Source organism: Anopheles merus, chromosome 2L (assembly GCF_017562075.2).
Source record: "Anopheles merus strain MAF chromosome 2L, AmerM5.1, whole genome shotgun sequence".
Lineage (NCBI taxonomy): Eukaryota > Metazoa > Arthropoda > Insecta > Diptera > Culicidae > Anopheles > Anopheles merus.
In genome coordinates, this window is record NC_054083.1 from 25,709,323 (window position 1) to 25,853,501 (window position 144,179).

General features: G+C 44.8%; 4 protein-coding genes across 9 annotated transcripts; all 4 read left to right on the top strand.

Moving 5' to 3' along the window:
- Positions 1 to 13,038: 13,038 nt before the first annotated feature.
- LOC121593118 (chaoptin-like) lies at positions 13,039 to 17,395 on the top strand. The gene is made up of 2 exons (XM_041915211.1): positions 13,039 to 13,278; positions 13,663 to 17,395. Exons 1-2 carry the CDS (start codon positions 13,262 to 13,264, stop codon positions 17,315 to 17,317), a joined length of 3,672 nt encoding a protein of 1,223 aa, XP_041771145.1. The 5' UTR covers positions 13,039 to 13,261; the 3' UTR covers positions 17,318 to 17,395.
- Positions 17,396 to 17,782: 387 nt separating this feature from the next.
- Positions 17,783 to 19,216, top strand: LOC121592978 (platelet glycoprotein V-like). Its single transcript, XM_041914958.1, has 2 exons — positions 17,783 to 17,866; positions 17,950 to 19,216. The coding sequence occupies exons 1-2, from the start codon at positions 17,847 to 17,849 to the stop codon at positions 19,214 to 19,216; spliced, it is 1,287 nt and encodes a 428-aa protein (XP_041770892.1). The 5' UTR covers positions 17,783 to 17,846.
- Positions 19,217 to 19,264: 48 nt separating this feature from the next.
- Positions 19,265 to 26,813, top strand: LOC121592292. The gene is made up of 3 exons (XM_041913691.1): positions 19,265 to 21,554; positions 23,119 to 23,260; positions 23,339 to 26,813. Exons 1-3 carry the CDS (start codon positions 19,265 to 19,267, stop codon positions 26,784 to 26,786), a joined length of 5,880 nt encoding a protein of 1,959 aa, XP_041769625.1. The 3' UTR covers positions 26,787 to 26,813.
- A 6,881-nt stretch (positions 26,814 to 33,694) lies between these two features.
- Positions 33,695 to 86,262, top strand: LOC121592921 (homeotic protein distal-less). 6 transcript variants are annotated; one of them, XM_041914834.1, is made up of 7 exons: positions 33,695 to 35,430; positions 40,875 to 41,050; positions 47,115 to 47,317; positions 83,367 to 83,511; positions 83,630 to 83,728; positions 83,857 to 84,052; positions 84,216 to 86,262. In XM_041914834.1, exons 1-7 carry the CDS (start codon positions 35,330 to 35,332, stop codon positions 84,232 to 84,234), a joined length of 939 nt encoding a protein of 312 aa, XP_041770768.1. In that variant the 5' UTR covers positions 33,695 to 35,329; the 3' UTR covers positions 84,235 to 86,262. The 6 variants fall into 6 exon arrangements, with proteins under 6 accessions (XP_041770768.1, XP_041770769.1, XP_041770771.1 ...); XM_041914835.1 differs by having other exon boundaries at positions 47,139 to 47,317; XM_041914837.1 differs by having other exon boundaries at positions 47,139 to 47,317; positions 83,869 to 84,052.
- The last annotated feature ends 57,917 nt before the right edge of the window (positions 86,263 to 144,179 follow it).

A 144,179-nucleotide genomic window follows, 5' to 3' on the forward strand; every position in this document is an offset into this window, starting at 1 on the left:
TCAAGCATCAAACAACGATTCAAATGAACCGTGAGAAGCTTCTGGCACTGTTGTTCTTATACTAAGTGAACATCAATGTCCAATGTATATCGCTTATTATTTGTTTTTTAGTTATTGTTGAATTCTACTGTTCATAAATTAAGCTGAATGTAAACGATAAACAAAAGTCGCCTGTTTTGCTTGCATGTTAGATTCCCTGCTTCTTGTTCACCTCTTGTATAATTTGTTCCAGTTTTTACTGCCCCCAAAGGTTCGATTCAGCTGCCTGCTGAATGCTTACACGCACGACAGTTAAACCGGGAGCCCAAACAAGACGGCCCAACGAGTCGCTCAAACTATAATACACCCAGATTTACTCTGCTTCATTATTTCAAACATTGTTGTGTTCTCACCGGAAGCTGTAATTTACGGTTTCTTTTCACTGACCGTTGCTGTTGCCGTTGAGAAAAAAAAACTCGTGTTGAAGATCATTGAGGAGTTAAAATTGAGCTTTCGTCCCGAGGAGCTACGAAACCCCCCATTCCCATGTGTACCGAGCTAGAACATTTCGTGTGGCGTGACTGACCCAACGGCGTTGTACCCCAACGGCGAAAAGTGATGTGGGTTTTTCGTGCGCCAACTGCTAGACCTCTTGTTGCACGGTGAAGTGAATGGAGCTTGGCAACAACGGCAGCAGCACTCGAAAACATCTCCCCAAAAATCCCTCTAAGAAACAGGGAGTCGCTAGGTAGGGAAACATTTCCCCTTTAAATTGAAGGAAGCTCAGAGGAAACCCCGATGTGTGCGGCGTTTGCGGGAGCGATAGAGGAACCGAGGACAAGCCTGAGGGAGTCTTGTCCAGAGCTGATCGAATCCGGAGGCTGGCCGCCATGGGGCGCAAAAAGATAATTTGATTTCCTTTCGGAGCACTTGGGGCGATAAGTAAAAACAAATCGGTACACCCGGATGCGGTGCGGGCAATAGCACTCTCCTCCCCAGGAACCTGTCGAATGGCTGGACGCTGGGCCAGCCTATTATAACTGGGGAAAAGGAAGAATGGAAAAGCAATCGCGGGGTAAAGCGACTCGAAAAAGATCACCACCGGCCGATAGACGAATATCTTCAGGACCGGTTAGAAATGGACACCCCCCGTTGGACGCGGGTACGAGGTCCCGAAGGCATGGTCTCTGTTTTTTTTTTTAAGTCCCCCTGTACCGAGGGCGTAAACGGAAGCCTTCAGCAAACGTGAGGCAAGGTACTTCGGGTTTGATCATTAATAATGGTTTGAAACTTTTGTACTCAAAATTTCACGCTTTTCAGGAAGTTTATTATCGCACCAGCTGCTGGTACGATCGCGATCTCCGTGCAAGATACCATGGAGGTGATAGGCGTAGCGGAGAGCATGGATAGAGCGAACGTCACGGGCATTTCCCACTCTGCTCGGTTGGAGTGAGGTTTGGTGTTGTTGTTGTTGTTGTTATCCAGCATTACTTTTCTACGATCGATTGATCCCGCGGGGAAGGAAATACAGATTTCCAGAAGTCAAATCAATCAACACGTGCAATTCGTCGCGGATCGGTGCACCCGGGCTATGTGAGTTCGGGACGCGATCGCTGCTTAATCCTTTGGACGATCGGACGGTATCGGCACGAAGGTGCGATGGGGTGAGAGCAAACGAAAAATTTGTTTGGACAAAGCCAAATCTTCATTAATCTTTTGTTCAATGAATATACTGGCTCGGTTGCTGTGGTAGTCGAGGGTGCAAATCGGAACGGTGCTGTGTACCGATTCATTAGTGAGAGTTTGAGTGGCTTTTCGGTGGGGAAGAATAGTGTTTTTCGGGTGTGAATCATTCTCGCTGCATTGTTGATGATCAATCATATTCGATGGACGATTCGGTTTGCTTTTTATTAGGTAGCGAAGCGAAGCAGTGTGATGAAATGTGAGGCAAGCGTGATTGAGCGTGGATTTGGAAGGTTGAAGGGATCGTGATTGCAGTGTTCTACATTTCTGTAGCAAAGTTCTTGAGAGTTTTGAACTCTGAAATATGAATTTTGCTTAAAGAATTTTAAAGCAGCATTTTAAAGTAATATGATTAATTTTAAAGGAAAGCTATTACTCACCAACGTTATTTCTCTCAATCTATAGGAAAGTATACAAGGCATTTTTTTCATTAAGATCCTGGAATTTACAATTTAATTTAATGACAACCTAATTAAATGATTAAATGATAATCTAAATGTGCTAATGAGACGTTAGCATCCTAAAGAAACCCCTTTTATCTTCGTTTTTTTTTTCATATTAAGCTGATATGTTTAGGTCACCAACTAGTTTTTAGGAAGCTCATTCCAGGACTCTAGATCTCCGCAAGATTGAATTCTAATTGACAAGTCAGCGGAGTTGCTTAGTCCCTCTACAACTCGTAACATCTTCTGAGATGAGTTCCTCGAACTTCTACTTAGGGAGTCAAACATCCTGATCCTGAGCTAGTGTCCCAATGTATGGTCCACAGAACCGATCGGTCAGCTTGTGGTTCATCGTACTTATATTACATTTCGTAGTTTGATTGATAAGTTTGTGGAGCTCATTGCATACACAATTCCCTGTAATAAAGTGTGTATGGATTTTACTGCTTACATACTTCTGTTACACTACGCTCGTACAAAGCTCGACAACATGAACGACTGTAAGATCTAGTAAGATCTGGCAATTTATGCCTTACTTGCACCTTACTTGCTGCTAGACGATCAGATGCACCGTTGGGTCCTTGTACATAGTGTGGTCAGGTTCACCCAGGAAATGCTTCGTAATTAAAACTAACTTGAAAGTTTTGCTTTGAGATCAGTTGAACAATGCTGCGTAGTTGCTAAAAACGAAAATACTTCGTTGAAGGTATGCTCCATGCTTTAAAGTGACACATCGTATTGGGCATATCTTTTGAAATCAAATTACATTTCTTGATGTTGGTCATCCTGGATCAACAATAGTTTGCCACAAGAAGGCTCAAACACGACTATCAACCGTTTTGAATGCTAGCAAGTAGAAGAATTAAAGAAAAAAGCTTCACAGTCTGCATCAAATGTATAGTCAATGAATCGTACAGTAGAAGCACACCAAACTGAAAGATGCAAGTAAGAAAATATAACAATAAGAGGAATGGTACGAAGAGAAACAACAACACAACACCAAAACACAGTATAGACGAAAGAGCAGCATTATTGGAAACACTTTTCCATGGCGCCAGCGTGCGCGCACTGGGCAATTGTGCGAAGTGTGGTCCCATTCGAAAATTGCTCGAAAGCGAACCATCCGGAGGCGCAACAATGCCCGGTTTGCGCTGCTGCCCAGGGAACATCGAGAACCAAATGACGATTGCGACGTCGACGGCGCAAGGCTCGCGCTGGTGCTGGTACCGTGAACGTGTGAAAATCCAAATCGGGTACGGAACTGCCACCGTCAGCAGGCAAAGCTTACCCACTGCGAAGAATGACTCTTGTTTCTTTTCTCTTGCTGCCTCGCGCGGGCCCCCTTCGATACCATTCTGGACCGTGTTCCGTGCGTCCGCTTGCTGCTTCACCGGTCGCTGCTGCTCTTGTGTCGATTGGAAAACAAATCGTTGCCCCTGACCAATGCCGGTCGGTGTGCTCCAGTGCTCGGTCGCCATTATCGTTCGGCCGAGGCACTTCAAGCTACCAACCGAAAGCGAGCCATTTGAAATCTTGAAACGTCGTGGAGAGTTACTTGCGTTTTGCGTTGGTTGATTTGACTTTTCAATCACTATCGGTTCTCTTGACCCTTTTTTCCTTCTTTTCCTCCATCCACACGTCTTCGCAAGCTTGATGTGTCTACCCCGTTTACCTTTTAACCCCTACCTTCACACAAAACCCTCCACAAAGCACATCTTATTCTCTCATTTTCACAAGTCACAAGTCGGTGGAAAGCATCCAACACAGCTTCTGTGTGCATGTTCTGCTCTCCGGAGTACTATGTCTCCTCCTCCTTCTCCTTTACTCCGGCCTCGACCGATGGTTAAAACTTCTTCGAATGTCTTTCCATTTCGGCTAGGCGCACACCTACCAGCACTGGCACTGTGCAGTGGTAGCGCCAAAACGCAAATCGGGACGCAGCACGGAACAGGGGCCTAAGAAAGCGATGGGGTAATTTACCCTGGGGGTCGTCCGCCAGCCGAGCGCGACCATGAAGCGGATGCGTGAGAAAATGTTTCCCACTCGTTCGTCGTTTGAAAATTGATTTAATTAGCGAATTTTTGTTCTTGTGCTTCCGAAGAGAAACCTCCCTAGAGACGGTACGATTTTGGCTTTGGTTGTGTTGGTGGTTGGGTTCCCAATAGCTGCACAGCTTCTTGGGTTTGAGTTTGGAAATCTGCACACTCTCTGGTCTATGTTGGCAACGAGACGAACGTCTTTCTATATGCTTGAGTTTGAAGCTCGAGCTTTAGGAATCGTGCAGACACGAAGCCTTGGCTAACTAGGTTTTGCCTAACCAGATTCTTTACCTCGCAGGTTCACAGAAGGAGGTTCTCTTGCCGTTGGAGCTTGTGGGGGAAGTCTGGTGTTTTTTTTTCTTTTGCACCTACCACCAAGCAAATCAACCGGATAACATTGTAACAAGGCACGAAAGTTTCAAACGAAAGTCGTGCACCGAAAGTTGGGCCCCACGATGCGTGCGCTAGTCTGTGAGAGTGTGCAAGCTCTCCACTCGCCAGCCGTCGATTGTTGTTCGATTGTCATGAATTATTTATTAGCGATTTTCTGCACCAATTCGATCAATTAGGTTAAATCTGTTGCTTCCGTTGTTGGTAGGGCCCCTCGCGCCCATTTCTGCACGATCAGCGAGAGTTGTTGCAAAAAGAAAAGCACGTTTGATGATGCAGTCGTACGCTTGTCTAGTAGTACGTTTGCTCGTATACCATCTGTGAGTATGGTCGTGGTGGGGGGAGAGGGTAGTAATCACAGTGAGACACCAGCAAAGACTGATCCTCTTCTTCTTAATGCCACTCCAGCATGTGTTTTGTGCGTATACACTTAACAGTAGCAGCAACGACGTGCGTTCCAGTGGCAGATGATTTTCGGGTGAGAAATGGTTGCCTCCAGATGCGGTCTAACTCCTCCCCTTCCACCTTCCAAGTGGTCCACGATCGTCGATCGAGCTTACCGAGGGATAGACTTTCCTTTCCGACTAACGGCTCAGCCCACGAGCTCGCACGGTACGCATCGAACAGTTGGCCCCCGAGCCGTGCACCAATTAGTGATGTCGGGAAAAACAGGGAACCAGCCGCGGATGGGAAAACTATGGCTGAAGGGAGAAATTTCCACCTCCTGTACTTCGCCCGCTTCGCGGGAGCATATTTTGGGCAGCCACAGACCCCCGTGTCGATCGATAATTTTGGTGTTTTTCGGAAGGTACCGATTTAGTTCGACGCAGTTTTCAGCCCCCTCTCTCAAAAGACCGGACTGGACTGGACTGCGGATTGTGCTGGACGGCCTCAAATCCAGAGGCATTTTCCCACGCTTTGCACCCGTTTAGTTGCTGGCGCAATCGATCGATTGGCGGGTTGGTGGGGAGAGGTTTGGCTGGTTTGCTGTAGGTACCAGCAATCGCAATTTGCTGATTGCACGCCCGAACACCCGTTGCCCGCGAACGGGACTTTTGTTCCGAAAAAGGTACTTTTTCGATGGTTTTGCCACTGCCACTGGTGGACCGGCTGTTACTTCCGGGGCCTCCGAGCGAACGGTTTTGTGGTGGCGGTGGGTTCGAGAAGTTCAATGATCCAGCGGTCTAGGGCCAGCGGTTCTCTGGGAGAAGGTAAGGAGGATAATTTGCGATGCTTGATAAATGATTTGCCGGGATCAATTGGATTTGGGAGCTACGGTCATTAGGTCAGGCGAGTGACTAGAGCTAGGCGAGAGGTTGGCATGAGTGTGTGCATCAAAACAAACTAAATAATGACCTTTCGGGTAAGAAGCATCTCCACATTTTAATTTATGTGGTAGTCTTTTGGCCAAATCTTGTATTCAACCGTCAACTCCCATCTAATGTTCAATTAATCATGGGACCCAGGAGTAAATATTTGAATACACGCTATCAACGCATATCGAACAATTCTAATTTGAATTCGTATTTGTAAGTAGATTAGCGAATGACTCCATGTAAACACCATAAGTGAATGAGAGGATTGTGCGTTTGTGAGAGTTTTGGACAAGAGGGCAAGGAAATTAGATAGATTGAAGTAGATATCGAATGAAAAATCGATATTATAAAGAGGACATTGGAGAGTTTTCAGTTTGGAGCATTGATTGTTTATCATTTCAGAGTCTGTAATCAAAACGGACTTCCTAGGTTCAAAGGGCCGGTTTCATGGTACAGTCGTCAACTCGTACGACCTAACAACATACCCGTCATGGGTTCAAGCTCCAAATAGACCGCCATACGTAGGACTGACTATACTGGTATAGGGGTTAATCCAAAAAGTAATTGAATGCCAACCCCACAGGCTGGTACAGGCAGGTCTTAACCGACAACGGTTGTTGAGTCAAAAGAATTTATTGTTTCATTGGAAAATATGGCATAATTCATGAGGGTTAGGTTTAGCAAACTACTTTAAAGAATGTCTTCATTATGAATGACATTAGAATGATCTAGGATTATGAAAAACTTTGAAGAAACATTAAAACATAATAGGTCATAACAAGATGTATAAATCAGAAACTGGGTTAGAACAGGTTTATTTAAAAAGAGAATAAGGAAGCTAGCAAATAAGGGAGTTGATTGTACGCTTCTTCTGAGTCTGTAATAAGAATAGAGTAATCTCAAAATCTGTGGTCTGTTTGTTAGAGTTGGCTTAAGTCTTGCAAGGTTAAAAATTACTGTTTGCGTGTTATCAATTTTAATTCACTGTATCTTTTAGTAAATGGATTAGTAGGGCTAATCATTAATCACTATTAGTCATTCAATTCGATATTGGTCCATGTAGCAGATCACGATATGTGTTGTAACGAGTACAGTTCAGTAAGCACATAACATTCGTTTGTTTGATTTAGTTTCATTATGACTCCTTATCAAATTTAAGAGAGTCCATGTGTTATTTGATTTCTAAGACAGTAATCAATGTATATAGTACATTGATGAGTTACGACATGATCACTTTAGCTCACTATGTATCTTTGTACAAAACAGTTTTTTCATAGATCTTTGCCATATAAGACCTCAAATACACATTTAGGTTTCCTTATTATACAAAAATAAAGTGTCACAGTAAATTTTTGACACATTCTTTGCATATTTCTTTCAATTGAATCAATATTTTTTTCCTTTTAATTACCTTTTGGATAAAGATCAGAATTATTGGCTGGATCTAACGCAATTGGATATTAAAGCAGAATTGTGCAAGAATCGTGGTCCTAGATGCTTGCTTAATTATCACTGTTTTTCTCTTCCACAGCGTGACTCCCGGGAGTTGCAGTTGCGTACTGCTCCACTAGTACGGCTGTTAGCCCACTATGAATGGGGCTTCTTCTTTGCGATCGAGACCACCACATGCACCGTCGACAGATGCTGACCATCTTAGCTAACCCACAAATCCGGCAAGAGGCAAGAAAGGGGATGGCCCGAAAGCGAGCCCAAGGTCCGCAGCAAGTAACGCAAGAGAAAACCCACCAGCGCCACCGGCCTAGTCCGGCCGGCTAGGATCGCCACTGAGCTTACGGGCTCGGACGCAGATGTGTTATGGCAAAACGGCCCAAACGTGGAACACCGGGAGTCGAAGTTTTCTTTTAATCAATTAAATATGATGATGAGCCAAAGTCGATATATTTTGATTCAGAAGTTTAAAGTTAATGATAATGCATAAAACTACGGGCGGATCGGCGGGTGCGCAGACTGCTACTGCTTGGTCACGCTGGGGAGGCGGCAGCATGGGCTTTTTTTTCTTTGCTGTTTCAAGTCTGTGGAAGCCTGTGTGAACTGGTGTGTTCTTAGCGTTTGGGGGCTTTGCTTCCCGTGGAGAAGCAGCAACAATTCGTGATCTGGTGATCTGGCTGGTGGCTGGAAGAGCTCTTATTTCTGTTTGCTATTTCCGGACCACGGATGGGCTAAAGATAAAGAATGGGCAGGCAAAAACGGGCAGAAAAGAAGACACACAAGCCACCCCGTGGATGGTGGCTGGTGATATCACAGAGAGCGTTGTAGGCAAAAATGGCCAATCGAGTCATTGTATTTCCATTAAATTGCATTGCATTCGATTGGTTCATAGCTTTTGGTTGCCTTTTTGCCTTTGCCGTTCCAACAAAATCGCCTTCGGCGTCAAGGATAGAGGGGCAAAGCGTTTGAGTGACGTTTGGCAGATCCATCCGCGAGCGAAGGTTACACACGCTCACTCGCCTGATACGCCATACGGATTCGGGGCGAAGCTGGGTGGGAATGGGAAGCCTGTGTGGATCGAGCTCCAAGCATGGTGAGGCCGCACGGGTACAGCACAGCTTCAGGCCACCGAAGGCTGGCGTAGAATGAATGAAAGGAAAAATAATGAACTTGAAATTCAGTAAAATTACACTTAATTGATTTCAGCTGAGCAGAGGCAGCAGCAATAGCACCCGCAGCATTACGCCGGAAGTCAAATCGTACTGGCTGAGCGAACTGGCTTTTGCCTTTCTTTCTTTCGCTCTTTTTTCAGGTTCTTTCTCGAAGCTTAGCTGTTTCAAATGCTTATCGTTTCCGCCTTGCTAGTAATCCTTTGGATCTGAGAATATTTCACTCATCAATGCCAAAAATACTTTGAGAACTGTGCGACGACTTGCCATGACCTAGAAAGAAGCATGCAAATGAAATTATTTTAACAACCCAAAATTGTTGATAGCATCACAGATAGTTCTACTAATCCTGTTTGTGAAGTAAAATAAGATACTTTCAATCTTTCACACCGGAAGAAAGGACTCTAACGCTTTATCCTCTCCTTAACACCACCAGAAAAGCGAAAGAAAAGCCCTAAGATTACTCAATTATGACCAAGAAAGGGATAAAAAAGTGACTCCGTTCTTTTTTGTTGTTGTTGGTCTGCGAAAACGTCAACTCACGCAGTTCGTGATCTTTGTCCAACTTGGTCCATCTACGATCAGATCTCACCATGGCCGATGCTGCCACCACAATCTTGATGCAGCAGTGCCAAGTTCCTGACGTTGCAACAACACTCCAGCACGTTGACGACGACCAATGACGCCGTCGACAACGGGAGACGGCGACGATTTCCGGTCACTTAACGACCTCGCCCATCAGTCCTCGCAGGGATGGCGGTGGGCTGCCATTAATACGAACAAAAAGCAAGATGCAAGAGAGAAAAAAATAACCCTTAGCAAAGGTAAATAAAATGTAACACGTACGGCCACGCCAACAGTCGTGGAAAAGAAAGAAATCCCCAGTCGCCAAACCAATCGCTGTGCCCGATCGACCGGGCTTCATTCACCAAAAGGCAGGCTCGTTACGATCGCGCGCAGGGCTCCGGTAGCGCTATCGTCAAAACGCGATCTTCATCTGCCGGGGCAACGGGAAAGGTGAGCTGCAGAAGGTACTACGCTCATTCATGTTTGATTTGGTGTTCGATGGGGCAAGGCGAAAGGACGGAGAGGGGAAACAAAAAGAAAGCCGGAGAAGGAGCGGGTTTTGATGGGGCTGTGATGATAAATCATCGTCCTCGAGACGAGAAAGTATTGACGCTCGAATGGCGTTCGTCGAAGGCATGGTTGTGGGGTCGTATGAGGAGGAAATGGGGTGTGATGGATTTATATTGCTAGGGGAGGAATGGGGGTTTTAAGTGGAGGTGTGCACTCCCACCACAAGAAAGCAAGGACGCTAGCCTGGTCTGATTCGGTAATTGATTGAGGGTGCAGTAGTGAGCGTAGCGAAGCCTGGTTGTCCAGAACGTCCGTGCTTTGTGCGAGCTGGTTCGAGCTTTCGAGCGGGCAGGCTGGTCGAATGAGTCGACAGAAAACGATGGACGTTTTGAGGGTGATGGTGGTTGACGGTGAAGAGACGCCATCGTCGGGACCGCACTCCTTTTGTTTGGCAAAGTGTCCATTTGTTCGACAGGGACATAAGGTCGGTTGACGACCCATCTGGCTACTGTTGAAAACGGGTCACTTTGAGATGGATCTAATCCACCAAGGAGCAATACATTGATGAACTGTTGATAATTTTATTGTAAAATACTTTCTTTGAAAGAATGAGACATGAAGTCCGCAAATCATGCTAGATATTAGTCAATTTACTTCAACCTTTTTAAGGTAAAAGTTGACGTTATACTTAAATCTGAATATCTAGTTAATGTGGTTTTATATGTCTTTGTGGACTTATTTAAAAAAAAAATATTTGAAGTTAAATCGCATCTCATCTGACTCATCATCGGAATGACAAGAACCTTACTGTGGTCTTTTAAAATGCTCAATGCGCTTTAGCACTGCTGCAAAACCGTCTTCCAACTTTCCAGCAAAAGTGTTTTGCGATCGAAAAGAAAGAAAGAACGGTAGCCAGCATGCACTTCCAGCCAGGCCAGCATCCACACAGCCCCTAATCCCTAATGGAGTCTCTTTGATTTGATGATGGATTTCGATTACCGAACGATAAAACATTAGACCCCGAACGAAAACGGTAGCCACCAGGACGGGGGAAAATTACAACCTTCCCTCTTGCTTCTAACTCTTCTCTAGTGCCTTCCACCTCTCCGTCTCTCTCTCTCTCTCTTTGCCTTAGCTCCCGTGGTCCATTTAATAGTAGCCTGCGAGTCCGCGGCGCGTACTGTAAACGCGCAAGTTCTATTCTTCTTCTCCCCAAATTCTCCTCCTGTGCCCATAGTTTGCGTCGTGACGATGTGGACGATGATGATCATGGTGATGAACTTTGAACGCCTAGGAATAAGGGACGACGCCTATAATCGGGCCCGAACTGGCACGGCCCATGCTCAATGGTTGGCTTGGACAGTTGAACATTTATCGCGAGCGTTGCGCGTTTCTACCCGTTTCAAACTCCATCTCATCTCTTTGGAGCAGAGGGGTTTTTTGTTGCGTGTGGTTTGTGTACTGCTTTGTTTGAGTGTGTTGTATATGTTCAAATTGTGTTGACGATTCGCGGTCATCCATTATGTCCGGCTAGGAGCAGTGCGAGAGGTGAACGATTCGGTTGTCCAAGCGATGTCCAATAACGAGTAAAACAGGCAACACAACAACAATAAAAAAATCTCCAGAAAGTGTCAGAAATGCTCGATTCCATTCTTGATTCGATGGTGCTTCCTATCAAACACAAAAGAAGAAAAAAAGGCGCACATGATTTCCTTCGAAGACTGTTCTGATGGTGAAATCGTTTGGATGTAGAATGGAGGAGTGTGGTAAAATTCGCACAACTTTTTTGGTGTGTATGTTTGATGGTCAGCGTTCAGGAACTAATATCTTCATTGCGACAGGAAAGCACGAACTTCATTATCATTGGGAGTGTTTTTTAGGGCCAGCAGGCATCTTCGAGCAGTACCTGACAGATCGCTAGCGTTGCCAGAAGTGGAAGAAAAAAACCTTGTAATAATATTGGGCTTTTTTTTCAAGAAAGTGTACATTTTCATTTGTGATTTACAAGCAAGTAGTCCAAAAGCTCAAAAGTTGGCCTATTTCCGACTCTTTGGGGTATTTAAATTTTCAATTATAATACAATAAAAAAGAAGGAGAAATTCAATTGGATTACATATCCCAATGTTTCGTATAATATCATTCGAAAAAGAAGAAAACACACACGCATAGATCTATTATGGCTTGACATAGTCTTTATAGAAAAGCTATTAGAAACGTTTATATATTACAAACATACAAAACTGGATGAAATGATTTCAATAAACTAGTGCATAGATATTCAAGAAATGTTGTTGATCGATTAAAACAACTAATTTGCAAATTCCTTTTTTGTAATTTTAAGAAACAAATACATTGATGTTAGTTTACAAAAATGAGTTTTTGAATAATATTATTCTTATTTGAACCGCACAATATTCATCGATGGAATATGTTTGCCATAAGCCAATAGTGCACTTGACTTTTGTTTTATCTTATTAATTAGCCATAGCATGATCGGTCTATTCAAGACTTTAATACATGACGGGTATGTATTTGCTTTAGAAGAAAGAAAACTTTAGAACTCACCAGATAACTTATTGCATTTGCAAGCAAAATCCTTCAGATGTCATATAAAATGAAGAAATAATTTTACTTAAACCCTAACACAGCTAGAACAATTTCTTGCTTGCCATACCGTACCAGGAACTACAGCCGCACAGGTTTCCTAATCCGAGAGATAATTAGTAGCAGATGCTTATGATGGTTTTTTTTGCTTTGTTTTGCTCCCATGGCATTACTCAAGCACGCGTCTGCATTCATTAAACCGCACACACACACGACGGCTTTGATCGCGTACCGTACCGAAAATAGAACTACCGCGTTTGCGGGACATATACATCCCTAACATCGTGACACCTTCACAGCTTGCTGCTTCGTTGCCGGCGTCCGGCTCGTGTTTACGCCAATCGCATTTTATTTACAAACAGCCCGGTGCGTATTGTTGTTGTAGTGCGCGTAATATCGCACACCAGGCGCGTCCATTCGAGCGCGCGATTCTCGATGGCTAATTGATCAACAAAAATGTATCACTGTCGACGCACAATTTTGCGTCGACAGTGATAGTTTGCGACAAAAATTGTAGCACGCCAAAAAGGTCAACGATTCGGACAGGGCGATTTGGTGAAGCGGCGGACGAAGCGTGAGGTTTGGCGCACGTCCACCAGAAAATGTCTCTGTTGCAGTTTGTGGCCAGTTTTCGTAACGCGTCGCTTGCTGTACCGTACGGCGCCGTACTTTCACCGCAACCCGGGCGTGTCTCGCCCTTGCTTTAGCGTATGATAGAGATTTGAAATGAGCATTAAACAGGGAGAGATGGGCAGGTGTGCAGAAATGAAGGAGACGCGATTAAAATAAAATCCGGCATTACCCAGCTGTGCGGTATTCTATTGTCGGTGTGTGTCTCGTTCCGTCCACGGGATGGGTGACAGAATCTGTTGCTACAATGCAGGCTCAAATTGTCTCAGACCGCTCAGTTCCGTTCTGATGCTCGGCTAAAGAGCATCGTAAAATTGGCCAAATTAGAAAGTTAGTGCTCTAGAAGTTATTTTTCTCATTTTATAGTGTGTGATATTATCAATTATTGTTTGCTGTAAGCAGTTTAATATGAGTGGATAAGGATGAAGCTGAATCAAAAGTACGTTGAAAGGTGAAAGAATCAAATGGAAAGAACGTTTGTTGACTAGAGTTTTTGTTATATTTTTTACTATTTTGTAACAAAATGTTACTGGATAATAAATGATGAGCGTGATTTTACAAAAGAAGTGACGTTGAGACAATCTCTTAGAAGCATCTAGGCTCCTTAAACATTTCCACTAACCGATGATTATTAACTGTACTGTGAAAATCTGAAATAGCGTCCCCCGTACCTGGTGAAATGTCACGCAAATGAAAAAAACAACGAATTGGCCCAAAAATATGCGCACGCTTTTCATTTCCGTGTGGTGCAACGAACGGGAAAGAAATTCATCTCAACGAAATAGCTTTCTATTTTTACCCATTTTGCTACCTCTCGTTGCAGTATCTCGGCAGCATCTGCAGGGCTGCTGGCGTTGGGGCTACTGCTGCTCGCCACCACCGTCTCAGCGGCCCTCCCGGGCCAGCAGTACACCTTCAGCTGCCATCGACATGGGCGCGAGTGCAAGCTATGGAATCTGTTCCTGGACACACCGGACGAGGTGTCGGAAGCGATCATCAACACCGGCGGTGACGGAAGCGGATCGTTCGTTGAGGTCGAGATAGCGTACTCATCTCTCCCGATCATCCCGCCGTCACTGTTCGCCGACAACGAGAATGTGGTCTCGCTCAAGATGGAGGACTGCGACGTGGAGCTGCTCGAGTCGAGCACGTTCGACGATGCGCACGAGCTGAAGTACCTGCAGCTGCAGAAGAACCACCTGACTGCGCTGCATGACGATGGGTTTGTGCGCGCGACCAAGCTGCTGCGGCTCAACCTTGGCAGCAATCGGATCGTCACGGTCGGGGAGTTTGCCTTCCGCGGGCTGGACAATCTGGAGACGCTGCGGCTGTCCCGGAACAAGATTGCACAGTTCGCGAGCAAAACGTTCGCCGGGTTGTACCAGCTGACGGAGCTGAACCTCGACCACAACCATGCGGAGGAGCTGCCCGATCGGCTGTTCGAGGAGCTGGGGCAGCTGCGGGAGCTGCATCTGGATCACAACTATCTGTCGGTGTTGTCGCGTAACACCTTTCTCGGTCTGACAGGATTGCGCAAGTTGATACTGAAGGAGAACGAGCTGGTGTCGATTGATCCGCAAGCGTTCGCACCGCTGACCGCGCTGACTGAGCTCGATTTGGAGGGCAACAATCTGAAGTTGATGTCGCCGAACACGTTCCTGCCGCTGGGGCATCTGAGAGAGTTGGTGCTGGCTGACAACTACATCGAACGGTTGGACGATGGCATGTTTGCGGGCAATGTAAATCTGGAGATACTGAAGCTGAACAACAACTCGATCGAGGAGCTGCAGCCGGCCGTGCTGGCTAGCTTGAAAAACTTGGAAGATCTGTCCCTGCAGCATAACGAAATTCGAGTGCTGGAGAAGTCTTTACTGAAGCACGCGACCAGCCTGAGGGTGCTGCGGCTGGAGGGAAACGTTCTGCACAAGATTAGCCCCGGTACGTTCGATACGTTGCGACGCCTGGAGACGCTCGACCTGGAGGACAACAGTTTGTCGTCGATCGAGGGAGGCATCTTTAGCGGTTTGTCGTCGTTGGAAAAGTTGTTCATCAACGAGAATCAGCTCGAGGAGCTGAAGGCTGGCTCACTGAAGGGGTTGGAGCGGTTGCGAAAGCTGGAGCTGGAGCAAAATATCATCCGCCGGGTAGATGAACGGTTCCTGGACGATACGACGCAGCTGCGTACGCTTTCGCTGGCCGAGAATCTGATCGACGAGATACCGGCTAAGCTGTTTGCAAATCAGAAAAGCCTGAAGGAGATTTCGCTGGAGAACAACAACATTCAGCAGCTACCGGAAGGAGTGTTTGCGGCGATCGCAACCTGTCTGGAGGAGCTGTACCTTGCTGATAACGATCTGTCCGAGCTGTCGCCGGGCGTACTGGACCTGCCCAGGCTCGAGCTGCTCGACATCTCCGACAACAAGTTCCGCGACCTGCCGGACGATATGTTCAGCAAGGCGAAGCAACTGCACGAATTGTACGCGGACGGTAACATGATCGACGGCATACCGGACGCACTGCGTTCGTTGCTGCGCCTGTCGACGCTTTCGCTCACACGCAATCGACTGCACGAGATCGACCCGCAGAGCTGGAGCATGATGCAGCGCCTGAAGGAGCTGTACTTGTCGGAAAACTTCATCCAGGAATTGACGCCGCAAAGCTTCGAGCGGCTGGAATCGCTCAAGGAGCTGCATCTCGACCGGAACCATCTGCATAGCATCCCGCAAAATACGTTCGCGCGTAATGGTAATCTGGAGAAGTTGAACCTATCGAGCAATCATCTAGTCGGCCCGCTGGCGAACAGCTTCGCGGGACTGTGGAAGCTGAAGGAGCTGCAACTTTCGGACAATCCACTGGTCGACATGGAGGCGAACAGTTTCCGCGATCTGCGCAAGGTGGAAAAGCTGTCGCTGGAGAACGTTAGCCTGGCGGACGTCAGTGGCAGCGCGTTTTACGGTATGTCATCGCTCGAGAAGCTCGACCTGGACGAGAACCGCGTGCACCGGCTCGAAGGATCCTCCCTGCGAGGGCTCGAGATGCTCGAAACATTGTCCATCAACCACAACCCGGTCTCGCGCATCGATGCAAACACGTTCAAGCATTTGGGCAATCTGAAAACTATCTCGCTCGGTCCGGGCTCGATTGACTTCACCGAGGATCTGCTGTCCAACAATCAGCGGCTGAAGGAGCTATATCTGTTTAACTGTGTGGCAAGTCCGCTGCCACCCCGATTCTTCCACTTTAACAAGAAGCTGCAAACGCTGGCGATCGTCAACAACGCCAAGCTGGGCGGGTTGAACAAGCAGTGGTTTAAGGATCTTTCCAACCTGCAAACGCTGGTGCTTACGCGCAACGGGTTAACGCAGTTCGAGAAGGGCATATTCGATGCGCTCGATGGGCTGGACGCACTATACTTGTCGGGCAATCCGGTCGGTGAGCTAGATCGGGACGTGTTTTCCCACGTCGTTGGGCTGGAGGTGCTGGATCTTTCCAGCATGAAGCTGCGCACGCTACCGATGGGCATATTCGACAATTTGTACGACCTGGAGCTGCTGGATTTGGGTGAAAACGAGCTTGCGAACGGGCTGACGAATGGTGTGTTCAGAAATCTATACTCGCTCAAGACACTGTCCCTCGATAACAATCATCTAAAAATGCTCGACACGGTGCTGTTCGACGATCTGAAGAACCTGCGCACAATCGACCTGAGCGGCAACGAGCTGAGCAGTCTCGATCCGCAGCTCTTCCACGATTCACTCGATCTCGAGCTGCTTGATCTTTCCTCCAACAAGTTCACGACCTTCGACTTACAACAGACGACCTTCTTCAAAACGCTGATCGAGCTCGATCTGGACGACAATCAGCTCGTTTCGATCCGCATCACGGAGGACCTGGAGGAGCTATACGTGGAGAACAATCAGCTGACGGCGATCGAGGTCGACAACTCACCGTCGTATAATCTGCGCAGCCTGTCGATCGCGAACAACAACTTTACCGAGCTGGATTCGCTGTACCGGTTCAATAATCTGGAGGAGCTGGACGCGTCCGAGAATGACGAGCTGCGCGTGCTAGAGTTGGGCCGGATATCGAAAGCCATGTCGGTGCTGGAAGTGCTGAACGTGTCGCACTGCAACATTGAGCAGCTGAATTTGGCGGAGATAGAGATGCACGCGTTCCTGGAGCGGTTGGATGTGTCGGGCAATCGGTTGGCTAGTTTGGAGATGGATGCGTACCGGTACTTCCCGGCGGTGGAAAGCTTCCTGTTCGGTGGCAACGCGTTCCAGCAGTTCTCGATCGAGGAGGTGCTCGGTAGCTTTAAAGATTTGGAAATGATCGGCCTGGAGGGGACGGAATGGGAGCCCGCCTTTCTGGACGAGCTGGAGCGCTACATCGAGGATAGAGATGTAAGGTTTTGGCAGCAGGGACAGGTGGAGACACCGACCTGTACGATCGGGCGCGTCAGTCGGCTGTTCTGTTGAGCGATGCGAGCGTGCTAAATGTGTGTTGCGATGTTGTGTTGAACAGATTGAATAAATTACGAAAGCCGAACGAAACGAGAATGAACGGAAACGGGAATACACGAGAGCAGCGTAATCTTTGAAAACACATGATCACAACCCGTTGGTAGACAAATGTCAGAGGGTACTTGATTCTGGTGAGTAACGTTCCCTTCTCTGGAGGCACAATATCACAAACAGGTTAGAGGTGATCGTCTGGAGGCAGCATAATCTTTGCAAAAAGGTTGTAAACACATTTGATAGATTGCATATGGCAGAGCAAAAGCAATAAAAACACAACAAACCAGTTACACCAAAAAACCAGTTGCTAATCGCGTGCAAATGCTTCTCTGAACAAAAAGACATGCTGATACCGAGTTCAAGGTCATTCGAACGACTGTATATTTTGGGTATTTATGGCATTGGTGTGGCTGGCAGACGGTTCAGTTCCGTTTCGGCCGCGAGCCGACAACCTCAAGTGTCAGTGTGTGATAGTCCCGGGTGTGATAGGATGGGAAGCTTCAGGCGAAGGTATTATTGCATAATAATCATACCCGAGACGGTGCAATAACATTGATACGAGCGTTTTGTTGTGGTTTTTATTGTTTTTGTAGTGTTTTGGAAGCACTTCCACTGGTGCTGCTGCTGATTGTAAGCGTGCGTGGCGAACCTTCCTTCAAATGTGCCGAGAATTATTGCGAATTTGTCGTAAATGAGCAGCTTCTGGGCGGAGATGTGCAGGCGTACAAGTTCAATCTTTCCGCCGAGTATGGTACGGTTGAGGTGCAGTTCGAAAAGTCGCTCGTGTCGATTGTACCGCCGTCGCTGTTCGACGACAATGGGCAGAAAGTGGATACGCTCGTAATGCGCGAGGTTGACGTGCAGCGTGTCGATGCGGACACGTTCACGAAAGCGGTCGCACTGAAATCACTGCAGATGCACAGAAATCGCATCCCGAAGCTGTTCAACCGCATGTTCCGCAATGCCACGAATCTGCGGCGTATCAACTTTGGCGGCAATCGCATCGATGCGGTGGAGGAGTACACGTTCGAGGGGTTGGTAAATTTGAGCGTGATTCGGCTGTCGCGCAACAAGATCCCAGTGCTGCCAAGGAAGCTGTTTGCTGGATTGAGCTCACTCACGAGCCTGCTGCTCGATCACAATCGGATCCTTGAGCTTCCCGAAGGGATATTTGAGGATCTCACGATACTTGATGAGCTGTACCTGAGCTTCAACTTCTTGGAGAGACTGACCAGGAATAGCTTTAAGGGCTTGGTAGAGCTAGATAATCTGGCACTGCACAACAATCGTATCAGCACGATCGAACCGGACACGTTCGCCTCGCTGGCGACGCTACAGTATTTAACTTTGGGATCGAACCGGTTGACCAGCCTGGCTCCGGAAACGTTTATTGTGCAGACGAAGCTGGCTAAACTGGATCTGAGCGTGAACCAGCTGGCCGAACTGCCGAAGGATCTGTTCCGCTACACCACCGCGCTGAAAGAGCTGAAGATGAGCAACAATTCGCTGAAGGAGTTGCATTCGGATCTGTTCGCAAACACAGCCAAGCTGGAGGATCTAGTCATTTCTCACAACGAGGTGGAGTCGTTGGATGCGGCACTGTTTAGAAATCTGCGAAAGCTGGAGATGCTATTGCTGGAGAACAACAATATTGGTCATATCTTCCCTGGTACGTTTGATGCGCTACAATCGCTGCGGGCGTTAGATTTGAACCAAAACGGCCTCATGACGATCGAGGGAGGCTTATTCCGTGCGCTGAGGGTATTGGATAAGCTATATTTGCAGAATAATCTTATCAGCATGGTAAGCGGAGACAGTCTCGAAGGGGCCGTACAGCTTACTGAGCTGTATCTGAAATAAAATCCGCTCCAATCGATTGACGACAATTTTCTGCGCATACCTTCCCTGATGGCACTTGCAATGGATTTCTGTGACTTAAAAACGCTACCGAAAGGTTTGCTCGCTAAGCAGCAGTCGTTGAAACTGCTTTTCCTGGAAGGTAACAAACTGACCTACCTAGATCCGGATCTGTTTGCACCACTGGTGGAGCTGGAGGAGTTGGATCTGAGCGCTAATTTGCTGTACAACATTTCGAATGCGCTGGCGAATCTGACCAACCTCAAATTACTGGACCTGTCGGACAATCGGCTGCGCTCCCTGCAGGATAATTCGTTCGAAAACATGACTACGTTGAAAAAGCTTAATCTGAAACAAAACAAGCTGACGGAAATCCCTCGTGCCTTGGCAAAGCTTCCGAACCTGAGCACACTGACGCTGGAGACAAATAAGATCAAGTCTACCGTTGTCGGCGAGCCGCTGGCAAATCTGGAGGATCTGTACATGGGGGAAAACGAAATCACCAAACTTCGCCTGAACGACTTCCCGGCCGTGGAGGAACTGTACGTGGAGCGGAACCAAATTCATAGTCTATCGGTGGACACGTTCGTCGGCAACAGAAAGCTGAAAACGGTGGATCTGACGGATAACCGTCTGACCGGTCCGCTGGAGGGCATCTTCACTCCGCTGCGGAAGCTGGTCACGCTAACGCTGAGCGGTAACCCGTTGGGACGCGTGACTCGGGCCACCTTTGAAGGGTTGCTGAAGCTGGAGGATCTCACGCTAAGGAACATAAAGCTTACCGAGCTGACGGGCGCACCGTTTGCATCGCTTTCGGAGCTGGAGAAGCTAGACCTATCGGAGAACCGGTTGGCAGCGGTGGACGAGGCATCAGTGCGCGGCATTGGCAGTAAGCTCAGGGAATTCTATATCAATGATAATGAGATCGGCATTGATGGTCTGAGCGGACTGAACATACTGAATCGCGTGCAAACCGTTTCTCTCTCCAATCGAAGCATTGTTGTGCCTGACACATTGCTGGCCAACAAATCATGGATGGTGGAATTTTACGTTCAGGGCGGTACGTTTGCCTCCCTTCCGGCTCAGTTCTTCCGCTCTACTATAGCGCTGGAAAAGCTCTCCCTGTCCGATAACAAGCAGTTGGTGAAGCTGCCGAAAGACTTCTTCCAGTACGTGCCGTACCTGGAGGAGCTGGTGCTGCTGAATAACAGTCTGTCTGTGCTGGAGCCGGGAGTGTTTGATCCGCTCGGACTTTTGAGAGAGTTGGATATTTCGGAAAATCCGCTTAAATCACTGCCGGACGGTTTGTTTGCTCAAACGTTCCTGCTGGAAAGCTTGAGGATGGCGGATGCCAACCTTACCACCCTACCCGCCGGTATCTTCGATAAACTGTACGTCTTGGCCAAGTTGGATCTGGCCAACAATCAGCTACGTACACTGCCGGAAGGTGTGTTTAACCGGCTCTACTCCTTGGCAACACTTTCGCTCGAGAACAATCAGCTGGAAGCTTTGCAGCCGGCCGTCTTCAAGAGTTTGGAGAAGCTTAATATTGTTATCCTGTCTCACAACAAGCTTGCCGCGATAGATCCTCAGCTGTTCGCTGGATTGCCCGTGACGGCGATTGATCTTTCGTACAACCGGTTCACCACATTTGATGAGAGTGCGATGGCGTTCGCCGATCGTTTACTTATGCTGTCGCTGGAAAGCAATAAGCTGACCTCGTTGAAGATCCATTCCACCCTGGAGAAGTTGTTCATTGACGATAACAAACTATCCTCCATTGAAGTAAAGCTCGAAGACTCGTACAGCCACATCACGTCTCTTTCTGCGGTGCGTAACAATTTCACAGCTCTTGATGCTTTCTACCAGTTCAAGATGCTAACCGAACTGGATGCGTCGTACAATGCGTTCACGGAGCTGAATTTGGCCAAACTTTTCAACGAAATAGTACCGCTCTACACACTGAACGTGTCGAATAGCTTCGTGGAGCGCGTCCAGTTCGGGAAGATTGAGCATACGCCCACCCTGATCCATCTGGACATCTCCAACAACAATCTGACCGCGTTGGATGTGCGTGCATTTGCCGTGTTCCGGCAGTTGCAGAACTTTGTCTTCGGTGGCAACAGGTTCGATACGTTTGTGCTGGAAGATTTGCTCCGTGCGTTCGACGATCTGCAAACGATCGGGCTGGAGGGTACGGTGTGGAAGTGTGATTTCCTGAAAAGCTTGAAGGTGTCGATGGAGGAAGCGGATGTAACGTTTGCCTACAAGGAGAAGGAAACGGTACACGAAAGGTTGGAGAGTGTTTGTTCCAAGCAACTGTATGGTATCTGTTGTGTGTGAAGAAGGACGAATGAAACTTTTAGAAAGAATAAAAGATTAAATTTTGGCAATTCAGTATTTTGTTTGTTTTGATTGACTGTTTTTGTGTTCTTCTGTTGTCTACATTCGAAATACTAACATAGCATGTGATAAGCAGTAGAACCTGCAGCAAAGCTGTTAATCATACACGTTTGATAAGGCCACATGGTTGAGTGAGAATCGTTCCAAGAATTACAATCACCGAACTGCATTGGTTAAGTAATAACCATTTCATTATCATTACCACGTTGACCCGGGATGATCCCGTCCCAAAAAAAGTAATTTGTTTATATGCCTTATCGCTACTGATTGTAGGATTCCCCGCCCTCCCATCTACCCCGTAAGTAATCAATTCAACTTTGATTGGCAAATTTTGGCAAGCAGCTTGTGCGGCAGATGTTCATGTGTATTTATTGTTGCATAATACAATTCACGCCTGATAAGACTCTTTCATAGTGATGGTATTCGTTGAGAGTAAAAAGTTACTGTGTAACTAGTTTCTTTTCCATGAGAAACTAGTTACAGTAACTAGTTTTCAATAACGGATCGTTGGTTTGAATTACAAGAAAATACCTGAATTTCTTGTGTCTGTAGAACCAATAGTTACCAGTAAATATAAGGAGTACCAAGTAATCGTGACTAGTTACAAGTAACTGCATCTCAGAATATTCTAAATGTATTGAGTAACAAATAAAAATTAAATTAAAATAAAAAAGCAGCAGAACAAGCTATACGATTGAATAAGTAATACTATCAGAATTTGTTCCAGAGTTGAAATATAATTCAAGACTAGTTTCAGGAGTGATATTGAAATTGGGATTGGTTCTAGAACCAGTATCATCCAAACTTCGGTTTATTTTCAACATTGATATGGGTTCAGGATGGGTTCGGTCCCGTGGCACAGTCGTCAACTCGAACGACTCAATAAAATGCCCGTCATGGGTTCAAGCCTAGAATGGACCGTTTCCCCGTAGCAAGGATTGACTATCCGGCTGCGTGGTAATGAATTAAGTCTCGAAAGCCTGCATAGACCGGCAAATCCGTGTAGGTCGTTACGCCAAATAGAAGAAGAATGGGTTCAGGCCAAATTGCAGGTGCGATATGAATTCAAGATTAGTTCCGATATGAGTATTAGATCTGTTACAGGACTGGTATGTTTGTAGGGCCTATTAATGGCTCGTCACGGGGTTGGGATTAGTTCAAATACCTTTGTGGGTTTTGAACCGTTTCGAGTATCAGTATGGATTGAAGAACAGTTCTAGGATAAGTATGGGGATGTATTAAGGTGCTTTATATTTTATCGTACACATATTAAGCTAAATGTTTAAAATGAGCTACAAAAGTAATTAGTGGCGAATACTGATGTGATCGAATTAGTAACTAATTTCTAGAAAAAAATAACTAGATAATTTTACCAGTTACTGAAGACCATTCACATCTCTAATCCATTAGCTCAGCATGTGAATAATCATTGAAAGAATCAAAATTGCAGGTCATTGAAGGTGAATCCAAAATCCGAATTTTGTAATCTTTTGTGCACGAAGATGACCCAATGACCCAGCAAAAGCGAGGAGCCGTGCGGAATAAAATCTGCCATTGCGCGGCCACGATTCCTCAGTGTAGCCGAGTGTCTCCCAGCAGTTGGTTCATTTGGTGCCTTGTGTTTAAGATGGGGCTCTGGCCTAGGTAAGTAGCAAAAAGCAAGGTGAAAAATTTGTTTGATCGTACGTGAAAAAAGTAAACCGTGTGTATGTTTGTTTTTAGTGTGTGGTCTTTGCTATTGCTGTTGGTGGCCCACCAGCAAGTACGCAGCTCTGAATCACCAATCTCCCTAACATGTGAACCGCCTACATGTCGATACAGCGGTCTACGTTTTGCCACTCCGTCCGATACCGCCTCACTATCGATTACCTTCGATTCGGACTACTACAGCCATGTGACTTTCGAAAACTCATCCCTTTCGGCCATACCGCAAACAGTGTTCGCGAAATCCAGTGGCGTGGAAACGTTCAACGCATCGGGGTGCGATATTTACGAGTTGTTGCCCAAAACGTTCCGTCACGCAGTTGACTTGAAGTATCTGTATCTCGACAACAACAGGCTGCGCAAAACGTACGGTAGTATGTTTTTAGGAGCAAGAAGTTTGGAACTCCTCAGCCTGTCTAAAAACCAACTCGAAACGATCGATCCGCAGACGTTCCGGGGAATTTCGTACGTGCAGGAAATAGATTTTAGTGGCAACCTGTTGCGCACGCTACCGGATCTGTTTTTCGTGGAAAAGCCAAAGCTAAAAAAGTTGTCGTTAGCGGACAACTTCTTGCAGGAGCTCAAGAAGGAGACGTTCGGTGAAATGACAGCACTGCAGGAGCTGGATCTGAGTGGAAACATGCTGCGAACGCTTGTGGCCGGCACGTTCGAAGGGCCGTGGCAACTGGAACAGCTCCTCCTGCAAAACAACCGGCTGGAGGTGATTGAAGCAACGGCCTTTGAGCATCTGGTCAAGCTGAGGGGATTGAACTTAAGCAACAACAATTTGAAAGTCCTACCGGCAACGGTCTTTAACTCGATGGGTGTTTTAAGGGAGCTGGAACTACAGCAGAACTATCTATCGCACCTGGACAGTGCCACGTTCGAGGAGAATCTCAGATTGGTGATGATCAATCTGGACAACAATACGATCGCAACGCTCCAGCCTGCATTGATACAGAATCTGACCGATCTGCAGCGTTTCTCTATCGAGTATAATCAATTGCAGGAGCTGGATGTGCAGCTGTTCGCGCACAGTACCGATCTGAAGCGGCTGTGGTTGACTGGAAACTTCCTGCGGCACATCAACCCTGGTACGTTTGATACGTTGGAACAGTTGGAAGATTTGTACCTTGCAGGTAACTTGCTTAGCACGTTCGAGGGAGGTTTGTTCCGTAATTGTAGCGAGCTGAAGGAGCTTGATTTGGGTGGCAATCGTATCAAACGTTTGGTGGCCGGTTCGCTGGAAGGGGCTTCAAAGCTGCAAAAGCTAACGATCGACAAGAACGAGGTGACGGAGATTGAAGAACACTTTCTGGACGATACACCGCTGTTAGATACCTTTTCGGCAGAGAACAACTTTATTCGGAACGTTCCAGTGGGCCTGTTTGACAAGTTAACCAATTTAACGACCATTATTCTGTCGGATAATCAGATCAAACAACTAGCGCCGGGTACATTTCAAGGGCTGGAAAGTGTTATAAATTTGCATCTTAACCAAAACCAGCTTAAACACATCGATGCAAGCCTTTTAAATCTAACCAATCTGGAGTATTTGGATTTGTCGTACAATTTCATTCGAGAGTTTGATGAAACTGCACTTGAGGGCGTCCCGAATCTGGTGACCTTAGATCTCGATTCGAACCGCCTCGATCGCATTCCACCGGCCATCAACAAAACCATCAAACTGGACTACCTTGGGTTGCAGCGGAACAGGATCAGCCGGCTAGAGTCGGGACAGTTCAGTCAGCTGACCAGCCTGCTTACGTTGAACCTGGACGGCAACAAGATAGCAACGATGGAGCAGGGTTGTTTCCGTGGCTTGCAATCTCTGACAATGCTGGCATTCGTGAATGCTACACCGGAATACGAATCACTCGATCTTTTCAACGATTTACAAAATCTCACTCAGCTTTTCCTGGAAGAAACGAACTATACAGGGCTGAACAGTGTCCGGCTCGATTCGCTGCAAAGCCTAGACATCCTATCGCTCGATACCAACTCTCTGATTGGTGTGGATCCGGGATTCCTATCCGGCTTGAAAACCCTCACACGAATCTCGCTGAAAAATAGTTCTATCAGATTCAATGCGAACTACTTTAGATCAATCCCGAACTTGGAATACATAGCCTTTACCAGCAACGAAAGCATAGTCCTTGATGAGACGTTCTTTGCGGGAGCGCCAAGTTTACAAACGGTTGAAATTCAGGACACACCGCTCGAATCGATCAGCGTTAATGCGTTCCGACGGTTAGCCAATCTGACCGAACTGTATATTGGCCCATTCAAGGGCGAGCTGAAGGACATTTTCACCGGGAACGAAGCACTGAAAACATTGAGGATGAAGCAGATGAACTTTACCACCCTGCCGGACCATTTCTTCTGGGCAAACCGTAGACTGGAAACGCTGACGATCGATGACAACCCAAACTTGTGCGAGCTGAAACCGGCCTGGTTTAAGCATATGGCGTATCTCGACTATCTGGACGTATCGTCCAACAACATTTCAGGACTTTCGGTGGACCTGTTCGATAACACTCCCGTGCTGCATCAGCTGTACCTGGCGGAAAATCCACTCCGTGTGCTGGATGTTGGCGTGTTCCGAAAGGTGGGCGCTCTGACAGTGCTCGATCTAGAGGACACGTTGCTGACCGACCTGCCGGTAGGAATATTTGATGGACTGTTCAAGCTAGAGGAGCTGTTCTTGGGCAACAATAAGCTGTCGAACCTGCCGAACGGTACCTTCCGGGAGCTGTACTCGTTGCGGATGCTCTGGTTGTCCAACAACTCGATCGAACATGTCGATCCATTCCTGTTTGCGGATATGCCCAGGCTGAAGGAGATCTCGCTAGACGACAACCGGTTGACCAGTCTTGATGATCGACTGTTCGCTGCTCAGCTGGCATTGCAAAACCTACACCTTTCTGGCAATCGGCTCGTTGCATTCGATCTCACCACAATGCCCTATGCCAGTACGCTGATTTACCTTGGGCTCGATACTAACCAGCTACGATCAGTGAAGATCACGCCGGCTTTGGAGTTTCTTACCGCCGATGATAACCAACTGTCCGTCGTGGAGACATCCGACTCGGACTACTACCGGCTGGCGACACTTTCGGTGCAAAACAATAGCTTCAGCTCGCTGGAATCGATCTACCGGTTTGATCGATTGCAGGAGCTAAACGTCACGTTGAACCGCATTGCGGTGCTGGATTTCGCCATGATCGCTACCAAGTTCCCGCGGTTGACCGTTTTGAATGCGTCGGTGTGTGCTGTCGAGTCACTGGGACGTACGGATAATCCGTACGAGCTGAAGGAGCTGCAGCATTTGGACTTGTCGAACAATACGCTGACGAAGGCGGAAATGAGCAAGATGGGTAAGATGCCGAGATTGAAGACCTTATTCAGTGCTGATAATCGTATCCATGGCGTGTTGCGACTGTTGGATCGATTGTCAAAGTTTTAGGGTCAACTTCTAAAGGTCAATGGTGAGTTTGAAAGATTGTGAAAAGCAATGTTAATTTGATGTGGCAAACATAAATGAATAAATATGGTATCTTTCGAATAATAACATATTTTTTTTACAGTAAAATAAAAAAAAAGAATAAAGGTTTGTTTGTAACATGGGATATTGGTGGGTATGTATGCGCTTTCGTTATCGTAATCTGTTTCACGTTAAGAAATAGGTATAATTGAGAACAATATCTGTTCACGTATAAAAAGAGCTACAAGAGTTAAAAATACAAACTTCTTTATTCATGTTTTGTTTCGGTTCATAGAGCTAGTAAAACTAATTGCAAATGAAATATTAAAATCAAACTGTTGTAGCTATAATTTAACAGGCATCCCGGAAGCATGGGACACCGTGATGGATGAAATTCTCATCTCCTTCTTTCGCTAACGTGACCGCCAACCGTGGCGGAAGCACACAGCACCAACACTTTCCAACCATACATACACACACTGCCCAAACCGCACGCTGGTGTGCTTAATTATCGATCCGATCATTATTGCTCCCGCTCGATCGGTTTCGTACGACGTTAGAGTTGGTCACAGTACCAGCAGCAAACTTACAGTGCTCGAAAAATACCTTCCATTCTTCGCTCTTTCATTCTCAGCCTCCAAAAAAAATACAGCAAAAACGCTACAAAAGCGTCATCCCCAAACAAACTGGGCAACCATTCGGACTTCCCGCTGCTTTCGATGATCGGTTACCATTCGTGTGGTCCATCTTATATTTTTTTCATGAATGGCGATGTCGGAACGATCTCACTTCCAGTAGCTAGCGATGGGGAGGTAGAAAACAAGAACAGTAAAAAACCCAAACTTCATGAAACAATTGATTTTGGTACGGTGCTGTGAATGAGTTTTGGTCAGATTGATCGACCACCTCCTGTTGGGGTAAGATTGCACCATTTGCCACGTTTGCCTAGGACAGCAAGGGTGTGGTGTTCGAGCTGGCAAAACGACGGCAGGTGTCCCGGATACGCAACGGTGGCCATCACTGCATGGCCTAGGTGAGGAGATTTGGGATGCTGCTGGTTAGCAGTCCCGCAGCACGTAAATAACCATTCCAGAGCCGAGGGGGGATGCGATCTGTGCGACGGATCAAATATAGACCCTACATTAGCTAACGGAGAAGGTGTAGAAGAGGGAGGCAGCCAACAAAATGCCCCTCCAGAGCCCACGGATGGAAAATGTTCGGTTTGGGAAATTCGATAATAATTCATCTATTTATTATACGATTATCGACGGGCAATTATGAGCAGTGCGTGGTGAAGGATTTAGTTTTTTTTTGTGTTTCTTTTCACACACCACCCTATCTCGACAATTTTCGACATGTTGGACCCAGCTGGGAGTTGGACTTTACCTCCTCTCTCTCTGGGGTAGCTTCTGGTTCTCGATGTTACGTTCACCTTGTTTGCTGTATGGGAAGGTCTTGTTGGTTGCGGGTTGGTGTAAAATTCACACAACGAAGCTTTCAGTTTGCTGTTTCGGTGCATATACACGTAACGTATGGTTAGGATGTGGCTTAGAAAACATTATCTATGGCTTTCTAGAGACCGTAGCCAAACGAAAATCATCCTGTTTGGGATGTCTTTCGGGAAAGGTATCCCACAGATTTTGGATATTGATGGAAAGGTATCTGTAGAAGGTGCAAGTGCCCCACGAAGAGGTGTAACATTTAGATAAATTTTATTCTAATAGTATAGCAGCGTTTATGTGCGTGAGTAAAAGACTGGGTAGATTAGTAGATACACTAATTTCATCTATATATTCATTGAAGATATGAATATGTCAGAGTGGTAGAGTTAGCTTTTATTTATATGTGTGTGACTGTTAATTTATTTTGATATTATGAACTGTTTTGCACCAGCAACATAAGCTAAGATAAATACATTTTATAAGAAAGGATGTACTAATAAACTACGATTTATATATCTTATTAAAAGCTGTAGGAATCAAATCAAAGGGCATAATTGTATCTGTATCATCCAGTATATCTCAAATGCTTTGCTTTAGTAAGAGCTAAAATAGAATTCGATTCGAGAATTCGTTTAAAAAGGTCTTCTCGCAATTAGGATACAATAAGTTGTGTTGTCTCAGTCATTGAGGGTACTGTGGGTTAATCTCCTCTTTGGTCCCGTAGAATTCATAAGGTAGTAACAAATAAATAAATTCTCTGTTCTCTCACCATAGATTACAGAAGTCAGAAGTACAATTTTACAATATGCAATCTTACTATGCTACTATGGGTAAACAAATCATTCGCAGATGGCTTAATAGTTTCAATAGAACTGATTAAAAAATGGCATATTTCTTTGGTTTTCATTTTTAGCTTTCCGGAGAAGCACCATTTTATGTTATGAATTATACGGTACAACATGTTTTGTTTAATTTCTTTGTTTCTGTCTTTCATTAAAAATGAATACGCCTTTCGAAGTATGGTAAGAAATCACACTGCTTAAAAACAACTTTTACAAATAGTTGATTTTGCGAAGAATTCCTATTAGAGTATGATATTTGACATAAGTAGCAAATAAAAAAAATGTTTTTTTTTTATTTACAAATATTACTTTTTTTTATCTCGAATCACAGCTTAGTACAAAGTCGAAGTAAGCGTTACAGTAGTATTGAGTTCATGTTCGACAAGAGTTATCCATATTTCACTCTCTCTATTTCTCTCTCTTTCTATCTCTCTTAATTTATCTCTTGTAGCTTACTAACTCTTAACAAGAGTAAGTTTAATTAATTTTGAATCGTACTTCAAATCAGCTCCATAAGCCTTTATACAACACCAGTATTCAACTACCTGGCCTATGCGGGAAATTGAAACAAACAGGCATAAAACACAAAACAGAGGAAAAACAGTTAAAAAAGGTCGCAGGACAGGAATCAGCGATTTTCGAGCTCAAACGTGAAAAACTGGAGTTTTTTTCGCGCGGTTTTAAAAAAACGTTGACGGTAAGATTTTTTTCGTTTTAGTTACTCACAAGTGTTGTTGATGCTGTTGGCTGCTACGCAAAACGAATGCTAAAATGTTGTGAGCGATAATTATTAATTTTGAGTCCCTGTGTTAACGACTATACAACGGGACTGTTCCATATAGTCATAACAAATGTATTGAATGAAAAAAACTTGCAAAAATATGAGGAATTCATGTGAATACATGTTCAATGTTGAATATGACATTTGCTCAAAATGAATTCGGTAAGTAAATAAGATTTGTCGACCAAGCAATCCTTTAAATAAATCACACAAATTATCAACAATAACACACATAAGGAGTACATAAACAAACAATCGTGTTGAACCGAGAAATTCCGTCACAAAACTGTCTTTCTTCTTCTTTTTATATTTTTGAGAGATTTCGACTCCAACGGAGTTGGAGTTGAGTATTTTTGAGAGTCTTTCGCCTCTGTCAAAACTGTCAACTAAACGAAAGTATAAATTCGAAATAAAATGAATGTAATATCACTTCCAAACGTCACTGATCATTTCTCCTTTGCTCTCCATCTTCCATGAATGAAACCCACCCCTTATTGTGAACCATTCCATCCGCACCTAGCTCCCTCCCTCTTTCATCCCAGATGCAGATGGCTAGCTCATTTGGCTAGCTCAATCTCGCAGGTTTTCCACTCGAGCGAAATTCGAGAAAACACACGAAACCCAGACGCCTTTATTTTGGTCCAGCGGATGTTACAGTAAGAGCATGCCCGGTACAGCCCCCTCTTACTCTACTACTCCGCCTCTGGTGCTGCAAGGCGTACGCGTAAGGGGTCAGTTAAAAAGGGGTCTGAGCTTGATCGCGTATCGCTTCTGCTCACCCTTACCCTGCGCTGCATACAGTGTTCCATTTCGAGCTCCCAAGCCTCCAGGGGTAGGGAGCGAGGGCGGTCCACTCTGAGAGCCCGGCGTCTGCGAGTGACCGCTTTCCTGGGTGATGGTGTGGTAGTGGTGCAGCGGGAGGAAGGCAGTAGAGGGAGTGCGCTCGTCGGCAAAGGGAAGACGGTTACGTAGTCATTATACCTTCCGGGTTCATTCATGGTTTTCGTTAGCTGCGTCCACTACTCTACGCCAGTGTAGTGGCGCGTCTATCCGCGCACCCATTTCGTGTTCGTTTCCCTCTTTTTTCCTGCCCCGTTTTCGTGTGCGTTTGCAGTAGATGGAGGTTCGAGTTCGACGTCGAAAGATGCCGCGAACCGATTCCGTGTGTAAATGTAGAATCAAGGTTATGTGGGTTTTGTGGTTGAGACAAAGGCAGGGGGAAAAGGATGGAGCTGGAGCTGGAGGAAGATGCTGTAGAGCAGACATCAAAGTCAGTGGAAAACTCTACTCCTGCTGGTGTGTTGGGTAGGGCGGAAAGTGCGTCATTCGGGACCTTGTTTGCCCTTCAACTCGAACGAAGGCAACATGACATCAAAAGCAGACGAACGAGCGTTGATGTTCTTACGCAGGAACTGTTTAATTATTCCTGCAATGGGGAAAGGAAAGTGAAAGACTCAACATTATATTATTGTCATTTATAGATGAATGGATTTCTACTGTGTGTTTGCTGCAAGAATGAGATAATCTATCGCTGGTATACCATGATTCAATTCGAACTGCATAAACACTCTCGAAAAGTCCCATTTCAAACCATTAAAACAACCTTAGCAGCATTAAAATCTTTGCAATTCGCTCCTCTTACCCATTCCAGCTGTGGCATTTTACCCCACAATACAATAAGGACACTTGCTAAATTGATCGCAATTATGCCTGCATGGGGTGTGGAGCATCAGCCACTGCCCAATTATAAAATATCATTTCGACCATTTTTAAAGCCACTCTTCTGTCGCGATGTCGACCTTCAGCGGGACACAAACGGGGTAATTGTCTGTTGTGTGGGGCGCGGTAACATTGTAACAGCACAGCACGAGCAGGACAATCAATCTGTGTGTTTATGTTGCGCCGTAGCGGCGCGGAAATAGCTACATTCTGTAGCCGAGGTAATGAAGATTCTTCACCTTTCGCTGTCGGGTGTATCGAGCGTTTTTGTGGTCCGACACTCTCCGACAAACGAAATGTAAAAAATGTTGAGGTTACGAGAAGGGTTTCCTGGGGGGGACAAAAATGAGGGTGATAGGTACATTGGCAATGGTGGGCAAGTGTTTTTGGGTTGTAACTCCACACCTGACATCTTGAAGGATGTAGAAGTGGAATTTAGAATGCCTTTAATGAGCGCGATAATTATGTTTTTAAATTTATGTTTGTCTTGTTTGTATGTATGTTTGTGCTATTCTTCATTTATTTTTTTACTACTTTATTGTATCATTCCCAGTCCCTTTGTAGCAATGAATATTACACTTGTGTTTATGTTTCTTAACGATGGATTGTTTTTCATTTTAGTTTTTGGGTATTGTTTTTTTTTTCATTCAACTACCACAAAATGTAATGGATTTCTTAAATTGAAATTTCTTTACAAAATCCAATAACATTTCAGAATGTACAAATTTTAGTTTCATTTTTGAACTTTTTGCAATGCTTGGAACGTTTCGTTGTTTTTTCGTTTTGCAACATTCTATTTTATATTATTTTTTTAATTTTAAATGCTCATAATTTGCTCCATGGAGGTATGTTTCTGTATTTTAATTAGAATTGATTGCTGGAATTGTTATGTAAAACTTTTTCAATTGTTATAAAGAAAAATGATTTTACCTCAAATTATGCTGTAAGAAACATCATTTGTCCTGTCTACTTATCAGACATTGAAACTAAATGTGAAATCATAAAAAAACAGCTTCCATTACTTGTACAAAGTGGAACCGTCAACGCAATCAGCACTAAACCCCAAAACAACGTAATGCATATCACATACAAGAAACTCAAACTAAAAAAAAGATATCAGACACTATTGAAACGTTCATTATGGAAAGACGCCGTCAATGAAATGCATTGGCACGTGTGTTTCCGGCACCACCGGTACAGCCCGGTTTAATCCCGGGGGTTTCGGGCGAAATAAAACATAAACCAGCGAACTATCTACTCCCGGAGGGAAAGAGTGGTTTCTTCTGATTCACCCCTCACTGTGTGCATCCCCTCCCCCCTTGCTTCCCCTCGTAAATACTGTTTGTTATTGCACCCGTCGACCATAAAACCACCCTTTTTTGCAAAGACACCCAGCAATAAACCAAAGACGAACAAAAAAGTGTCTTGAAGGTAAGACGAAAAAAGCACCAGAGAGAGACACACACACACATACAGAGGGGACAACGTACAACATACAGCAGCAACAGTACAGCAAAAACAGACCAAAACGAGACCAACATGCGACGGAAGCTTCTGTTTCACTCGCGTACCGTTTCGGGACAGAACCTTTCGAACGTGCTTTGTGCAGAACAGGTTTTCCACGGGATTGTCCACCGCCCCACCCCCATACGTATCACCCCCTTTCAGTTCCCTTGTCTTCAGTTCTAGTAGCATCAAACCACAAACCCTTGACGATGGGGTGTGTTGGGGTTTCTGTTGTTCCTCTACAGCTATTGCTTTCTCACTCTTCCCTTCCGTTTGGCAGAACGAGACGAAAGCTTTCTTGTTGTTGCTTGGGATGGCTTGCACTACCACACCGACACAACCGCTCACGCATCGCTCCCTACACGGCCAGACCAAAAACCCTCCGCATCATAGTGTGCGTACCGTCGGGTACAAAATGGCCGTACAGTTGCTAGTCGGCTCTTTCGCGCTCCCTGCCAGCGAACGGGGGTTGATAGAGTGCGCCATTGCACTCTTGCACGTGGCTGGAAAAACGGGGCGGAGCTATCCCACCAAACGGGGGGGCTGAAAACGCAACCCTTAGCCGGCCAACGATGCGCTTCTCGGGAAGTTGCTTTGTCACTTGCTCGCGGTTGTTCGCGCCGTCGTCGTCGTCGTTGTCGTTGCTTGCTGTCGCGCCCCGTTCGTCGCTTGTGTGTGATATTCTCTCTCTGGCTCGTGCGGTGCCGAGATTTGACAGCAACGCTAATTATATTATTTGCGCCATCACCGGGGTTCGATCACGGGTTGCGCTGGTGTAGTGGCGTTGTTTTGTTTAATTATCTGTTTGTGATTTTAAATACGCGCGAGTGATTTGAGGTGTCGGTGGTTTTGTTGTTGTTGTTTCGCAAATGCATCGTATCGGTGAGATTGTAGAAGTGTTTCGATTCGATCGCTGCTACCGGCGGTTTGGTGCGGTGTGAACCGCTAGTGACGAGCGATCGCATCCTGATTGCTGTGGTGTGCCACAGTGCCATCCAGTGCAAATCGAACGAGGAACAAAATTGTGGTGATTAAAATTGCTCACCGGCAAGTTGATAAGCAAAGCAGTAAGTGAAGCAAGAAAGAAAGAGTTTGCTTCCATCACCATTGAAGCTGAGACATATTACGCCACGGATAGTGATCGCAACCAAGGTTTAGTGTGTCTTTGATACAAACCATCCATTTTTATACATTACAAAAGCAAACCCAAATCAGTAAATAACTCGCAAGTGCTTATCAAACACAGCAGTTCCGTTTCGGAGAACATCGCCGGTAAGGGTAGCCCGACAGAACCAGCCCAACAGAACCCATGCCGACGCAAGATCATGCAAGAGCATCATAAGTGTGTGCAATCATCGTTCAATGTGTGAAAGTGTGTGATACTCTCGATAAAACCTTCCCGGAGAAAGGGCATCCGAAAGGAAGCGGCTGGCGCTGGACGCGTGTGTGCCTAAAGTGTGATAGCGGAAGGTGTGCCGAAAGCGAAGAGCCCGAGTACATCTCACTCCCACGGCTCGAACGGGCAGGTCAATCGTCGTGTGAATTGGTCTCGTTTCAAAACGAAAAAGAAAGGAAAAGGAAAAATAAAAGGAAAGATCGCCTCAGAGCCTTCGCCAAGATTGCCCAGGACCGTGTGGTACGGGCGAGATAATGCGTGAGTCTCAGATTTGAGGGCGCAAGAGTGTGTGCTGCACCGTCCCGTGAGTCGGTCGAATCAATCGTCCTGCGGTCCGCCGGCGTAGTGTTGAAAAGTGTGCATTTTCAGTGTTAAAGGAAAAAGTGGCTCGTTTTGTGTATATTTAAAAGTTTATTCTGCTAAAGGATAAAGCAAAGGTTTCTCCTGCAAAGAATCGGTGCCGAGCGCAGTGACCGAGCTGACGTGTTGTAGTGCGTTGCAAAGTGTGTAAATTAATATTCACTGAAAGAAAGAATAGCCTGCGGTGGCTGCTGTGAAGAAGTGACTCCTGGAAAAGGGGATTAGCCGGTGAAGTGATAGCAAGTGGCGTGGTGCTCCTTGCGGTCGGGAACTAGCGTTACGCCAGCCTACCGGGCCGTGATTGCGCTGTCGCTTCCATTGACGGGCGCGGCAAGATAGAGAGTGCGATAGGTGACCACGCGTACAACAACGGCCTTACAATTCATTTCGATAAAGTGGCCTCGATCGGCGCCAACACGCTCAACTTTACGGACCTGGGGAGCCCTTACGAGGGCCCCCCGAGCACACCCCAGTCCGGGATGGATGCGCCGGACGCGCCGCACACGCCGAAGTACATCGACGGCGGTGCGACGGCAACCGCGCCCGGCAAATCGGCCTTCGTCGAGCTGCAGCAGCATGGGTTAGTGTTTGAGAGCCTTCTTTGCACGTACAAGAGATCGGTTATTCTGTTGCGTTTGTTGAAGAAATTGCTAGTGATGTATGGTACTGAATAGTGTTAACTGGAGTTTGCCCTCAGTTGCTGAAATCTTGAGTGATTACTTACAGTAACAGTAAATTGTTGGTGTGGTGTCTTCGGATGTCAAAGATCGAAAGGATTTGAAATGTGAAGAAGTGTCTAGGAGCTCTCAGAGAGATTAGTGTCTGCTAATCGTTTAGATTTTTTGCTTGAAAATAGTTGAAAAATACAAATACCAGAATAACTCCACGATTTACATAGCTCAATATACTGGTTGAGCTCCTGGCTACTGCTGGCAACTGCTGGTTGTGAAGGAAAACGTATTCTGTTTTGTAGTTTTTGTATGAGGGAAAGTCTCTATACAGTGATCCTCGCATGCATCTAAGTTATGGAGAGATCTACTTCTAAGGCAGTGACCCTGAAATTTGTACGATGGCTACATGAAAATATGAGGAGCCGTCCTCTAGGTCGCAAGGAGGCACATGTGACCTGCGAGAAATACTATGTTGGCGATACTATGTCGAGTTGTAAGGGAACTCTCCGTAAAATTGTAGAAGTTTCCATGAAAACAGATGGTAAATACCGTCTATGTTTACCTCTGAATCAAAATATTTCTCTGAACTGCCATTTAATAATGCAGCTTACAGAACCTAGGGAGCAAAATCGGTTTTGAAGCTTAAAGACTAAAGTTAAAGAGTCTTGTTAGAGGAATAAAGATTCCATGCAAAATGATCTTGTTAGCGGAAAAATTCTTTTAAGTGATGCTTCAAAATCGTTTTCTGCCTATATTTTGAACATTGAACTGAACTAAACTCATTACTACAGAATAACTATTGCCTTTGTATTTTATGCTTTATATGTCAGTTTGTTTTGGGAATTACAACTATGATTTCATTGAAAGGTAAACCTCTTAAAGTATTATATATTTTCAATAAGGACAACGAAACATTGAATAAGCATAAAACAACATAAAATCTTGGATATAAAACATGGAGGGCGCGTAGTACTAAATAAGTCTCAATAGCCTGTATAGGCCGGCATGTCTGCATTGGACGTTGCACGCGAAATAGAAGGCGAAGAAAGCCCTGGGATTGATAATTCTTACATCACTTACTCCTTGTCATAGAATCACTCCAAAAAATGGCAATTGGATTGTTGATTGACGTTATGTTTATTTCGCTTGTAAAATATATTAGTTCAAAACATGTATTTTTTACGTATATTAAGAAGATTATTGTTTTGAGTCAACTTACCCAACTTATATGTTGAATATGTATTCTTTTACACATGTGCTTTAGCATATTTAACGAGTTAAAGCCTTATTTTCATTACGCTGCACATCCACCTCATCCACCCTTTAATTGAACGTCCTTGTCGAATTGTATCATCGGCTCGCACAAACACACACAACCACAAAATCAATACCGAATTGCTCCATTGCACCGTTTAATTGTACCCATTGGCACCGTGAAAGCAATTAGCACCCAATCGATGAGGGGCACCTTATCATCATCATCATCATCATCATCATCACCACCATCAGCATTAGCGATTGTGGCATGAAGCGTATGATCAATCGATGAGGATGCTGCTCCGATTCATGTGCTAGAAGTACAGTTTTTGAAATGGCGTAAATACCCAAAACTCATCGATGGAAATGTGAATGATTTTTGGTGATTTTTTTATCCACACTGCAACAAGCAAACAAAAATACCAGATTCGTTGCATTTATACACATCAAGCGTAATGAGACGAGACAGTTATCGGCTTATAAAACATCTAACTGTTGTTCCATCTGGAAATGGTAAAACGAGTGAAAAGGAAAGGCTTTTCTTCCACTGCCACTGCCCAGGACCGGTGCAGCTTTGGTGCAGACAGAAAGATACCGCTTGCCCGCTCTTTTGCTGCAATAATTAGCAGCGGCTAATGATAATGATTAATGACGCCCGGGCATGTTGGGCACGTGTGCGTCACTGCGCAGGAAGATGGGCGAGATCGGGGTCAGAAAAGCGTTGCATTCAATTCATAAAACAACGCCGGTCACAACATGAATGTAACAAAAAGTTGGCTTCCATCTTTCCGCTGTCAGCATAAACGTAACGGACACGAGGCGTCTTCGGTACTAGGGGCATCCATTTTTGGATAGTTTAGTACAAGCGTATAGAAATGAAACTAAAAACAAAAAATGACACATTTTTAGTATTCTTCCCCTGAACCGCAGTGCATAGCGATCGCCGATCTGTTATCGATTCTTGAGCATCACAACCCGCGCACAACACACACGAAGGCTCGCTCGTACCGTTCCCGATTTGGATGGTATCGAGTTTTTAATAGCGGGCGGGTTTCTGTTTTTACGATCGATTCCATACCATCTACAAACGTGGAAAAAGGGGAGTGAGCGTATCGGTAGGTCGTCTTTTTATGACCACCAATTTGTGAGAATCCCTGTTTTCCTCCCGTGCCAGTGGTGGGCACGGTACAGTAGCGAACAGTAGGCGAAACCTTGCTGAAAGCTAGGCCACATAAATCGACGGATATATCTACATCGTTAAAAAATAAGCTCCAGCATGTGGAGCATAATAGTACAGGGCGAAGCGTGCTAGTCCCGAAGCGGAGTTCGAAGCGCAAGAAAGGAATAGTTTGTTTGTTTTTCGCCTTTTGCAAACCGGGCGGAAAGTGCAGGGCCGGGTGGGCAAGTTTACGCGCCATGTTTTTATGATTAACTTTAACGCCGGTTTTACAGTGCTAGAGCGCTATGCGCGAGCGGGCTGCAGGGAGGGGGAGGGGGACCCCGTAGTGAAGTTTGTCAAGTTTTATGGCACATGGCAACGACGACGCGTGCCAAAGGTAAGGTCCGACCTTATATTGCCCGCTAGGGGTTTTGTGTGCTAATTTGTCTTCCGTCTCCTGCTCCCGACGAATCGGGAATTGATTTATGAAGCTTCAATCAAACGAGCATGGAACGATCTTTCGTTCCTTCAAAGTACTACAGTGCTTCGTATTGATTTGTAGATTTTTACAGCAGACTAATTTCTGCTTTTACGGTGCAACTATTTCCGCCTAATTACTCTGTGTAGGCTGTGTGTGCGGGACAGTGGAGGGTTTGTGATTTATTTATTTACAGTAGAAGATTCGTGAGGTGATTGCGTGAGGGCTTCGTTTTATGAGACCAGTTTAGCTGTCACAGGTCCGTGGTATACCTGAAAGTGGTGTGGGAGTTTTAGAAGGAGAAGTTAATTTACTAAAGAGCTAAAGATTGTACAACGAACAATAAAAGATACATCATAGAGACGTTTAGCACGAGTATATGACGTCCTAAAGCGGAACTAGGAAATTAGCTACAGATAACAGATCATATTGGGCAGTAAAGCGTTGTTCATTGATTCATTGATTGGATTTTTGCATCTTGTGTTTTGAAAGCTTTCGAGAGACGTTGAGAGTTCTCCATCAATATTTATATCTACAGATGATGGAAGCATATTTCCGGAAAGCTATCAATTGACAGATCTGAGAGAAGACCTTTGTCATTTTTATATTTTTATTGCATCGGAGTTATTTAGAAATTGAACCTCCTGCAAGGGAACAAAGCATGTTTAATGAAGAAGTATTAACACGGAAATTTAAAAGTTCGCTTATTATTGTTTTATTTTATTGTTGATCATCCCAAGATCATAATACATTGTTTTCATGAAACTTGCTCAAAAGTAAAACATTTAAAGCTCCTTTAAACACGTTTTACTTTGAACAATCTTCTTTCCAATAAGAACGCGTTTTACTTTGAACACTAAGAGTGTTTTGTGTGGTTTTGATTATACATTTGTGTTTGACTTTTTCCCATTTAAAAATTTTGCAAAATAACTAAATTGATTTCCTAACCATTAAAACCCCCTTCAATGAATCAAGCAAAATTGGAACCCTTTGGACCGTGGAAAATCTCCCAAAAACCTATCCACGCAATTGCTGTTTTAAACTGCTTTCCTCTCCCACTCCCCCCATATTCCCCGCTCGAGCAGCTGGTACAGTTTCCAACCTTCCGCGGAAGCCGAGCGAGCGTCTCTAATGGCTCGATCGAAATTAAAGGTTCGGTGCTACCGAAAATTGAATTACACGTAAATTGTTTAATTCATTCAGCCCGTCGTGTACGGCAAGGCGCGGGTGCGCGTGTACCCCGGTAGCATGGCCACCTAGATATGTATGTGTGTGTGCGCGTATAAAGGTAACACCAGGCCCCACAAACCCATACCGCTTTTTACGCATCAACATTTACGCGCTTGTTCTTATTTTCCCCCATTTTCCCCGGTTTTTTCGCTCCCCAAAATACGACCACTTCCACCCGGTCCGGCTTTTCCGGCCTGTTTCCCTCACCACTTCCTCCCTCCACATGGAATTCTCTTCGTACTTTTTTGTATTTTCTTTCTGGCTTTTTTGTTGCTGTTGCTTGGCTCACCATCATCTTCACTTGTACCGTATGGCAGACACCATGTGGGAGCCGTTTGGTGCGTCGCTGATGGACGCCATGCTGGAAAAGCTGACTCGGACTAGCAATGGAGGGTAAAGAGGCATGGGGGGATTTTTCCATCCAATCCCAAATCGTCTCGTTCCTTCTCCGTTCTCTGCCGAACCGGCGCTGCCTGCGGAATGAGAAGCAGTGTGTGCGCGTGTGTTACAAATCGATCCCGCGAGGGTCGGTGGTTGAGGGTGGCAATAATATCGAAGGGTGGTACGGTAGCACCGTTGTTGCTGCTGTTACTTTTTGACTCGCCCATTTCTTCCATTTGGGTGGCGCCATCTGGCCCCCCCCCCCCCGAAGCAAAACACGCTCTCTCGCCGTAGCCTACGCTGCTGTCTGCGTGGTGTCCCGTGGTGAGCCCAAACCAAGCCTCTACACGTGCATAAAATTACATCCCGTGGTTGTAGGTTTTCGTACAAGTGCGGTTTGGGAAAAAATTAGGCCTAATTGACTTTTTGGCTGAGGGTTAGTTTTCAGTGTTGTTTTGCATTTCGAGCCAGCAGCCGTCGATCGTGCAAGATGGCTGTTGGATTGTAGTTTTTTTGCTTCGATACGGAGTGAATTATACTTCCGTTCCGTATTGCAGCAATGAAAGCCGTGTTTACTTTAGTGCAATTGCCTTAGTAATTTTAACATAACTGTCGAAAATCGATAACTGCAAATTTGAAGGGTACAATAATTTCAGTCGAGCGGATTGTTGGGGCTTTTATTTTGCAGAAAAAAAGTAATCGTTACGATTATTTTTGATTTCGACCTCTATCCCTGGATTGTTTTCTTTTTCGTTATCATTAATATCACGTTGATTAAATGTTTAAAATAATAAAACATAATTATCAAATTTACTAAAGCGCCCCTTTTGCTTTCTTTCTCCAAACAGGTACGGTGGCATCCGGAGCGGGTATCAGCATTTCAGTGCCCAGGGCGGCCAGGACTCGGGCTTTCCGAGTCCGCGCGGTGCCCTCGGCTACCCATTTCCACCGATGCACCAGAACTCCTACTCTGGGTATCATTTAGGCAGTTATGCACCACCCTGCGCTAGTCCACCAAAAGATGGTAAGTGTTCCCTGTACAGAAAGCCACGCGCGGCTTCGCATAGAAGATGCAAGGATCGAAAGGATAACGTAACGTGGAGTTTCGGTCGACGATTGCGCAAAGCAAAGTGTGTATTTTACTGCAAAAAGCAATATTTTTAAAAATATTAAAAGCAGACATATTTCATTGTAAAATAGCAGCACAAAGAGTCGAAGCAATAGTGTGGAATATTAGTGTACAACCTCCTAGAGGAGTTTCATCTGCTTGATTCTTATTTCGTTCTCCCTCCGTTTTCAATATAGCAAACAAAGAAGTTATAACAAATGGCAGATGTAATGGTCTCTAACCCACTCTGGACTATTTATTATTCCATCGTTAATTAATAAGTCATGGCGAAACATCAACCAGATGGCATAAGCAAAGCAAACAGAAACTCACACAAAAACATGTGTTTGAATTATAAAGGCATTTTATTTGCACAGAAAAACAAGCCAGAAGCTCTGTAGGCTTGGTTGAAGAGGTTGAAAATGCATTAACATGAAGCACCACAAAAAAGCCCAACGGCAAATGTGGTTCATTCCGTCGGTTGGCAAATTATTCAGTGCAGTGTGTTCAGAAGACAAAAAATGTTGCTAATGCAGCATGATGATCTGCTTGTCGGTTATAACTAAACGCAGACAAATGTAGCGTAAAATTGATTTCAAAGATATTTATCTTAATATCTTCAAATGTCCAAGCGTTTTTATTGTATTAAATTAGGTCCAGTTTAATATCACTGGTTGGATTGATTCTTATGGCAAATTGGTACGTGTTTTAAGTTACTTCCCAAAGTCAATTGCTACATATCATTTTAACGAAATAATAAACAGCCTCTCACTGACACACGTTGCCGATATATTGGCTTTTCTTTCACTAATGGCGCTATCGCTGTAGCAACAAACACCCAATCGGCTCGTGCCAAAAATTGCTGTGCGTTCGTGGTCTGTTGCTGTTGCGTTTTCTTTCCCTTCCTGCCGACTGGTCTAGCAAAACCCTCAAAAGGTGCAAATTAAATTAGGCTCAAATACAAAACGGTCGCCAGAAGGGAAATCCCTTGTGGCGCCCTTGTGCGAAAACTCACCCCAAAAAAAGTCTGAGTTTGGGCGGGCATCGAGATGGGGGAATAAATAAAATATGTTTCCAATAACCAACAATAACGGAGCAAACGGAATTGGTTCAATCTGCCGCAGGCCTTCAACAACAATCAAACGCCCTGGACCGCCGCCAACCGTTCGACTCGTGCGCCACGCAAGCCACACCGCGCACATTGTATACATCCGCCCTCCAGAGGGAGTAAAAAAGCTAGCATAGCAAGGGTAAAAAACTTACTGTGTAAAAAGTGTCGCTCGGATGAATAAAACACGGTCCAGCAGTGGCAGCTTGCAGGGGTCGCTTGCTGCCTCGCTTCCGTCAAAAAATTTGAAACCACCACGCCGGCGACGACGATGGACGGAGCCCGTAGTTTCCGGTGCCGCAGTTCGGGATTCAAAAGCTGGACCCGCGTCTGGTTCTGTGCGCCCGGCCCGGCCCCGGTATGGTAGGCGGTGCCCGAGAAACAAACCCCTCGGCGGGAGGAACCCGTAAGCTACCTTTAGGAAATAAGGTTCAATGGGGATTTTTTGTTATAGTTCATTCTCGCTCTTAGACACTATCGCGAACGGATATCGCCCGGCGGAATGTGCTTTCAGCTTACAGCTGTTTGGGAGTTGGATTCTTTTTTACCATCCCAGCTTTTTGTGTTACAAAACCATCACCTCATCGTGTGTGTGTGTGTTTTTTTTTTGCGCCGAGGAAATAAAAGCCGACCCACGGTTCCATATGCGTTTCCGGTGCGCTGAATTCTGAACGTCCCGAGGTTCCTCCGCGCAAACCTCAAAACGTCGTGGCACGTTCTCGGAAGACGAACATTGGGCGTCGGCAAATCGGTACAAAAGGAGCGCTGTGCTGATTTGAATAATAATAGTCGGCGCTAGTTTAATGGAAAGGAACAAGAGAATGAGAGAGAGAGAGAGAGAGAGAGAGAAAGGGAGGGAGAGAGGGAAAAAAGGGTGCAAATCCTTTTTTAAAGGTGCGCAATGATTGGAGAGCGCGTTATTGTAGTGGCGCCATCGGGACAGAAATGTCCTCCGAGAGCTCAGAGCCAGGCGCTTAACGTTTCTCGTTCACACAGTGCAAATTCTTCAGATTGCACTACGTCATTCCAAATCTGTCGATGAAGATGGCGTATTAGGATGCGCAGAATGGTAAGGTTGCAGACGGACAGTGTTGCTATGCTGAATCTACTTTAAAATAGGTAGTTTCAAATGTGCTTCAATAGGATATGTTGATGTTATTTTGAAATTTCTTTTAGAAGTTATACTTAAGACCACACAGTCACTCTCATGCTTAAAACAATTTTCGCATGTAGTATGCTAGAAGCTAGAATATTAAAATTGGAATATGATGGATATTTTTTTATGTCTGTATGTCACCTATATGCGTCCCGTAAAACATGACGAAGTATCTTTTTCTAAAATAAAGGCAATAGTAGAATATATCATTGCAATTGTATGCCTGAAATGAATTAATCTACAATATATTATAGCATTAACATTTTAATTTGCAAGGTGTTAACTCAAAATCAACTAATCAACTCCTCCAATAACCGACGGAGAGCATTGGAGGCTGATAACCAATGCTCTGGTTCATGGAGCTATTTGTGATCCCCAAGTAAAAGCCCCGAGCCAGTTAAGTTCTTCTCCTTTTCTTAATAAATAATTCCGTAAATTAATCTCAAAGTTGTTTGAGTGTTCGAGAAATTATTGTTATTAAGGAGGATCTACATGGGATAATTGTTTTTGATAACATAACACATAACATCAGAAAGTTATTATGCCTGTCATAAATGAGACTTCCAATTATTCTTGTTTCGTCCACAGGCAACTTAAGCTCTTGCTTTCGAAAAGTTTTTCTTGTGTCTGTAAAGTTTAACGTACATATCAAATGAATCCCCACATTGATTCACTCCTTGCACCCCGCATTCAGGACTTTTGTTTTGTTTTATTTGGATGACATTTTACGATCGTCCGCGCGCTGAGTTACGATCGGCAGTGCGTACGAATATCACAGGAAACGAAAAAAAAAATGTTGCATCCAAAACGTCTTGCCATCGGGTTTCTCTCAGTGCAAGTGGCCCTTTTACGTAAAAGTAGGGCAGCGCGTGCAGTCAAGGATTTCTGCGAAAAATTCTGCCAAAACCCCGTGCGTGTTCGAGTGCGAATATTTATGTGATCGCAGAAAAGGGACCCACCGAAATCGGGTGACACAAAGCGAGGTTTGTCTGTACGGTTCCCGAGAGACAGAAAGAGAGAGAGAGTAGGAGAGTGAAGATTGATTTCCCTAGATGGCATTGGCGGGATCTGCGTGAGCATATCTCACCCGGAGATCCCGTTTAAGGAAGTTGTTGGTGTCGGGTTGGGTTTTGTGTGTCTCATACCGTTTAACATGGGGCAGCAGTTGCAAGAAAGTATAAGTGTTTACAGCTTTTGCAGATAAGCAGCTAAATTATACAATTCAAATGAAAGTGTCCACTTTGGGTGGGAGATGGGAGACTTAAGCACCTGCCCCGTTACGCGCCCGTTATCGCCACTGACCTTCCACTGACTTACCCCAAAGCGCGCCAAAGATCACGGTTGATTGACAAACGTGACTTCGTTGCCGAAACAGTTGTCTCATCCATTTGCGAAACTGCACAAAAAAAAAAACACACACACACATAGTCAAAGCAATTGCACAACCGTACGGTGTGACGTGATGGAATTGGACTCCCTTTTCCGCGACCTACAGTCCCCCGAACTCGAACGTCAAACCCCGGAGACCCTATCCTGGAGGTCACCAGCACGGGGAATTCCTTGCGCGAAAAGACGGACCAGCGAGACCAGCCGAAAAATGCCTCAGCACCCATCGGGCTGGCTGGTTGGTTGGTCGGCGACCGTTGAGTGGCCGCGGGAATCAGACAATCTGCCGGCATCCGTACGTAAAAGGACGTGCAGGAGGACGGAATAATTTATTCGCACAAAACGCGGCCTGTCGCTCGCACACACGCGGTCCCAAAACGTCCACGCAAGTTGCGTGAGGACTTCCTTACCCTTTTGCTTTGTGCAATTTTTGCCGTTACCGCTCCCGGTTTGCTGAGCATCGGTGTCATGATTTTGGACAGCAGTCATTCACGACGCGTTACAATTGAAAGGTGAAACTCAGGGTTCCCCGGAGGTGGATGTTAATTTCGGGTGGCTGATAGTCGCCTCCATTGCACCGATGGGTGCGCGCTCGGCTGGAACCAACATTGTTGTATTGAGGCAGCTTTTTTTTGCGAATGTGTGTGTCTTGTGCGTTTCTCTCTCAGCAAGTGCACACCAAACTGCGCCTTGGAGACGGTGTGTACAGTTTATTTAAATTTAATCTCAACTGTTCGGCTGTTGTTTCTTCCTCCTTATCAAATAGCAAAACTGCATCTCACAAACGGAGTGCGTGTGTATGCTCCGTAATGTGTGCGTTTGTTGTTCACAGATCGTCACGGGGGAGAGTGGGAGCTTGGCGGGGCTCTTTTCACACGACTACGGCTTTTTTGTTTGCACCCGCAATGTTGCTCCATTTAATGTATGGACGTACGGGCTGCTGCCGACGGCCCGGTGACGCCAACGACGACAACAGTAGCGCACCACGCTGTAGGTGCCGTATGGTGTGCAGACACACACACACACAAACACACACACACACACACACACACACACACACACACACACACACACACACACACACACACACACACACACACACACACATTGATCGAGCCAAACGAGCTGGAGTGTTTTTCGCATGGAATGAAGCTCACACGCAATGTACCTTGCCCTTCCCACTCCCAGGAGTCTCTCCACCATCCAGCCCGGCGGTGCTGTGGCAGAAAAGTATGTTGGCACACATAAATTAACATTTTTGATTAAATACGGCAAGCGGCATTTAATGTACAGCCACCGATACACTCGCCAAGCACACCGACCCACACACACACACATACACAGGGTTGCTCAGCTTTTTTTGCGCACTGTTCAATACGCAGCACCATCTCTTTCGTGGGTCTAGGTGTGGAAGTGTTAAGAGTTGGCTTTAGGCTTCCTTCTTTTTTCCTAGTGGACGTAAAAGCCTCCTCTTTCACTGACGCGTATCGTGCGTGGAATTGTTTGACAGTAAAAAATTCAATCAGTAGTACGACAGTAGTACGCAAGTGTACTAGAACGTCAGTAATAACAGGCAGCGACATCTGTCGGTAAAAGTAAAGCGACTTCAAAACACATCCAGCGTAGTTTCGCTTGTACCTGCAATCGAATCGCAACAATGTTGCAAATTTTGAAAGTTTTTCGCTACAATTTTTCATCATAACTCCGGGAAACTGTTTTCCATCCCCCCTCTCAGGAAATGCAACTTTTCCTCTACAACCCTTCCAAGTCGCTATAAATAGGTCCGCCTGTGTCGTACCGTGAGATACAAGGCAGCAGCAAACCGGAATGCAAATGCAACTTATGCACTTTCTTTGACGCACGCACCGAAATCGGGTCATGACAGGACACACACACACACCGCGCCCGGATCTCGTTTGATCGATAGTGTGTGTGTGCGAGTGTGTGTAGCGGTGGTGTGTCCAATGGACATTGTTGTTAGGGCCTGTTAGGCCACGTCTACCGGCCCAGAGACGACGGTGCCCCGGACGTGGTGTTAATGAAATCATTATCGCTTCTGTCTATGGGCTATCGTGACATGAAAGCTCCTCTCTGACACACACACTCACCTTACGTTATCCTTATCCTTCCACCCCTCGAGCGTTATATTGTGCGGGAGGGGAAGCCAGCCCAAGTTGCACCCGCGTATACCAGCCATCCCTGTTTTCAATTTTCCTCATCTGCAATCGATCTTCTGTTTTCTCTTCTCTCTCCAACTACCGGTTTTTCCCCGTATCCGCCACCACCACCCTCACCGACGACCGCGCTGCACGTGAACGCGCCCAATGCGGACGGTGACGCGCATTTCCTGCTAGACAAATTAGAAGACACCGGTCTGCGGGTAAACGGCAAGGGCAAGAAGATGCGAAAACCGCGCACCATCTACAGCTCCCTCCAGCTGCAGCAGCTCAACCGAAGATTTCAGCGAACGCAGTACCTGGCGCTACCGGAGCGGGCCGAGCTCGCCGCCAGCCTCGGGCTGACGCAGACACAGGTAAGTGCAACGGGATGGTTTATGTTTGGGGAAAATGAGGGTGGGGGGACAATTTCAATTCGCAAAGTTATTCGTTGTTTATTTGTATGTGTCTCTCTCACATTGCCCGGGAAGTTCTACGTTCTATTTAGCTCAAAAGTAGTGACAAAGGGGGATTCGGTACGCTTGTGGCCAAATTTCTTTATTAGATTTGTTAGCCAAATTACCGAACCGGAAACAAACACACACACACACAGACCGAATTCGTGCCGACCCTTCCGAAAACATCGATATCGACATAATAATGGCTAATTTGCGACAAGCGGCAACACCAGTGTCAAAAGTTTTCACAAACCCCTTTTTTCACGCCATCTGACCGGAAGCAGAAGGGGAAGCGTGGAGGTGGTCTTATCTGACGGCGGGGCTGATTATATTATTTGGCAACTAGTATTTCTCTCTCTGGCTCCAGCAAGCGAAGATGTAAGCCTTTTTATGTTTTTTTTCGGGGGGTCCAAAACAATCAACCTTACCAGACAAAAGTGAAATGTTTTTTCCTCTTGTTTGTGCTTTTGACATTTCCCAATACCTCCTGCCGTGACACTCGTGACCTGGAGTGGGGAGACACTGGGAAATGAAGTCACTTTTCCGTTCCCGTTGAGGGAAAACCGAGGTTTGGTACGAAGGAGAGTGTGAGCCTCCTGCACGTAGTACACAGGTCGGCAGGTCGGCGGATCAGTGTCGAGGGGTTTTGGCCCCGATTAGCACCGATTCACATGCAGACCAACCACCTGGAGCCCGCAGGCTACGAGGGGGTAAAGCATTCCATTCCCAACCAACGAAGCTCAACCCCGCACGGTCTTACCCCGGAGCAACCTGATTGATTGACAACGCTCGTGGTAAGCGAGAAGCGAGAAAAAAGTGGAACTCCGACGTTCGATGGAGACGCTCGCCCGTACCACTCGGTGCTAAGAGGGGTCCGTTTCCGGGGTGAAAACATTTGCACCCAACGCAACCTGCTAGAACTCTCGCTCCCTAACCCAACCCCACTAGTGTGTGCGTCAGTGGGTACAAACAAAGCAATGGAGAAGGCTCACACCACGCTCCGGCATGGAATTGATTGGGCTTTTTGCTTTTTCCTGAAGTCACAGAGGGATGGCATGGAAGGGAGGAAAGGACTGCCGTGGCAATCGATTTTGAAAAACCAATCGACCCAATCGTATGGTCGTTTCACTTCAACTGGAGACAGACAGAATGGAGACTTGAATTCTACCAATCTCGCAAGCTCCAACGAAGGTGTCTTGCGGCCAAGTGTTCCAGCACACAGACACATAACCCAATCGGATTGGATGTGGAAACTTTCAGCTGCATGAATAATAGCATAAGGTTGAGTTTTCCGCTCACAAAAGGTTGAGCGCGCGGTGGAAAAACTTTACCTTTGAGGTGCCTTTGAGCGAACAAAAATCACTGTCAGGTGGAATTTGTGGAGTTGCTTTTTTTTCGGCTGAGCGGAACATGAAATTTGTTTACACAATAAAAAAAACAAAGCCTAAAAGATGCAACAAGCCAGCTCGAGGCCGGCTCAAGTGCCTGCCGTTGTTTGTGGCTTGTTGTGTTTATTCCTCCACTGCCGAAATTTTGACAACCAAACGAAACCACCACCCGGGAAGGGAGGCTCTTTTTTCCAAAATGAATCATTTTTGTTTAGGTCCCCCATTTTTTCCCCACACACAATCGCAGGGAGATAGGTACAGCGGTAGAGGGTGGTTGAGAGCAAATTGAATTAACGCAACCTGCCCGCCCACTATCAATAAATTCGAATTGGAAAACAAAGGAAGACGTGTCCGCCCGCTGACGCTAACTGGGCCCCGCTCTGACATCGGCACAAGCCCTCCCCAAAGCAAGACAGGCCAGGGTGCCGTGTCTCGAGACAGACAGCGAGAGTTGTGTGTTGCGGCCCACGGCATTACTCTTGCGGCCAACTCCATGAAACGTGTTATGTGCCAATGGAGGAAGCCTCGATAAGGCAAAGGTAGTAGACACGGGAGCCTTTTCTGGGGCTCGCGGTGGTATGTACCGATGGGTGGCGTACGCGTTACGAGGGTAACCACGAAAGAAAATGGGCACATCATCCTCCTTCTCATCATCATCAGCAGCAGCAGAAGTAGCAGACGCAAAAAAAACCAACACAAAACAAAACCAAACATTGTGGTTGCGAAGGTTTTGAAATTTGAATAATCATCATCGTAAAGGAAGCATTGTTTCGTTTGGTGGGTTTTACCGTGCCCGTCGGATAGAGCGGTACATCGGTGTAGTTCGATGATGAAATTACAAATAAGTGAAATAGTGAGCTTACGGTGCGCTTACACACCACATGCTGCAAGTGTTGACATGTCTGTATTGTTTCGGTGCTGCATCAGATATCCTAATGTTGGAAGTAGTACTGCAAGCGCTTAAATCCAATTCCCCAATTGGAAGTCATTTTCTGTGAAGTCGCTTTGTTAACGGCAGGCGTAATATAATGCTGTCACTGTAGACATTAGACATTTGCTTTCCAATGTGTTATCAATCTTCTTCTGTCCCCAAAACTACTCAAACAAGACCCACCTTTATTGTCCTGCTTGAGAGACGTCAGCCAAAAGCCATAGATAACCGTTCCATCCTTTATTGATATGACTTCCGAATGACTGCCAGGAGTGCTTTCCTACCTACAGCACTGACATTGCCTGTACAGCGTACCGTTTTCGTGGATAATTTATGATGCTCACCGTCTAAACCGTCGTCGTTTCAATAGTGTGCCCCGCGGGCCGGTAGCTAAAAGAGGGTTGGCAAGAGAGCACGCTCTAATTTCCCTCGGTTTCCCAAGTGTCCGAGCTTGTCCCCAACAGTTGCACTAGCCACACACACACACACACACGCGCTCCGTCATGAGCGCTCGGGTTTCGCCTACGCACCGAGAAACCGCTTTCGGATTCCGATCCGGTTCCGAAAGCGAAAAAGGGGTTAAATTAATTTAAATTAATGGTCGATACAGAACCCCACCCCGTTGTTGCCGGGGATGGAGAGAATCCCATCGAGCGTCCCACTCAGTGACAAACTTTTCGAGACTCGACACACGCGTCGGAAGCGCACTCACGGACCGAGTATCGGGAATGCAAACGAGATGGTATCGTCACGATAGGAGAAGCAACAAAAAAACTGACGCTTGTTGACAATATTATTTATCGCTCCATTGTATTATGGATCGCCATTTTGTGCGCGCAGGAGAGCATTCAAGGCATGCGAGGGTAAATTGAAATTGGCCCCCGGAACGGCCCCGGTCAGCCGCGTCGGGCCACGAGTGTGGGAGAGCACGAGCTATATTGGACCGGCACTACTACTGTACGACAGTTTGTAAAAGGATTTTCGTTATTGTTTATTACTTCTTTATTGAACTGGAGCGCTGCGGCAGTGTGGATAAGAGGAAACGCCATATTTTATACGGTTTATTGCTATTAGTTCATTCCACCTGCAAAGGAACGTTGTCTGGCTGGACGTGTACATGTCAGAGCTCGCTTTATTAACCTCAGCATATAGGAAGAGAACAAAAGACTTCTTGTTTGGTGTGGAATTGAATAGAAGAGAGAGAGAGAGAGAGAGAGAGAGAGAGAGAGAGAGAGAGAGAGAGAGAGAGAGAGCGCTAGTAAAGGTATATTCAGCTACCGATGATTCGGCAGGACCGGGTACCAGTGGGCCACCATCAACTCCCGGCAAACGCCATCATCATCTACTACGCTCTCGTCTCTATGTATGCACCAATATTTAATCTTGCCTTTCCTCGCCAATATCTCTCCGTACAACTACAATACAAAGCACACAAAGGGTGCTGAAATGTGGGTGCCACCCGGGCGTACAAACAACGGGCAGAAAAGTTCGTACAATTACGATCATTACAATTACCACCTCGGTTCACGCCACCTTCACACGCCAATGCGCCGATGTCTTTGAGCGCATGGAGCGAACGAATCGATCTCTGCTGAAGAGTGAGAGCAGCTAGTTACATGCTCGGAACCTGCCCGTTGCAACCCGTACCCGGTCGATGGTGGTTTTAAAAACTATTGATTAGATGTCGACCGCACCAAAGTGTCGAAGTGTCGCCATTAGAGGTTATCATTCCAGCCTTACCCTACCGAATAATGGATCGAGTCGTCGGATCGGAAGATTAATGGCGTAACAAGCACTATTTCGCCCAGCGCGCCCAGGAGGAGGGAAAGTGACAAATTAGCACTTACGTCCCCGTCGGTCGCTGGTGGAGGTGGAGATAGTGAGGACACATACCGAATGACCCAACTAATACGGTCCCTCCTGGTACAGTGAAATCGCACAACCTTCTCTTCCTCTTACTGATTACGCTGGAAGGCCCACATCAGCCCCATCAAATAGCGAGCCGCAACAACCGTAGGTCTAAATGAAACACCTCGGTGTTCTTGCCTACTACCCATCACACACACGCACACACGGACACACTGTCAAATGGGCTAAATTATTCAGAAAATGGCCAGTTGTTCGGGAGCAAATTATAATTCAATTTGCAACCGGAAAATCAACCATCACCATCGCCGTTACGCCTGGCTCGTGAAGTTGTTCCAATAAGGTTCATCCTCAAAGCAAGCACTACGACAACAGGTTGCAACCGGAAAGGACGGGAGAAGGGCGGGTTGGGATAATTGCAGCAATGCAAAGGATCGTAGTGTTGTGTGTTGTTTTTTTTTTTTGGTTACTCTTCCACCAAAATTGACTAATTTTACTGTGGACTGTATATTGGTTCATGAACTTGAGGTGAGAACGGCAGGAAGACAGAACAGAGAGGTGTGGCAGTACATGGTACTCACCTGTCCCAATGTTTTATTTTTTACACTTTTCTACGCGCGCGCGCCTCGAACTGCTGCTTTATTGCTTGTAATTGGTGGTTGCCGATTATCGTTTCAATTAGCAGCAACTACTACACCTAGGGTCGTTGGCGATTTGCTGCAGGTGTGGTGACAACTTTCCGGCACAATACACTCAGCGAACACAAATGCGAGCGAACCGCACACCGGAATGTGAGGTGATTAATTGTGTGCGTAAAAGATGACATGATGGAGCTGTTCGGTTTATTAGGTTGTCGCCATTACTGCCATCGATCAGTGACGATCGATTGCGTATGCTGCTTTCGCAGTGGGGATTTGTGGAATATTGGTAAAATTGTTAGAAGGCGTTCCAAGAGAGAAAGGAGATGTTTGATTCACTTCAAGATGCAATCAAATGTCACAGATTTGGTTCGTCATCAGATGTATTTTTTCTAGAGAAAATAAAGCTCTCAAGAATTTTTATTGCATTCCAAACTGTTGAAATGTCACTGGATATGAAATTCATTGTACAACCTGATAGTCACCACTTCCCAGGAATAGGACCATGTGGTCTTACACTCCTCTCTCCCCCCCTCCCCCCCCATCGTCGCCATTTGCCCGTGCGCAACTCAAGTAGCGCTCTTTAATGGAGCAAACAAGGGGGGAAATACTGATGCCTGTGCCTTCCATTCAGCTTAGTCATCCCGACCTACTAAGCAAACAGCACAAGCCTCACAAGCACCGTGCTTACCAGCTTGAGCTTGCAGTCTAATCCCCGGCAAACTGTCGCTAGCGCTAGTTTTTGCTTTAAATCTTGATGTTACTCAACTCCGAAGTAGGTACAGCAGAGCAGTGCTGTCAAAAAGACTGCAAAGTGAGTCAGACTGTTCGGTACGCCGCATCGGTGTGTGTCTACGCCTCTTTTGGAGATGCGACTACTACGGCAGCGGTCAATACAATGTGGCATCCGGATAAGCCCGAGTAAGCCAGCACAGACACAAACACACACACGCACTCTTACTTGACGCAGCGAGGCAGGTTCGCGTTCAAAAACTGTTGAAAAATCAATTTATCATCGAATATAATTGCTTCAATTATTGTGCTATGTTGCTGTTTTTTCTCTCTTCCCGTTGTTGTCGCCGTCGTCGTCTTTCCAGCAAAGGGTAGTCACTCTTTTTTACCCCATAAAGAATCCGTTTCCGATAGCTGAATGGGTGAACAGTGCCTGTGGCTCGTCCACCCATCGCACGTCAAGCCGACGCGAGACGTTAGCCGAACGGTTCCCTAAACGCAGAGGACGCACGATCGACAGCGTACGATCGCGAGTACGATGGCAGTCAGCAAACATGGTTCCATGGTTTATGGTCACTCTCTTGACATCGAACCATCAAGACATGGTGGTGGTGGTGGTGGTGGTGCTGCTGCTGCTAGTGCTGCTGGCAGTAGTCAATCAATTCAGCTTGTTGATGGCTTATCGATTGTAATTTATCCTGTCTCGAGCGTCTCGCGGAAAGAAGCCGCAACAGTTTACCATAAACCTACTTGGCCGCATCAGACACTCTTTCTCTATCTCTCTCTCTCGAGCTTAGGGCTTCCTCACTCAATTCACCTTCATTTTGATTGGGAAGGCAAAGAGTTCAACTTCATCGGACAGGTTGCAGACTCTTCCCTACTTGCAAGCAGACATAACAAAAAGGGGAAAAAATAATGGAAACCAGAAGGGAGAAACTCGTTGTACTCTGTTGTAACTTAATCGTGAACATATGTTTTCATAATCCTTTGGACAATAGGAAACCTGTTGCGCTGAGTCATCCCCAGTCGACCTGGGGATGAACCTTTTCCTGCTTCTTTTTAGGAGGGAAACATTAGACACCGTGTATTTTTTAAGTACCGCGCTTGATTGGGGGTGAAATTGGAACAATTTTTCAACTAATTAGGATGCGAGAGGGTTTGGTCCGTGCAACAGGAGTCGTGCGCCCGGATGGCGCCCCCAGGATCTGGGTGACGGCGGCAGTCTGGTGTCAACTTTCGTGGGACGCTCGGAACACGATGCCCGGCCCGGTGAATTCTGCTAATGATGTTCCTATGTCGGAAGCGGACAGTTCGGGACCTAATTGGTTTAGGGTTAAATCTGTAATTAAACGCATCGCGCGCGTTGGTGGGCTTTTGGAGTAAAAGAGGCAACTACTGGGAGGATATATGCGAGCATGAGCTGAGACGTGGGATAGCAGCCGTACGGTTCGATTTAAATCTGAAGCAGTCAAATAGATAACACGAGCGTTCACTAGTTCCGATGACACAGCGGTCTTTGTTGAGCGGGCAGTTCGTGCGGCGTCGCTTAAAAGGGAAGTGCACAACGGCCGCTTCTTGTTATCTCATGTCCGTCAGCTTCTTATTGAGCAGCGTGCACGTTCCCATGCCGCCAGGATGCTGAATCATTGCAAAAGTTCACACGAAACGTTACAACCTTCAACTGCTGGTCGCAAACTAACAAGCCGGAACGCGTCTGAGGGCGGTGTTTGGCATGCAAAACCGGCGTGCCAATGTAAACCTACAGCAGCGCCCCAACGGGAGAAGGAAAAATAATTCTTGTTATTTTTACGACTTCCGTTTAATGAGCGCCATCAGACGGTCGGTTGGGTCATCCGCGGCCTCTTGGACCAGCAAGAAGCGCGGACGATTTGATTTACCTAACAGACGGGCAACAACAGCAGAGTGAAAATGTGAGCGAAACCCTTTCTGGCTCGTGTGACCTCCCGCTGGGCTAATAACGTATGCACCACCGCGGCCAGGCGTCGGTAACGGCTTTCGCGATGTGTTAGCTAATGGATCAACAACGCACAGCAGGGGTCGGGCGGGCGCACAGTTGGGTTACGGCAACCCGAAAAGCGATCCACCGACCCAGAGAAGGTTCAATATGTTGTTCACTTCATGAAAACAAAAAACAAAAGGGATTCACGGTCTCGTTTGTTCCCTTTTTTTTTGAGCCGCGGTCTGGTGGAACAAAAATGAAACGCCGCCACGTTCGGGGCGACCCGCGCGGACAGAAGATAATCGAAACAAATTAGTCCGATTTTATGAGGCTACCACCTGCCGCCGGATAGGTATGTTTTCAAAAGGATTCCGCTGTTGGAGTTCCAGGCAAAGGGGTTGCCGTTGTTTTGTTATTAGGATATGGACCCAAGGAACTTAGCTCATTAAAATCGTTCCTTGGCGCCAATGCATGAAATAATTTCACGGGTATAAGGACGTTTTTAAACTCAACGCAAAAGGCTCTAAAATTTGAGGTATTTTGTGTAGGAATGCTATTTCAACATGAAACCACCTTTGCAGCAAGTTATATTTCACAGCTCTTCCGTAAAAAAATCGGCTGAAGGGTTAATAGTCACCCTCTCCCTAACTATTGATAACTCTATTGCGTTCCCTTATCGATCGATCACCGGCTTTCCGCTCGGATGCAAATGCGCACGAACACAGAAAAGGAAAAGTGTTTTCCCTGGAGGGGATCGCATACAATAAATTAAATACGGACACGGGGTTCGATAAATCGATAAAACGCCAATTGTATTCAATTACCGAGGACTCCCTCGTCGAACGGGTGCTAATACATCCGCCCGTGCTGATCGGTACTGTCGGAGAAGTGAACTAATTTAAAGCAAAGGGTTGCATACCCCCCCCCCCCCCCTTGTCGGATCGATCAGCCCAAGACCGCCGACGACAAGATCAAGTAAAAGGCGTTCCACAAACAGGGTCGTCGGATCAGTTGGCACTGGGTTGACCCTTTACGACCGTTGTCCAATTCTTCCCTGGGCACAACCGAGGGGTCAGCAATTGAGCTGTAATAAATTTAATTAGCCCGTTAGCCGTTATGATTTACGGGCTCGGGCGCTGGACGTACACTCCGAGTCTACGGGCGGCTTGGTGGCGTTGCACGTATGCATTGCCACCGGAAGTTTCGTTTAGAGCAGCAGCCGGGTGCATGATGGTTAGTGAAGATGGTGCTGCAGGCCGCTGACTCCAACGATCAAACTAGAGCACAATAATTGACAGATGTGAGTGTGTGTGTGAGAGAGTGTGCGTGTGTGTTTATTACCATCTATTGGGAAAACAAGAGGCGAGTGTTTGAGGATACAGGGGAAGATCACTTGTCTGTGCTGGGTTCCACTCGTCACCGAGCCTGAGCTATAAATATCAGGCCCGTCAATCCGGATTTACCAGGCGTTTCGTACGTTGTCTAATTAACTCATTTATATACACTACTTTGCGCATTAGCATACTAATGGTGTACTGCGTACGCCGGGCTCAGCAGCTCTCAACAGGTCGGACAGATATTGAACCAATTTTGAAAAGCATTCTTCATGTTCGTTTTTTTCTCTTCTCTCTGTTTCTTCCTCTCCCAACGCAGGTTAGTAACGCACGGACGCAGTAGCATCGTCTCTTGGTTGGGTTACACTAGGACGAAATCAATTTACCATATAAATTATACGCACCGCTGATCCAGAGAGTCCGATCCATGAGAGTAAGTGGTACATGTAAGGAAAAAGGGGCAGCACAATGTTTCGTATATGCTTGGAAGGGTTGTACGAAAGTTATTAACTATACGAAGTTACTTACACATCTTGAAGCATCAAAGTGTAAAAATAACTATTTACAGGTTTGTTTGTAGTTAGTGTTTTGTTTATGAGCCTTGACTGTACAAGCGAAAGGAGCAAAAACAGAAGCACACTTAACGCTCAACGCCATTACATTGTTGACTTGAAAAATGATCCATTTCAACACAAAACCCAAGCGTGGAAGCGTCGTAGTTGGAAATCTTTGAAACGAATCTCTCCACCGAAAAAGCACCCGAGCCAAACCGCATCCAATCGAAGCTGTCAATCGGCCCCGGTGGCCCCTGAGGATCACAGCACAACCCCATGTTGTGATCGGAGCGCATTTGTTTCGGCACAGATAAAAAAAAACAGGAAAGGTCTTCCGCAAAGAGTTATGAATCGAAACCAAACCGTTTTCTGTGTGAAGATTTGGACCGATACAAATGAGCGTTAGAAATTGGGGGATCTTGTCCGCTTCATTGACGGAAAAGGCAAGCTTAGTGTGCAAGATATCTTCCTCCAACGAAGGCTTTCAAAATCCAAGTTGTTTGCTGGTGTTGTTTAATATACGTTAATTAAATTTCCTTTTTCCCACTTCGCGGCTCGGCTGGTTTGTGCGTGTGTGTGTGTGTATGGACGGGATGGGTTAGTTCGCAGCGGGGCATCTTTCCGCCTTTCATCGGGCCTTTTGGGTGGGGATGTCCATTGGATTCCCATTCATCTATTCCAGCGCTTACGAAACACAGAACGAAGAGCGTGGTCACAGACAAGAGAGTGTAGCCACAGCAAACTGGCGCGTTAGAAAAACCGGCATCTGACCACGGACCATGGAGGTTCCCTCGAACGGCACAGACCAGCTCAAGTGGGTGTACCAGAACGCAGAGTCGTTCGCTTTGAGTTCGAGTTGAGGAGGTTTGATTTGGATGTCAATCATAATCAGCCGGCAGTGGAGGGGGCTTAATTTCATTATCTTCACCGATGGTGAGCCCCGGTGAGCAGTGTGCAGTGTTTGGCTGAATTGCCAGAGAATCCTGGCTGCCATGAAGCATTTGGGTTTGGGAGGTTTTCTTTTTTTGAGAGATTTTAGTATCGCCCAAAAGCGCTGGGCGCATTCGATCGATGCGTCATGGCGATCACTTGCGCACCCCGGTTGATGAAACCATCATGCATTGGCCACGGGTGCGATGGTGGTGCCTCATTGTTCGTTTCTTGGTGCTGATGATGAGTTGGCACAAAAAGCATGTCTTGAAGGAGTTGTTTTTGTGCTGATCTTCCTGGAAAGTCCTGAGTGAGCCTTTCGGCGATGGTGGGTCAGAACTTTGGGTGAAACGGAATAGGAACTGACTTCTGATCGGCGGACATCGACTGTCGGTCCCGTCATTGCAGGCTAGAAGAAAAGAATGTGTGTTGGAAGTACGTGTTGGACATGGATGAGACAATAACTGCGACAGCTTCTTCAGATGTGCACATGGATGTTGGGTCTGGTATGGTTTATAAGGAGAAGCTTGACCGAGTGTTACGTTCCACTGATGAAGCAGCTTCTCTCTTATCGTCCAACACACTGGTAAGCTCGTTGGTAAGCTGTTATAAAACGTTTTACACAAACCAACAACAGAAAAAAAAATGGAAACCAGTATTCAACACTATCCAAACAATACACGCAATGACCCAGAGGAAGGCCAAAAAAAGACCCCGCACGCAATGTGCTACAAGAAAAAACAAGAAAAACGAGCACAACGAGACAACAACAAAAAACAGGCACACACACAAACACTCGCTCACGACCGCGTAATAAGACGAACTTCCATCTGTGCGCATGGCGCTCGCAGTGTTTCGCTTCATTCAATCAACATCAAGCTAAAGGTAAACAAATAATGCACATGAAATATCTGCTCATTTCGGACGCCGCACGCGTTGCAGAGTGCGTCCTCGCGTTTGACCCGCGCAGGGAGCAGCGGAATGGAGAACAAGAAGAAAAGCTTCAACCACTCTTCGCAATTCTCACCAAAAAGCAGCGGTTTGGCGCTTTTTTTGCAGACCATTTGCCAGCTGTCATGGTTTTGTTTGGAGGGCACCGGGTGGACGGCTGAGGCAGTGCAGGAAGGTTAAAACAAATGAAGGCCATCGGTAAGGTGAAGTGAAGCACCAAGGGGCAAACGAAGACTCGATGGTGGAAAGGTGCGCCTTACCTGAGCGCTTGCAAAATTCATCTGTCAATGATTTATGGAATTTTGTGCGCAGCCTTACCAACAACACACCTTCGCGACCGCGTGGCCACGTGGAGATGATGAGTTAGAGCGCACCACGACGCGGCATACGAAAGGTTCGAGCCGGTTTTGTTGAAAGACCGTCCGTCGGGCTGGCTTCGGAATAGTGATCGTTGCCCGGGCCAGATGATCACCGGACAATTACGGATCGATTATCCGGTAGCGTTTGACGCTTGTTTGCATAACAAGCGGACTGATTTAATTTACAAGTATCAGGAATGACATTTACGCGGGTGCATTATATGCGTCAGATGTCGCACACGAGTATGCTATGCACATTTGATGACATTCTTGGGGTGTCATATGGTGACATTTCTATCAACAGGCATCATTCTGTTGGCAGAAATCAATGTACCATGAACGCATTAGACACCCCAGTAATACCATTCCATCATTTGCCCTGAAGGACTTACTTCATCGAAAACCCAAAACAGAGCCACCACACGAGTCAGATGATGTTTCGTAGAATTTTCTAACCAACAAACCCCGTCTCTCGCTCCCACATGCTTAGAGGCTCTGTGGCTAAGAGTGGTTCTGTACTTTTTGGCGGCATTTCTTTCACACACAATGCACACTGTCGTTAAAAACGGCAAAGAACTGACCTGCAAGCAAGGGGAACCATTAAGAACGTCACGGCACCATCGTGGCGGTGCTGGATGTTGGAAAACGGGTCTGTCGGCGAAGTCGTTGGTCCGCCGAACACGGGGCGGACTTTTCTCCCCGGGGCGGTACAAGGGGCACCGTCCGAAATTCGAAGTATTGAAGAACACGGCCAGCCTCCGCCGAATCTTCGGGGCGGTTTCATTCGTCTGTAGTGTGCGTTGTTTTACGTTATATTTCGTGTGTGTGTATGCTACAGAATATGTTTTGGGGGATATTGTGGCCCTTTTTTTTGGAAATGGTCGACGCCCGCCTTAAATTGAAGGACTTTGGGGTGTTGCGTGCGCTGGAGTTTTGCTTTTCCTGACTTAAGACTTAATTCGATCGGAACTCGTACGATCATTGATGTGATGCTGTTGCGTTTGATATGCCTGGACATCGTGCCTTTTCGAGCTAGAAGTTCTAGTCGTTAATGGGGTTTTGCTGAAAACGTTGGATTTTCGTTGTTGACTTCCCTTCTAGCTTCAGCTTGAATCTTAAAGCCCGCAGTACGTCTCGACACGGCTACCCTCCAAGGTCCACACAAACTGCGATCGTAAAACAATAAAGAGTCAAAGCCATAGCTCCAACGTTCGCCGAGACCTATGCCATGGACGATGGCTTTATGACGGGGCCCGTCACGAGGCCTACGGCTGTCGTCGACGTCGTTGTCGGCTGCACAATGTTACCGATATCAGCATCAGCAGTTGCACTGTAGAAAGCAACGGCAGCTTTGGCACTATTATGACGCCTGGCTTTCAAAGCGCTGCAAGGCCCGGTGGAAGGTTGGTAAGTTGCTCGTTGGATACGTTTTTTTGTTGCACCCTTCGCTCCACCGTGGTTGATGTAGTCTTACCAGATCGCCACGATCTGTACCAGTTTTGTTGTTGTTGTTGTTAAAGTTGAAGTTGTTGGTCCGAAGTACGTAGCAGAAGTCTGCACGCGGATCAGGCGAGATTCTGCGTCTGTGAACATCCAGACGGTACAGCCCCTTCTGGTGCGGTTCTGGTTCGACCACTACCACCGTTTCAAACCTCCAGGACATACACAGTGAGCACGTGAGATTGTGTGTCTGCCTGTGCGCGCGCGTGTGTGTGTGTGTCTGCCAGCAGGATTTGATTATACACTTTAAAAAATATTAATAATAATCATTTTCACTTCTTTAAGCTGTTGCGGACACGGTGTCGGCGGTGGCCCCGGTGGTACCGATAATAATAGTAATAAATGTATTGATTTTGCTTTAATAATATTATCACCTCCTCAGCTAAATGATGTATTGCGAATTAATACAAACAGATGCTGCGCAAGGAGGATGATCGCGCGCGCGCGCGCACCCGCTTACAAGTGCACAAGTGCGCCACAATAACCGGCGTTCTATCGGGCTTGGCGTGCGAGATGGTTCAGACGTTCTTTGGTCGCGATTACATCAGAACTTATCCGGCTTTTGAGTAAGTTCCCACACTGATGTGCTTCTGGAGATAGGGTCGCAAAGAAGAGAAGGAAGATGAAGAGCGGTAGGGATATCGTTCAACCCGTGAAAGGAATGTACCGAGCGTCCGACAAAGTGGAATGAGCTGGAGTGTAGTGTTACTTTACGGGATTTTTTTTGGGGTAGGACGATGCGTTGCATGCATTTTTTGTCTGTCGTTACCCCGTCTCTGCTTCACCTTGGGCCACATTACATTCCCGATTCGTTACCCATTACGGGCTCTACCCGCGCCAGAGGGCCTGTTAAGGAGCAAGGGCCGCGAGGGTATCATCGTTTGCGCTTCAAATCGAAACTCGAAGACGCGCGTTACCACCCTTTGATGAAAAACAATTAAAACCGTATCTTCTCATTTTTGCAAGTTGCGGCCCCGGTACGGCCCCGGGAATTGGGTGGAGAGAGAAAACATCCCGACTGGATGGCTGGCTGGCGGCGCGAGCGGTCGTGATCGCATGAGTGCAAAGATCTTATTCTCGATTTGGGAACCAACAAATTTAAGTTCTTCCCCGAAACAAAACAAAAGAAAAAGTAGGATGCGAGAACACTGTTGGGAAAGTGCCACAGTGCATCACGCAACGGTGAGGATGTTAGAGAGAGGCTCATAAGAAACCAAAAAAAAAAAAAAAAAAAACGGGAGGAGACATCATCCCATCAGAACAATAATCCATACGAGCGCGTTCCTCGCACCATGGCTCCGTGACTAATGAGAACGCGGTTGGAGGATGCTAACGGTGGAAGATGAAAAGTTGGCCAGAAATCGATCACACTGGGACTAAGGCTCCCCGTACCCGGAGCTCCAAACTTCCCAATTCCATACCCGATGGTTTATGGCCGTGCAAATCGATTCGAGCAAATGCGGTAAATCATGGCCGCGCAGAAAGGAGGTCCATTTGTTTTTCGAACCGTGGAACTCAACGTTCGGTGTTGTGTATTTTGGGCTGGTTGTTTGTTCGGTTCGGTTTCGGGGGTGAGCTACCGCTCTTCTCCATTCCCCCACAGCAGGTTGCTAATGAGCCAGTTGAATAGGCTTCCTTATAATCAGGCCGGGATCGTTGGATCTTTTGGCCGCTTTTGGTGCCGAACGGATCGGCGTGGTGAGAAACCGAGTCAGAAATTTGACATTTTATTTGATTTAATTTTATTGCTCCGGCGCTAAAAGGCAAGCGCCAGGCATTGTCTTCGGGTGGAACAGAGTGGCCGCTAGGGGGATCGGATGGAAGATGTCGAAAAAAACAACAGGAAAAAAAATGGCACGGCTCCGAGAGGGAATTGGGAACGAGGAAGAACGAGGATGCCCTCTCGTCAGCTCGTTGTGCGAGTTGATAGATTTCGTGAATTTCATTTCAACTTTCCTTCCTCCTTTTTTGGTTGGCGTTGCTTATGCGCTTTTCTCTGCCGAAAGAGAGATAATCACTCTCATCGCTTCGTGAGAGCTGAACTCCATTTGCGCTGAACGTACTCAGGGCGTCGCGCTCTTGGAGCGGATCTTGCAGGAGGAACACCTTTTTCAGCAGAAGAGGAACTGTCTTCATTTAACAAGAGTCTTTTAAAGGCTGTTCACTTATCTGAGTATATGGGCGAAATGGAATGAAGGATTTCATAATAGGCAAACTACACGATTGGCTTAGAATATGGTGTGATGTCTCTATCGCTACGGAGCGCTAGACATTCTACGCTCCCAAGAGTACTTCTCAATCATCTTTGACTGGAAATACACATTGTAATCCAAAAACTCTCTCGACTCAAAGACGACGGCCACAGAGAACGCACACACACACACACACACACACACAAACGTTGGTGAGAACTTCAGTTCAGCTCGGGGAATGCTTTAATTAGATCGATCACACTAACAAGGCAGCCGAGCCGGCAATGGCAATGTCAGGATGGGGACCATCCTCTCGCGCTGGTCACTCACAATTTGCGCGGCAGCACGTCTTGCGGCAACGTGAAACAATCCGCACTGGTTCAGGTTTCCGCTGGGTTTTCGGTAGCTTTGAAGCTAAAGCCGACGGGGGGGTGAGGGTACAGTTTTACATGTTTGCAGTAGCGCAGAGGCAGTGTAGCGGCACTCTAATTGACGTTTGACATTCCTGGTTGGCTCCACCCCGTACAAGGGCATCACTGGAGGCATTTCCCGTATTGGGGGTAGAGTTACGAAATCCGTTTCTGGCGCTACGACAGGCGCACGGACAATCTGCTGGAACTTCTGGACTTGCTCTAGAAATATTGGAGCTCCCCAGAAGTTTGTGGAGTACTCGGTTTGAGTTTTTCGCTTATAATCAAAATTAATTAATTCATTTTTCTTACCCTAGGCTGCGCCATAACCTGCCTCCACCAGCCCTTCACAGTGTTGTGGGAAGCTTCGGTGCAAGTCTGGCGCCTTGCCCCCTTTTGTGCGTCTGTTATGACGATGTCAGATTTGATAGATCCATCCCTTAACGTCTGCGTGCGTGTGCTGATTCGTACTCTTTCCTTTCGCTTTTTTCGTTCGATTATTCGCTCTCGTCTGGGAAGCGTTTCAGTTTATGAAATTCTAATTTATGCATACACATTTGTATGTCTGGTGCTGTTTGTACTTGAGTTTTGGGGGCTATGGAACCTTCAGAACCTTTCGTACCTTCTGTAGAGCGCAAAAGGCTCACAACAAAACAACAGCCACAACAAAAAGCTAAGGCACACACCCGTACACACCCGTAGGGCCTCATTCACTACGAAAAATACATCGCCGTACATACACCGCATTCGTACACAATCTGTGCAAGATGCCGCCTTCTGGTCCGGGCTTTCTTCCTGTTCCTTGAACAGACAGAGGCTGAAAACTTTGGAGCCAAGTTGCCGAATTCAAAGACGAGCGCGGAGGTCTTGCGAAGGGGGCAATCCCAAATCCCCGAACGCCAGGTTGACGCCCATCGGTTGTCGGCGGTTCTCGTTCGGGTTTGCCTTTCGGGCGCGTTCTCCTTCCTTCCTGGCCGCTTGGTGCGATCGGTTATCTAGCGCCTTAATGTTTCGTTGTTTTGGGGGTGTATTCAAGGTTTTGGTTTTTTGGAGATGATGTTCTGTTCAGTATAACTTAACTAAGGCTTTTGAAATGGTACGTTCAAATGCAATGTAAGTTTTCGAACAATATTTTCAAAATGTAATAAGACATAGCATTTTTTCATCCTGAGAGTGATAACACGGGAAGGTTGAATGTACATTCTTGTAAAACGTTGTTACATTCCAACTCGTTTTTCAAGCAACTCACGCTCCCATGACTTTCGGGGAAAACGCAAGTCAACCAATCGAAAAAGAAAAACATTCTAACAATAACACAACCGGAAGGGAGTCCATTGTAAAGTGAAGAGAAAAAAAAGAAACGTCACCGTTTCAACAATAGTGCACACTGGCCGTCTTCTTAACTGACCCAGAACGAAAGGCTGCGCCACAAATTGTCATATTTTCAACCCTCCGGTGCAGCAGCGCACCAACAACACAATCATATTTGTTCGGCGTTTGCCATGCGTGTGTGTGGCTGTGTTTAGGGGGACGAAAAAAAAAACAATAATAAAAATATGAAGAAAAAATCTCTCACCTGTCGGACGCCAAATCACAAATGTCATTTTAATGTTCGCTACTCGCACCCTTCCACTCGTTACGCCCGTGACAATTGCACGACTGCGCGCGCTTTTCGGTTTGAACAACAGGAAGCGCAACCGAATTCATCTCGCGAGCGCGAACCAAGTGTGAACAGTGAGTAAAAAAAACAACCCCATCAACCCCATGCCCAGCACAGGTGCACATAGAATCCGACGAAGAAAAATGGCTAGCAATTAACGTGTGACGCAGGCCGTGCGCTGTTTAGCAGCAGCGGCAACGGAAAAGAAAACAGCAGCAAGCGCAATTGTCAAACATAAACAGCGATCATCTTTATTCGCTCGATAGTTTTGAATAATGGTGTTGGTGGTGGTGGTGATGCGTTTTTGTTTTGGTAGCTTTTTCGGGGAGCTTTTCCATGAGGTCAAAGAAGCATTTTGTGGTTTGCTGGGAGAGGATGTTTTCTATTTGGCGCTTTACCGATCCGATTCCCACGTGTACGTCGCGGTACGCTGCTGTATGCACACACCATTGTTCTTATCATCTTCAGCGTTTTTCCATTCCGGGGGTTTTCCCCTTTTATTCCCCACCCAAAATGGTATGTGTAGGTGTGCTTCACCAGGCAGATTTTGACAAGAATAAGCGTACATTGTTGTCAACGTTTCACGTGGCCCGCACTAAACAATGCTCGTTTGTTAGAGGTTTCCACTGTAAGTGGAGGGGTTGCTTTTTTTTGTTGTTCATTCAGGGACGTCTCTCTCTGTATGCGTTTTCCTCCACATCACACCCCTTTCACATGTGTCTATTGTTTCGTATTTCGTGTATTTTTTTATTTTTATTTCGGTACTACATGTGGCTTTTGATTCGTTTCTGTTTTCTTTTTTTCGGTATCTCTCACTCCTTCTGATTCAACATTGTGTCCTCGCGGTTGTGCAAGGAAGCGAGAAGAAGGGCATTCGATGTGTCGCCCTATCATTTCCTTCCACACACCCTCCCTCTTACATCGTTAACAGTTTCCCTCACATTCACAGGCAATGGTGGGAAAATTAGTTCCAAAAGAATAGTTGCAGCAACATGTCCGAGTGGGTGTATTCTTCTTCTTTTTTTGGTTATGACAATTGTTCCACCGGTGATGGAACGCACGGTGTCACACCATTCAAATACATACACAATGGCAGGACGCGGTTTTGTCCACCCCACTAGACAGAAATCAATAATTCACCCCAAAATATGAGTGTCTGAGTCCGAGTGTGCGTGGAGTAATAATAGATTGTCCTACCCACCTCCCTCAGGGCCAGACACATTTTTTGTTCATCAATGAAGAATTGACAGTGCCAGTGAGAGATCAGTAGTGGAGCCGGGGGAAAGGGAAACTTTATAGGACACGCCACACACGCACACACACAGACTGTCATAACTGTCACGGCAGCACGTGCCACGAGCCTACATTAGACGCACCGAGTGTTTTGAATGGCAATAAAACAAAAATGCCCATCCAGGTGTGTTTGAATCGTGTCATAGATAAGACAAGAGTGAGAATAGTAACTGTAATTCCTTTCACAGTCAAATGTAACATGGAAAGACTCTTGTTCCTAGTGCTTAGCGGCTGAAAGGGAAGGATGTAATGGGCTTGTAAACATCTTGCCGTATCACTTTACGCTGCAGAGTAGCGGGTCGATAATTGTCGATTGATATTATGTGCAATGGATTGCAACAATTGTCACGACAACACACACACACACATACACATAAAATTACGTTGGAATATGTTGCTGAAATCGGTGGGTCAGCGTGTGGCAGGATACGTTATGGACCGATCAAAGGAACCTGCCCGAGGAACCACCGAGGAACCACAGCCTTCGCGAAGAGGACATAAGCCATTCCATTCTTTTCAGTAGCAGGAAAACATTCCATTCACAAAACGCAAACAATTCCCCCGGATGCTGGGAAACAGCGAACCGTTCGCTGCGCGTCATTCCTGCGCCGACGATGACATTGCAGCATCAACGTACAACGAAGCGCAAAGGAGCCGATGGAAACGAGGAAACGATTGGAAAATGAAATTGTTCTACAGTGGATATGAAAAAAGTAAAACAAATCAAGATGGAGAGAAAGAGCGCGAGAGAGAGAGAGAGAGAGAGAGAGAGAAAGAGAGAAGGCAAAAAAAGAAAGGACATTGATGCAAAGGATGCAGGCTCGCGCAACAATCGTCGGGACAGCCGCGGAGATGAACGAAATGTTTTGGACCTCGTTCATTTTTGCGGCGTTGCGCCTCGCACGGCGTGGATTGGATTCTCCCTGGCCTTGCGTGCCCCTGGGAAACAGATCCACCCCGCGTTACGGCAGCGTTCTGTTTTCGCCCTTCCCCGGGTCCAATTGCGAATGCTTTTATATGGTATCGGTGGAATGTCGGCAGGACATTCTTCGGCAAATCGGCAAAAGAGCCGAACAGCAGCGGCGGCCTTTTCTGCTGAAAAGCCACAGGCACCATGCGAATGAAGCCACTCGGTGGACGCGCAAGAATGAGCAACAGGGCTGCGTCATAGCGTCAAGCAAGGGGGTGGGAACATGAGAGGACAATAAAACCATCCGACCATCGAAACTATGCGTCGTGTGAGCTTTTTTTGACTGTTGCTCCTGTTTGTTGAGGTTCAATTGTTTTTCGTTGCTCAAAAGTATAACACGCTTTTAGGCAATAAGTGATAGCGAATCGTATTTTTTAAAGCATGGTAGAAAAAAAAAATCAACTGCACATGGCGAAAGTTTGAGGTGAAAAAAAATCAACTCCCCAATTGCATCCGCCCGCCTTATGTCCACGAAGCACGAAGAGATGTGCAGCACAGCTTTGACGAAAGCGTACCTTCAAGGGTTGGGTTTTTATGTTCACGCTTCGCGGTGGATGATCGAACGATTTCGGACTACATCAAAGCCCCGGTTTTGCAGTTCGTGAGTGCAGCACACGCGGCCCGGGACGTTTTATTGCAATTTTCACACCGCGGCGCAGTGGCTGATGCACCGTGCGGCTGATGCGGTGTGCGATGCGATGAGACGCTAACACCGAATCGAATCGAATGGGTTACACTGTGGCCAGCAACAACAACTACATCATCATCATCTGCAGCATTTTGGTGCGTTTTCGCAAGCGAGCAGAATGCAGGCAAGAGACCGGCACCGACTGGCGCATTATCGATATGATAATATCGATATGAGTTACGTGAGTTACGCTGGCAGGGAGGGTAAAGGTGAGGCGGAACGGCAGTGACTGTTACATAATACGCACAAAAGGGACCGATTTTATGACACATTTTGAGCAATAAGCTGTGCAATGAAGTTGTAAAGTTGAAATTGATTTTAAGTTATTTATGAAGTACGACAGACCTTCACACTTAAGGTTGACAATAACCGATTCGAGACACCAAAAAATGAGAGACATTGAAAATTGATTTTATGAGCGTTTAGCGCGACACTGTGGCAGAGTGAGGTCTCCTGGTGCTGTGGGAAGCGTCCAGATTGTCACACGACAGGTCTTGCATGAAAATCTCATTCAGAGACATTGGAGTATGCGCAATCATTTTACAAATATTGGTAAAACATAATTCCACGTATGAGTGTTTGTGTTAGACTTTACATGTGACTAAAAGTGACTCTCATTCGGACCATTTATTCTCTTCACTAGCACTATTGTGGGGTCCATTGTTCTAATGAGATTTTTCACTTTGATGCTACTGCGACCTCTCTGTGTGCTGCGTGTGTGTTACGCCTCTTTCATAATAAACATACTACAACACAGAACCTCATATACAAAGCAAAACACTGGCTTGTCAGCTAACAACACATCACTCCTAGCGTTCTCTCGCAATGTGTTAGACCCCGAGCGGTCAAGCGACTGCGCGGCACAAGCGCGTTTGCAATAAAACGTGTACAAGGGGCAGCATCCGCGACTAAGCGTTTGTTGTGGATAAGCGGAGGAGAATGCTGAGCTGAAATAAGGGGGGAGGTCGGCTGGGGTGGATGTTGTGTGATTCCGCACACACACACACACACACTCACAAAACACAACATCAGTCGAGCACGCGTCAATTGTTGTGTACTTCCTCAATCTAGCACGGTGTCGAACAGTGCACGACCCTGCACGACCAGGTTCCGCCACAGTGTTGTTGAGCGGTGGTTTTTTTTTCTGTACGCTTCTTATTCACCAGCGAGCGGCGGTTAGGTACCTGCGATGGTGACCTTCACCTTCGCCCGTGTTCCGCCCGTGCATCATTTTCTCGCCCGTCTTCTCTGTGAACGTGCTCTATCACGGCGAAGTGAATGTGTCCTGTGCGGCCCGAAACGAAAAATCCGCCAGCCGCCAGCATGCCGCAACGAAACGAGGCTCTTCCTAAGCGCGTAAAACTTAATTGCTATAAATTATCTCAGATCTTCTGGAGGACCCGCGGGTGGCGTTAGGAGTCCCCCATCGAACCGTTCCGCCCTCCAAGCCATGCCCGAGTTTTATTAGCAAAAGTCGCACAGAAGACAACGCAGTGTTCGGGATGCGGTGAAATGTTATGTCGCCAGCCGACGACCGCACGATCGTTAACGTTGGCAGCAGCAAGTGTGTGGCTGGCTCGGTGCGCCAGCGTGTGCTGCAGAAGATTCATTCATTAATTTCCGGCGTTAAGATGCTTATCAGCGACAATCATCATTCTAATGAGTGAGATGAATGGATGAAAAAAAAAAAACACACACACACACACACTCTGCACATTTGCTACGGCAGCTAAAGAAAGCATCACTTGGAATGTTTAAGCAGACTGATCGCAGATGTTTGTGAGTGAGTTTTTATGATTGCATTTTTTCCTATCTCCCTCTAAAAAGGTGCTACGAATGATTAGTGAGATCATAAAAGTTGAAGCGCAGAATTTACATGCGTTTCGGGACGAGGAAAGCAGCAGAGCTTCCCTTCGTTGCCGGTAGAGGCGTTGCTGCTACTTAGCACCACTAAGTGAAAGCAATTACATCCGTCAGGCGCAGCCGCTCGCTTGGTCCATAATCGGGTTAGACAGTTGTCGACAGATGGCGAAAAAAAAAACTAAACACAAAACGATGGGTACAGGCGAGCCGGCGGCGGCACCTGTTCCTCTGCATTGGCCATTTGCGTAATTGAATGCTTAATGTACTGGGAAGCAGGCCGATCTGCCGACCCGTTGGGTCTATTTGTAGCCATCTTATCTTAATGATAATCAAATATTAGATGAAATGTTTTGCGTATCGCATGGAGAGTAGATGATCTGCAACGCTTTTTTCTGCTTCTATATGTTTCGTTATTTTCTCTAGCCAGTGCTCGTTGAACAAGCAGCACATTAAATGCAAAACACGGTAGCGTACACGGGCAACTCTAAAGTAGTGTGGCGCTTGCGGCACGCAATTCGCGTGTGACGGGTTAGGAGGAAAATCAACTTTCCAAAACATTAGACCCCGGGCTAGCTGTGGTTAGCTGGTTGGCTGTGGCGGACACACATGAGACGCTTCCGCTCGCATTGTACCCGACGGTTCGTGCTCTGGTCTGCCCTTCAGCTCATCTTGTGCTTGCCGTGTACGCCTGGCAGCGGTTACGGTATCTCACCTGTCCGGTCGCGCTAAAGACGAAGGTGACAAGAGGTGCGCAGCCTTACAAGGCCACACACACACACACACACTCACACACACGCTCGTTGTGGTACACCGAACCGGGCCCGATGGAAAACTCCCATGGAAACGCGCACACTCTGCACCGTCCGTGCGCGCGCACGGCACCAACGCGCACTTTCAAAGTCAAGTGAACGCAAAGGCCTAGGAAATCATGCCTATGGAAATCGACGACCACCTTACTCGCCGGAGCTCGTGTGCAGTGGAGAAACAGCAGCCACGGTGGCAGCAAAAAATCTACAATTATCATTCAATCACTCATCAATATTAATCGATGCAGGAAATTTTTGCCCTACACCGCCTGCGTTGCGTTGAAGGGTGAAACGCTCGCGCGGATACTACGCACCGGGCGCACCGGCACGCACACACACACAATCACTCATCAGCGCTGCTAGTAGCGAACTGGTTTCTTTCGACTTTTGATTAGATGTCAACTTAGAAACGCATTCCATTGGCGCCCGGGAACGTCGTGCGTCGTGTGCTTTGGTGCGGCTGTCTCTCACTCCCGGCCACCTGTCTCTGTAACAGGTCCTTCCCAGCTTGGTCTTAACCTTTCGCGCACCTGAAAATGCGGCGTATCGGTCCTTTGTCTAATGCCCGATGACGTCACTCGCTCTGGGTTCCCAGAATTGCACTTCAACAAAGTAATAAACCCAAGGGGTATATACAGGTTGTAATGCTGACACACTCACAAATACACACATGCACAAACACTGCGTTTTGTTGTTCGTTCTCTGCGTCGTTCCGCGGGGGACGCGGCGCGTTCGTGATGTGGGAAACGAGATTGTTTCATTTCCCGGTATGCAACAATGATTGCTATCATCACCCGCGCTGTGATCGATCTTACCGATGAGGGGCTAGAAAATCCCCCTCCACCCTCGGGTCACATTCTAACGCTTGAATGGCAGCGTCGCATTCCAGTGCCAGAGTGACTAAGATTGGGTAGAATTAGTGGGTGATTTTTTTTCTCTCCAGCGGTTGTGGTTTTTGTAAAAAAGGTGAATGTAGTTTCTACAGGCATCATCAATAATCAATCAATGGATTATACTTTTTCAGGGAAAATAGTTCTATCTATACACTCGCCGTATTTGTTGACTTCAACTCCAACATAATTATTGGAGCCATTATTGGACATAGGACATTATTAGATCGTTTGATTTTCGATCGTTAAATATTGAAAAGATATTCGAAAAATAATTTAGAGCTCTCGTCGTTGCTGAAAATAGCTCTTCAAGAATTCCGTACTTTTGAAAAGCTTTTAATATCTCTTAAGATCTTAATGTAAAATCTTTACTCCACAATTCCAAGAGCCAATTCTTACGGAACGTTGAGAAGACCTATTCCAGAAATAGGTTGACCTGTCCCATACAATCAGCATAGTAATATTATATATTTTAGTTGTCCCTGAATGTATCGTGACTAATACATCAAGCTTATCCTGTGTCTTTGTCATTGTAAGTTGATTTTGAATTTTATTCTGATATACTTCCCAATAAGAGTACAGTTTCATTGGGTATTGGATGCAGATTTCCTTCGATATGATATTTTCCAATGATCTCCCAGTCATTGTATGTTGACAGCTAATATTTGATTATGTGATAAAGATCTCTTCACAAGACAGTCCGTTCCAGAGCTACCGGTCTATAGTATGATTAAGAGCTGTGATTTACTGTGAATATCGTTTACAGCCAAACCTACCGCTGCAGGGGAAATCAGACCTCGGCTCAGGATCACCACATCAACCTCTTTCGGCTGCCAGAAAGCTGAAACTGCAAATGACGAAATCTGCTCGCGGCAAATCGCACGATCGTGATCACAGTGCTGCACTCGCGAGGTCGCGATCTGGCACGGCGCGAGCTGAGGTGTATCGATCCAAGCGTATTCGAAACCGATCGCAACGCGTTCCGTTACGCATCGAATGAATAATTAATAAGTAGTCTATGTGTGTGCTGGTTGTGTTTGCGATCGCGCCATTTGCCATCGCGAAAATGAAGTGATCTTTCGCTGGGTTTGGTGAGCAGCCGTGCGCTCTACCGCTCTACCGGAAGTTCGTGCCCGGTGAGACACTGTGATCTCTCATCGGTGCACCAGCGCCCGTCAGCCGTGATCGGCAGGTGCATGGTGGTCCGGTCTAACGACGGTTATAAGAAAAAAAGCACACACACACAGAACCCCAATCGACAGCGCGGGTGAGCAAATTGTGCTTTGCGCGTGTTTGCGCGAGCCTATCGCGCGCAATCGGTCCCGGGGTGGCCGCGATCTTGAAAGCGTTCGCGCGGCGTCGGCACGGCGTCGACAACAGCGACAGTGAGGTGACGCGCGGGCCGTGATTGAAGCTTGACGGTTGATGGCAAATGATTGATTTCTTTCATAACTCTCTTGGACGAAGCTTGCCAGAAGGAGAAGGGACGGGGTTGGTGATCTCGGCGGCGTGAGAGATGGGCTTGGGGTTGCGCAAAACATGTCGCTAATATGTAGGCACGGTAGGCCGCGCGTACACGATTCGATAGTTACGATCAAGGTTTCTAGGAACGGGTGGGAGCAACAAAAAAAAACACATACAAGGTGGAAAAAAGGCAGCACAAACGCGCATTAGCGCTCGGCACTGCACAGCACATCGATAAGGCACACCAACCAAAGGCTCGACAATTTCAAGGCGTACACCGTGCAATCGAACCACGTGTTTGTAACGAGCCGGAGAAGATGCAAAAATATTGTCTTATAAAAACATCGTCCACTTGTTTGCTGATCAGTTTTAATAAAAAAGTTCCAGTGCTTGTCAAGAACAGGAGACACTGAACAACAACAGCACCGTTGTTAATGAAGATGTTGCACAATCCTGATAACACAAGACCCGTTTCGGAAGAGGATTGCGAAAAACTATCTTCACTGGGCCAAGATAATGAGCGCGGGAAACGTGCTGCAAGGGCTAAATAAATTGTAACAGTGCATTCCTTCGGTGCAGCTGCTGTACATTCCGAACGGGCCGTGCCGAGTTGACCGAATCTAGAGATGTGAGAGCGATGGTGTGTGTGTGTGTCAGTATGGAGAAGCTACCGGTCGAGAGAAGAATTGGGGGCAATTAAAATGAACAATAAAATGCTTCTTCTACAAGCCATTTGCTCGGGCTGATGTTCGGGTGGTTTTTTGTGAGCGCCTGATCGATTCTGTAGCACTTGATCGTCCATACGCTAGCGGAATGCATTACACAAAGGGTCCTGAAGAAGCCACACCGCAGAATTGCCCATCATTCCCACGTCGTTACAATTTATTATTTATAATTAAATAATTGAAATTGAGGTTTTTGCTGCCTTGCTGCTGCTGCTGTTGCAATTCCAAGCAAAACCACAAAAAAACCTCTCCAATACTCAAGAAAGACTTCGTGAAAAACTGACCGTTTGAGTTGCCGTTGTGCAAATGGGGGTAACTGCTTGTCAAGATATTGAAGTGTTTTTGTGTAGATACTTCCACCGCAAGCTGCACTCCCTGCGTGTAAGAAGATTCTTTCTTCGTGCCAGTGCAGCCTTGCTCCACCCGTTGCGGGTGTGTTACGTACACCTCCAACCCTCAGAACGCTGCCGCACCAAGCTGCTGCTGCTCCCGGTGATTGAATTGCATATAATGAATGCATATTTTACGCATGACAGATCTAGCGTAACTGTGAGTGGCGCGTCTTCGTCTTCACCGTTGCATGTCGCTGCCGGTTCAACCGATGACACACCGCAAACGATGAGTTTTCAAGTGACTGCAAACGTTAGGATTTGTGCATTTGTCCTCTGAGTTTGCCGGATGCTCCGTGAACCGATCGTTTTCACTGAGCAACTGCACACGGTCACTCACATCGACAGGCAAATCGTTGATTTTATTCGTTTTTAATAATTCCCCTAACCCTAAGGGCACCGGGCAAAGCGTTTGGAGCAGTGACACGCTTCGATAGCCTTTCCGAACGGGTTCAAACAAAAAGGGGGAAAGGGTAATTCAAAGAAAAGAAGATTCGACTGTCACTGGGCAATTGATTGACGCTGGTGCACAAGTGCAGCGGTGTGTCGTAGCTTTGCCTGTCCGGGGCATCCGGCCGGGTTTGCCTGCTTAGACCGGTGCTTCGATTGCTGCAACCTACATTTCAAAACCTGACGGAAGCTTGAGCCCGAGCAACAGCGAACAACTCAATGTGCTAAGGTGAGTGTCGGGGTCGTATTTTGTTTTTGCTCTCCCAACTTGTAAGACAGCCATGTTAAAGGTTAGCTGAGTGCTAATCGAATGCAACAGCCCGACAGTGTCGGACGTCACATTTGCCGCCCCGCACAAGCGCTGGAGGTTTTTCCCTTTCAAAGCGCAAGAAAAAACTCGTACCGAAAAAAACAATCTCGCAAAGCATTCACAGGCACAGCCGCGGAGAGAAGGGTTGGTGCGATCTTGCACATCCAAAAAGCTTACGTTGGGTTGCGTCTGTGTGTATGTGTCTGTTTGGGTACCAAACCGCCCCTCATTTGTATTCCGCACTGCCTGCGCATCAGTCCATTTTTTTAATACACACTGTGCTTACGGCCCGATGCACGATGCACCGTTGATGCACATGCAGTCTATGTGCTTATGTGTATCGCTGTGTGTGTGTTTGTGGGGGATTTTTTCCTCTTCTCAACCTTATCTTTCACATCGTCCACCAACAACAGATAAAAAAAAGCTGTCGCCCGGTCCAAGCGCGCGCTGAATGATGAAGATCGCGAATGTGTGATGAACGGGGTTGAAGCTGGAGGAAATGAGTCGGAAAACGGGGAGGCCTGACGTTGTTGCGAGTGGAACTGTGTCGGTGCATTTGATGCAACACAGCATCATCGAGTGACGAATGCATCGCGGAACTGGGGACGTCGAACATGACGCGTATGTCATTCACCAACCAGACCCAAGTGCGGTGGGGAGAGAGAGAGAGAAGAGATCACACGAACTGCAATAACTCCTCTGGGGGCCCCCAGCGCGAACGACAGATGGTCAGCAGAGTGTGTGCGTGGTGCGGTTATGGACACGTTAGTGTGGTACTAACTGGTGCAGAAATAAGAGCAGGAATAGGTACTGCAATCGCTGCACACTACACGTTTATGTAGATCAGTTCAGTAGTATGTGTGAGACAGGTTTGATGAGTGAAAAAGATTTCCTTTTACTTATGAAAATCGGGTCTCGATCAGCTGACGCTTCTTGCCACAAGACAACACACTTACCGTAAGCACCAAAGCGACACTCTGCGCGGAGCCCCGTACTAACGCATATAAATAGCATCGAAACGCACACAAACTACACTTCCTCCTCAAGATTAAATCGTCCAAAACGGAGATCTTAAATCCAGCAGTGAATGACACGCAACATACTGCCCCTGTCATCGATCATTCCTCGGCCGTGGGACGCTCGATATGATTGAACAACTGTTTTGACAAGCGATCAATTTCGATCGACACTTTCCACATCTCGCAAAGGGGATCCTTCACGCGGAGGGTTTCGAATCCTAATAGGGATGCTTTGCGGCTCGGCCCGGTCAACAACAAAGCGAACCGGTTGGTGTGATATTTTTATTAGACTGTCACACGACCGGTGTCTAAAGTCCTGTCACTTGGCTGGTTCGGTCCTTCGGGCAAACACGGATCGGATTCGCGTAGCAGTGTGCGTGTGTGTGTGTGTGTTGTATTTTGTTGTCGCTGTTGTTCGCATCCGACCCAACGACGATGCGCTCTCCAGGGAATGGAACTCCTCTGTCCTGGTTCTGCGAATTGTGTTCCTTGTTCGGGGGAGGGTGAAAATGGGTTGTGGGACGGTGCGGTGAAAGCATGAGAGCATCCAGGGTGGACGAAACCGCACAATCAATAGTGCAAAAATTTATCATGCGAATTGATACATTTTATTTAACTTTCCGTTTCCACGTGTTCTCCCATTTTTCACCGACTCCACCGACTCGAATTGGCATATTGGAGAAACAAGAGGGAACGACTGTCACTTGTGCCGCTTGATCGAGCTTGCAAAGGGGCCAATGGTTCCAATACCCCAATGATCGGGGTCTGAGAGAACGGGAAAACAATCGAGACATAAATCTAAGCTTGTTTTTTTTTGTATTTTTCTTCTTGCTCTCTTTCGCTCTTTCTCTTGTTCTCGATTTTGGTCTCGCGTGGTGCTTGTCTCGAAACGGTGGCAACTTCCGTGGCGCGGCATTTGCCAACCTTGGCGACTCGATGCTCACACACGCACCCGCTTCTCTCCGCGTTTCCACGGTGCGAGAAATCGCTTCAATCGAGGGGCAAAAGGGAGCTGGCTTGCCAATTATGGGGCTCGCGCGGTTTATCGCGGCTCTTTTATCGAAACCGATGCGATACGATGCGCACGGTGTGTCGCGATCACCGATCGATGCGTCGGGGAATGGGGTTCTTACGGCTTTGCGGGCCGGTGGTAGCGTACATTCCGGGCGTGCTTGTACGTTTGATTGTGCCGTTGGACAGATCAATACAGTGCGATCGATCTTTAGGTTTCGCAGAGAAACGAATAGAGAACGAAGAAGCAGCCTTGATAGTGTTGTTCTTGCTCGGTGGATCTTTGCCAATCGACGACTTGAAGTTTGATGTATGATTATTGGTCAGTTTTATTGGTTTTAAATTGCATAATGTTTTTATTCGATTGTGGCTAGCTGTCCAGCGTCAATAAGGATAAGTTTGATGTGTGCTGCAAGTGACTGTGCGATATTTTCTTTGTCTTTTTACTAAAAAAAAAACAGAACACCCATGTCTCAAAAACAATCAACGACACGATCAGTCGACCTTGGTTTGATGTTTTCCACACTCCCTCCTAATGCCCTCCAGAGCAGCGAGAACAATGTCACTGGAACTCTTCAGTGCACACGGTACGCTAGGTTACACCCAGCACTTCCTGTCTTCCAGCGCTGAACCATCGTTTCTTGATGCACAAGAACATTAGCATCGCCCAACAACAACATCCGTTGCGCACATCCACCGCATGTCACATCGTTCCTCCCGTCAGCACCTTATAAAACTTTTGCTCATCAAAACTGTGAGCGTACACATACACTTGGAGAGCGAAACGATCTTCATTGCCCGAAGCCAAGCCTTTGGAAGCGTACGGCGGTCATGGTTCGGTGAGCTACACCGCTCCAAGGTGCGTACCATGCCGTCCCCGTGGGTTCGCCTTTCGCCTTCGCCACGCTACACCGCACACCGATATGTAAACTTCAATTTATAATTTATATCTTCTTGCCTATCGGTTGGATGGGCTTGCGCTCGTGGGAAGCTCGATGGGTTTGCTGTGGCCCGGGTGACAAGGGGTGGTAGTATGTCAGATTTGTCCCTACAGTACCGGCAAAAACGGACAGGTAAAACGGACAGGGAGAAAGAGAGCGAAAAAAGATGCGTCGAATCTCCGACCGGATGACTCCGAGCTCCAAGGTTGGCTGGAGTTGGGTGCGCGTCGTGTGTGCGTGTGCGTTCCGGTGGCCAAGTCACCGCCCAAGTGTCTCAAGACACGGGAACTCCTTCAAACGTTGGTTGGATTTTTTCCCGTTAACTTCAAGCAGCAAACGATCGTCATGTTTATATGTAGAGGACCTTTTTTGTTTGAAGAGTTGAAATCCTTCTGAAGTCTCGGGACGTTCAAACTGCGAATGGAACCACTGCACATCATTAACAAAGTCGTTATCTTTATCATATATTGTTCAAAGTTTCAATCAACCCCATCGGACTGAGCAGTTGTTTTGCAATGAATAAAAGTAATTAATCCATATCTCGGTACCACGGTATCATCAAAGTTTACTTAGTGTTGCTTTCAACTACCTGCTGTTGTTTATATGAGGGCCTTTTCCTCCTGCCTTACACTGTTCTGCAAATCATAACGCGCTGTTCTTACGCCTTGGAATTAATTATCGTTTCCCCTCTCCAGTAGCAAAACAGCGCCAGTATGCATTACAAACTAAAACGTTTCATTTACACACCGCCGAACGCAAATAGATAGGGCATCCGACTACCGGGTAATGCGCTGCCGCTATGGCTAAGTACACCCTCTCATTAACGATCACCCGTAAGCCATGAGCCCTCTTAATCGATCGATCTGGCGAGATTAGGGGTCCCAAACGAGCCTGGAACGGGGTGCGATGGAATCAGAGTACCGCTTGCAAAGGAGGTGAAGGCTGTAAAACCACTCACTCCAGGAACTGCTGCTAGTGCTGCTGCTGCTGCTGCTCTCTCGGTGTAATTCGGAATGTCGTGGTTGTGTTTTTGTTTTGCCATTTTTTGCTGTTGTTGCCATTTGCCTCCCCCAAGCCGTGGAAGACTCGTTTAAGGGGTTGGAGGTTTGGTGGGTAATAAAAATAAAATAAGGTGGTAATGGCACCCCATCAATTATTCAAAATTTACTCTTTACGCTCTTCACACACACACACACACTCGCTTCGTGTCGGACAGCACACGGACAATATACGGAGTTTGAAAAGGGGTCGAGCAGCGATCGTACAGTGTGTCCTCAGGCTAAAAGGGGTTCCGTTTCTTTTGCATCCCGATTGGAGCTCCGTTTCTGGAGGTATCGAGCACTCCCCTATCTTGAGCCGACGGATCAAACTCGAACTGGTCGGATGTAGTCTTAAAAATCCTGTAGAGATACAGAGGTAGAGGAGGGAGAAAAAAACATGGACGCCACAGGCAAAATGGACCACAAAGCGCTTCTTCTCCAGGAGACTCGGTCTGTTCGAGCTCCAACCATTCGGATCCACAGAATTGGAGGCTGTCCTTGCGATGGTTCTGAGAAGAAGCCCCAGGCCCGAAACAGAAGCCAACTCCGGAGAAGTTATCCAGAGTACTGCTGGATTTTCAGACACGTTGTAGCAAGCGTCCATGTCGATATGTTGGGTGGGGCTGGGAAGAAAAACATGGTACACGGTTTGGCTTGTCTGGTCAAGCTGTAGCTCTTTTTTGTTGCTGTTGCTTGATGTTACCTCCTGTACCTTCTGTACAATAGGGAGAGGTCCCATGAACGTTGGGCAACTACGATTCACAGTGTCCAGACTTTGGGGATTTTTTGCTTCGTCTTCGCTGGGATGGAGGCCGTACCTAGGGAAAATAAAACCCGTTCATCCCTATTTCACGGGATCCCGTTCCCGAGCTGGTACCGCATCCAGCTTGAGGGGGGGGGGGGGTGGTTTTTGTGGACGAGTCACTTGGCATGAATGAAACAAAACGGGCATCAGCATAAAACGTCAGTAAAACATTGATCAACATGTTGTTTCCCGTCGGCACACACACATATACATACAGTTGCCGACTCCCCCCTTTTAACTAGGCATATTTTAAGTGTAACTGCAACAACTATGTTGCCATGGTGGGAGAGGGAAGCGGGAACTGTGGTTCACATGATAAAAGTTTTCCCTTTCCTCTACACCGAGTTACCAAGCGAGTCTTATCATTACAGGCAAGGGCTTTAACAAGTAATGCTGCAAACCCTCGGCCAAGCGATGGGAAACACCCATTTCCCGGGAAGGAATATGTGCGCATGTGCAGATAGTGGGAAAACTCGGAAGCTCAACCCCGTCCAACACGGGAGGGAAACCATGATTGATGTTGAAGGTTTGAAGGCAGCACCAGGTCGCTTTGGACCTTTGACAGTTTTTGTGTGTGTGCTCGTTGCACCACCAACGGAATCCAGTTCTTAGTGGTCCGTGCCGTTCTAGCTTCGGTATGTGTGTGGTGGGGTGAGATGTCCTCTTCAAATAGCGCCACAAAGACGGCAACGGTGACGTTCGCGTGCGCCTGTCCGTGCCCGTCCCGTGTATGTCACTGTTGATTGTAATCTTGCAGTGACGGTGCCTCAACTCCTCGTAACTCCCTCCCGTAACGTGTACCTTCGGAGGAAGTGAAACTCGGCTTCAAGCGCCGGCCGCCACTGCTCTCGTTCTCATGTAACGTGCGCTCACGAACTCACGAACTCAACGCTCCAACCAACCAACCTTTTAGGTATGTGTTGTGCGCCGCTTTCGAAATGATAAATTAGTGGCAGGAAGTTGATGCGAGAGAGGACGGCACGGCGTTTGTGGCAGGGTACAAGCCGTATGCCCTCAAGGACGGGTCGCGATGGTTGTTCGTGGTTGTGTTGGGTGGCGTGACGGTGGTTTCAGATTTTCGTGGATCCTTGACGGACAGTTTGCTCCACCGGCAGGCTTGCGGCTATGGGTTAAGCAATCGTTAGGCGAAGGAAAAGCCTGGCATGATAGCTAGAATGTGGCAGTGTGACACGATGACTTTGAAGGCTTGTGGAATATCCCAGCAAGGTATTCTGGGACGTTGAAGACTTTGTAAAGATCCTCAAACCTGATACCACTGACTGGGTCTTAATTCTTCCAAAACACACATTTAATACTTGGACTCAAATCCATAGTTTGTCGTCTATAACGTTCTGTTACGAGTAAACTCAATTAAACCTACTCCAAAAGTCCCCAAACCAATGCACTCGCCGTACCATGCTCACTCATACAGGCACTTCCGAGACATCACGTCAATCGCTCTTTCTCTCTCTCGCTGTTTGTGTTGTCCGTGTGGATGCGCATCAAATCCCAGTCACCGAGTGACGCCGCGACCACATGGCGCATCATCATCCGCATCATGCTGCGCCGAGGGCGGAAACATTTCATTAATCGCTGTTTATCAGTTTTAATTTTTATTTATGTTCCAGCTCGCGGTGTGTGTGTGTGTGCGCGCAAAGTGTGTGCCCGCATCCAAGTTGTGTCAAAACGCAACCGTGGCATCGCAGTTTCGGAAAACTGTGTCAGCTGTGTCGGAGCGTGCGTTGGCGCGTTTGTTTCCTTTCTCCATCACCACAGCCTCCGTTTGTACTGGAGCTTCGCAAAGCGCAAGATCCGGCGGGTTGCGCCGCTCTTCGGACACCGGGCTGAGCGCGGACCTAAACGCTCTCTGACGATCGTGTCTTTGATTTAAGCGAAACAAGCCAAACATCATCGAACGAACCGGAGAACCTTCTCCCGGGAACTCGGGTCGTCGAGATGCTGGAGCGATGGATGGTGAAGTGGTGGTCAATTGATTTAAATAAACTCCCATGGGAGAATGGCCGGGCGACGAGCTACTGGTCCGCACCGTTGCGTCCTACTCTCTCGCTGCGCGCGTTTGGATATCATGTTGGTGGCGTGCACTAATCAGCTCTAATCAGCCGTGATTTACGACGATCTGTGTACGCCTTCAGGGGGGAGAAACGTTTGGGATGAAGTTTTCGTTCGGCAAAACACACACACACGAGCCCCTAGACAGTGTCGTGATGATTGCGGTGCATCTATAGAGTATAATACTAACCTGTCCAAAATAATCCCAAAAACACACACACACACACATAAAGCCCAGTTCGTCTCAATTCGAAAGGATTTTTTGCAGTTCATTTCAGGCCTCTCCGTGGACCCCGTAGTGCAACGGTGGAATTGATTGAACCTAACTGATCAATTGCAATGTGTCCGTGTTGCTCCAGTGTCGCCCTCTGTCCACCATGTCAGTCTCCGTATCATTCTAAAAGCCATCTAGCGCTGTTTTCCATCCTCCACTTGACATAATTTTGTCCCAACCTCTATGGAAGAGTGGTAGGGAGGGCTGGTGCACCAAACGCTATCGCCTACCGGCTGTACCGTGTCCGTGGCTCATTTAAATAATATTTCAATTAAAATGGAAAATTTATTCACCCACTCTTCCCGCACACATCCCATTGCCCCGTTTTGATCCCCGTTTCAAATGAGCTATCGGGGCCGATGTAGGACGGGTCCGGGCCGTCCGATAAGCTTTCGGGTTTGTTGTAGTTGTAGTTTTGCTGCGCACTCTCTTCCATGCGTTTCGTTGTTGTTCCTTTGCCGCGCGTGTATGGGACGATATTATCAAAAACCCCGGTAGCAGCTAGCTTAAAGAGTGTGTGTGTGTGTCCATCCTGATGGCAAAAGAGCTCGTTAAAAGGTGCGCCAGGGAAAGGGAAATTGTTTTGCAAAAATGGTGATGAAAAATGGAGCTGCAGTGGTGTGGCGGGGAAGGGAACGGCATTCGATATGATGTACGTCACTGTTGCAGAGGAGAGGCAGAGTGACCAGCCGTGCAGGGTTGGCGGGGAATGATTCTAATGAAGCAATACGGGCATGATATTGCGCCATCCTCGTTTTTTTTTGCTGTAGAGCAAAAACAGCAATACATCAGATCGGAGTGACATGCAAATCGGACAGCATGGGAGTATCGATAGAACCGCGTCTGAATTTATGATGTGAAGCGTACGTGTGATAAAGGAAAGTCGAACAGGGAAATGAGATTCTAAAATTTGTTATTTATTTTTATGGCAAATAAACGCACTCAAGGGTTGCATTAAAAGGTGCAACGTTTCAAAAATTATGTTCAAGTTAATTTATTGGTGAGTCATAAATTAGTTCGGGGTTCAAATGAAACATCGAGCGTTCGTTTTATGAAGCACAATCTAGAACAAAATAACGTCATTTACATGCAATAAAGTGTAGTAAAAAATTCATCACACCGTGCAGGAAGCAATGCGAATGCAAAGATAACCATGTTAAAAACAAACCTGAAATAAAATCAACATTTAATAATTTTATATTGGTTTTCTGTCCTTTTTTGGGCCATTGTTCATTTGTCCCTTTCATTGAATCGAACTCTTTCACTCTACCCTAACGTTTTAAGGGTTTTCTTCTCCCTTGCGCATGTTGCATGTCGTGCATGTTCGCTTGCGCAACATAATGGTGCGACAGATCGTACGCAACATTAGTCTCTTCAACAGTTGTGCTCAAAATTTTAGCAGCAGCAGCAGCAGCAGCATCAATAAGCATAGTTTTTTGTTTCTAATTTTAATATTAACAGTAATTAATGTAACAAAATATACACTATTCACACTTAATTAAAACAAATAATTGATAAACATATTCGTTCTGTTTCTGTTTGTTTTCTTCCGCAGGTTAAGATCTGGTTTCAAAATCGACGATCCAAGTACAAGAAGATGATGAAAGCGGCCCAGGCACCGGGCGTTGGAGGAGGACTTCCATTGGGTGGACCGAACCAGGGAGGCCACAGTCCGTCGCAGCATCAAAACATGCATCAAGGTAAGATTCTTGTGGCCATTTTCTTTTACAGTGTCATACAATGATATAAAATGAAAAGTATTGATTGCAATTTATTTAATTTTTACCTTTTCCTTTTTCTAACAATTTCCTTCCACAGCACCCGGTGGAGGATCGAGCAGTGGTTCGCCTTCGCATTTCCTACCTCCCGGACACAGTCCAACGCCGTCGAGCACCCCCGTCTCGGAGCTCTCACCTGGTAAGTAGCCAAGCAGGGTGTATCCTCTCCACTCCTTCCCTTCCCCTGCCCATCCTCTTCCATCCACCCCAACCACCATCTTCTCCACCAGTACCCTGAAGACTAATAGCGCTATTCGCTCACTACTGGCCGCATTCCAGGTCTTAGTCCGCCCTCGCAAGCACCCTGGGAGCAGAAACCGCCGCCGCACTGGGCCGACCACAAACCACCGCAGATGGCACCGCAAACGAATCATGCACCTCCGCAACCGACCCACGCACCGCAGATGGGTGGCTACGTACCTCAGTACTGGTATCAGCCGGAAACGAACCCGTCGCTGTTAACGTAAGTAGTTTATTTTGAATTATTTTTTTACAATTATGGATAGAAAGTTGATGCATATTTTATGCCAAAGGATTGTTTTGGCTTAATTTTTCTGTATAACAGATTTTACTCAAAATACCCAAAAATTTCTCTATTCTTTCGCTTTCTTTCTCCCTTTCTGCAGAGTGTGGCCAGCGGTTTAACATAACGAGAATGTAAATTATAATTTTAACCATCCCTAGTGCTTAAGACGGTAAGACATTAGACACTCTCCTAAGATAAGATCGGCTGTAAAAGTGAGTAGCGACCCTCTACTGCCGAGAGAGCGAGCGAGAGAGTAGATACCCTTAGAACAATGATTCGAAGCAGCAAAGCAGAGCAAAAACGCAGAAAAAGGCAAATAGCACATTAAAACACACACACACCATTGGAACGAATCAAAAGTCCTCGACATAATGGATAGTGCAAGTAAGTCTCGTTCCCAATTTAAGAAAACAAAAGAATGAGAGGGAAAGCTTTCTAATTTTAACCTGGCACGTGATCTTGTTCATTTTATTGGACGTTAGTAAGGAACGGAGATAGCGCGGGCTGCAGATGTTCTTTTATAATTTGTTCTTTTTCGTGTAGTAATACTTGGATTCGGATGCAGTCCCGATTTCGCATCGGGCAATGTGATGGATCTGTACATTTTGCGGTTTGTTGTTCCGTTTGAAACACACACACACACACACACATACAACCCAACCCACATAGACCCATGTGTTTGTGTTACTTTTAATTAGTGTGCTTGGTGCCGTTTCACGGCGGTTTGTGCGGCAGATGCGTTTTATAGACCCAGTGGGAGTGTGCGTGTGTGTGTGAGTGTGTGTGAGAGAGTGTGTTAAATGATCCGGAGACGCTTTGGGGCTTTCAGATATTCCACCCCCCAAGGCATAGTCGGATCGAATCGTCATCTGCGAAATCGTACAACGGAATAGGTTCTGTGCAATATTTCTTAAGCGTAGCATAACAAAAAAAAAACGGCCGCGTATCCTTTAGCATGTATGGGGGTTTGGGACTACGGGGGAATCGGACGGATCGGGGAGAGGAAGAGAGCGAGAGAGAGAGAGAGAGTGAGAGAAGGAAACATGAGCACAAACACAAACACACATTCAATGGAGCTTTTTCATTTCGTTATTATTTTAAATTTTGCACGTACACTAAAGCAAAGCTTTTACGTAAGCTTTTCGTGGTTGAATTGATTTTAATCAACACAGCTCAAACTAACGTTCGGAAGTTGCACAGCGAAATACAAAAGAAACAAATAGAAATGGTTTAGAAAACACATTCCATGCTGCAGTGCCCTTTTTCATCCTAAAAAGCTCACAAAAGAAGAAAATTGCCCCAGATTGCGTTCTAAGACATGCAATCTAACACCAGAAAGCTTGCGCAAACACCGGTCATAACCGTATCATGATGGCATATTGTCAACTAGCAACCATTTCAACTCACATTACGATCCAACTTTAGTGTTTGTGGTGTGTAAACGACTCCGACGAAGCATTTGGGAGCCTTAAGGGAAGTTTGCGGCTGGAATAGAAGTTCAACTCGGTTTCCAGAAACTCCCAGCAAGTTGTAAATGTGTTCTGTGCAGTGCATTTAGTCGGCATTTTGCAAACCTTTTACGATTACGTTTGGCGGCAGTAGCGCACAAAAGAAGCCAGCAATCCTCCCCACCCTATCGTCCCCGCCAAAACCCGCCAAAACGAGGGATAAGCTTTTATTTTGCACCGCTCCCCACCGCACCAAACATCAGCGCACACTCAACACGCACACAAACCACGATCCGACAAATGTTGCTGCTGCTGTCTGTCTGTCTGTTTGTCCATTCTCTCGCCTATGTTGTCTTTCTTTCCCTTTGCTGTGTGTGTTTTTTATTAGTTTTTTTTGGTTCATTTAGCAAGCAAATTGTGTACATAGCAGATTTAAAACCGCATGCCTACCCCCTCCCTTAGATTGGTAGGGGTGGCCACCCTATACATACATTAAAAGCTATTACTACTATAAATAAAACAAATATGGACTAACATTAATTCGATGCGAAGAATAGACCACTACGTATGATGATTAAGAAAAGGGAGTGAATAAAAGAGGGGACAGGGAGGTCCGGCACAACGAGTAGCTGCACCGTGGACGGACAAAACAATGAAAGTATTTAATTGAAGAAGCGAACAAAAAACGGAAACATTTTAAAAACACACAACTAAAACTTGATGGCGTACATTTAAGGTAGTGATAGAGATGGGAAGAGAGTGAGCGAGAGAGAGAGAGAGAGAGAGAGAGAGAGAGAGAGAGAGAGAGAGAGAGATTGCCGCAATGGTACAGTGGTGTGAGCGGAGAGAAGCAGGAGAGAAAATGGAAAAATAAAGTGAAAGAATATTACAAATGTGAAAAAAACAAACCTTGAATCTCATTGGGTGGGGCAAAAATGTAGTAGAAAGAATTGAACCAGTGCGGCAAATGAAATAAGAGTGTGGGTGTTTTGTCACCCAAAATTAAGGAAGCAAAACAACGGAAGAGAAGAGAGAAGATAAAAAAACCAATTGGAACTAGAATCTCAAAGTGTCTCAAACTGTCGGAGCAAAAGAAGAAAAACCCAAATCAACAAAGTGTGAACAATAGATATAGAGAGGAAGAAAAAAAGAAAACAGTGCAAAGATTGAAAGCTTCAAACACATAACAAAACACAACAGGGGGAAAACAAACGTATTAAAGCTGTGACTGAAGCTGGAGCGGAAAGCTGGGGCTAGTTTCAAGCCTGCAAACGAAACAAAAAGATTCAATCACATCCACAGTTCCAGAAGTGAAAATAAAATGAAAAACAATCAAACTGTTCGTTTGTTTTCTCCTGTTCCGTTCGAATTTCCACCTTCGCTCGCGTTGTTTCGTTCTCTCCTTCTTAGTAGTGTATAATATTCGTTTTTCTGGTTTAGAAAAAAAGGTAGCTCTTGCAATAAATTGTATAATAATTTGATGAATATTACACACACACAAATAGTACTGTTTGTGCAAGAGTGTGTTGCTGATGAACCGGTGCAGCAGTTCTATAGGGTTGCAATCATATTGCAGATATTGTGTATGTAAATTGGCGAACTTTGAAGTAAAAACAAAACGCTCGGCATTAAAGATTACTATGAAAATCATAACGATGGTGCGGCGTTTTTTGAAAATGGTGTGAAAGAAGATTAGTTTTAATGGTGTCTGTTGAGCAGCTGCTGGGGCTGGGTACGTCCAACCAGAAGGTAAGGTGTTAATGTGTGGCTAATGGGTAAGTACAATGAAAATTTGGAATTGATAATTTGTCTACTAAAAATAATACTTAATTTATAAGATATAAGAATTATTGGTTGACCGAGCATTTTGATGAGGAAACCCTCAGTCGCTATATTGATTGTAATGCTAAAAACCTTGAAAATTTTTATAAATTGTGGTAAGTTAATTGTTTACTTTTTATATTCTTCTTCTTCTTCTTTGGCACAACAACCGTTGTCGGTCAAGGCCTGCCTGTACCACTTGTGGGCTTGGCTTTCAGTGACTAATTGATTTCCCCCCATAGCAGGATAGTCAGTCCCAAGTTTGGCGGCACGGTCCATTTGGGGTTTGAACCCATGACGGGCATGTTGCTAAGTCGTACGAGTTGACGACTGTACTACGAGACCGGCACTTTTTATATTATTGATTCTAAATCGCACAGAATATTTGATGAAATTTATAAAGACTGTACATAAACTTTATAAACTATTTTAAAAACATGTTATGCTCATTGATTGCACAATTGTAAACTCTGTGTCAAACCGGAAGAGTAAGCCAAATCAGTATCTGTAATAAAACACCTATCTGATACATATTTATTTAAGTTGATAATTTTTATCATTTAAGTAATTAGCTAAAAAAAAATATAAAGGTAATTTGATGTATAAAATAATTAAGGTAAAGGTAATTTGTAAATAAATATGAAAATTTCATAGCAAAAGTTTCATCATCAAAAATAATAGTTTATGGTTTCAACTGAAAAGCAGTATCGTTAGAATATTTTCTAGATAGCGTGAAAGATTATTTGGCAGGCACTCGTGTTACGGCTTTCAAATGCATGCCTTAACATGGCGGCATTAATAAACCAATTAGTAGTCGGCACAGCAGGCCTAGATCGACCACGATAGTTGGGGAAAAAAAGAAAATAAGTTATATTCCGTAGAACGGCGAATGGACCAGATTTTACATTTTTTACGTGAAATTGACACTTCTCGGACTATTATCCTTGGAATTCCATCCGTTAACCAGCATCCGTCCTGTTCCGAGCCACCACGACGCTCTACTGTAGTTATTTTTTGAGAAAATAAGCCACTTTGATAGTTTAATCCAGAAAACAGAAGTTGAAATATTCATCAGTTATTTTATATTTGACATACCAAATTGATAGCAATGAGACGCAATGTTGGATACTGTCGCAATATGAAATGCACATTTTCTGAAAAAAAAGTATTCTAAATTGTATTAAACTTTCCCTGCAAAGCCTTAAATTTTATCAAAACCGTACAATCACCCTCTCAACCCCCTTTTTGAGTACCACCAACTTGTTCAAAAGAGGAGGAATTCTTGGAGGCAATCAGTGGGATGGAAAGCAAAAACAAAAAAAAACGACTACAGAAAAAAGCGAATGTGCGTGTCGCACCGAGCGAAACCCGTGGGGCGGACGAACAGTCCCGGCCCGGCAAAAGTTTCCTCATTTTCAACGTGTGTCCCAGCCAGCCCATGGCAGGCAAAACCATCAGGGCCATGGCGCCCGATGTCACTGCACTTCTTTGCGGGTGCGGTGACAAAACCGGAGCCACCAACAGCCGGAACCAGCTGGCTGGCGAGAGAGAGAGAAAAAGAGAGCAAGAAAAGGGGTTGCATAGTACAATCGGGCGTTCTGCCCTCCTTCTTCCATTCCACTTTCCCATGTTTCCACCCGATCCAGGAAGGGAGAGGGAGCGAGCTAGCAGTCCCCCTGCGATCAGTCAACCGTTCCGTTCCGTCAGCAAATACAAACACGCGACAGGGTGTAATTATGACAGTTTTGCTTCATGTTTTGATGGTTTCGACAGAAGCAGCGAGAGAAACTCCCGCGTCTGGTCCGTACGAACTTGCCGTCCGTGCGCCTTTAGTTTCAGTTTCATTTCACAGTGCGCGCGCGCGCGTGTGTGTGTGTGCGTTTTTTTGTTTCTGTTTTTTCATCCCTTCCCTACCATACCTCTCATTCTCATCCCTTCCTAGCAGAGGGGTTTGGATAAAATTTTGTCATTGTGGCTTCAGTTTGCTGCGGCCGTTGTCGCCTTGCCTTGATCGAACTTCCGCCGCCGTACAAGCGATCTTATGCGGCACACACACACACACACACACACACACACACACACACACACACACACACACACACACACACACACACACACACACACACACACACACACACACACACACACACACCACACACACACACACACACACACACACACACACCACACACACACACACACACACACACACACACACACACACACACACACACACACACACACACACACACACACACACACACACACACACACACACACACACACACACACACACACACACACACACACACACACACACACACACACACACACACACACACACACACACACACACACACACACACACACACACACACATGTGCAAGCAAGCACAAGGGGTGGAGAATGTCGATTCGTACAGATGTCTTTCGGGTTAACGGGAATTCAATGTTAATAAATGTCATGTACTCTGTAATTATCCACCCTTCGCATACCCCTTCGGGTGTGCCTCGAACGTCGGTCCCGGGCTTTGGCCTCCCTTGAGATTTCTTCTTCGCCCAGCCTAAGCTCCAGAACACGACATGCACACACGCACACGAACACACATGTATGCTCAACCGCATCTCTGGACTGCAGCACGTCGGCCATGTCGGGACGGCGATGGGTTCCACGGCGCACGTTGGGCGGCGTATCCTTCTGTTCTTTGGGTTTTCTTGTTAGTTGTACTGGATGTATTTTTTGTTGTAGTTCGTTGTTGTGCCTGTCGTTGTTGCAGTTGTAGCTGGTTGGTTCGTTGGTGCAGTTTTGATGCAGCCTTCCCTGGCGATGGGGTGCACCGTCTTCCTCGTTTACCGTCCACAGCCGGTGAGCGTACTTGCGAGTCTTGCGGTCTTATCGCTCGGTTGCATGCTACCCCAGTTTGTGCTTCCCGCTCCGTGGTGTGGAAAAGGGGCGAAAAGCGGGGTGGAAAGCAGCAGCACACACCGAGCACACATACGCGGTAGCAGTCACATAAATTGCTTTGGCTACACAAACCCTCGGCTACTGACTGGGCCGCCTGCTCGCTGCATGTCGCCAACCGCGCAGGCTTTCGGTCCGCCCCAAATGCAACCCCTTTGCTGTGCCGAAACGGCCAAAAAGAAGAAAAAATGCTGCACATACACACTTATATAGAGCGACACCACAAGTTCATGTAACAAAATGGGGGAAGAAGATGTAAAGAGAGTAGGTAGGAAGGCAGCAGCAACGAGGGGCAACGACACAAACAAGGAAAAAAGGGAAAGAATTGAAACATTTCATGGAAAATGAGAAAAAAGAGCATTCATGATGGCACCCCGCGTCGGCAAAACAGATAAATACACACGATCGACCGATCACCTCCTCCTCCCCCTTGACCGACCGACCGACCGAGCGCCGACTACAAATGGCGAGGGAAATTCATTCCCACCTGGGAGGGAAATTGTCGCTACTGTTGCTGCTGTTGCCTCTGCTCCCGGGGTTTTTAATCCGTGGGATGTTTTCGGGAGTGAAATAACAGTTCCCACCACGGGGCTGTCGGGGTTGGATGCAAATCTTGAACCGTCATGGCGTTGCACACCCGGTAACCAGATTAAATGCACCATTTTTTTGTGTGTGTGTCTGCTTGAGTGGCAATGAATGGAAATCACTGCTCCGCTTTCCCGTTCCTTTGCGGTCTCCAGCGTTGGGCTAATTTGAAGGGAATGTATTATTAAAAGATTTCAATGCCACACTCACTGGCAATGTTGCTTTGTTGCCAATTCCTGGTGTCGCTAATCTTTTCACCCAAATACACGGTAAGATGTCACGGGAGGATTAGGACCGCTGATGGTCTTTTCACTTGGCCGATGACCACGGGAGGGCTTTCAGCAGACGCTGATGTTACGTTTGTTGTGCGGTTTGTGCTTTTGATGTTCTTTTTTGCAGTGGCTCAGCGGGTGGCCATTCAATCGGGTGGTAGATGCGATTTATGCCCTCAGGGAGTGTGGGAAAGAAGACACATTTTTGTTTATTAATAGTAAACAAAGCTAGTTTATTATTAATCCTGCTAGTTTCAGATGAAATTTTGTACCATGAGAAAATAATTTAAGGAATCAAACTTTAAGTATAATATCTATCGTGAAGTACTATTAAAATAGAAGTAAAGAACTTAATAACGTAAAAACTTTTAATGATAAACTGATCTTCAGACCTTGATAGATAAATTAATAGACTAACGATTGAAAGCAGAGTAGCTGAACACAGCACTATGAGATATTGAATCAAACGTGTTCAAACTCTGAGTGCATCGAACCTTGTATTTCGCTACTACGGCTAATTCTATAGATAGCCAAATACACTTGCAGTTTATGGCAGGCATACACTAACTAAGATTTTTGTGTGAAACAAGATGTAGAAGAAGAAGAAGAATAAACAGCAAATAATCTAAAAAAAATAAGAAGAGACAGGAATAGAGACAGAACTGAACCTTATAAGCTTTAGAACAAAACCTAGAAACCGTATCTTATTAGAACCTTATTAGGAAACAAAAAACCGAATTTAAGAACTAAAGTATTGAACAACAAATGGAATCAAAAAACATTGGAATGAATTAAAGAAAAAAAAACAAGGATCTAAAACTGTTATGAACAGATTCATAGCGCTTAAGCGACATCGAACTCATAACAAAAGAACCAAATTAAAGCAGGGGTAAAAATCCTAAATCTTAATACACTGAATTTGAGTTTGCATTGTGACAATCTGCTTTATCAATACTATATATCTAAAGTATCGATGCTCTAGAACCTTTGAGCCGGATTCAGCTTATTTATTCATGTCGTGAAAAAAATCTGCATCTTTGTCTCATTAGAGAAAAACAAGTTAAGCCACAGAAAAAAGAAGCTAGCTGCTGCTTAGTGTCAATCTCTTCGTTTGTCGGTACCAAAACAAGAACAGAAGCAACTACCGACACGTACCAATACAATCAAACTGAATGCATCAGATCTGCATTACATTTGCAAATTGTAGGTGTAGCTCGTAAAAAAACACATACACACAGAAACTGAACCACTTTTCTCATCCAGTTCGTGCTTATGCCGTTCGCGCCTTCTTCGCCCTAGCGTTAAGTGGCCGGAAAATTTTAATCTACTTTTTATTGGCCGTGGATCGCGGAACCATTCCGCCCGACATCGAACGGGCACGACACTGGCGACGTTCGGTCGCAGAGTGGCCAAACATGAGTGCACAAAGCCAGCAGCCGCCCGGGCAGTAGGGAAATGAATTTCATGTTGTTGTTTATCGTTTTTGTTACTGCTGTGGCTGCGCCGATGATGCTGCTCGGGCTGCCCATTCGCGCCTCCTTTTATGGCACCGTTCGGGTGCGGATGCTCGCGGCAAACGAATTGTTAACAACCGCCGTAGTAAAGTCACACCATCTACCAAAGTACCGCGAAGTGTCGGCGGACAGGGCGTGCAATCCTTTTTAAGCAAATCTGTCCCTAGTTACGTTTTTATTCACTACGCGAAATGTGGTGCGATGCGTTTGATAGGTGCGCTTTAGTTGTTCTATTTCAAGCCCTTTTTCTACAGTGTATGGGCCAGAGCAACGGCTACACACCGGTCGCCCGGTGTTGGCGGTGTTTAGTTTCAAAATCATCCCATAACATCAACGACCCTTAACGATCTGTTTCGCGCAAATCTTTTACCAAAAGGGGCGCAAGTGTGCACGTTGCTGGTGGTGGTGGGTTAGGGTTGTCGGAAGGAGTTTTATTCTTTTTTATTGTGTTTTTTACAATTGGACTTACAAGGAGGTGTGCAGATTTCCGTTTCCATGGCACAGGTCACCTTTCAGTGGGTTGGCCTTGGTGTACGATAAAACATTTCCCTTTCTAGCTGAGATTGAGAATGAGAGGAGCAGCGGGAATGATACACAACTAGTTGAGATTTCGCTAGCAAACTTTTATTTTCGAGATTGGACATTTTGAGCTATGTCGGTTGCATGTACAATTTGGACGAATTTGGATGGAAAATACTCAATAAAGAGTTGTACTACTTTTAAACTCTTTAAACATGATTTCTTTCTTTCTTTAAAATATCTTCAAGCATACATATTGTTTTTGTTAAATTGATTATAACTCTTTAAACTTTATGTATGCTTCTGAATCCCAATGTAACAACTACAGCTCAATTACAATAACTGTAGTTATTTCAAAACAGAATTTCTATACACACTTGGCTTTTGGGACACACATTTGAACCTTGATGTAATGGCACAAAAATACACTCACAGAGTCAATACAGTCACAGATAATGAATTAAACGACAAATAAACCTGGGTGATGTGGGTTGTAGTATAAAGTTTTCCAATCAATTGGACGATTGGGCGATGAAAGTATTTGTTGAATAAATAAAAAGTGTTGAACATCACAATACTTTTTATTCAAACATTCAAGATGTCAATGTTGCGCAAAACGAACGCAATTTAAAGTCCCTTTGTCTCAAGGAGAGCTCATCCTACAACAGTCTTACCGGCAGTCCCGTTCTTGCTGAACTCTACCCACCCAAAACCTCTACGTATCGTTTTTCCTGTCGTACCGCTTTTTTTGCGTTACTCTCCCCCTTGCACGCAACCTGACCATCGATGGGTTTCCTTACACAGCCGATGGATGCTGCCGGAAGTATGTTTCTTTTCACTAGCTTTCCCGTTGCGCCACTCCTCGCGCAGCCAGGCTGGCAGGCTTTTTTGTGCAATTTCTCTCCTCATTACCCCGTCCGCCGTCCACCGTCAAAGCGGCGAAATCCTACCGTCCCGCCCATCACACAGCAATGGGAGTAATGTTTCAAGGAACAGTGGCGTTTTTTGTATTCTTCCTCAATGTGTTTTTCCTTGTTCGTTTGCTGCATGCTCTTGACTCATACCATCAACCATCGCCTCCTTTACCGAACACCGATCAAATAATGCACGTTCGTGTTCCGTTACACAGGCGACGAGGGACGTTGGAGCGATGGAGCGGGGGTCACACAATGGAATCGTTCAAGGGATGCTGCAACGCGGCACACACAGAGACAGGAAACACATTGCGCTTTGTTCGCACAAGCGCACAATGGAAGCAACAAACACAAAACAGCAGCAACAACAAAAAACCCAAGGAAACCCAAAGTTCGCTTGGAGAGCCCTGCGCTGCGCTGCTTGGGTGATGGGTGCAATTGAATCATTTAAAAAATAGAAAACAAGGACTTTTGAATTGAAAACGACCGGGAATGCTGCAACGCTGCTGAAGGATCCTTGTGAGGAAGATGCAATTTTGGATTGCCATTCGGTGGAGTGAAGGAAACCGAAAAAAAATGAATTAAAGGAATGAAATAACGAAATAATAAGTGTGGATGAAGTGTTGTGATGTAAGTTAAGCAAAAAGCTACGCATAACGTGTAATCATCTGGCTGATTTTGGTTGCCAGTCGGTGCCCAACTCCAACGCATCTGCAATCAGGAAGTCAACATAAAAAAAATGCTTATGCCCCTGACCTGAAACTGATTGAGACAAAGCCAGAGCCCATTTCTTTAAGCTGCATTATTGAAGCATATTTCAATGAACTGCTTGCCGGCCTGTCCGACGCTGCTAATCGAGCGATCAATTTACTTTCATGAAGATAAATGAAATGTTGGTTGTGATTGTGACAGCCCATGAACTGCTCGAAAATAGTTTCATTCGAGCACGTTAGAAGCAAAGCGAAACAGAGGTACGCGAAAAAAAAAAAACAAACAAGCACCACAAGCAGGCAACGACAGCATCAACGCGTCACAGTCACGATCATCGTACGATCGTGTGACCTTTTCGATTAAAGTTTAAGACACTTTAATTAAGGGGCGTTGACTCACTTAAATCCGGCACCGAACCGAGTGGATGAGCATGATACGCTTTCGCTTTTATCAATTCTCGCCTTCGTGCGGCGCGAAGATGTTGCCTGCTCCAATATGCGCACCAAAATGGAGTGTCCTGTTGTGTTGCTCATTCCCATAGGCAAATCTGTCCAGCTGGCTCTGTGCGGTACTGCTGTTACTGCCAACGGTGAGACCGGCTCCTAAAGTCGCTAAATCCCAGACCGGCCCAGTTTCCCAAAATGAGGATGCGCGAGCCAAGCGGGGCCCGTTTGCGTGCCGTTTCGCGCAGGATGGCAATAAACATCTATTAAGTTTTATTATTGCTGATCGTATTATATCGTTTAAGAGATTGCGCTTTGTCTTTGGCACCGTGAGAGGTATGCGTATGCGACCCCGTCTTGGAGTTGGTCCGATTCCTCGACACCGTCCTCGAAGGTCTTCCGCGGTGGGAGCGGACACATTCGGACGAAGGCGGCACACTAAGTGGCGCGGGAACTGCACGCTCCTGCCCAGCGCACAGGGAACCGGGTCAGTCGCCCAAAGGATCGATTCGAGCGCATTTCCCTGAATCCATGGCGTCAGTGGGTGCTAATTGAATTAATTACACTGGCCGGTTTGGTGTGCGTTTCTTGGCGCGTTTGATGTTTGCACGCCAAAACCGGAATGTGGCGCTCGATTCTTGAAGGATGTTTTTTTTATTCCTCCTTATTCTGGTTGCATTTTTTGTTACAGCTCGCTATGGGAAACGGCATTTCACTAGCAGTACTCGGTGGTGCCTGCGGTGCGCATTGCCTTCTCGACTGTCGTTGAGCATGCGTCTAACAATGAAGCTATTAATAGACAAATCACTATAATCACGTGCGCGGATCTGTTGTCACTTGTACCTCCATGCGGCCCCACACACAAACACACACATACACAAAAGGCATCGGCGGGATAATAGGCGTCCAAATTACAATTATGCTTTGCGTTTCCTTTTTGCACAAAACCATCGGCACCCATTGTCACCGAGCAACTCTCGGACGCGGTCCACGTGCCGTTGCGGGGCAGGAGATTTCGTCACAATCGCCTATATTCGGGAGGGTTGATGGAAACTCGTTTGAATTGAATATGCATACAAGGGTGTAAGAAGGAGAGAACGAGCATCGAGAAGAGTGTGAAAAGAACATTCTTTTTCATGCAATAAACGCTGATTTCGGCTGATCCTGACCAGCTCACCAAACTCCTTCCGCTGCTCGCGTGGCATCAAAGCGCAAGTAATTTAACAGTACTTAGGCCGTTTTGTTCGGTAACGATTATGCAATTTTGTTTGAAAACCATTGCGATGTAGACCACGAGTGCCTCCGAGAACAACTCGGCTGTAATTGAGGAAGGGAAAAATCTTACGGATGGAGAAGGGGTTTGGTTGCGTTCTGTGCTGGTGTGACAGCGTACGAGTGACACATTTTCGTTCCGAGCGAGGACATGGGCGTGTGGCATTTCGGGTTTCGGTGTAACCAAAGCGAGGGTTTGGGATGCTGGAGGGCATCGGCACCGGTGGGTCGCGTAACGATCGGTTACAAATTGTGTTACAACACGGCCTGTGCACGGCTGCAGGCTAATGTGTAACGGAGTTGGTGTCGTTGGCGTTTGATCGCTTAAACGACAAGGGTAAACGGGTGCTGATTAGCGTAATGTGGTAGATGCTGTTAATCATTCAATTCGTAGGCAAACAACGGTGGTTGTTTAGGGACATCTAACAGATTGAAACATGTTCATTTTGATTGGAAAGAGTATGGTGATTTAACGCGATGTTATCTGATTATTACGTTGAAGTCGTCAATCGACTGCAATAATGGGAAAGAATTAAGAGGCAATAAGAATTATGTTGTAATTGTCTCTGTTTCAACCGTTATTTGATAGATTTGATAGATCAATGTATTGCAAATAATAATATAAAAGGAAATTAATTCAGCATAATTTAAAGTTGAGAAAGTTTTAGCAATTGAGCAAAGGATAACCTGTTTAGTAGGAACTAATGCAAACATCTGAAGAATCAATTTCGATCTACTAACAGTTTATGAATGTTTTTAACATATTTGATTTGGTAAAATTGTATAATTTGGATTTAAAACAATAAACAATATCCTAAACAGTCTTCGTGTGTAAGAAGAATAAACCCGTAAATACATTCAAAGCGATTCGGATGGATCTGTAGTTGAATTCAATACTAATTTGAGTAATTTTACGCTGAAGTTATTGGGATAGGAGGTCGCTCTAGTTAGTTTGACATTTTTATGAAACATTTGTAGCTTGTAAAATACATTTAAACTGCAAATTTGAATACACTGCAACGTAGGAAACTTGAACGTACGTACCAAAATGTATTTAAAATCAGATGGTTCCAACACGATTTGAAAATTATTTAACATAAAAAATCTCTTTTTTTCATATCACGGGTGAAATTTAACTCAATAGAAAGGGATGACTTCGCTTAGGCTCAAAATTGTAGGAGACGATTTAAGCTCGTATATAATGCATTGTACTATATACTGCTATACACTGTACTTTGTCGGTCTTATTTCATTCTGTCAAAAATAACAATAGAACATACCAGCCACAGGATTTAATGAATTGGACAATAGACATCTAAATAAACCCTTAAAATGGACGATAACTTAGAACTAACCACTTAGACTCATCACAAGCAGCTTCAAAGTGTAGTTAACAACAAAATTCATTCAATGACAGGCCAAGAGTATAAATTTCAATGTTAGCTCTATGCATTATTGTGATATTATACTTATTTTAGGTTCCAAGATTTTATTTGGACTTCTAACCCGATGTATAATGCAAACGCAAAGTTACCTTGATATAAATTCAAAGTCTAAAAACATATTCTCATGAGGAATGTTAAAATGTGTTTGAGCTGCCAAATCATCATAAACAATGACGTAAAATACTAGAATCAAGCTTAAACAATAATCTCACAGCCAACAGTTGCTCAACATTGACATATATGTGTTGCTAATGACTGAGATACCAGGAAATATTGATCACTTCAATAACGTCCTTTAACTTGTTCCAATTCATCAATCATTATGGAACTAAAATACAAACGCAAATAAGAATCGAAAATTTCACCGCTCAAATTACACATTAAGTAATTGCTTTCGCTGTCATCGATTGTAATAAATTCAATGTGTTAACTACTGACACATTTTGTTGGTGAAAAAGTTGTAGCATACTTTCACTGGAGATTTTTAGAAACGCGAATAAAAACAAAGCCCAAAAATACATATTACTCCATTAGTGCAAACACTAGTCCCATCCGGTTTCCGTGTACTACAACCAGACTTGAATGACAAAATTAAGTCATCGCCATAAAGTCCACGATCGTGCTGCACGTGCCAGTACAAGTGTCCTAAGGAAAAGAACTGAACAACAAGTGAAATGAAAAGAAAAAACAGTGACGGTCATTACAACAATGTTGAGCTGGTTGGGCTATCAGGTGACACGAGTTTCAGGCGAGTTTGCGTGGCCGAATCAATTACAGCACAATGTACGCGTTTGCTTGATCGGTCTCTGGAAGCGATCTGTGATGACTTAGTTTCATCCAGAAATGTAAAAGAAAGATAGAAATAGAGAAAAGTAAAGAAAGATAGAGAGAGAGAGAGAGAGAAAAAAGTAAGAGAAATCTTGCACTAATAAACCCTTCTAAGGGCAGCAAATGAAATAAAAGAACTCGCAAGTGCATGTCGGGGCAAAAAGGGACTCGTTCCGGTAGTTTGGACTCGTTAGCATTACCGGATACTGGATCATCGCGGGCCCGGTGGGCACGTTCGGTGTGCGGGGAAGGGTGTAAGGGTTAGGTGCGTGCCGGCACTGGAGGTTTTGTATAATGCTGATCGCGTACGCACGAACGCTTGATCGGAAACGTATTCATTACTTATGTAGATGAGACTGGCCCGGTGGAGGGTCTGTAGCTGGGTTGTGGGATATTAATTTATATCGTACCGATCCCGTGCAATGTACTATATATGCACCGTCCCTCTCCCTTACGCACACGCACACAAATCCCACCAATTGGCGCACTGTCGATTTGAGTGACTTTGTGTCTTTGTATCATTTCGTTGCGCGTTTGTAGCAAGCACCCCAAGCACGCCATCTCGATTCTTTGATCGCTCAAGTGATCCTTTCCCCCGATTACTTTCTCATTAGCGTCGTCATCCTCCACCCTTCCCCCATCATGACCCGTTACATCGCGCTGGATCGCGAGCACCAATAAACGTGCTCGCGTATAGCAAGCTGCAACAGTCGGATGCAGTAGTGGAGTGGTGCTAGTTTGTATGCAAGAAAAGCAACACACATTCTGGAGCGAGTGCCTCCGTTCTTGCATATCTAGTTGGGAGGGTTTTTTTTGTTTGTTGCATTATGATTTTCGATCGCACGATCGACAGGGCGGAATCATGTCGATGATGTTGCTGCTGCTGTTGAAGATGATGATGATGATGGAGGTCTGTAATGAACGAAGGGCACCGCAGCGAAACGTCCTCAAGTGGTAAGGCAAGGGGGGAGGCCAAACGGTGCGTCACTGCGTGTGTGAACCCCGGGCCGGGGCAATTTACATACACGCTGCTCTTCTGCTACTGTTGGAAAAACTTTGGCACGATGCGCTGCTGGTCCGAGCTGGTACCGAGCCCAAGACAAAATGGTTTCGCCGGCGAGCAGAACAATCGTGCAGGTTGCGTCAGCGAAAGGGGCTGATAATTATGCTAAGCAGCAGTAGCAGCAGCAGCAGCAGCAACCCGGAATGTGCGTCACGGGGAGCGGAGAAAAAATGCGCAGTTTTGCTTCTACGCGTGGTTTGTGAGAAACAAAATCCCGATTGAATGCTTATAAATTTAATGCATTTGTTGTGAGTTGAATCATTATCGGCAACATATTTTTACAAGACATTAAATTAAGTCCATTCGTCTCAATTTCAAGCGTTCTAGCAATGGAAAGTTTCCCCAAGTCATCGGCTCATCGGTTTGAATTTAAACTAACTCCAACAGCGCGCGTCACATCAGCGCTGCACATTGGCGCGGAAGGAACGCGAGCGAAGATATTGGACATGTCATGTGCGTCGGCTAAACAAAAACCCTGCCTGCCGCCACAAAGAGGAAGAATGAATTAAGCTCAATTGGATTCAATCACGCATCGGAATCACTTTATGCTCTTAATCACAGCCACGAGGTAGCTGCAGAAGCTACCGTTCATCCCGCGAGCGAACGGGCGGGAGAACCTACATCTTTGTACCGATTCTTGAACGCACTGCGGGACCCATGGGCCACAAGAAAAAATCGACAGTTGGTGGCTATCGTTGCGTTGATATTTTCCTTTTTGCATGCTGCCGTGCGTGTTTTGCTTTGATTTGTCCTCTCGTCTGTGCCGTCGGTGAGTTTGTGGCCTTGCCAAATTATGAGAATTGTTCTGCAACAGACGCAAACAACAACAACAACAACAAGGTCCCTATTTCTTGCGGCGGCCCTACGGGATGCTGCGGGACAGTGTCGGTCGTCTAGACATTCCCAACAAAACATGTCGCTGTGGTGAAGGTAAACAAATATGCCTCGAAATCCGATTATGTTCCGTGCCATTCGGTCAACTTGTTGTTGTGATGTTGTTTTCAACAAACGGCATGTATTTTTGCCACCGTTGCCATAGAAATGGCCTTTTTTTTGGAGGGGGGAGAAGAATTTCACATGGAAAGTAGGGCATACGATAAGGGCTGGTTCAAGAGCAGAGCTCCGTGTTGAACAGTCCCGGAGCGCCGATGGGACACTCAATGGGCAGACCCTTCCCAGGCCCTATGCCACAGACCCATCAATGCAGTGATGATTTGCTTTGTGTTATTTCATTGTGCATTCGTATGTGTGTTTGTGTGGTTCTGTGTCGTGCATTCATCACAATAAATAAGCCACTGTTCGAGTGGCATGACGCCTTCACGCGGGTTCATCCTCGCAGGCGAATCGAATGCTCAGCCGCTCAGCAGTGCCCCTTATAAATCGACCGCATTCAAATCGTGGTCGGGTCCGCGGCTGTCCCAAAAGGGCTCGGGTTTTCTATTTTTATCCCCCAATACAAAGCATCTTCAAAGCATGGTGATGGTTTGTTATGGTATGCCCACTGCAACCGCTGCTGCTGCTGCTGCTGCTGCTGCTGCTGCTGCTGCTGCTTTGGTAGCCTTCACCCAAGGCCCTTACTTCCGGGCGCACAGAGGGGCCCCTCCGTGCGTCCGCAAGAATTGATGGCAATTGGTGCGTAAAATGCGCTTCCTTTCCTGGCCGCGCACCCGAAAACCACCCGGCGGCCGATCGACGGCCCTCGATGAATGGGCGGATTAGAGCGTGTTTTTCGAGCCTCGCTGGAAAAGATGAAAAGATTATGATGTTCTGCTGTATTTGTTGTTGTTATTGTTCTGTTTCTCTGGTTTGCACAGGCAGTGTTGGACCTTTCGACTGCTTTTGTTGTCGTCTGTGTCACTGTGCCCACTTCAGATGCTGTTTGCTACTGTGTTTCCTGTTTTGCAGACGCGGCTTTGCCGAAGCTGAAGGTATCGGATGCCGTCCTGTAGGAGCCCGTTTTGCCTACGGAACGCAGTTCCCTGTTTTCTTTGGCACGAATTGTTTGTTTTCATGCGGAACCGTGTGACAATGGGAATCCATTGCAAGGGTGAATCCTCGAGCAAGGTGAACCGAGCGGGCACTTTAGGTTTAACTGCTGGGCCGCGTGTTTATTGTGAGCTGAAGAGGAAATGGGTACCGAGGACAGGCTATTTATCGGACTTTGGGATGCGATCGAGTGATACGGGTGAATTGGCTGGATAATTTGGGAAGCTGGGTCTGTGGCGAGGGTGTCACAAGCATAAGGGAAAGTCAAAACGCATGACGGTGAGATAGATAGATGATATGAGATTTCAAGGGGGGGAAAGGTAAATATGAGATTTGAATGTCTGAAATTTAGATATGAGCGCTGATTAGCGTTTGACAAATTACAAGAATCGAGAGACAATAGCTCTCATTATTTTAGTGGAAGTGATCTTTGGCAAAGAGAACTTTCTCATCGGTGCGAAGATTGGATAGCTACATGGCGACACTCTTCCAGGCAGGGAAACTCTGTGAAGGAATTGCTTTTGATAGTTTTTTATGAAATTACTACCAAACAGTCCTTGTACACAGTACTTTTTCTACACACTTAACTTATTATAGTTTTTATTGAAAACTTTTTAGGAAACAGGTTATTTTATTTTACTTCCGAAAGCTTCGTGATCCAGGACATTATCTTAACTCTTGTCGTAAGCTTGTTTTTGTTATGTTATTGGTGTCATTTTGTGTTATTTGTGTGTTATTTGTGTGTTATTTGTGTCATTGGTTGTTTTGTTTTTTGTGTTAATGTTCGAATTTTGGACAAAATTTGGGTTGCCCAATGTGTAGTTGTGTCAAAAATACTTTTAAATTCCATTAACTTTTAAGATCTGCTGACCAGAATTAACTACAATATACCAACAAGGACCTTAAAACATCATGAATTCCTAAAGAAGGAGGAGGAGGCGAAAATATAGCTCTTATAAACATTTGTTGTCCATTTCCCGAAGCTTCAATGTATTTGGATTTGTGTGAAGAAATAATTCATAATAAAATAAAAGAAAGGTTTTAAGGTACAGAGGCCATAGAATAGGTCAGTTTTATTAAATAAACGGATACATTTCATATTTAAAACATATATTCAGAAACAATTGTCTAAAAAAGGATCCGATCAGGAAACGTAACGAAATATATTTGTAACGAAAATTGGTAACGATATTTGGTAACGAAAATTGGTGAAGTTAGGGTAATTCATGCATTAACTTTTCACAAACACACGGTCAGAAATTAATTGCACAACTGATAAAAAATAATACAAAAAAATATTGAAAAATAAAACATGATAAATTCTTATTAAGATACTTTTTCATTTCATGAGAAGGATTTATTCATTTCTGTCTGTCACAAATATCCTTAACGCCACTATAGCGCCCTCTAGTGCACAGTAGCGGAACAACTATGGTAGCCAATCGACACACACACGCACACATGCACAAACCTCACCAAACACAAACCGACCAAATTATTATTTCTATCGCGATGTTCGACTCAATCGATTCCCCTTTTCCTGCGTGGATTTGTTTTTCCTCAATCAATTTAATTACCCTATCATTAGACCGGCCGGAGAGAATCACAATCGTCCGTCCGCAAGGAATGCCACCACACTGTTCTGCTCTTTCCAAGTCACCAGCCACCTGGAATGTCATGGAGCGACAAAAAAGTGTCAATCTTCAACCACGCTCACCACGAAGGATGATCGCCCAGCTAAAACACGATTATGATTGGCAATTAAAACAATTCCAAAACAGCGCTTGCAGTTCAGGATTTCGTTCCGCTCCGTTGAAGTTCGATTGAGTGGTTGGCCATCGTTTCAGACCCGCGTTGTCTATCGTCCTTTTGGCTGTTGCCGTGTTGTTTTATTCCCCTTTCTTCCCCTTGATGCATTCTCCTCAAACTATCCCGCGCATCGCCCGCTAGACAGGATCGTCATACCTTTGCCAGCCTTTAGGGCCTGTACCGTGTGATTAGGCATCATTAAAAGTATTATCTGCTTTATTTTGCCATGTTGCGATGATTGTTTTTGATCATGTTTTTGTTTTTTTTTTTGGGTGCTGCTGTTGCTGCTCTTCTTCCCATTATTATCGTTAAGCAGTTTGGCGTCGCATGCATTTTCGGGGCACGAGGCCGTTTCCCCTTGGTAAACGGCGGTGGACCGTCCTCTTGTGGTTGCGATTGTATTTGCCTCCTCCGTTGCATCAGAAGTGGCCTCTAGCCAAGCAGCTTCTAAGGCTTAATGTGCCTTTCGGTGAAGTTTTGCGCAGACCGGAAAAGGTTTCGACATTGCCGGCACTCTCGCACTGGCAAACGTCAACCAAAGCAAAAAGGACGAAGGAAACCACTCCAAACGTCCATTGACGATTGGCCGGGTCATTCCCTTTTGACTTTGCAGCCCGAACAAATTACTCACCCATTACGGTTCGAGCGCACGAGGAACCTACCCGCAGAAGGTGCCCCTCTGCCGAAATCCTTCTTTTCGCTTCCCTTTTCCCTGCCTCGCTCAGGTACACTTGAAAGGAAAGGTGATGGATCTGGCTGGCTGTGTGTGCTGTTGCTTTTGTTTTTTTTTTTTTTTTAGTTTTGATCGGTGCCGCATTTCCGATTTCATTTCTTCTCCCACTGTCCTTCTGATTCCTTTCCTACTCCAGCAGAAGTCACCTAATGATGATGGACGGTGGTCTCTGATCGGCGGCGGCAGCGGCAGCGCCGACCACGGTGGATTCGGTAGGCTGGACCGGGTCGGGCTCACGCCAGCGCCCAGAAAACGCGGGAATTCGCTCGACTTTCATTAATGGGACCGCAAGGGTGGATTTCAACCGGCGGTGTTGGTGGTGATGATGGGTGGCGCCCGGGAGAAGGCCGTCTGGTGGGCATCATTCTAATTTTTATGAATGACCCATTCGATCGTACCCACATACAGCGGGCGACGGCAAATGGAAACAGAAACGGACGGTCCGAAAACCTTCCGCTGGGCCTGTAATTTGGATGTCATGTTTTGAGATGACGCGTTTGATGTTGGCCACGTTTCGTGGTTGTTTGGTTGCTTTTTATTCTTGCACGTTTTTTTATCGTCTTGTTGTGCCTTTTTTTGTTTGGCCATTTGTCTCTTTTCCATTGTTTTAAGGTGGCTTGCCCTTTGCAGAACCTTTGTGTTTTATTTTGGTGCGGAAAAGTAAGAGACATTCCTAATTTAATATCACAATGGGTGTACATTCTTTCACCTCTGCTGTGCTGGAGCGAAAGTGAAGTCGCTCCAAAGGTGTTTCTGTTGGCGTGCTTCCACTCACAGGATAGGCAGCTCATCAAACATCCCAGCATATTGCAGACAGCGGGACAACTGACCGTCACGCGGATGATTGATGAGCCGCACGCACCGCAGATGATGGTAAAGCGGTTCGATTCCGTTTGCCATTACCGAGCAGGAAAATCCCAGCACAGGTTTTGCACTGTTATCATTACCGAGCCAGGGACCAATGAAGGGGGCACCAACGAACGTAGGTGATTATTCATATTTCGACCAGGCAACGTGAGTAATTGCAAATCTATTGCCCACCAATCTTCGCGTCAACTATGTGGCCCCAGCGACAATGTTTGATCCGGTCACCGGAAGCCGAGCTAGCACGGGCTGGGCGGATAGGACTGCGTTTTAATTGGACCCATAATTAGCGGCCTGGCTCGTGCAGTGGTCAAAACAAATACGTCACAGATGGTGAACACGAAGGAGTAACAGTACCGCTCCTGGTTGTGCCGGTAAAAATGAGCTTGTTGCATGAAAGTGTCAATTGGCGTCTGGTTTGTAACGTTGCGTGAAACTGATTAAAATTTCAATAATACTTCTTGATAATAGATAGATATTTTTGGGATTGGTTGTTCTATTTTAGTACATTATTTTCTTTTTTCAGTTGTCCTTAGAACTTTTTCTTAGCTATTTTCCATATCTGAGATATGTAAACGCCATTTTGTTGATAAAAAATCATTAAGAAGTTTCAAATGAAATTAAATTGGCGTAGTACGCTGTTCAATACTTTCGAATCTATTTTGAATTGAAGAACAATACAATATAATAAAGTAATAAGGCTTCGCAAATGCAATTCAAAAATCAATATTAAACTTCAAGCTACAGTATTTCTCTAGCCAGTTCAACATTATAAACTTCGTAAAAAACCCTATTCAACATTGTCAAATGAATGTTGAGCTTATACCGAGCAACCAATGACAGATTATTTGAGTGTTCACAGTTATTGTTGAAATGTATTTTTCAGGAATGGAATTATTGGCTTAAGGTGTTGAGCTGGCTAGCGAAACCCTGATATGTAGTGATCGAATAAAAGTTTACGTCAAATACTGTTTTGTTCTATGTGCATTAAGTTACCTCATAAACTAATAAGAAATACAAGAAGGAAATAAAATCATCAAAATAAAATACAATTGTTCAACTAAACAAACATGTTTTTAAGCGAGGCATCAAACATATTTTATTCATTATTTCCAGTTGATTTTTGAAATCACTTCTCATCGCGACCTACGAAATAGCTTGTAATTTTCTCCCTAAATATTACAATGTTCAATATTAGAAAAAGTCAGACATATCAAAAGTTCAAATAAACTGAAAATCATAAGCTACTGTGTTTAATTTAATGTTTGTAGAATATTTGTAATGCTTCATCTCAATCAGATTTCAATAAAAAGTACAAATAAACTGCAATGCTTTTAATGTGTAGTTTGCAATAATGGATCCTTTCTGTTTTAACTCTCCCCGAACGAATAGAGAATCTCATAACGCCAGCCGTTTTCTACCAAATTAAAGTGCCTTCCTTTCAACAGCTTTAACGTGTAAATATTCCATTTTGAGCATTCAATTCCCACTTTCCCCGGACGAATAGCGAACCAACGCTACAACGCTGCCCAGGACGACGCTCCCAAACTGCCACGCCCTCGCTTGCAACGTTCGGGATCGGGAGGGGGGTTTTTTGCGCTTATCATTCCACCATCCATCCTGCTGGAGTCCTCCCAAGCATTTCCCTTAGCTACAACTAAACAACGCTACGCGCTTCGTAGAAAGCTCTCCCGGGAGTACCAGTGGGCGCGTTTTCGACCTGCGATTGTGATCAGTTCTCCCCCACGTACCGTACAAAACCACGGCCACGAAAGTCACCGCTGACGATGAAGCGGCATGAGTCAGCGAGATTCAACACGTCGGGGGAAAATGGGAAATAGTAAGAGTCAGTGCCTAATGCCTTCACGGGAGTCGCTGGAGTGCCTTGCTGGTGCTTGGCGTCGCCACCGGGACGGCGTTACACCCTTGCAGGACGGTTTAAAGATGGCTGGTTTCATACTTTTTTGCCATTTCGAGACTGGCACAGTGGCACCGGTGAGCAGCAGGAACCTCGAGGCTCATGTTTATTCATACTCACTTTAGCGCAACGTACTCCTTTGCAGCGTAAAATTGGAAGCAAAATAAAAGCACAATCAAGAATCCACTGCAGTCGGGAACTAAGCTTAAAGAGAACGATGTTTTGTTGTGCCAAAACGCTCCACTGCAAGGAAAGGATAGCGAGCTCAAAAACTCCCATCCCTGTCGGCCATGTTTCATCTCCTGTTTTAGTGCAACGATTGTGAAGCGTTGAGATCAACCCCGGGGCATCGCAACCAGGAGGCAGGAGGAGACAGGCGTTTCCTGCAGCGGTGCTCATAAAAGCCGTCAAGCCAACCCCGTTTGTGGCTGTGTGTATTAGAGGTGCCTGCGCCGTACAGGCCACATGCATTATGCTGTGCGCCATTTTGAATGCTAAAATAGAAGCAAACAAGGAGCGGCGTGAAAGCGAAAACACGAATACGAAAGAGAAAGACCACGCATCGTCTTAAGAGCGAATAGGCGCCCCAATGAACAAGGAAAAGGATTCCGCGTTTTTGTTGTTGTTGATGCGCTTGTGTTTCGATCTTGTTACACCAAGACAGTGTGTGTGTGTTTTTGTATACATTTAAATTAATTGAACTCGACTTCTAATCAAAGTCTCTCCGTAGTTTTTGCTCATACCCGATATTTCGCTTTCGTTAACATGTTCTCAATTAATCGAAAACATTCTTTTCCGTAATGAAACGAAGGTGAGACCGGGGTGAGACGGGGTTTACTACACCCGCTCGGTTATGGTTCATTCATCGCTTTTGGGTTTTTGGAACCATTTCGGAGGAGGACGAGAGGCGGCCAGCCAACCTAATTATATCCAGTCGATTAATGTCGATCATGCGAAGCAGCCTGAAAGCGACCTTCGTCATTTAGCAAAAGGGAGCGATTGATGATTACTGCTAGGCGTCGTTGGCCACATACTGATCGCTGAATGGATTTGTTCGATGTTGAGGATAGCTGTTGCATTTGAGCGATTTTTGGTCTTTGTTGGAATGTATTTTATAAACCGGTATAGAAGTACAAATTTTATTTGCAGTGTATTTCAAGTAGTAAAAAGCTTAATTTTATTTGAAATTAAAAAAAATTGAAAATGGTTAAAACATATATTTGAAATAAAGCAGAAATTAATCGATAATGTTACATATTTAGGTATATATTTAGCATTCTGACACGTCACATAGCAACACTTACAGATGCTGTTAAGAATCGTTGTTGATGTAAATGTCGTTGTATGGTTTAGTTCAGCATGTTATGATTTAAACTGTAGAGTGTTCGTTTAATATCTGAAGATCGTACCTAAATCCTTTTACCGTAATTTTTCATTTCATATAACTGTTTTGCTCGTGATAAATGAGTTATCTAGTTCCAAGGGAACAAAAACATTTAATTCCTGGGAACAAAAACAACAAAAATAAATACTAACGAAAACTTTTAATAAATTATATGGTTATTTTTATAAGAAAATTAAACTATTGTTTCATTATAGAGTTGTCCTTAGCACTACTTGTGTTTTCCCGAATATAAAATGATATATTTTATCATGAATTGTATGGATATCAAAAGAGATTCAATAATCAAACCTAATTAACTAAATTGATTGTTAAGTGAGCATCAATTATTTCAAAATAAGATTTAACATATAAAATGAACAACCTGATTATTATGAATAATATTAGTACAGTGGGAGCCGGTCTGGTGGTACAGTCGTTAACTTGTACGACGTAACAACATGCCCGTCATGGGTTCAAGTCCCTAATAGACCGTGCTCCTATACGCAGAACTGACTATCCTGCTATGGTAACAATAAGTCACTGAAAGCCAAGCTCACTTTACTAGTGGGTACTGGCAGGCCTTGACCGACAGCGGTTGTTGCGCCAAAGAAGAAGAAGATTAGTACAGTGGAGCGCCGTTTATACGGGAACCTTTTAACCGGCTGTCCATTTATCCGTGCTGAGAAATTAGAAATCCGTGCTGAGAAATGACAGTTTAATATAAAGATGATATTGCGTTCTGAAGAGGATATTAAAAAATACGGTTATCAGAGCAGATTGACATGATAAAAAACACTATAATTTATGGCAAATTTCAAATATTCTCTTTGGTAAAAATATAAAGGTAATAAAAACTGGATAATTTTATAAAAACACAAGATAAATTTTCAAACGAAAAAAAAACAAGAATCTGTGATTAAATATATTATTTGACTTATTATCCATGTTATTCGCATATCCGGGCGAGGTCGATTCCCGTTGAGCCCGGGTGCTCCACTGTATTAGATAAAATATTACTAAAGTTAATGAAATAATAATAAATAACATTTAAACACTTAAGGCATATTTTTTATTGTTTTTACTGCATTAAAACGTGTTTATAATATATTTTTTTCAAATAATAATTAGTATGTTTTAGCTAAAATTAATTTAAATTTTCGTTAGTTAGATTCATTTAGTTACACACATCACCAGGTATTGTAACATGAAATAACTTTTATGGGTTTTGAACATAGTTACTTGGAGCATTTGAAGGTCAATCTGGCAACGAATAGACAGCAATTTATAGCGAAAAGTGCATTACAAAGAGTTAGTGAGAATAACGCTCGCAAAACAAGGCGATGTGACGAGCATTTCATTTTCATAGCCAAAAATAAGCGAATTCGATAAAAAACGTGTAATAAAATAATCCTTATCGACTTTTTTAATCGAATAAAGATTGAAGAACAAACTCTTAGGTACGGACTAGTTTTAATTGTATTGGTCGGTTATGGTTTTTGTATGGTCTTGCTGAAGAGAATAAAAAATGGTTCACCTCAATTTTGCTTGACATTTGTAAGTAGTCTACCTTTATTGCAAAAACGAGAAACGAAAAACAAATACCAAACAAAAGCCAAACCGAAGCCCCATTAGCTGTTTTCATTTGCCACGGCTTAATAATTAATCTTTCACCAGTGCGCACTACCAACATGTGGGCAAGAACACAGTATAAATATTTAATTGTTGTGGCAATCGTGTAAAAGTCATCCCCAACGGTCGAATTCTTGCCTTCGTAACGTTCTTCAAGTGTTGCAATCATCACAAAGTATGACGATAAATATGTTATTAAGAGTGATTTCTTGCCCAACTTCCGAAGAGCAGCCTGAATGTGCTTAATGTGCCTGCAACTCCACACTCACAAGCACAAACAGACACACAAACACAATGAAGCTTATCCAGCTCTAAAAGCGTACAGAATGGACGCACAAACCGTTCCTCGTGCCGCCGGCTCAAGCCGTGAAGTGTGCTGCATTTCCTGAGCCGACGACGATAAGCAAATTTAATTCATTTCCCCCCCTGAGCTCACGCACCATTCGGAGCGGGGCAAATGGGGCAGGGAGGGAGCATTAATAATCTTTTAAGCTTACCCGTAAGTATAATAATTAATACGCTATTACGGAATGAAACACGATTTTCCCTCCGGGGAAGGAAAAGGGTGTAGGGAAAAGCGAGTACACGGCCGAGCAGAAGCGAAAATGAAGCGGCGTGGAAAACATTTGCGTTGGTAAAGCACTTTGTTTCCCCTTGACCAATCCCCGCAATCGTTCGTGCCTCTTCGATTCGTCCATTGTTGTGACCGGTGTGCGTAAATATAGTGTTTTTCCTTGTTTTTATTTTTTTCCACTCCCGCTCTCTCTTTCACTTCTGTACACAGGCTTCGTGTGCGGAGGGCCCCGGGGACATCATTGAGCGGAGAGACGAACCCCAAACCATAAGCCACCATGCGTCTCCATCCGTCTCGGAGGAACCGCCATGAAGGGTGGAGGAAAGGTGCGCGGCGGGCGATCCGCGTACGCTTATCGTGCGCGCGAGTGAATAATAAAATGTAATGCATTACCGGAGCCACCGCTGTTGTCATAAAATTTGCACCGTGAAGCAATATGGATGGATGGAAACGATTTTCAGAAACATGAAAAATCGATCTGTCTTCACGGTGGACGGTGGAAAGAGGTAAGTTGCATCGGCATCGGTGCACGGCACACTGGCTGGGTGTTGAGCTGAAATTAGGATGAAGCAGCCATAGCAGCAAAGCACGAGCGCAGGCGAGACGAGAGAGAGAGAGAGAGCGCGCGCAAATAAAAATCCCTCACGAAAGGGAGCTTGCGGACGAGTTAAACTGGATTTTCAACTTTGTAACCGCGCGCAATGGAAATAAAATTTCCATATAAATGGGCACAAATTATAGATCCGAGTCGCTGAGCGTGCTGAGCTCACAAAACGCATGCACACTCATACACACACACATACATACACACAGGCACACGGCACACCTGGGGCGTCGTGCTGGGGGAGGGGGAGTTTTTGCGATTTGCGCAACGAATTTTCCCCCTACTCGCCAAGTGTAGTGGGGATGGTACGATTTAGCAATACCTTAGTCCTGTGGCTGTGGTTGTGCTCGTGCCTTATTGGGCCTCCAGGTTGGCGTGGAACGGATTAAAAGCCACGTTTGCCACGGAGAGGTGAGTGCATTAGCGGATGGTTTAAAGATAATGTACCGAACGCAACAGCACGCTTCAAATTGAAGTGAATTAATGTGGAGCTTTTCATTTCTCAACAGCGAATGCCAACGGATCTGTTACAATCTTTATTCATAAAAATGTTCTAAACTGAATACTCACTCGTTTCATCTACATTACATCGCTATTTCAATCCCATTACGGAACCTTTCTCATTCTGCCCGATATCCTGGCTTCTGCACGCTTCTCCACTGTAACAGGCAATCATCGCTTCGCGTACATGACTGCGCACACACGCACTCGATCGGCCGGGATCATAATGACGATTTAATTGAATTATATTTGTAAGCTGGTAGGTAGAGGCGACCACGGCGCATGCGCGTGGCACTAATAAGCGTGGAAACAAATGGCACTCACCTTTACCGGGAACAGATGAGCGATGAAGGCACGGCCGTTTTGAGCGGCCTGGACCACACCTGGTCCGGGTGGATGGGGTTCGCTTTAAAAGCCCGTATGCTGATGCTTCTCTAATGGTAATTTAATATTCTAAACGGCAATGATTTACGGTCCTTTAAGTAGGCAGGAAATTGGCCATGTTATTTATTTCCCTTCTTTTTTTTGTTGTTGGACCACTCGTTGGACATGGAATTATGCTCTAAAAATAGTCCGGTGACATTGGGTGTGATAGTGATAAGTCTAAAATTAGCGATCCATCGTGTGATAAAGGTCAATACGATTAAATGAAAATTTGGGATTATTTCCGATGCGTAGATTAAAACTTGGTGCTGATGAGCCAACGGTAACCGCTTTGTGTACTAGCATTGAATTCATAGCAAAACAGATTACAATATACACAATAATTTATAAACATGATATGTGTGGATAAACGCGTTTCGTTACTACAGAAGCATCGGCTCAGCAAAAATCTTTAATGTATTGCTCTTTTTCCTTTCTTCTTTGTGTGCTTTAGTCTAGGAATGGACCAATGTTTTAAGATACATATTCAGAAAATTGAATTTTCGATCGATTTTCAATTTTTCGATCGAAAAAATTCTATCGATCCGGCTGTCATTTTGGTGTCATTTGACACTCATTTCACCGTCAAGGTGTTCATTTTTCTGGTCTTTTTGAAAACTGGTATACCATGACACTCACGAGCAAAATGAACTATGCTACAAAAATTCGATCGTTCCGCTTTGTATGGGGAAAAATCCGCGACGCATTGAGCTGCGGAAATTATCGAATATCAAAAAAATGCCACAAATCAAGGTTGATGTTTTTGAAAAACGTTATGTAAAAGCAAGTTGGTAAATATTTTTGTTCCTTTTTAATATTTTGGGTGATAAAAAATTATTTATTTATTATTTTAAACAATTGTTTACCTCGGGGACCAAGTTCATGAAGGGGTATAAAAGAAAAAGTTATACTGTCAGTTTTACGTGAGCGCCTAACGAATTTATTCGATCGAAAAATTGTGCTGAGGCCGATTATCTTAATAAGATAAAGATGAGATATTTGCAATGATATAAGTCACATAGCACGTAGGAGCGGTCCCATGGTACAGTTGTCAATTCGAACGACTCAATAACATGCCCGTCATAGTTTCAAGCCAAGGAGGAAGCCAAGGAGCCAAGGAATAGACCTTCCTCCCGTAGCAAGGATTGACTATCCGGCCGCGTGGCAATGAATTAAGTCTCGAAAGCCTGCATATAGGGGCCGGCATGTCCGCGTAGGATGTTACTCATAGAAGAAGCACATCTGGAAAATCTGCTGGAGAATGCTTCCTTATGGGGTCAGCAGGACATAGTGCCGTTTATAAGAAGCAATTTTTACAATATTTGTGTGGAAAGAATCTGCAAGCAAGGGATTTGCGACCAAAAATGTTTTGACCAAGGATTTGACCGCATAAAGCTTGGTCACGACCAAATCAAAAAGACATAAGAAGAGGCTAATTGTCCTGATCCCCAGTCTGATTCTTGTTTATCTAGAATCCACTGAATCAAAAATAAAGTCTGGAGAATAAAACATTTACATCTACATTTACATTAATGATGAAAAAATTAGTTCAATTTAATCCAATATATTATTTTATATCACAAAAAGGTGACTCCATTATTTTATCTATTTTTATCTTTATAATTATTTTCATTAGAGTAACAATAAAAGAAAGCTCTTGAAATAAGACCTATCGATGGAGTACTTTACTATCAAAACGAAACCTCAAACGTTTGACAATATATTTTAGAACTCATTAGCGTCAAAATGAAGCTCAACATAGATATTTGCAAAGTAAATTTGCCCACGAATTGAAAAGTTTGAAAAACAAGGTGTTATTGATGAAGAATAAAGCAAAAATATACGTTTAAATGAAGTTTACAAAAAAATGACAACAAATGTAAATGAAATTAACGCATCGAAGGCAGAGTTGTTGATAATGTGGATTAGAAAAAAAACATTGTTGCAAGATTTGATTGTTTGTTTCTTTCTTGATCGAGTTTTTATGGAAAACCCTACTTTTATGGCTAATTACACTTTGATTAATTATGGTTATTAACAATCAGTTTAATACATCTTCATCTTACACTATCTTACTATCTTTCATGACACGGGAGGATACTTTTTTGATGTTATGTGTGCTAATTGTCATAAAATCGAAGAAGTGGAGCACGTTATGACACACAAATTTTATAAATGGTATATTTGTCTCAAGTTCGATTAAAAATGGCTACAAAATAATCACAAAGACGGTGCATTTGATGATGTTAGAGCATAAGAGTTTTATTTTTCAATAATAAGATGCTCTCTTTAAACTAAGGTGTTTTGAAACATGCTAAAGAGTTCGCAGTACGCTACGAAAGCCTCTTGAAGCACACGAAAAGCAACAAAACCCTCCCCAGGCAACACAATGTATACGGCGGGAGTAAGAACCTTTAATGATGAATACGATGTAGAAGCCACATCGCTCAGCACACCGGTTAGATTGGCCAGCCAATGTGTATGCATCTGTACGTAGCACAAGATACGTGAGACCACTCCAGAACGCGCACGTACCGGCGATGTGAAGCCGATGATAACTCGCGCGCATTTTATCCAGCATAGGGAAGAAGGCTCATAAACCCCATCCACCACAAAACGTGTGCAATTCTACGCGAGGGCACACCTACGGAACGCACAGGCCCAGGCACAGGCAGCTATGGTGGATCCGACCCGAGGATACAGATGCAAGATAAAACGCACCAGCACCAGTGTGGGATAAGCACAATCATCGGAACACCCGCTTTTTGCATTGCCCGGGTATGCGGGGTGCGCTTTTGGCACCCGAACAAATGGCGTCGAATGTATCTACCTACCTTCCTTCCACCCCCCTGTCGTACCCGGCGAACGTGAGAATGAGAGGCACAGAGGCACACAGAAAACAACGGCAGAAAAGGGGGCACAGCGAGAAAAAAAAAACAGAGTTATGACGGAAACATACGCTGCGTTTTATGAAATATGGCCCATAAAACGAAGCGCATAAGCAAAACCCAAAGAAAGAGAAAAAAACACACCAAAGCCGAGCAAAAGCAAACCCCCCACCCACCCCCCACACACAAAGCCCCCACGGTACAAAGGTAAAACCGAAACCGAATGATCCATTGCCCAGCGTTGGGCTCCGCTGCCGGTAGAGGGGTCGTGCAGGCGCACTGTGCTGAGCCCTCCAGTGGCTATGGCGGATTCATTCCACCCCAATTCCGTTGCCGTCCTCGGTGCAGTTCTGTGTGCGTGTGTGTGTATGTGGCGATGGTGCGGTTCTGTGCCGAGCTGCACCCAGTGCAGTTTTCGTACCCTTTGGCGTCCCAAACCCGTCGAACCCTTGCAGTTATTGCGGGGTTTGGGGCTAGCTTTTGTTCAGTTTTGCAGAGAAAAGATGGAAGATTGTTTCAGCTTTTTGGTGCAGTTTTTTTTTTCGCTGCTGTTGCATGACGTATCCCTCATATTTTGAGCGGTCCTCAAACACGACCACCATATGTTGGTCTGTGGTCTGTGTGTTTCGCCCAAAGGGGACGGTTCTTAAAAATGGCCGCTCAGCAAGCAAAAGAGGAGCAAAATGGTAAAAATCATATTTTTCGACATGAACGGTTCGAATCGATCGGTTCAAGGCTTAGAGGCGTTGGTGCTGATCGTAGCGCACTTTTGGGTGCAATTCGGAACAGTTTTTGTGTTTGAGTGGCTGACCCAAGGGTCTCTTGGCAAGGGAGAAGAAGGCATGTAGTGTGATGCAATGGAAAAAATAAGCATTTTTCGAGTATGAAAAAATCATAATCAAAATAATTATTTTGACACAGTCAGGCTAGAAATAGCTTTTCTAATTGACATACTTTTGCCGAAAACTTTCACGTCGTTTATTGATGTATTACAAAATCCTGTGGTTGTATTACAATATCCTACTAAATTTAAAATGAACTTAAAAGCAACTGTAAAAAATATAACTATAATATCTTAAAAAAAATCAAATCACTTGTACAAGATCTCTCAAAACTACGGACAAATACGGGGCAAATACAATTCTCAAGAGTCTGTATTGTGGGCTTTGAAGACTTCTCCAAGAGTTAACAAAGAAAAATTGATTTTTTCATAACGTGAATTTTACATGCCCTTCTTGAATGTCTTAGATTTGAGCTTTAGGTATGACTGTAAGTTACACATTTGATTAGTGTTTTTTTTTGTAGTCAAATGAGGCTTTAAGCCTTTCTTTTCAATTCTACGTTAAATGCGTTGAACTAAAACGTTAAAACAAAGAACTAAAATCTAATATTTGAACACAAAACGGTGAAATTTTAAAACCAATTTCAAAACTATGGTAAAAAATGTATCCATATCCAAAATACTGGTTGATCATTTGCCCTCCTAGTTGGATACATTGTTTTAATAATATGAATCTCATATCAATTGTCTTAGATGTCAAGTCCACAAATGTCCCTTGAAGAAAGGAAAAGAAAAAAAAACAAACTTATGATTTACTTTTTCCTCGTTTTGCCCAGGAATATATAGGCAATTTCTATTAAACTAGCCTAACTGCCCAGCTGGTGACCCCGAGTTACCGTCATACGAGTCTATTTTCGCGCTAATTCACACCCAGTACTCCAGCAGGCCTTTTGTCCAGATCATAATTCAATCCTAAATAAAGAATTCCATTGCATCTTTCTCTCATTTCGCATACAAATTCTTCCTTCCACAGCGAATATGTCCCTCAGCAGTAGAGCGTGAAACATTTCTCCAACAACCTCCTCCTAAAGCAGCCCACGAAAATTCAAACAACAACCTCCTTCCCGCCCGACATCGACCTCAATCGAGCGACCGGGCACGTAACGCAGCCAAAGACATTCATCCACCAAAAAGGGGGCACCCCCCGGGGCCAGGTGTCGTGGTGCGTGTTTGATTAATGCTATTGTACTAAATCAACAGATTATGCTACCGAGCGATAACGCCTTTTCCTGCTTCCTCCATCCTTTTCCGTCCCGTGTGCAAAACATTAGCCTGTTTGATCAAAACACCACGAGACGCACCAACGAGCGCCTGCTGATGTGCTGCCCGCTGAAAAGGAAAGCGGGCATGGAATGTGCGCGCCCACACAGAATAGGGATTTCTGATTGCGTAGCCCCGGACGCAAAGGACGCGTGCTTGTGTCACGTTGCAGTGCAAAGGGATTTGTTGTCGCCCGGGGGTGAGGGAACGGGGTACATATTCGGTAGGCGTTTCCTTCGATTGTCCTTGTTCTGCTCCCGGTTGTCATTGGAAACTGCGTTGCCATATCTCTTGGTGGTGGTGGTGGTGGTGCAGGCTGCGGAGATGGTGATGAAGCTCGTTAGTCAAGCTGACGGCCGTCCTTTTTTGCATTCGTGTTCGCCGCCACGTGTAGGTGGGCGCTCGTTGGCGCAAGAAGCCAAAGCAAAAAACCTTTTTCCCAAGCTGTGTCAGAACAGGCGTCATACGAAAATAAAAAAAAAACACACACACACACAAGTCAACTCCACGCCATACAAAAACCTGAGAAGAGGAAAGGAACAGGAGAGGCTAATAATGATTGCTCTCGGACGGGCGATGGATTCGTACGTTCGTGTCCAGCTATTTCCGACGATTGAGACGAACCTTTCACAATCAAGCCCGCCACGCCGCCGCAGGATATGGTGTTTGATTTTGAATCGGCCACAAATTGAAGGAATATTTGCACACATAAACGCGCGCGCGCACACACACACACACACACACACACACACACACACACACACACACACACACACACACACACATACCCATACTGTATCTCTTTTTGCTTATCCATCCACCCACTCCGTAACGCGTGTGAGGGATGTGTCTTTGGGGTGGGTTTGGATGGAAACGGCCAACGCTAATGCGCCACTGCATGCTGAGTTTGCTACGGATACACGCCCGTGCTCGTCTAGAATGGACGATTTACGTATTCATAGGTGCCTGTATGTGTGCGTGTGAATGCTTGTTTATTATCGTTCGTGGAGCATTCTGAGGTTGAGGTTTGAGTTTAGAAACTTCTGCCCAAGGATGGGTCCGTGAGTAACCCTGGCAACCGTCAACACGCCATAATCTGGCACAATTTGTAATTCATACATATTCATTTGGTTTCTACTCCCGAGCAGCATGCTGCTGGGTTGCTTTCTGCAGATTCTGCAGGTAAGCTGTTTGGGGATTTTTTCTTGAATCCTTGAAGGTTCTTGAGAATTGAAAATGTGAAAAGTTCTTGTGCATTGGCCGAAGATATTACGATTATATGATTCGGTTTAAAATTAGGATTTTTTTGTGGCATTCCAAATTTTTGAAAGATGGTTCCAATTTGAATTGACATTAATGATGAACGTTCATTTGGGACCTTGCGGGATATCAGATTCCCAGTAAGGTAACAGTAGCTAATATTTTTGCAGAAGACTGGCTAGTTTAAGTAGTTCGAGAATGTTTTGACCACTGGCATCACTAGCGATATAGAAACAATTAATAAATGGCACAAAAAACTCGTTTTTTGTCCTGTTTTTTACTAGCAAATTGTCTTTACAAGCTTGATAATTAATAGCTGTAAAGAAACCTAGTAAAAAAAGCTTGCTGAATCGTTTAAAATTGTTTCTGTAAAATAAAATTACTTTGCCTGCAGTCTTCAGTTCGGTTTTTGCGCCGTAATTATACGTAATAATAATAATATAAAAAGAAAGAATTTATCCGAATTGTAATTCTGGACAGTGTCTATTTGGCTAATTGTTTTGAAGTTCGAATAGCGAGTAAGTCAAAACAGCAAACCCAAGAGAAAAATAAATGACATTAATAACTGATGCTAGCCGAAAATCAATAGATTAAAATGCAATAAAATACCTCACTTTAAGATGTACTAAATCAGGTATTTATAATTTAAACAGTAAATCCTAGAACTAAATTTACGAACAAACCAAACCATAAGAGATGGTGTGAATATGACTATTATATGTAAGATTTTTGTTGTATTTATATTTACGCTAATCTTTTGACAAAACTCGATTTGTGTGCACAAATGTGTATTATTGAATGGCTTAATCGAAAAACACGAATCTCAGTCGATATAAACTTTTTATATTAAAGTTTATTGTAGTTTACTCATTTCTCGTTTCTCATTGTAGAGAAAGTATCGAATGGTGATATTAAAGAGAATGCAAAGAGCTTTTTTTTTTAAGAAATGATATTTATTATTTGATTTGATATTGGATTCGTACTTAAAGAATAATAAATTGTAAGTTTTATTCACGAATTCGAAATGGATACATACCCACCAAAAAGCCATACATCTTTGGCAATTTATGATAGTGGTAACAAATGTTCTATTTAAACCTATTTAAGATGTGACCAAATTCTATTATCTCGCTCATTGAATCTCTTTCCTTCACTCAACTCTTCTCATTTTATGAACGTGAAGAACTACGTAAGAAATGCACCGCAAAGTCTTAACCACACTATGCACGTTTCCCCTTGTGGCATACCACAGAGAGAGAGAGAGAGAGAGAGAGAGAGAGACACACACACATTCACTCACACACAATTGGCCAACTTCATACATTCTTCCGTCGGTCTACGTCTTGGTGTGCCTTCGTACTATCTCCCAAACACCCAAACCAGACCCCCACGACGGTTGGCTTTTCCGCATTGCATTGCGCGTTGCGGGTACACTATCAAGAGCAGCAGCAGCTTCTTCCAGCAATTACCACCGAAAAGAAGTTCCTGTGCTGTGCTCCCTTCCCTTTGTTCCCCGTTTGGATCTTTGCCGCTCTCGTTCTATTCCACCACCAGCACCGCCAGCTTCCGGAAGCGCACTTAAAACCCATTAGCCCGTAATCAAATGTGTAAATTACTTCTTTTCCAGTACTTTTGGCGTACACCCCTTCCCCCCCGTATACTGCCGTCGATTTTCCTACCATACCTTCCCCCCCCCCACTCCGGTCCACTGTGCGTTTCCGTTCGATTTGGACGACCCGCCGTGTGCATTCCCTCAGAAAATTCCGAAATTTAGCTCCACTTTTCCTGGGTCCTGGGTGGATGGGGCATGCAAGACCGGGGAAGATATTTCCATTTCCGGTTGCATGGAAGAAGTCGACGCATCATCATCATCATCATCGTCGTCACCATCATTGCCCGTGTCCTCGGTATGGTTGCCGCTTTGTTCTTCTTTGATTGTTGTTCGTTCGTTTCATTCGCCAACCCGCCGAATGACAACCACCCGCTCGTTCGTTCATTCGTGAGGATGCTGCGCCTGCGAGGGACAGAAAAAAGGGCGAGATAAAAGTTCATCCTGCGTAGGCGTCATGTACATAGAGGCGGGGGGAGGGGAGAGGAAGACGAAGGGATTAGCCCGGGTGCTCGGGAGGTGTTAATGCAACTCGAACTCGTCTGCGTGTAAATGCGCTGCTGCGGAGTGATCGGAAGCTGGCGGCAGCGGGTTTCCTGGGCAAAAGTTTTCCGATATCTGATTAAAGATTTTCCACTCCGGTGGGCCGCAAAAGGTGGGCAACAAAATGGGTGTTTAGTGTGGGGTGAGGTGGAGTGGTTTAGTCGTTGAAAGATGAGGTGCTTTTAAAGAAATTCTTAAAGGGGAGATGCTGAGGAGAGTTTAGTGTTTTATGAAGGATTTTATGTGGAAAAGTGTAACAACTTTCATATGGATAAAACAATATATGTATCCATACAATACAATGCACTTTATGAATTGTTTCTGGAGCTCTTTGCAACCCATTTCAGCGCACATTTCAACAATGTAAGCCTATAATCAGCGCGTATCGATGTTGTACTCCCGCGCCGAACACGTCCGCCAAATAAAGTTGCTCTTCGTGCCCGAGGTGGTCCCATCGGGGTGGAGAGGGGGGGGGGGAACCTACCATTTACTGAAGGAAAGTGGCAGCACCACAAATGCACCGCGCACCGTGCCGTGCGGAAGGATGGGAACAACAATCGTACAGCGTAACAACCTTCACCACAACTGAACGCCGCGACCTGCAATGGCAAAAAAGAATGCACCAAAGAACGTCCACCGAACGGGAGGCATACATTCTCGGTCCGCAGTGCAACAGCACAAATGAATGGTTCAAGTGCCGCTGACCAATTCGTATGACAATGCCGCCCGAGCACACGGTGGCCCCGGCCAGTGTGCAACTGCAGCGCTGCAGATGCAAGAGCCGTATGCACACGGAGACAATAAAAAAAAATACACACGCACACACACACACACACCAAATGCCTTATAATCCACGTTCTCGTTGCGCGCATCGTTGAATCGCTCGGTAGGGAATCTGAACGCAAAAAAAAAGCATTGCCATGCTACCAGTTTGAGAATGTTTACATGAAGTTAAACAAAAAAGTGCGTATGGGGTCCAAGAGTTAGTGAAAAGGGATAGGTTGAATTTTGAACAAGGTATCCGCAGTCGGTTCAGTAGAGTCAATCCTAGGTTTAATATGACTTTGTTAGTGGTAATACCAGCAATATTTGTGTGAGCGTATGGCAAGATATGGCCGTATTTCTTTTGATCTAATTTAGTAAATTTTGTTAGGTCTAAAAAGCTGTGAATAACGCATAGGCTCCTTGTATATTTCATCTTTATAATAATAAGGGATAAGATGAAAATCCCGGATTTGCTCTGCTAGTAGATAGAATAATGCAATAGAATAACAAATTGTTATGCAATAGATAAGAATCGACTAACGCCTTATTATAAATCTGCTTGCATTAAATTTAAATTCAATTAAAAATAAAAAAAATTTAAAACTAATCAAATTGGGGTTTGAAACGAACGAAAACTTTCAAGACGCTATACCGAGGGCATGTTGGCATTTCTGCTCAGTGCTGCACTTTCAATGTCATAAAAAACCGACTGAAACAAAGCGAAGGTTTGTATTGGTCAGCGTCACGTACTCAATTGTGATAATCAGAGGTGATACTCAAAACGATTGGTGTGATCAATGCATGCTCCGTAAGATTTTTGCGACCAACATTTGTTCTGTGACTATGTCAAGAAGTTTTTTTTTCTTATGATCAGTTCTGCAAAATATCACTGACATAGTCATGACAAATTCCGACTGAAACAAAATAATGTCAGCATCATGCACTCTACTATGACGATCAGAGGTGAGACTCATATAGTTGTTGCGACCATCACATGCTTGGTAACATTTTGTGCAACCAACTCTTGGTCAGTCGCGACATTTTCTGTCGGTGATCATCTCGATAGTCATGAGAGATATGCGGTGCGTGCGAGTGGTTCCAAGATACAAAATTAGTATGGTTTCTCGCACAGTTTGACCCGACAGACAATCAAAGCAGACAGAACGTGAAACCATGCTCATTTTTTTCTTGGAACCACACGCCAAATATATTGCAAGAATGTCGTGATTATCACCAACAGAAAATGTCGTGACCATGCGAGTGATCAAGAGTTGGAAGCTAAACAAAATGTCACCAAGCATGTGATTGGTCGATCACTTATTTCAGTGTTACCTCTGATCATCACAATTGTGTGCGTGATCTGATTTGAGCTCCTTGACAGTCACGAGTGTTGGTATCTAAAACAGTGGCATTTGGCAACACTGTTTACAGTCAGAAAAAAAATAAAAATTATGCTTGCGCTGGCATTAAGCTCAGCCTGTCAGTCAGAGTATCGCATTGGACTCAAGCACTCGCATGTCGTGTTCGGCATGTCATGACGCACTTTCATTGAGTATCAGCAAATGAGCATCAAGATACCATGGATATGTTCATTGTTTTCTTTGGTGAATATCTCGTGATGCTCATGATATTTTGCAGCACTGTTTCTGATAAATGGGTTTAATGTGTGATAAATCTACATGATTAGCGTAACCGCTTGATCGTTTCTCCTTCGAGAAAACTAATAACAATAAAGTTTCAAGAAGACAAACATGAACTGGATATAAATAATAATAAGAAGAAAAATAGGCAGATATGCAAAATGAAACAAAAGAAGATAAAACATGTTGACGAGGAAAATATCAATAAGAAAAGAGAATTGCATTAAATTATAAATTATAGCAAGTATCAAAGTGAAAAAAAACGTAAAAAGTATGTATTGGATTGTGGACTCCAATATTCTATTCTAGAAAGTTTTATTACATTATTCCAATCAGTAGTTTCTTAAAAACGATGTAACTAAAATAAAAATAAATGAATAACAAGAACTACTTGAATAAAAAGGAATGAAAAATAATAAAAAATAATAAAAAAGACCGCCAAAAGTAAAAGACTTATCATAAGAAAAAAATTATTCTAGTAATATGTGAAGAAATAGATAAAACATATGATTGACAAAACATGAACTAAGCATGTAGCATACTAGCAACATTAAGTGAAAACCTATCGTATGAAAACCTGCTATCAAACAAGTTAAAAGAATAGAAAAAAAAGAAAAAAACAACCGTGTTCCCCAACCCCACCTCAAACGCACACGCCGATTTCAATGTGAACGAGAGGCCACATCTCAGCGTTGAGCGGCATCTGTTCAAAAAGGGGCACGGGGCTAGAAAATTGTCACCTCGGTCAAACGACAGCTTGTTCAATCACGACTTTCTAAGCCGAACCGAACGCAGCACAGACCAGAAATAAAAGCTCAAAGAAATCTCCATGACAAAACTGCGGCAACTGCGCACGGAACGGATACGCTCCTGTCAGCGCTTTCATCAATCTCACGCCCTACGCGGGGGAAGTCATCGTCCATCCGTTCGCCCCGGTTCCCCCGCCACCAACCATCATTATCCATAACACCTTCGGCATGCAGATCCCGGTTCTACACCGACACACACACACACACATTCACCGTACACACTCTCTTTCCATCGGTCTCTTCCTCCATTCCGGTTCGCCAAATTGTCGCAACAAACGCAAAATTCCACAGCATGGTTCGCGCGCGCTCGGTTCGCCCTTCACCGCCTGACAGGGTGCATCGCAGAAACTCCGTTGTCGGCACAATTTTCCAACAGCAACGATTGATTGCTGAATCGTCAAAACGCGCTCGCACAAAGCAAGTGCACTTTTCCGCGGACACTAGTTAGCTTGCGTCCATCCCAAACCCATCTCCCGAAGGGCGCGGTGCGCTTTGAACTGGCTGTCGCCGGGCCGTGCGCGCGCCCGCTCCCGTATGTGTATGTACGTCCACCGAAACAGCGAACCCAGCGGTCGGTTGGCTGCCGGTTGCCCAAAAGGCTCGCACAACACCCGCAAGAAAATGTGGACCGAAGCAGGAGTCCCATGTATGACACACACACACAACGGCTACGCGCAAAGAGTTCGCGACACACGTAAAGCCCGTCCCGTTGGCATTCCTTTCTGCTGGGACAGATTGGACGGTGGTTCGGCGCGCCCGCTTTGATGCGTGGTGGCATCGTTCTGGGGTTGTTATTTTTGTTGTTGTTGCTGCTGCTGTGGCGTTCCTTTTTGTCATTGACTGAACGCTCAACGATGCTGAGCAGTTGATTTGCAGTTTCACTTGCAAATATCTTGACGAGTAGCACTTTGAGCGTATGCACCTTGCAACTAGATGCAATGGATCTATGTTCCCCGGGAAGGGCCCAGCCTAGAAGAGAGGTCCTTTGTGTGGCGATGATGGGGCGTACTCGCGGGCTCGCGTACAGATTATGGACATTCGCTCAAAGTAGCGTACGAGCGTGGCTGCGCGAGATAACTGCCGTCCCAACAAAAAAAAAAAAAAAAGAAACAGCCACGCAAAAGAACTGCACAGAAGTGCATCGTGCAGCAGCACCAAAAGGATGGCAACTGATACGGCTACTTAACGAATCGCTTTCGTATCGTCCCGAGCCGACGATTGGAATATGCATCTGGATAAGCCCGTTTTTGGTGGTTGGTCTCTTCGAGGGTTGGTTGCTTTTTCTTCATCTACTTGTGCCGTTCGTTTGCTTTGCTTTGCTATCCTCGGCTATTCGCGGTATTACCATGTCAAATTGTCAGTTTGCCGTTTTTTTAAAGATGGGATTGCTGGATCACTGCACTTTTCGCGCGGATCGTGGAACGTGGCCACCGCGATGGGTTGGATTGGTTCGATCGGGTTGACATTCCTGTTGCGCTTTGGCAGGTTTCGGGGCTTGACAAACTGTTGACATGGTTCTGTACACGGAAACTTGGTAGAGTTGTGTGCTAAATTGCTGTTCATCGAGGAAGGTTAAGTATATGCCGGTCGGTGGGTAAGCGTGAGATGTGTAGGGTACTTCGAAGTGGTTTATGTGGATTCTAGGCAACATTGTAGACGTGTGTTGAAACATTTAAGTTGCGAAAGAATACATTAATGGTATCTTTATTTATTTTGAAACACAAAGTCATGATCATCTTTACACCATTTTGACAATATTGTGTTCCTTTTTTTGAATTACCAATTGGCTAAAAAAATTGACCTTTTTCAGCTGGCTGTAGAAAAAAACTAAGCGAGATAATTTCATTCCAAGAAAGGTAATTTTCGCCGCGCCGGAAGAAGAGATGCCAAAGAAAGACAAGATCTACCTCGATTGTTAAAAGTTTTTCATAAGTTTTCGCGACAAAACTGTTGGAGTAGAGCTTTTGGATCATGCTTTTTCAGAAAATTTCGAAGCCATACAGCTGGAAGATGTTGAATCAGTTCACGGACTAAGATGTCCTATCGAAATTCAGCCGAAATTCGTTAAAAATGATGGAATTGAATTTTGGCGGCATTGCCCTGCTAAGCATGTGGACCCAATTTCTGCTTCCTGATAAGTTTGATTATGTTTCCCAGGTACTGTTTCACTATTTGGCGGGTTGCATCGACCTCCCGGACAAACTTGTCTCTCGGTCTTCATTTTCAGCTTCCTTTTGAACCTCATATCGCTCAGGGTCGCGTAGGCCATTCGGTACCGGGTCTTCTTTCGATGCTCTGATTGTTGTCTAACAGTGCCAAGATGTTGTAGATGCCATAACAAGCGTATACAACGTCCACAAACTGACCCACAAGAGTCCGTTTCAGACGCTTCGGTAGATTTTTCTGGCCATCATGATTAGAGTTCAACTGATAGAGGTGTCAAATTTTGTCCAGGAACTCATAGGTTGATAATGCGGAAGAAAGTTTTTCATTGTTGAAGTGATTTTCTGACACAGTTAGAACACCAAATCTTATTGCTTGGAGCTAGTTTTTGAGGTTATCATCTCAGAATGCTAGGATGCACAGTACTTTAAATGATGAATTTTCAAACCTCATGTTTCATCTGTAACATAAAATGTACTACACATCCTGAAGCTTCTGTAAGTAGGTTAAGATGAGATTTTTGAGTCTTTTGTACCGTAATTATTGATACTTTGAATGTTTATTTTTCATGTTTTTAAATGATCTTGTTTTACAGATGTTTAGTATCAATATAGAACTTAAAATCTTAATTTGAATTTTAAATAACATTATCCTCGCTAAGGCAATACCATCCTGTACTTGCCCTATTCTGGATTTTTAATGAGCTTCAAATTCATTGCCTCTAAAAATTACAAACCTGCTCTGAATATCTGAAGAAGCTATCAATGAGTAAGCTGTCCAATGAATTATGTATCTGAACAGTTGATGGTTGAACCAGTTGAAGAGCTGCTGGAATTGTAGCTTGCCTGCTTTGACCAGCTGGCTTTAATCTTTTCATCTGCTAGCTTTGGGGATGAAGTCTTCCATTGGACAGAGTCTACACTTATCAATTGTTCATATTCGACTGGCTTGGTTATCAGCATGAATTCCAATGTGGGGTTTAGGACTGTCATAAGGCGCTTGATAGCTTGATATGGGACACCGTTTCTTCTGAATAAAAAAAACACCTATGCTTCACTACACCATTGTTTTCCCCACATTTTTTATCTCGTTCTCTTAGTTTTAAAATCAATTTCAATACCCCTTTGATCTTTTATCCCTTTGGCGGGAGCAATATTTTCTATTTTCATTCACAAATAATATAATGAAGGGTTAACAGCTTTATCTCGAATAATACAAACATGAATGTAAAGCTCATTGATAGAAGGTTTTGAATTTCACAACCATACGCAACGTTTATCTTCATTCAGAAATTAAACAAACTCAATCAAACAACCACAATCGGCTGCAACCAATTGCTGCACGCGCTGTCATTCAACCTGCAAACTCCGCTTGGGTGCAACGCTACTTGAGCACACACAGACATCGTGTGTACAGCAGCGTCAAAAATAGCCACAGATAAGAGTAATTAAAAAGAAATTAGCTTACTAATCGTTTTCAAATCCGCCCCATAACGTTCCCTCCCAAAATCCTCCCATCCCGGCCACAAGTTTCGGTTCTGTTTTGTTTCTTCGGCAGTTCGATACGGTCTAAAAAGTCAGCTAATCGCACGTTTGAAGGAACACGGCTGAAATAGCAAGAAAAAAAGACACAACAATCACACACACTCACACAGCACTGAGTTGGAGAGGTGGGACACCATTTACACCTGACCGTTTATTGACTGCGCGCGGGCTGTGCTTTTGCATTTTTAGTGTGACAATCATGTGCGGTCTGGGGAGTGATTTAGATCGATCGAAATCGACGTTTGACGTATGTAGGAATTTCCCGCCAGCTCGCATTTATGACGTCTAGACGAAGATAATTGAAGCTGTTGTTTTGAACGCCCATCACATAACAGGTAGAGCATTGCATTCGATTTGACCTACAGCTTCGATAAGATCTGTTTTAAAAGACATTAACACTATCAAGCTGGCTTCCGGTGGCACTTTGCCTAGTTTGAATTTACCTTGGGGCAAGAGAAAAACAGTTTACTGCACACCACATTAATGCGCGTAATGGGAGGAAATTCGCTTTCAATCGACAAACGCCAAAGTCCTGCCCTGGGTCGAGATGTCACTGTCCTCCGCTATTCCCGCTCAGTAGGTCATAGGTACACAGGGCACATGGCAATTACCGCATCATTCTGTACCACTCTGTGGCACCTCCAGTGCAGCTCTCCTGGCGATCGGACGTCCCCCGAGTGAAATTATGATCGACATTTTTGTTTAATGCTTCTATCTTTTTTTTGACAAATTCTCCGCCCTCTTCTCCTTCTTCGGTCCCGGGCTAGAGACGAAGCTTGCTGGCGCCTGCATCATCCAACAGGTCGGGCGCAACCACGATAGGTGCGTCCGCCAGGGATCGCTTCTCTCGTCGTTGCGCCACCAACGCCTCCACCTCCGGAGGTAAGCAGGAAAAAGGTGTGTTCCGGTCAGTGTCTAAGGGCAGTTGGCAGCCAGCCCAAACGCGAGAGAGAGAGAGAGACGCAGGGCGAAGCGTCCGTCGGTCGGGCGAGGCGAAATCAGATGATAATCGTAGTTATATAATTATTATAATGATGCGTCTACAAATTTGACCCGGTACCTCCCGAAGTCGGAAGTAATTTGGAAGGCAACTGATCATTATCCGGACTTTTGTTTTGTATACTGAGGCCGACTGTGGCTGTGGGTTTCTGCGTGTGTGTGTGTGTGTGTTTTTCACTGTTGTTTGGTGTTCAAGTTTTCTCCTTGTGTTCGCATTCCCGCCAAACTGTGGATTGATATTTACAGGCAAAACCCTACTCCGTGGCTTGTTTCTGTGCGTTCGCTTCTTTTGTACAGTGACAAGTCTTTTATTTAACATTTCTTCTTGAAGTGTTGCCCTCAGACACACACACACGCACCCGGCCATTGCTTACTTCTATGTCCTTCACTGGGGTAAATTGGGGCACAACTACTGGTGGACCAACAGCGAAACCTTTACCGAAACCTCCACAAGCCTGCTCAAGCTCACAACCACCATTTCCAACATTTTATTCCTTTTTTTTTACCTCCAATTCCTGGCCGGCAATCGCGCCAACCGGAAGGTCCCCTGCCGACTGTTCTTAATGCACACACGAGCACCAAAGGCGGTTCCGTTCAAGAATGTCATTAAGTGACCGCCCGCTTACCCGCGTACGGGGATTCCGAGGTTCCGGTCCGAGATTTATCAACGCGGGCCGCAACCGAGAATATGGCCGCCCGGACGCCCGCCGACTGTGTTGCGTTCCGGTGCACATCAATCAATCCGGTGTTGAATAATGTACGGAACCATAAATCTTAACCGCGCACCACGCAACACAGTGCAAACGGGCAACGCGGGCGTGGAGACATACTCGCCGCGGTCCACAATGCACCAAGGGGCGGTGGCGCCATTCAAAACTCAATGCAAGCCACCGAAACCGAAAAAGCGCACCTCACCCATCACGGGATGCACCCGTGTGAGGCGGGTAGAAATGTGTTATTGTTCCCGCGCTCTCTCTCTCTCTCTCTCTCTCTCTCTCTCTTGCTCTCGCAAAGGAAAGGTAAATAAAATCTGTCCCTTTGCCTGGGTCCTGGGAATCGGCGCTTCGTTGGGGCGGGTGGTAGAGAAATGAATTAAAATAAAATTAATTTATTGAAATCCTAAATGAGCTGGCCTTTGTTGGCTTTCGGTCTTTGTGGGTCTTTAATTTGTGGGAGGGTGTTTCTGGAGGTATTTTTTTTTTTCACAGAAGAATGGTAGTGAGTAGGCAGGAAATAAATGTTTGAAGTGGTTTGGATGTTTGTTTAGCAATGGATTGTAGTTAGAGTGTGGGAAACAAAGAATAATATGAAAGTTATTAAATAGCACTCAATTAGGGATGGGTGAAGTACAAATTTGTTAAGTCAACAATAGAGTTTTTATTTATTTTCGGTTTAAGTATCAAAAGAAAGAATAAAAAGCTGTTTTATTTGTCGTCATCGACCTTAATTTGATTGATCTTATTAATTCTTCGTTTTTTTTTATTCCCGTATTTAAATTTTGCAATAAATTAGACATTACAAATGGAAGCTTAAGACTTTTTGTCGACAGATATGATATATTTAATGGTCCACATATATTCTGACATTTTCTGCTACTTTTTCATCGCTAACCATGTCTGTGTGGCCTTTACCTAGGCATTAATGAAATTTTGTGCTATTTAGCTAGATCATGCTCCATCGTCCGGAACATACAATTATTCAAAGGAGCAAATGTGAAACAGAAACATTCCATTTCAATGTATCTTAGTACGTTTTGAAGAGCTTCAATTCCAGAATTCCAGAAGAAGCAGCTACTTATTCTTCTTCTTTGGCGCTTAATGATAGCAAGATAGTTAGTCCTACGTATTGGGCCATCGTCCCTTTGGGGCTTGGACCAATGTTACGTCGTTCGAGCTAACGACTGTACCACGAGACCGGCCCGAATCAGTTACTTGCAAATGAATAAGTGGCGATCGTCGTCTATTGGTTTCAGTTAACATGGAACACAATTTGCCACCATTCGCAACATTTCGAATGCTTTCAATCGATGAAAAATGGATTGTTTATATGCTTCAAGGGTCTTCTTGGTGTAAGATTTTCAGCATCGCTGTATGAATATTCATCCTCATATGCCCTAAGCCGCCCTAACTCGTACGTCGTCAACTAGTACGTCTTAACAACATGCCCGTCATGGGTTCAAGCCCCAAAAGGACCGTGCCGCCATACGTAGGACTGACTATCCTGCTATGGGGGGATCAATAAATCACTGCAAGCCAAGCCCACAAGTAGTGGTACAGGCAGGCCTTGACCGACAACGGTTGTTGAGCCAAAAAGAACAAGAAGAAGAATGCCCTCAGTGGCATGTCAGCATTGTCGCGGACCACTTGTGGTTTAAGGCGTTAATTAGACGTGGTCCGCGAAATAATCTAGTTTTGAAAAAGAAAAGTCGATTATTATGCATGTCGTGCTTTTTTCCACAATCAATATTGAAATTACGATAAACAAGTCTAGAATAAAATTTTAACATATTTTTCATTGACAAAATTGAACTAATCAATCTTCAAAATGTTTGCCCTCAATAAATGTGGGCCGCGGCAAATGTATTTTTGAAGCTAAGTGGTCCGTGATCCAAAAAAGGTTGGAGAGCGCTACGCTAGGTGACCTGTAAAGTTCTTCATCCTAGTAATCAGTATTATCATTATTCAACCAACCTACAAACCTACTCATACAAAATGCTTCAACTAGAGTATTACTATACACTTCCAATCAAATATAATAGCTAACGGGTTACATTTTCACAAAATAGTCAATAATGAAGCAGAACTATTTTTGGAGCTTACAAAAGTAATGAGGTACCCTTTGATACTCGTCACAACTTTGCTCTTTTTAACGTTACTTGTTTTTTTCATTCATTGCTGATTTGCTTCAATGGTTTTATACAAACTTTTGTGTTTGATCCTTTGTTTACTGATGAGTTTTGGTTGCTGTACTGATGTTTGGATTGTAAAATTTTGCTTGCATGGCCTATCGTTGTATATTTGATTTTGTTAATTTAGTTATTTCGGTATTTTAGTGGAGTGTTTTTATTGTTATGAATATCTAATCAATTGCACGAACTATAACAAAACTGTTCATTTATTGTCATACCTTTTACTTACATTGTCATTTAATCTCCCATTTCAAACAATTAATTCCCATCACCATTACCGATACCTTCCTATCATCACCACCACAAGTGTGCAAATAATCGTAAAACACAGCCCGTTAAAATGGTTTCACCGAACGGTGGGTGACAAAAACCCCAAACAGAACGCACCACACAACAAAAACAACCTCACAATCTCCTCCATCCTTCACTTTTTTTGCTTCCACCGGACCAGCGTCCACGTAACAAAGTTATTAATGCAAAATAGTCGAAATGCCGCACATAGTTCACGATTTCGCGGCCATCGATCTGCAGCAGCAGCATCCGCGCGAGCGTTAGCGCTTTCCGCGCACGGCCGGGCGTGCAGGTGCGCGTGCAGCGGCGCGACAACACGCGGCCCGGGTGGGGCTCGGAAACGAACACAGAAATTGTTACCAATCCAATCAAACCGACTGCGGAACATATCAAACGCAAAGGTGCCTCTTTTTTGTGCCGCCGACTATGCACATAGGCATCAAGGGTGAAAAAGGGAGAGAGGGCAAGATAGGGAGAGAATTTCCCGAACCGGTTCACCGGGACGTTGTGACATTTGATTTTGGGCTTTTGCGCTTGGGAGGAAGCGCAAAAAACAAAGACGCAGCGCGTTGCAGCCGAAGATACGTTTCGAAATGGGTTTTTGGCATCTTGAAGCGAAAATGCCGATACCGGTAACGAAAGCCAACCGAAATACGCATAGAATTTCGGCTCGGTCCTGAAGGTTGGAATATTCTTCGTCCTCAGTTTTTCTTCCTGCACCGCTTACAGTGGCACGTACAATGACCTGTAAGTTGGGAATATTTCAACTTCAACTGTAAGTTCATAAAGCAAGAAATTTACTGTTTGAAGATGGATGTTCTTGCTCAACTCAACTTTAAGCCGTCACCCAATTAAGGCTGTCTCGTTTACAAGCCCTGACAGCCGTGCGCCTCATATGCAATCATCCCGTGTCCGAGGCTCCTCAACACTTAATGCATTTTTGCAAACTCTATCTACAGCCCACACGAAGCTAATCCATTTCCTGTGCAATTTTTGTGTGAGTGTGGCTAATGTGAACGCCTGAAACAGGAAAAAAACTCCGTCGGAATAATGCATAGACAGCTCTGAGCCACTGAGCCACAAACGGCTGTGTTACAGACAAAACAAAAAATGGATTTGAAATTCATAATCCAATGAGCGGCCAGAGGTGGCCAGATTTTGGACGCATTTCACATCGTCCAGCAGCAGAACGTCACGTTGTGTGAGGTTTGGGGTTTTCTTTCGCAGCCAGGACGAGCGAGAGCCGCTCAACCGATTAGCTGCACGAAATCCCTTCCGGAGGCAAATGGCGGATTCGTCGCCGTCGTCGTCGTCGTCGTTGTCGGTTAGGAGATGTATAATTTGATGTTTGATGCCTTTTTCTACCCCGTCATCCGCTCCCCAACACCTCCTTGTTTGTACCCTTTGTTAAAAGTCGTGTCTTTGTGACTTCTGATGGAAGTTCTCGATGGAATAGTTGGAAAGGAACAATCCGAGCCCGAAATTGTAACAAAGGAATGAATCCATCACAGCGAACCGAGCACGGCAAACCACTCCATTATAAGTTCTGGCACTCGAACTGCTTGTCCGTAAGTCTTGCGTGATTAAAGCACATTTTTTTGCTGTTTGTTTGTTTTGGTGTTGCATGTTTTTGGGTGTTTTCTGAAAGCGGAGTGAAACAACACCACTGCCTATGGTTTGTGATCGTAGATACACGGTTAGTTTATAATATAAGGTTGGTTTTGTATTATTTTAGACAGCTAAAAGTACGAAATTCTGATGAGATTCATAAGTTTTTAATAAAAATTATTTTTAAATCATTTTTTTCTCAATTAAAAGTTGTACTGTATTGCACTGTACTCGACTCATGTAAATAAGAAAAATATATTTACCACTGCTCTACAGTCACTCTATCGTTATGTTATTACAGTGTTGCTCTAGCCAGCTCAAGCTTCATTTCCAATCCGTAGAATCCCTATTCATCATTGTCAAATATATGTCGAGCGTACACCGAGCAACCAATCACTGATATTTCAAGTTTCCATTGTTATTGTTTAAATGTACATGTAAATGTAAATGTATGTTTTACGGGATTGAATTGTTCACTTACGGTGTTGAGCTGGCTAGAGAAACCCTGTATTTCATTTAACATTTTTCTGAACCTTGCAGCGGACGTGTCTTCAATACAGAATACGTGCTATTAAATTAAAAATTGTTTAAACAAGTTTTGTGTTTAGTATACTTCTTCAAAATATAAGTGAAAAATTCAATACAAAAAATACAATGACATATCACATAGTGTAGGCATTCAAACCATAAAATTATTAAAAAGAACCGTCCATTGTTAACTCGTTTAAAAGAAGGTAACAGTTTATTACAGCAAAAAAACAATGAACAGGAGGAGTTAGGATATGAAAATAAAGTACACAGATGTACCAAAAACAAAATTCAACTATGCTTTGAGCCTAAAATATAAATATAAAAAATGAAACTATTAAAACAAATGATACCGAAAATGTCCACGAGAAGACAGTAAACATGGTCAAGCTGACTAAGTTTTTTCGTGACAATTAGTACTACAAGAATGTAAAAATGAATATAAAAAATGTAAAACGAAAAATTGTTAAATGAGAAATAAATCTTTACGTTTAAAAAATCATACCAACGATAGCTATTGAAAATGATGTATTCTATCCACAGTAATTTCTATTCACTATTCTATTCACATTCAAAACCTGCTCTACACTATACTAAGTGACTTCAAAAAGTAAATCATTTATTGTTTTTTTTTATACAACAAAACCAGCATGCAATTATTTTGTTGCTATTACATTATTTGGTTGTTTATTATTATTATTTTGAATATTTATACAAGAAACTCTAAAATGCAACGCCCTGAACTGCAGTTGACTACGAACGATTTTTCTAAAGAAATGCACCCCACTAGCAGTTGAAGAAACATTGTGCGTCCATACTTAACATTGCTGTATTTCATTGGAATTTACTGTATATAAAAACAATGGTACTTTATTGTTTTTTTACACATTTCCAGCAAAAGGAAAACATAAATCTACTCTTGCAGGTATTTTTTTTTCATTCAATATTCTATTCGACTTGGCTAGCAAATGCGTTGCGTATCACTGCTATTGCGCATGGTAAGCGCAAGTCTTGCCCCCGCTACATCCCCCACACCCATTCTCGTGCTTCTTCCGCTACACAGTCCGACAGCAGGAAACGATGGAACGGCAAAAGAACGTCTCCCGGTCCGTGGGAGCCCCCGAACCGGGCGGAAAACTCTTGGCGTTTGGGGGCCTCGGAAACAATGCTCGCGCGTTTCCTTTTTGTTGCTGTTGTATTAATTCCCCAACCACCGGAGCATTCCATTCCACCACAGTACCAAGCAGCCTCCAGCCAGCACCTACCCTCTCAACACACACACACAGCACAGTACCCTGAATACAGCTAGGGGTTTTTGAATTTTCAATCCCGCGCAGGCATTTATGGTGGCGTTTTTCATTACCTTTTTCAAACCCTTTTTTTGTGTGCTGGTACGGTGTGTTTCGTTCAGTCATAACTTTGGGGGAAGGGGGGGGAGAAAGAGAAGAGGGTACACAGAAGAGAACAGCTAAACGGATAGATCCTCTCAGTGTACACCTGGGGCTGGGACGGGCGGGTTGGGGTAGAAAATTCGAATAGGAAGTAAACGGTGAAATAGAATGAATCGGATGAAAATGTACCAGCAAACCAAAACAGTAGAAAAAAAAGAAGAAAACCCAAAACGTGGAAGAGAACACAAAGTAACAGTGCAACAACGAAACCAAGCATCCACATCATCACCGTAGCCGGAAACGTCTTCCAACGGGGCGAGTGGGCGCAACCACCTCTCGACCAACTGCTCTCCAAAAAATATTAAGTGGTTTATTGTTCTATTACGTCTTCAGAACGCAACAACGGCCGTTCTCGAGCGAGCGAGCGAGCGAGTGCTGGGAGCCTCCGTACGGTGCTGATGGGCTGTACGTTACACCGGGCCGGGCGGAAGCTAAAACCCGCGCGGCCAGACTTTTTACCCGTACAATCTCCAGCACCATGTAGCACCATCACTTTACAGCATCTATTGTTCTCGAGCCGCAAGGTTCTTGCCGTGGAGTGAATCCAGGGAACTGGAGTCCGCGGTCGGCGTTGAGGGAAGAAAAACCCTTACTGTACCACTGCGTCAAGTGGGTGGAATTTGGAGTTGAAGTTGACAGTAAGGTGCCAGTGGCTTCGCACCGTACACGCACCGGCGCAAAAGGGGTTGGCGCGTTGGATTGGATTGGTGTTTGGGTTGATAGGTTTTAAAATGTATGTATGTGTATTTGTGTGCCCTTCAACGGCATCAAACAATTCAAGAAGGCTTCTCGGTACTCTTGATTGATTTATTGGTAATCACTTGATGGTGCGGTGGTAATGTGTTGATTTGTGCCTTTTTATTGTAATGTTTGAGTGGTTTTAATCGTTGCGCTGATTGCGCCAATAATGCACGTGAGTGTTTTTATTAACATTTACAAGTCAATTACTTTCCAGATTATCCGTTTGCTTGGCAAATTTCCTTGGCAGCGTTTAGCTTAACGTATTCTGGAATGAAAAAAAAAAAACAAAGAGAAATTTTGACCTAAGGTATGACTTAAATAGATGCGCTAGACAAATCAATTTCATGCAATTAAAGTGTTCGCAGAATATTACAAAAATGAAATAATTAGCGTTAATATTCTCATCAAATTAATTTTATAATACATGATTATACCACCCAGGATACATAAGGTTTTCTCACAGCTGTGTCATCTTTCCTCGAAACGTTGTAAACGAAAATACGTACACAAAATTAACAAACTTAATGTTAAACAAAATATAGCAGTTTGGCAATGAATAAAAAAAACGTGTTTCTTTTGAGTTTGAATAATACATGAATCTTTTCGACTAAAATCGACCGGTGTAGTAATCAGTTTCATTATAATGATTAAATAATAAAAGATTAAGCAAGTCAGTAAACATATAATATAATATTATAATATAATATTACAAAAATAATTGAATTAGGTTAATTTTTAATACCATTGCTTTGTGGCTGCTATATAATAAACATTTGTATATTTTTCACGCTTAATAAAACCAACGTTGCTGTGAATCAGTTTATAATATGCGAATTTCTCACCCAGCATCCATAAGGTTTTCTCACAGCTGTGACAGTTTTCCGCAAAATGTTGTAGAGAGAAGAGCATAAACAAAAACTGTTAAACAAAATTTAACAGTTTGGGAAGTATGGGAGTTTTTCTAGAATTTTTGAAGGATATATGGACCTCTTCTACTAAGTTATCAAATAGCGTAGTTAACAGTTTAATTATAAAAAAATAATAAAAGATAAAGCAAAGCAGTAAAAATAAGTACGAAATCACGATCGGGATATGATACGTATTAGTTACCTAGTATGGAAGTTATCGATTCTGCTGTTATCATCTGCTATCATTGCACAACGAATTAATTACAAAAAATATACAATTTTGCTGGTACTGACACCGTATTGCTCATTGACACAAACACACATTTGCTTAACCAACGAACGAAAAATCCTACCCAAATCAAACGAAACCATTTGAGGTGGAAAAAAAGCTTCCCCTGTAACAATAGTATAAACAAGCTTTTACTGTAAATCCGGTTCAAATTCCTAGTAATTTGTACGTTGTTGCTGCTGCTGTTGCTGCCATCCCCAGTGTACAATGTGTGTTACCTTATCGGTGATGCTTGCCAGGCAAAGATTCATGTATCAAGAGTGATTCCCCTTTCCTCTGGCACTACAACTTGCCCAAAAGGAATCCGCTATCCCCTTCTCCCTCCTCCGTAAGGGTTTGAAAAGGGCAGCACGACAAGATGGAGTCGTTCGATCGGTCGATCATCGTCATCGGAGTTGCAGCGAGCGCACGCTACCCGTCAATAGCAATTACATGACCGTTCAATTAATAAACGGATAAGATGGATGCGAAGCACAACAATGAACAGGGCGCGATCGCTGATAAGCGCGATGATCTTGCCACCGATACAACCACCTGTAGCAGGAAGGAAAAAAAGGGGGGGGGGGGGGGGGGGTGGGCAGTGGACCAGCGGCCGGGCGCTTTTAACGCTTTATGAGTGAGCTTTTGCCACCCCTTACTAGGAGGTAAGGGGGGTGTTTACATTAGAGTTCGAAGGGTTTCCCGCTTTTGTATGATACTGGGTGGTGTGATGAACGTTGTTGTGTATTTTTGCAACATAAAATGTTAAATTAAGATTTAAATAATCGATTGAACTATTGCAACGAAAATGTCCACAACCGGATAAACCGTAAAAATTTTGCCCGTTACATCAAACGACATATTGTTCGTGTAGAAAGTTTAGATTTACAAACATTCCCATATTAACAAAGCGAAGAAAAACGAGCGCCTCTTTCCCACAGCTAAATGGTGTGGGAAAGCTGACCGCCAGGAAACGAACCCTCAAAAGTCTGAACAATAATTCTTGATTTTTTTTACCACACATTACTTCCCCTTGCCCTTTTCTCTATAGCTTTTCTTCCTTTTGAAACAATAAAACAAAACACCAGAAACAGGTCATCAAACCATCAAACACAAATAAACAAAACAAACAAAATTCGTCCAAACTGACCCCCTGCGGTTAATCATCTTCACCAAGTGGGCGCAACGTCTTTTCCATTGTACAGCGTTGGGTTGGATTTCCACCGGCGGTCATTCCACTTGTGGTCGAAAAAAAAAAACAACAGCAACAGTACAAAAGAAAAACTACACCTCCTATACCGGCTGGGAATGGACTAACTGTGCTCTACATCGGCCGAAACATACCGACACACTACCCCCCCACGACCAGCACCAGCTAAACTTCCTCCCTCCTCCGAAAGTCACAACAATCACAATAATCACATTTATTTGCGCTTCTCTAATTAATATATTTTAAACTGTCTGGGCAACGCTCCCGCCCGCACCGGTGCACCTTATTCCCGGCCGGGCCGGGCCGGAGCTTCCGGGCGGTGTATCATTAACATTAAATTAAAGTTTCGATTTCATTTGCCCTCAGTGGGTTTTCTGTGCGGCTTCGCATCCGTCGTAGCATACCCCCGTGATCGCTGTCCGCTGTTGTGGCCAATTTGGTCCGGGTCCGGGGTAACGGAGTCTATTTAAGAGAAAATTGTATTGCTTTCTTCGTCTATCGTTGGTTTGAAAATGTAAGGCGAATTTGTGAATTTGTGATGAATTTTGATAAAAGAATTTAGATCGTTTCAAAAACTGTGAAAACAAAAAAATAGAAACAAAACCTATGTTTGATCTGCATTGTGATGAATTTTCTCACTCACCCCCTAAGCTAAGGGTGAGTTCTCTGTATTTCAACCCCTCTTTTCACGATGAAATGTGTCAAGTGACTGAAATATTTCAACATGGACTCTGCGAGCTGTTCTTTTTTGTCGTGTTCCCTTTGAATGTGTGTGTTTATTCCTCGCGTTCACGAAGTAGGCGTGGCTTGTGGGAACAGCCATTGGCGCCACCTACCCAACGGGACAAAAGTAGAAAGCTTGGAGCAAAATAATCGTTTGTCTCCCTCTATCCTCTATTCCGCGCTTGCTTGCACTCATGCGCGAGCGCTCGACTATATTCTCTCAGAACTGAGTATTCGCAGTTCAACCCGTGCAGTGAGAATGTATGTGTTAATGTGTAGCGAAATTTGTCTCTGTATCTCATTCCCCCACCCCCAAAAAACCACATTCACTCTCCGCGCACTCTTACAATTTTGGCGCGCACGCTACATACAACATAATACAAAAGGTCGTTTTAACCGCGCGCACTGATCAAAGTCGCGATGGTTCAATCGGAACGCCGACGCTCCAAGTCAGAGATATTTGGTCTGAAGAAAAAAGTTTTTCTGACCAAATCGACAACACACACGCGACGACACACATCGTCACATCGACCGCCGTCGATGGAAGTGAATGATGTTCTAAAAATAGATCTGTGGGGCGAGTGAGAAGGAGGAGGGGCGTAGAACAAGAGTACGCGTGAGAGTGAGTCGTCGCGTGCGTGTGTGTGGGGTGTACACGAGAGAACTCATTTTTTTGCTCTTTCCTGGAACCCAGATGTTCTACATTCTTCTGATTTTAAGCAACAAAAGTAGAACGGGAAGTAGAAGGCTACTTCATTTCTACTTTCCTTGCTACTTTCGAGCGTGTTGACTCGCTTGGGTAGCAGGCGCTAGCGGTGATACTGAAACTACACAGTGGTTAACTTAAATAGGAGAGACCGATGCTTTATACTCATTGTTAATAATTTTGAGCAACAATTTGTACAAAATGTTAGTAAATTCTTAGCTAAATTTATAACCCTTGATTGATTGAAGATATAACAAATAAGGTTGCGAGCTAAATAATTTCATATGTTGGACAAAATTGTACCCAATAGCTCCAACTAGATCAAAACAAAAACCGGCAACTGTTTAATTTACACCTCCACCAAGTCGCCGGACCACGTGCTTAAGCCACACGAACAAAAATTATAATTTACCAACTCAGTCCCCGTTCTACCTTACCGGCAACCCACCCGTTCACGCCCGCCCAAGAGGTGTCAGAGGACAAGCGCCACCTCCCTTCCGCCGGTTGCCGCACAACCCAACGCTTCCGAAGCCACCGAAGCGAAGGCAATAAATTGGACAATTAAATTAGCGGGTGATTAAAGTGAAATTAAGGCACTTAAGCGATGATAATCTATCTTTCGGTTGGTGATAAATCGATGTAAACAAACATGCTGTGATTAAGCAATGAGCGAACATGACTAGTGATGGGGTAAAAGAGCGGGAAATGGAGCGGGAAATCCGGATAAAACCCGGAATTAGTCGCATGCGGGGCCTGGGGTGTTGACGTTGCTGGGTCGGTGCGAGAGGGATTTATAGCTCATCAATGATGGATAATAATTTCACTGTCATAGAGCGCGCGCGAGCGCGCACGATCGTCGGTGAGAGTGTGGCTAGTGTTTACGCGGAGCCTTTCATTACCCCGAGCGGCTCCGGGTTGATCGTTTTTGTGGCGCAAATTCTTCCGGCGTTTACCGGGTGAGCCTGGGCGAGGTGTTGTGTTTTGTGCCGGTGTATTCAACAACGTTTATTTGAACACCGGCTAATGGTGTAATGTGATAGGCTAATAAGCGCTTAATGTCTGTGCTTTAGTTTTGAGACGCACTGTGACACTAGAAAAGAATGAATAAATAACGCTTTTAAAGCAAATATTTTCATTACAATTCTTTTTCACTTTTGTATATAAAAAAGCTCAAAATCGATTTTCTTGGGAATTGTGACCACAAAAATTCAATCCCACCGGGTAGTCTGGGTGTCTGAGTTCGCTGCCCAAAGCAACAGCCACTCCATCTTGACCTTCAGCTCCGGGGGGTCCGGGGGTGCTGTTTGCACGATCGAAGATCGGAAGTTTCACCACCACCGGGGCAAGACACTTAAGCTGTCTGGCAAAACTGGTGCGCACACAACCTGAGGGTGCCATCAATACAACCCCGCGCTCAGCCCTCCAATGATCGACCCGTTCTCGCCAACCCATCCATCCGGCCCTGGTCGAGGGGGATTGATTGGTCGAAAGGTTGGCGGATCGCTTCACAACGCTGCCCAGCGTCCGACGCGTACTGACATTGACCGGCACGTCGGCGGACGCTGGACACGTTTGGTTCACACCGAGACACTGACAGCACCACGACAGGCCAGGGTGAGGTCCAAAAAGCCACTAGCTCTCCTCCGCCTCGTTACCACCGGAAAGTGTTCGATCTTTGGTGGTGCGCACTGGTTGAGCGGAATGAAGCATCCGGGCCGCCCGAGCGTGAGCGTCAAAAAGAAGAGGAAAAAAATCACCTTATTTCTGTGGATGAGAACGAATGGGTTCCGAAACTGAAACCTGCTCTCATCGATTCGGGAGCGAGTGAAGGAAAACGAAGGGACGAAGACGGCACGGGACGGCAAAAGCTAAACTTGAAGCGAAGAAAAGAGGCGCGAGAAGTTGCGCAAAAAGAATGGCACATACAAATGCCACGAAAACGTCACAAATGGGGAAAAAACACGGAAAAAGTAAGCGTGAGAATATATGCATTGGGCGACGGCTTTTTAAAATGATTTGCATCGTTGCACCCGAGATGCATCGGTCGCTCGCGTGACGGTTCTGACGGGGTTTCCTTCAATGTTTGGCACCGAAAGAGTGGTGAGAAGTCTAGCTTTCCTATCCATTAGGTTTGTTTGAAATGCAATAATTTAGGCACTACAGGATTTACAAAGGTGTGAAAGAATGTCAGAGACTCGTCTTCATATTTTCTGCATTGTATATTAAATGTATAATAATGATTGTTTCCTACACTATTCAAATACAAGGCCAAGCTCATAATTCGATCTATTCTACTAGTTAACTCTAACAACCATGCAGTAAAGGGACCTTAAAAACGTTCTTATTCATGAATACCTAGAATCGTTTAATTCATGTGGGTCTGCTTCTCTCATGGTTTTTCTTTAAATTTTCCAAGAAGATTAGTGTGATTTATCTACTGTTAATCGTGGTCTTTGCAAAGATTATCAGTTTTGAAAACTTAAGGAATTTCTGGCAGAAAATAAATGTATATTGAAGTAGCTCATTGATTATTGCATGAATGTGTGTAATGTAGCAATCTATTCAGAAGAAATACTTAAACTGATAAGAAATGGTCACACTTTCTTCGTGAGAAAATAATGATTCATCTAGTGAATATATTTCATGATTGCTCCCTTTATCTTCAATGTTTAATAGTTGATCATCTGGTTTTGAACAAAGCTGAGATAGGATAGTGGATTTATTGATTAAACTAGACCTATGAGAACCCCTATGAGAGCTCATGTTCTCTTTAGAGCAAATAAATTTGATGTTAATGTGGATGAAGTGTTACAGTTTCACAGCTCACAGTTACATGTGTTCCTGGTCAAGTCTTAGCGAGGAAAGGTGGTGTACTTTGCAATCACAATGAATCATTATCTAAATAATATCTTTTTTAAGGGATATATTCTGTATTATAGGTTATTTTACACCTTCACAAATAGGAAAAGAGCTGACCTCTGCGAGCTGAGATCTGAGAGCTGACATTTGGCCTCTTTTGGAACAGTAGCTCCTAGTTTTAGGTTTAGCTAATGGCTGCAAATAAGTTCTACCACTTAGATAGCATTGTATATTGTATAGCGCCCAAAGCCGGTCTCGTGGTACAGTCATCAACTCGTACGACTTAACAACATGCCCGTCATGGGCTCAAGCCCCAAATAGACCATGCCGCCAGACGTAGAACTGCCCTTCCTGCTATGGGGGGTAATCCAAAAATTACTGAAAGTCAACCCCACAAGTGCTACCGGCAGGCCTAGATCGACAACGGTTGTTGAGCCAAAAGAAGAATATAACGCCCAATAAGACTAAATTGACATTCCAAAGATCTATTAAAAGTTATCAGATTATAGTAAATAAACCAATAAATGCATTTAACCAAATTACTCAAGGCTCGAGAGTTTCACCCATTTGGTCAAACTGTGCCCACTCACACAAATGAAAGATTACAAAGATCTCAAAACAAATTCTTGAAGGCCGTCCTTAGAGTTCCTCAGTGGTACAACACAGCTGCATTACATTCGGAATGTAACATTCCCACAATTGTATAAATATTAGCCTGGTTGAAATTAAACTAGTGGTAGTCGTGAAGTAGAAGTAGTGAAATTAATGCATGGCTTGTGTTCAGCCAACGAGGATTCAATTCTAAAAGTATTTTTCGCTTTTTTTTATTCACGAGTATCGGTCATATTTTTCATCTTAATCAGCTCCTAAAATCAGCTTCAATTGGTTTCAAAAATTTTCACTTCTTACTTGCCATCCCTTGCCTTTTTCACTTGCTATCCGTTTAATTTCACCAGCCAAGATTGCTATTAAGTGTAGAATTCAATGAGGAGAGAGCATAGCTTCGTACCGATTAACGCGTAAGACTTCAAACTATTGTTCATAAAACTGGCATTGAAATGTGGAAATAAAATAGCTTACTAACTAATTCAAGGTTCTAAACAATTCCATCCACATTTTATCATTTATTCATTTATCTTTGTTTCTTACTTGAAAGGTTTGTTTTTTGATTTTGTCATTCAGCTAATTTTCTTCGCAAACTGATTCTTCGCCTATTCTTTTTATCCAAAGCTACACCAATATCAATATCAATCCCAAACACCCCTAACGATGTACAAATTACACGGTACACGGTATCATTTGCAAAGGATACTATCTCACA

Coding starts and splice junctions, on each gene's coding strand:
- LOC121592978 (XM_041914958.1), top strand. CDS start 17,847: ATGGGAAGCTTCAGGCGAAG. Junction 17,867..17,949: donor ATGGGAAGCTTCAGGCGAAG/GTATTATTGCAT, acceptor TTGTTTTTGTAG/TGTTTTGGAAGCACTTCCAC.
- LOC121592292 (XM_041913691.1), top strand. CDS start 19,265: ATGGCACTTGCAATGGATTTCTGTGACTTAAAAACGCTACCGAAAGGT. Junction 21,555..23,118: donor GTATGGTATCTGTTGTGTGT/GAAGAAGGACGA, acceptor TTGTGCACGAAG/ATGACCCAATGACCCAGCAA. Junction 23,261..23,338: donor AAGATGGGGCTCTGGCCTAG/GTAAGTAGCAAA, acceptor GTTTGTTTTTAG/TGTGTGGTCTTTGCTATTGC.
- LOC121592921 (XM_041914832.1), top strand. CDS start 35,330: ATGGATGCGCCGGACGCGCCGCACACGCCGAAGTACATCGACGGCGGT. Junction 83,512..83,629: donor GCATCAAAACATGCATCAAG/GTAAGATTCTTG, acceptor TTCCTTCCACAG/CACCCGGTGGAGGATCGAGC. Junction 83,729..83,856: donor CGTCTCGGAGCTCTCACCTG/GTAAGTAGCCAA, acceptor CGCTCACTACTG/GCCGCATTCCAGGTCTTAGT.